The 116,712-nt window shown below is 41.0% G+C and overlaps 3 protein-coding genes across 18 annotated transcripts; 1 reads left to right on the top strand and 2 right to left on the bottom strand.

The window, feature by feature from the left end:
- Positions 1-4,557: 4,557 nt before the first annotated feature.
- Positions 4,558-11,883, bottom strand: LOC146988028 (SH3 and cysteine-rich domain-containing protein 3-like; the record flags this gene model as incomplete). Its single annotated transcript, XM_085777850.1, has 11 exons — positions 4,558-4,900; positions 6,417-6,554; positions 7,757-7,808; positions 7,922-8,025; positions 8,140-8,189; positions 8,428-8,491; positions 8,653-8,750; positions 9,735-9,816; positions 9,949-10,046; positions 10,139-10,295; positions 11,788-11,883. Coding segments are annotated over 11 exons (1,038 nt in total), but the record flags the coding sequence as incomplete, so codon positions are not given.
- An 8,658-nt stretch (positions 11,884-20,541) lies between these two features.
- Positions 20,542-73,862, bottom strand: r3hdm2 (R3H domain containing 2). 16 transcript variants are annotated; one of them, XM_085777633.1, is made up of 28 exons: positions 73,554-73,862; positions 73,152-73,204; positions 50,617-50,777; positions 49,741-49,899; positions 49,382-49,603; positions 48,777-48,818; positions 46,501-46,587; positions 46,211-46,334; positions 45,463-45,541; positions 44,769-44,828; positions 44,049-44,189; positions 43,450-43,558; positions 41,981-42,076; positions 41,542-41,591; positions 40,728-40,781; positions 37,209-37,444; positions 36,128-36,303; positions 35,565-35,663; positions 33,715-34,008; positions 30,115-30,250; positions 28,963-29,120; positions 27,757-27,896; positions 27,445-27,545; positions 25,898-26,067; positions 25,013-25,157; positions 24,168-24,262; positions 23,372-23,456; positions 20,542-22,166 (listed from the first exon to the last, which is right to left on the bottom strand). In XM_085777633.1, the coding sequence occupies exons 5-28, from the start codon at positions 49,538-49,540 to the stop codon at positions 21,793-21,795; spliced, it is 3,210 nt and encodes a 1,069-aa protein (XP_085633759.1). In that variant the 5' UTR covers positions 49,541-49,603; positions 49,741-49,899; positions 50,617-50,777; positions 73,152-73,204; positions 73,554-73,862; the 3' UTR covers positions 20,542-21,792. The 16 variants fall into 16 exon arrangements, with proteins under 16 accessions (XP_085633759.1, XP_085633762.1, XP_085633761.1 ...); XM_085777636.1 differs by having other exon boundaries at positions 36,128-36,261; XM_085777635.1 differs by having other exon boundaries at positions 41,542-41,573.
- A 2,367-nt stretch (positions 73,863-76,229) lies between these two features.
- LOC146988026 (inhibin beta B chain) lies at positions 76,230-78,764 on the top strand. Its single transcript, XM_085777632.1, has 2 exons — positions 76,230-76,766; positions 77,234-78,764. Exons 1-2 carry the CDS (start codon positions 76,394-76,396, stop codon positions 78,013-78,015), a joined length of 1,155 nt encoding a protein of 384 aa, XP_085633758.1. The 5' UTR covers positions 76,230-76,393; the 3' UTR covers positions 78,016-78,764.
- Positions 78,765-116,712: the final 37,948 nt, after the last annotated feature.

Raw genomic sequence — 116,712 nt, 5'->3', positions numbered from 1 at the left:
TATCAAAATAGTGTCCTTATACTAGCCTACTCTGCTTGTAAACTTATGGGTTGTTTCAGGAATATTGTTTTGGAAACTCCTCACGTGTGTTGTGTGTGTCACTAAAGCTGTGAACGTAGCAGGCCAGAGTAGGCTAGGCCTATAGTTTGAAACGAAAACATTCAAGGAAAGTGCCTTAAATCACATAGGCTACTGTAGGCTATATTCAGTGGGGACAGCGAGGAAACAATACAGGAAAATATCACTCACAGTGTAGATCCAGAGGTCATACTTGACTGGCCCAAAGTCTCTGAGAGGAGAAATCCCCAAAACACAGAGAGAAACACTGGAAATTGTAACTGTATGAAAGCTGTAATAATGGTTCAAAAAAATACAAATACAAAGTGTGCTGTGGCAAAATACACACTGTAGGTTGCAAATAGTTTTAAATCCAACACACTGAGGGAATATAACTAAAAGTCCACAGAGAATTCAATAACATGCATCTGAATGAGCAGGATTGATCTCAGCGGGTCGGTTTGACCCGACTTCTTTGCACAACACACCGCAACTACTGTAGGAGGGATAACCCATACATTATTGATGACAGTTTGGTAGCCTATAATGGGTCTGCATAATTGATTAAAAGGTATTTATTTTAGCATAAGCGGGTTGTATTTGCTGCTGATGTTTCCAAATGTATGCTCACTTTTATCCATGCATTAACCCTCCCCTCCTCCTTGAGCATCCTACCTGCCCCAAAAGCAAGACGCTCATTGTAATTCGTGAATCCTATTAGGTTTGGCCCCAGAGTCGGCCTCTGCTTAGCAAATAAATAATGGTAATGATGATGATCCTTCATCTTGTCACTGGGACTCTCCCCTGGGGGCCTCGCAGTGCAGGTGGAGGGATCCTCTCCTGGCCTAATTGGTTCTAACCCTGCAGTCTTCTCTCCAGCCTTTTCCTCCCTCCTTCACTCACTCCCCCATTCTCTCTCTTTCTCGCGCTCTCTCTCTCTCTGGGCCCCAGGACTCCCATGGTAAACTTGTCTGTCTCTTTATATGCGTGGGTGTCATCATCTTCTTGAATTTATTCTTGCACAAGCATGAAATCACACGTAGCTATACACCAGCATCTCCTGCATTTCCTGTCTTTCTCCCTCTCTTTGCACAGATGGATGGACAGAAGTGAACACACACACACACACACACACACACACACACACACCTATGTACTGTACTGCGATAACAGGCTGCCAGTATCTTCATGCTATCTTCCCTGCGGTGTCTTTTTGGCAGCCAGTGCATATAAACACCTTGAATTGTTTAATGGTGCAAGACAGGAAACAGTTTCAATCTCTTTACCACCTCTGTGTAGTCCACTCTGAACCCCACCCAACCATCATCACACCTCATTGCATTTCCTGTTTAAATAAAGACACACTTTTCCATCTCACCAGATCCCCAAAAATCATTTTTTTGAATAAATGAGTAATGGAGATTAATAATTGCACAAATCAGATCAGATAATTGAATTTTGGCGCCTCAGTGGAAAATGGAAGGAAATAAAAGGGGTGTTATTCTGCAACAGTTATTAAAAGAATCATGTCGGGGCTTTAATCTAACGCTTCAGATGTTCTGTCAGGAAATATGAGATTTGGTTCACACTCACACTACTTCACGCACACACACACACAACTGTAAATCACAAAAACAGACGGGAAGAGAGCAAGAGAGTAACAGTAGTAATAAAATAATAATAAAAAAAAGGTTTCCAAAAATAAACCCAGTCCCTAAGTTTTGTGATAGGTCTTAAATGTTGTTGTGGTGCTTTGGGTGGAGAAGCGGTGTATTGGCCCTTGGAAGAGACTTTCTGAAACCTTTCTCTAAAAATCAATACCTTCTCTGCTAGGCAAAGAGGAGCTCTAATATAGTTTTATGTTATTATTTTTCCTCACACATGCTACATTTCTCAGAGGCCAGTGAAGGAAAGATGGATTTTCTCTTCGACTGGATGCTAAATGTGATTGTGAATGTGGTGGGTCAATTGGATGATGCAGAGCCTGCACTCTTCGGCAGGAATGTGTCACTTTTCTGCACATCCGACGAGTGCAGTTTGACATCTCACAAAGTTGTATTACTTTTTCAGTGCCGTATAATGCTGTGTCAACATGCGCTGCAAATGACATATCACACATTCAGGGATGCTTACGCTGAAGTAATAAGCCAAGTGCAGCCTCAAACTGCACCCATGGGTGTGATACTTAACACATCCGAAACACAAAATTAAGGAGTGGAGGACTGTAGGGACTTTCAAAGCGCAATGTGATCACTGGATTTAATTTTATACAGTGCACTGATAATGACAAATGTCTATGAAATGTCTGAGCTTGATTGTTTTGAATAATATTAAAATATGGTTTACTTAGATCAAATGAATCAGAGCTCTGCAGAGTTATTCTAGACCACATGACAATCAACACATTTTGTTGTCTCCTGGTGTACTTTGCCCTGTACAGTCTGCACATCAGCTTCGCAACTGTTATTCACATTAAAACACACATACACTGTCTCCGTGTGGCGTGTGTGAGGTTGGTTCAGTGAGAATGATGCTGAGCTTTGTTCGATATCCAGAGCAACAGAGACCTCTGTTGGGTAAAACCACTGTTACATGTTAACTGCTTGTGAACTGTGTAATATACTATTGTTACAATATGTGTTACTTTTATTCATTAGAATTCCCTTCAATGTACAATTAATTGTTTAGTTAAACACTGTTGATTCATCTTAATGTCTTCTGCAGTGACACAAAGGCTTTTTTAAGCATTTGATAATGAATCAAGTTCAACATCCTACATATTTTTTTCATTTGGTCAAAATGAAAATCCCGAAATTCTGCAGAATATTCATCATATGTTTTACTCTATTCATTAAAATTGTCTGTCTCTTTAAAACAACCATGAATCAACATGAACATGACAGACACTGAACAACCTGGGTCCATCATGGCCTGTAAACAGCTGACAGAACAATCTGAGCTCATGTGCTCCGGTGTCTCACTTATCCTGGAGCTTTCAACCAATATTACACAGTTGCCATCGGCTTGAATTACCATTGCCATGGAAACGTGTGCATCTAAACCGTCACACTGTGTCTGGAGTCAAAACTGGAACCGTGAAGCTAAATTGTAAAGACAACACGGACGATGAGCCGCGCAGGAAAATATGGAAAGTTTGAGCATCTGCTTTACGTTTCCATGGCGATGGAGTAAACTCTCTCTGCTGATGAGGAGCTATGTGATACCGTCAAAAATACCAGTAGAAATGAGAAAGTGATGTTGAGATTGTTTTGTCAGCTGTATTATGTTCTGTATGGGTTTCATCCTTATTGTTCACATTATCTTCTTCCACCTGCAGCTGCACTCGGAGTTTGGCTCTTAATGTGGCGTCCACAACAAAAAATGAAATCAGATTCATGCCATCATCCTCATCACCCCCCTCCCTCCACCCCACCAGTGCATTCGCATATAAAATCATCCACCCACACAAAGCCACAAACATTCTGGCATCCCTGCTCCATCCTGCCTGTCTGGAGTGGCAGGGTCAGGGGGGGTCGGGGATGATAACATGGCAGCTGTGATATCTTCCACGCGGTCCCTCAGTCCAGAAGCAGAGGCTGTTTCTCGGGAGGAAGTGACCCGTGTCTGAAGGGGGTGCTCTCTTGTCCAATCAGAGGACTGCTGAAGCCTGGCAACGCTACCTGCTTGGGCCACACTGCTCTTTCCTCCGACAGACAACAGAGGAGGAAGGAGGCGTGACCAGACAACTCATCATCTGCATCTGAACACGGCTGTGTGTGTGTGTGTGCGTGTGTGTGTGTGTGTGTGTGTGTGTGTGTGTGTGCGTGTGTGTGTGGGAGTGGTGGAAACCAGACAAACAGGCACAGAGGGGAAACTGAATGAGGAAATCAATCTAAACTATAGACAAACAAATAGAAAAAGCACAAAGTAGAACAAAGAAAGGAAGGATTCTTTACTAAAAACATTTAGAAGAAAAGATAAAAAAGTAATAAAAAGAAAAAAGATAGAAGAAAAAAGAAGCCAAAGTAATTCGGGCCTGTCGTCAACACTGGTATGTCTCCACAGACATACAGTAGACATAGAGATGCCGTTCCCTGCATTCCTGCCCCCACTTTGGCTAATTACACTGCACTCAGGGTGGGCACAGAAAATAGCTCTGAGTTCCTTTTGAAGTTCTGGAAATGCCTCCGACTCATGTGAATCTTTTATTTGTTCCCTGACATGGGGGGGAATGAATATAACCTTACCTTTGCAAATGACGACAATAACAAAGCTCTCTACCTTCTCACTTATTCACCAATTTGTTTCTGCCTCTGTGACACCTCTTTTACACACAGACACACACACAGACACACGGTTTGTCATCTAAGAGGTAATAAATAAAGCCTTAGATCTGCTACACTGTGAAAGCAGACACCGTAGTCCAGTAATCAACACAAAAATAGAAATGCAGTTGTCTTTTTATGCCAAAACAAAACAAAAAAACATAAAAAGTTCTTCTATCCAGGTGCAAACTTGAAAAGATTTTTTTAAAATACTTTTTTTTAATTTTTCATATCTGACTCTTTATAGTAAGCAGTAATTGTCACAACAACATACTCTGCATGCATGCTTTGGATGGTGACGTGTGGAAAAGTGTGTCAAAATACAAATTCAAGTATAAAGTGTTTCAGTGTTTCTGCTTTGGACCAAGAACAAGCGACAGCAGGTGAGGAAACTGCGATGCTGGTCCTGCTGGTCCTCCTCAGATCTCCTGCAGCAGGTTGGCGGGGAAGAAGCCCAGCTTGCGCCCTGTGCTGACCTTCAGGTAGCCATTCACCTCCTCACCCTTCTTTACCACAATCTGCAGACACACAGTAAACACACACTTAGACAGGGACATTTCTTCACATTTACTTTGCAAATGGGTACAGTCAGTTTTCCTGCTGATATTTTTTCATACACAAGAATATGATTGACACTGCAGTTTCAAGCAGCAAATGATCTGAAATGCAGCCTTCAACAGTAGCACATATTCTAATGCTCAAAGAAGAACAAACTAACAAGCACAAACAGATTATACTGGACCTGACAATTAAGTGAAGCATCATCCTCCAGCTTTGATTTAATGATACCGTGAGTGTGCCGTAAGCTGATTTGATTTGATTTGATCAACTCTAGTAACCCAGAGGGCAATTCTGTTCAGCAGTCCACCAAAAACCGTGTGAACTCTCATCCAGACTAGTAAGGTCTACCAAGGAAGCCAGCATGAACAGAGCTATGTCACAAAAACACACATGTAGCACTGCTCTCTCATATTAACAGAGTTTATGCACAGTCAGTGTTTTGTGGTGAGGCACTGGTGGATGTTGCAAAGCGTGTAGTGATATTTTGAGCATAATAGAGGTCAAAGTCACGGTTTTAAAGTTCTGCCCCTATTACTTCACTGTTTAACTGCAGTGTAGCGCAGCTAGCAGGAGGAGAGCTCGGTCCTGGCTGCATGTATTTTTCTCGGGTCTTTTCTTATGGTCGCACTCAGGGATCTAGAGCTGTAGAGCGTTATTTAGAAAATGGCCGGAATTCTCCTTTAAGCCTCCAAAGGATGTAGCGCCGCTTAGAGGCTGTACTATGATCTCTTGTTTAGTAACAGCCAAAGCTCTTTTCAGGCAACGATCACAATCATTTCATAAAAACAGAATGAAACATTTAGAAATGAAATTACGTATTTGTCCGTGAACACTCTTAAATCCTGATTTACAGATTTGTTGAAGCCACTTTGGCAACATGTGGTGGCACCATATGTGATGAAGACGCTGTAGCAGACAGTAGGCCATGTCGCTGGATCACTCACATCTTCACGAGAGGGATAAGAATTTAAAAGTTGAGAGTTCAGGCCGGTTTATGGCCAGGGTTAAACATAAACAGGTGTGAGGTTTAACAGCAGAAGGACTGAAACATTTGTTTCACCACATCAACATGACACAAGCCTCTGAGTGTGTATTCCTGTGTACACTGTGTGTTTGTGACTGTATATGAATAACTACTGCACAATATTTGTTTGTTAGTTTTTTTGAACTATAAGACACTGTATGTCCCTGTTACTGACTGAAATGACTGGAATGGAAAATGATTGTGTCTGTCTTTCCTCCTCCTCTGGATCAGTGTTTATATGAAACTTCAGCAGCTGAATATCCTAAACTCTTAAGTGGATTAATTAAGATTTTAATAGAGCAATCTATAGAGAATTAATTTCAGAAACAAATTATCAGACAGCGCTTTAGGCTGCATGTTGCTGTGGAACATTTCCTCAGTGTATTTGCGTGTTTGCACTATGCTGCCCTACAAAGGCAAAGTGTGTGTGTGTGTGTGTGTGTGTTGACCTGGTCTTTCTTCAGAGTGATTTGGCCCATCTCTCTGTTGCCGACAAAGGAGCGTGTGACCTTGTAGACCCTCTCTCCTGATCGCACTCGGATGATATAGTTGGCAGGTATGAAGCCTGTTCTCTCCCCGATCTTCCCCTGGAGGAACAGAGGATGTAACGGTGAGGTGCTGCAGCTCCAGTGTCACATGTAGATTACTAACGTGGCTCGATTTAAACATGAACATGTAGACCGGTCGGTGCGGCTTTGAAAGCTGAGCGACTGATAAAAATAGGTGGATGGATGGGGATGAAGAGGAGGTGACAGCGTTCCACTGTGCATCCACTGTGGAAAACAGTGTTTGTGACAAATATATGTAGCCTCATCAAGGCTGTTGGGAGAAAAGAGATGATAACTCTAGGGGCCCAGCACCCAGTGGGGCCCACAAAAACCCAGTCTAATCTTTGTATGACTGAATTATTTTGCATAAGACCCTGCCTGACTAATACTCATAGTAATGCTGCATTAGCATCAAAACAAAGTAGGCTAAATAAAAAATGATAATACGTACGTAGTCAAAGAAAAAAAAAGTGGAAAAATCAGGGGGCAGGGCCCCACTTTAGTATTCTTTCAGGGGGTCCAGAATTCCTAGCAACGGCCCTGAGCCTCATACTGTCTGATGAGCCCTATTTGTACTAGAATATTATACAGAACAATCAATGTGACTGTTTTGATGAGGATGTTCTCCTGAAATATGTACAATTGGACCAGCTACAGCTACAGTACATGGTCTATTATTTAGAACCTGAGTCCTGGTCATTTTTCCAGAGCCGCAATTTTAGTTTGAAAAACAGATGGCAGTATAGCAATTACTATGTTCAACCATTCAAGTGAAACCACTGTATTATCTGAGATCTGCCTGTCAACCATTGCACAACTTACTTGATGATGGCCAACCAAATCAATATGAGGAAATTCCACAGCCTGGCAGAAACTCAACCGCCCGTCGTGATTTACACTTGTTTACCATTAGTCCTTTGAATATTAATTGGCTAAACAGCTGCATAAATATTATAATATTATTAATAATATAAATAACCCTATTCTTAACAATTCCCTAAATCGGCCAACTTGCTGCTGAGCTCTTCAAATGTGTGTAATTGTTCTGGCTGAAAAAGAAAAGATAATCATCTCGTGGCAAAAGTCCCAGACCAAGATAATGACCAGAATCTAATTAATTGATCCTCAGGCCCTCTGGCCACCTCTCTGTAAAATTTGATAAGTTTTGGAGCGGAGATGTGGGCTGAACTCATCATCTTGATCATGAACACAATGAAATATGAAATGTGACACACACTCACCCTCCACCACTCCTCATTGGAGTCATCTATCACTGTGATGCGGTCCCCGGCACTGAGGAATAAGCTGAATGTGAGTGCTTTGATATTTGATTATTCAATAATGACACAAGTAAGGCAGGGATTTTAAAAGAGGAATCAGGTGAGAAGGTGAGCGGAGGTTCTTACTGCACGTCCAGGTCGTCTTTCTCTATGGCTTTGAAGCGATAAAGAGCCAGGTAGTAGTGAGATTGACTGAACACACCGATCTTCCCCGGCTGAAGCTTTTTATTCTGGAGAAACACAAACACAAAGAGATCAACACTGACTCAACATCATTGTGACTTCATCCTACCTAGTGCTTGATATCATGATAATTGATGCCATCCATCTCTATATTCTCTGACCTTGTCGTCTGCAGGAGCTTTGTCTCCTCTTTTGTCTCCTTCTGTGTTTGCTGGTACACCACGCAACAAAAGTGAGACAAACAGACAGACAAAAAGAATTTGAGACATTATATTCATCAGCACCATCCACCATCACAGAGAGACAACAAACATGGGGACAGATAAAGCAAGTTAAAAAGGAGGTGGCGTTCATTAAAGCAAATGTCTCAGTTGGACTCAGACCTGGGGCCATGCAGGTTAAACCACTTTGTCTTTCTACTGCAAACACCTTGTCCTGCATGCACTCACCTCCCTCACCTCCTTCATCCTCCTGTTTGGGCTGGGACTCATCTTCCTCCATCATCATCATCATCTGAACAAATTTAGAAACAACACGGTCATATTATAGCCTAAAAAGCTCAGCAAAAGCAACACAGCAGCAAAGAAACTGATAAGATAACAATAAAATAACATGGCTTTGTTTTGTAGGACAGCAGTAGACAGAAGTCTTATTAGCACGTCGTCAACACTCACATTCTTCTTGTCCTCTGACCCTTTTTTACGCTCCTTGTTGGCCATGATCACACCGATCCGCAGCGTCTCAAACACAGGGTCAGTGCGGTTCGACTGCGCTGAGAGAAAACGTGAATGACCAGGTTAACAAGGAATGCTTAAAGTTCAACAGGATTTTTTTTTAAGTGCATTTGATTTCAGCTAAGTCCTTTAATCTGCATCTGTAACTGATGTTGATTTCACTATGGATTCTTTGCATATAGGTAAAGGCTCATATCTGTTGTGTGTTCATGACACTATACGACTGTATGGGTGTGAGAACATGTGGTTATGTGAGGCAATTAGTCTATCTGGATCGAGACTGAGTGCAATAACAGGAAGATGCCGGTGTGGTGTTTTGGCAAGAGCTGTCTACAGGAAGCCTGGGAGCCCCCACCTCAGAGTTTGGAAAGCACTGTGGAAGACTTATTAGGGATGATAACAGTATGAATAAGTGTTATTTGTGGATGATTAGTTTCTTTGCAAATAAACTCATTAAAATCCACAAGCGACAGTCTCAGTCTCATCCTCGGATAACCTCTCGCCATGACAACCTCGGCAGAGGAAAAGACATGAAAAGAGATGTGAAGAGTCTTAATGTTAGAGCTGCTGGAAACTCCTGAGCTGAGTAGAAGAATCAGGTTTGATGCTGAATTTATCATTTAATTATTCCTCGTTATCATTTAATTATTCCTTATTTTCTTGTCTTTACTTTTAACAAATTTGGTTTTTGATTATTTTCTTCATGGGTGAGGTTTTCCTATGTAAGCCCTCCGCACATCCCAATTATGATAATTGTTCATACTATTTTAAATGATATGTTTGTGCAAAAAACAAAACAAAAAAACTTCAGCATCAAGACTGGTGAGTAAACAGTCACTGATGCTAACGCTAACAACACCTACAAATCCCTAAAAGGTAATTAACAAAGTGCAAAAGACTAAAACTGTTTTGAACAACATTACTATATTAAAGTTGTGTCACACTCATCAATAGATTTGATTTATTTATTTTTTTTAAGTGGATGTTCTCTTTGTGCAGCAGTTTACATTTGTGGGACTCACAGAAAGGCAGCAGCTGTGACACGGTGGCGTTCTGCTGACTGCTGTACAGAGGAGAACTGTACGCTCTCCTGAATCCTGGAGGCTAAAAGAGGAGAGGGCAGAAAATGAGAAAAGAGAGAGAACATAGGATGTAAAAACAAAACAAAAAACATGATGATCTGCATCTATATTTTGATTGATCAAACTTGGAGGAACTCTGGAATATGAGACTCACAATTTTGCCAAAACACCTCTGAAACTCCACGTAGGACTGACACTGGTGGTGGATGCTGGTTTTGCAGTTCTTACATCGCAGTGCAAACTTATTGTTCACTGAAAAGAAAACAATAAAGCAAAAAAAAAAAAAGAATTGATCTGCATGTATTGTCAAGCAGGAGACAAAAAGAAGAAGAGGAGGAACGTACAAACGATCATGCGTGCACAGACGTCGCAAAACTTTGGTTTCTTGCAGTAGTGGTCCTTGAACTTGTGAGGTCTGTCGTTGACTGGCTTAACCGGCTCTGATGGAGGAGGTTCCTCCTTCTCCTCCTCCTCCACCTCCTCGTCATAGATAAAATACACCTAGAGGGTGCAGGATAAAAGATGGGTAATGTCGGGAGAAAACATAAGAAAGCTGTTTCACATTAAAACACAATGTAAGAAACTGGGATTCTACTGAACTGCTCTCTGGTTGTTTCTATATTTAACCCAAATGGTCCCAGTATCTTGCACCACCCACAGCCTGACAGGTTTATATGAGAACAATTCCATTAATACTGAGCCACCCTGCGGTCTGAGCCACATGGAGTCTGTCTGGTCTTCACACTGACTCTATCATATCAGCCAGAGCCAGATCCACCAATAATGACAACACAAAGTGTCAAGAATACTGCATGTTTTTTTTTCCCCATCATCATTCTACTCAAGCCCATAAACTGAGTTTAAAAACTAAATCTGCATGATACTGGGAGGTTTTTTTTTTTTCGTGCATGGGGACACACTCATACACATATGAAACCACAGATAGGACAGGTTGAAAGGGTTTAGATCTCAAAATAGCCTTCAACAGAGACTGACAGAATTCCCAACTGAATGTAACAAAGCTTGACATTGCTACTCCTAAATAGACTCCAGTCTAGTCAAACAGACACACACAGAGAGTCAGAAGGACGCCTGACAGACTGAACTGGCTCCATCTCTCCATCACAGGCAGGATTAGAGCTGCTCTGTGGCCGTCAGGCTGTGGATTTACGCTACAATAACTGATAATACCAGGGATGGTTCACACATTACAGCACCATTACTCTGCAACTCTATTTAGCTGTCAGGGTTCCTAAACAAACCAACCACCATGCCTCAGTGTGCTCGTCGGCTTACAGGTGACGGATTCAAGCCCCCTTTTAAAATCTCTCACAAATCAAGAGAGCAGAAAAAACATACGTGTCATACATGCCCATATACTTTATCACCATGTATTTAAAGAAGGGATTCCTGTGTAAAATTAAGATGAGTGTGTTAAAGGGTTGGTTGAGCCATGTTTACTAAGTTACTTCTCTTCCATCCAGGGAGATAGTTTGTATTTTATAAGTCCAGGTTTTGAGATATCTGTCTCCAAACTTCCTGCCTCCATCCCAACAGTAATGTTTGTTTGTGGTGCTCACAACACTTGAAATTTACATCCAGAATAATTCAACAGCATCCCCTCTCCATCCAGGAAGTGCCCCAGTTACACACAGAACATCCTGTGATCAGTTTTCAAAGAAACTACTTTTTTTTTTTTTTGCCAAAGATGATTCCTGGTGAAATCTGTTGACAGTGTGTTGAGTGGATTATCCTGAATGTCGAAATTTGAGTTGCATATAGCAAATCTCAAAAGCTGAGAAAATAAAACCCAAACTATGCACAGGAGAGAGAAAGTATAGTGTTTCCAACTCTTTAATTCACATATCCATGTAAATATATGATTGTATAATCTGATAAGAGCTGAAAACATCTTAATATAAACTGTAACAAACCCTGAACAACCAGCCTCCTGGTCATGACTTAAATGTGCGGTGGATATTAGATGTCTCACCGTGTTGTCCTCCTCTCTCACCACGTTATCAGGAAGAGGTGGGTTGTCATGAATATCCACAGAGTCCTTGTCATCCAACCTGTCATCATCGGGTAGCAAATGTCACAGCTAGAAGCAAATGTTTGAACGCAGAAAATAAATTGTGACACACCAGCGGTGGTCTCAGTGTGCCGGTGCTCGCCTCAGACGTCACACTCACAGTTTAGGTTTCTATTTCTTCATTCTTAAACCTTATTTTCTGATACAAGAGACACTTAATTTGTTTAAAACATAGAAACCAACTTCTCACATAGTAAATCTTCTTACAAATGGGGGAAACTCTATCCTTATAGTCGTTTTTACATCAAGTGAATGAAGTAACGTAAGATCCACAAGAATCCAGAAATATCCTTTTAGGTTCTTGCAAGAATCTGGATTGTATCTGGAACATATTTCTGGATACGACATCTTACAGTGCTTTGACTGGAGCACGTCCACTGCAGATTTCATTACATTTTAGGTCATACTTTGAAATATCTCAGTAACTAGATCTCAGGATTTTGGGTTGTTTTGCAGACTGAACTCACGAGTCGTAATGAGCCATGGCGTTTGGTCAGTTGAGCTTTTGTTCCTCCAGATCTGAAGAGATCAGACCAGCAGATGTCACTGCAAACAGAAAAACAAAACCAGCATCACTTCTGTTGCTGGAAAGGAGGGGAATTCTTTTCCCTTTAGATCTCCAGTAAAACATGCACATGCATCTGTGTGTTCGGCCTGCGCCAATAAAGTTGTATTCAGTGGAAATGTAGGTCTTGTTCTGGGGAAGTAACTTGATCTTAGCAAACAGGCAACAGCAGCAAAGCAACAGGACTCAACAGGACACATGTCCAACGCACCTACAGACACTTTGAAGCATTTTACCCTTCTCCGGTTGCTCTCCATGTTAGATCACATGTTAAACACACGTTCAGTGATCAAACTCTCTACAAGCACTCAGCAACTAGTGGTAAAGGGTTAGAAATGACTAAGGACTAATGACCAAGACAATTAATTCATTAAAATCGACTGACCGTGAAATTTGAATTCCACCTCTTCTCAAAGTGATGTGCTTCTTTCACAGTCAGTGTTGTCTGGAGGCGTCACTGCAGCATGAAACTTCTGGGGAATCTTTCTAGCTTTTCCTACCAGCTGTGTTGTTCCTTTACATGCCCAACTTTCCAAATGAGGCTCCAACAGGTGGGACATTGGGATGAGTAATGCCAGCAAGCCAACCCAACCCAGCCCAGTGTGTGTGTGTGTGTGTGTGTGTGTGTCGTCTATGTGACTGTTTGGGACAGCTGAGCACTTTAAAAGCTGAGAGGCTGTCCCAGCTGAGTGGTAAAAAAACGGAGTGCTCTGCTCTGCTTCTGGTTCTTCACTCAGTAAAGACTAATGTTAGAATATTATCACACACACGCACACACAGTTGGAGCACCTGATCTGGTGTCACAAGCTGATCATTGATTTCAAGAAATTAAATTTAAAAGAAATACTAATACTGTAGGTTGAGTTTAATCAACCAGAATGTCTTGTGCATATGTGTGTGTGTTAAAAAAACACACTGTCATAGTGTCATTACAGTGATCACCAGTCATTGGCTTGATTATCATTAAGCCAAACCTGGAGCAATGGAAACAGGGTTGAAGTCAGTGAAGTAAAGTGAAGCTAGCTTGCAAATGAGACAAACGCTGTCTGAAAATAATATACTGGGTCAGTCTCATATGGGATTTTGATCTGAAAAATTCTACCCGAACCCTAACCAATAAAAAGAAGTTTTATATTTTATAATTTTTTCAAAAAGAAACATCCCTAATTCTGATACATGAAGCATCCAGAGCTGGATGCTGGCACGTCCTTGGGTTGTTGCTACTTGTGTGTCCGCTCTGTGCTGACACAGATGGATGGCTGAAACCCCAGAGGAGCTGAGGTTAAATTATCTGTTGCTTTTGCTTAAAATGCAAAAAAACAAGTAAAAAGAGGCAAACAGATGTCTGGTTATATTGTCTGAAACTTTTCTCTTTGCTCCCAGCCACAAGTTACACTCTACACACATGATTTTTTTCACAGTTGTAGACCAACTTGTCCTCTCTCCCAATGTGGTCAAAACAAGTGAGATTTACAGAACTGGAACAATGGGCCTCTGAATGAGGCCAGGTCCCCTCTGGCTGCCCATTAGTCAAATCCAAAGATTTTCTGACAAAAGCAGAAGTGCTCCCTGTTTTAATTAGGGTGATCCCAGTTCCCCATAGCTACATTTATCAGTCTCTGTGAAACACAACCAGTAACTGACAGACAGACAGACACAGACAGACAGACACACACACACACACTGATTATTATTAGTTTTGTTTTATAATTCAAAACAAGAATTGCACATTACAGTTTTTCTCAGTCGCTTTGGTGCTATTCTCAGATCAGAATGAAAGTTCTCATAACTATTAGTTCAACCTCCACAACATGTAGTCATTTGTCCACATCATAGTAGCAGTTTCTCCTTCCTCTGAACAAATTGCAAATGCTTTTGGACATGTATCAGTTGCTCTCATACAATTCTCTGCTGTTTTACAACATTATCGTTTGTTTATGTCATGTCAGTCAAAATGAACTATACTTTTGAACGCTGAATGGTCTTTCCCTATAAAACTAATAGTCCTCATTTCATTGCTTGAGTCATTACATACAAAATTCTTGAACTAGTTTTCAAAATCTGTCAAACTAGTTTTAAATTTTGGGAGAAGCACTGTGAATTCAATTATTCAAACATTTACAGTAAGGAACAATAGGTATGTATGGTATTGGACAGTAATTCAGCACTAAACAATCTGCACTGCTGTCATTGTGTCAGGCATTACTGTAAGATACAGTGGGACAAGAACTTTTTTACATTTACATTTAGACTTACAGCTTCACTAGAGAACAGATTTACTGTGTTGTAATGTATTACAGCAACCACAGTAAAGATTTCCCATCTTTACAGTACGGTACTGTACTACAGCATTTTACAAGTAGGAAGCACTTTTACAGTATTGTACACTACAGTAATAATGGTTGATGCAGTAGCCTACATGTACTGTACATTACTGTAATTTTACTCTGCATCACATAGGATTACAAGACAACCTAGAGGTGGAAGAGACTGAGCCCTTTTTACTCTGCTACAAGAACAAGACTTTGTGCAGTGGTGATTACAAACAATGGCATAAGGTTGAAAGAGATACAATGTAAGGATGACATTACTGTATCTTTGGGAATATTGAATCTGTTTCAATCGCTACAATTGACAGAGTGATGTAGATGAAAATGTGACTGGAACGTCTGGATGTGCAGGAATGATTTACAGTACTCTATAGGTTCAGTTACTATATGTTTGTTGTAGATGACTGTAGTGTATTTTTCCTTTGAACAATGCTGTGAACAAATCAGAATTGCAAAGAGCATATGCAGTAGAAATGTGAAACATATTCAGTATCTCCACTAAATACAGTAATGTGTAACTTTACTGTAGTTTTCACATGGCTACAAGTAGTGTATAGTGCTGTCTTGAGCATTTTCAGGTAGTATCATCACTTTTTGCATTGGAAAACACTTAGAGAATAAAGTGTCCTAATGAAAACATGACAAAGCCATTTGACTATCTTGTTCATAAACGATGGTGTCAGGACTTCTCATTTTGACGACACTGACAGTTTCATTGACATGAGTACTTGCTTTTGAGGGATGGACAATCCATTTTGAGCAAGTGACGCGCTTTTGCAGGTCATCCACTAGGTTTTGCAGTTTGTGATAATTGTTCTGAGAAATGCACTAACTGTTGTGCAAATGTTAAGAGTGATGTGAGAAAAGCACCAAAGCGACTGAGAAAAACTGTAATGTAAAGTTGGGCACACTATATCACTGAAACAATGTACCTTAATAATGAGTTCATATATTTTGTTTGCATAGAGTTTGGGTATACAACCAAGTTAAACAAACCACATGAAAACCACAAGGAAAAACAAAGAAAAGTATAAAGAGATGTCGTCCAACATACTTGTTTGGGATGGTGAATGAAGGTAACTTAAAGTTCACATTGTTCTGCTTTTGTTCCATTTGAAAAAGTAGTGGCAAAAAGACAATGGTGTAAATGCTTTATACTGTATGAATGACACAGCAAATGTCAACCTGGCAAAAAAAAAAGTCATGGCGGGAAATAAGACTGAAGAGAAACTTATCTTTCTGCAGCACACTGAGCTTTCACTCAGGCGTCATCACAGTCCCAGCAATCTGTCAGGAGCTGCTGCAGTTAAGAACTCTGAAATTTACAAATGTGGTTAAATCATAAAAACATCACATAACACTATATGTCCAAATAATGAGCACTTGTGTAGAGATAGATGTGGTAGCTTCCCATAGTGCTCAGGTATGGACCGTGACCGTCTCTTACGCAGATGTGTACGACATCATGAGGCTCTCCAGTGTTACATTATCTCCAAGCTCGGATTCATAAGGCAACAGATGCTGTGGCGTGATGCTGCCTGCAGGTGGAGACATCTGCATGAATTTGAACATCATTGAACAGTGAGGGAGACATATCTATCCAAGCAGTGCACAGATATACCGCTGATAACACAGAGTGATCTGAAAGGAAAGTTGGCTAAGTAAATGCTTTCCTCCCTCACAACCTGAAAAACATATTGCCTTAATGTGATTGTTATCAGGACATTTGTTTTAATGAAATACTGTGATGTATGTTGTTCCTCGGTATTATCACATTAATCAAGTCAGTATTCATAGTTTTTTGATGATACCCGTAGTATTTTTTTCATGGTCATTCAGAAAGTAGGTTTACCTTCAAACAAATCAGAGCAGCGATGTTTGCACAGGCTTCCAGGAACTCAGACTGAGAACCAACCAACCAGAAGATGGACAGACATATCAGAGTCTTTGTCTTCATTCAGTTATGTTCTAAAGTATGTGTCTCACCCTCATGACTATGGTGTTGCTCTGCCAGCTGTGACGTCCTGAACAAGGACGCAGGATGGTGGAGCATCCAAAGTCACACAGGACACAGGTGCTGTCAGCTCATCTGCAAGAACAAAGATATACAAGGGTGGAAACAAAGAAGTAACAGTTAAGGGCTTAGAGGAAAAATTGGAGGAAACAAAGGAGTCTATCCAAGTTGCGTGGAGTAGCCTACCTATGTGTGCCAAAGAGAACCTTGAAAATGTCTTGTAAATAAATGAAAACATGAGGTTGATATTATTATCATATCACTGTTAAATCCATGTCATTCAGCCAGTCTACATACTTTTTCCAGCTGTAACATAGAGAGGTAGACATCTGTACACGGAAATCTTTCCACAATGCTCTGAGTGGAGATAGGAAAGTCCCTGCAATAAAGACTGGCACAACCTCAGTGACAGCGTCCAGTTGCTGGTGTGTTCACACAGAAAGGAATGGAGGGAACCCTGAAATCAGAGAGAGTTTGGCCACATTGGCCTCAGGCCAAAATCAAGGTATAATAAATATTTGGATGTTCAAGGATTCAACTGTGGATGAAGAGCTAGGGTCAAAACCTGTGTAATCATGTACTGTATGCATGGTATAACTTAAAACTAATATGCATGGAAGTATATAGTTCACCTGTACAATTCATGCAATTTAAGTAATGTAATTATTAAATCTGCAAATTGGAATCTGAACAACTTGAATCCTTGGTATTTCCCCTGCAGAACAGTTGCAAAATCCCCACGGCCCACAATCTGAAAAAAAGAAAAAGAAAAAAAAGAACATAATTTGTGTAAAGGTCTGACTAATTTACCAGTTTTTGCACACTGGAAATATGAATCCACTGACAGCCAGACTTACCCCCTGCAGTTCAATGTCATCTGTATCAATCTCAGTGGGTTTTGTCATTTGGCACTCACAGCTGGTGGGCTTACAATCTTATCTAAAGTAATAAAAGTAGACAAGTATTGTATATCAACACTCACTCATTGAAGGAAACAAAGTCACATTTTTCCAGTCTTGCTGAACAGCTACAGACAACACAAGGAAACCGATAGAGGTGTAACAGACATGATAGGAAGGAGTGTAATAGATAAGTACCAAGGTCAGTTCATAGCAAAGAAAGAAACATTGTAAGGGACATCAAACATGTGGAATGTTTTTCTTCAATCCGAGACGGTATTCGATACAAAACAACCTCTTTTCAGCTTTTTCAAAGAAACTAAGAAGATATACAGGACTGAATCCAGTCCTACTCCACTGAGAGGGAGATTATTAGGAGTTGATACATGTCTAATAGGATCAGCAGTATGGTGGAAGCCTGTATGATACAAACTGGAATCAGGACGATGAAATTACCCTAAACAACCAATGTTGCCACCTATACTACAGATAAAAGGATTTTTATTCAAACGCTCATATTCCAGTGATAGTAATAAAGATGAATACAAAGTAGAGAACTTTACTTTTGTCTACTTCTCCATTTCTGAAGCAGAGCATGAGTATGAGTTATTAGTTACACCAAATGTAATGAATTCACCTACAAACAGCAACAGAGCAGTATTATTTAAAGATGATGTAACGTATATGAAAGTGAATCTTTTCTGTGAATGAACAAAAAACATCCTTTACATAAATGTAAAGAGGAGACACATTCAGTTTGTGTCAAGCAAGTCTGCATGTGTACAAATTAAAGGTGTTTAGCCTGTTGAAAACACTATGAAAGAAAACATAGCAATGGCTTCAGTGTAATATTTGTTAGGTTCATTTTCCAAATGTCAAGAAAAAGGCTGCTGAAAAACAAAAACAAAAAAAGATAACACATCTCACTTCGGGATAATATCAGGATAATATCTAATGTGATTCACCAGCGACAGTCACTAGCTGCATACTGTAGGCTACCTGTAGGGAGAGTGGAAGCTGCTCTGCATGTGATGCCCATGTGACGTTGCTATTGCAGAAGTCAGTGTTAAACATGAAAAGGCACAGCCGTTTATGTGTGTTTCGGCTTTGCAGGTTTGACCTGGGCAGGACTTTTGATCCATCGCACAAGCTGCCACAGAAACATTATATATATATATAACATACATTATATCTACACATTAGACTAAATAAGTATAGCCAATATCTGGTGATATCAGTTCTGTCACCAAGAATGTGGACCTGCAGCTGGTCTTTGGTCATCTGGTTGCATAGTTTGTAGTTTAAAGGGAAAATATAGCGTTTGGGATTATTGTCTAATGTTGCACTGACAGTTTGTTTCTGTTGTGATCAATATTTTCTTAATTCTTTAATAAATAATTATTATATGTATTTATTATTTGAATCTACTTCATCCCACTTTGAGAAGTAGGCTACATATCAAAGTTTTTACACTGTTAACACTACTCAGATGTTTGTAAACAGATAACCTGGAATTTACCCGAGTTGAGGTGAACTACGATCCTGTCATTTGAGTAAAATAAAATAAATCAAACCCAAACTTCATCAACACACCTGTCCAACCTGCAGAAACGTGAACATGTAGAAGGAGCTATTTTAATCCGTCTGTCCACACTCAGTCACAGCAGCTAGCTCATGTACTGTATGTCTGATTTTGTTCTCTCCATCTGCAAAGAGGGTGTTGACACTGTCTCTGCTCTTTATGACCACAGGTGAAAATCTCATCCACATACAGTAGGTCATTTGGATTTGAGGGTTTGCAGTAAGAATGATACTAAAACAGTAATAGATCAGAGTTACAGTATTAAATCTTATCATTTTTGATTAATGAAGTAAAGACTTACCAGATGGCCTCACAATTACAACATTAAGTTAGTCATGACTTTGTGGGTTATTGTTTCATTTTAACAAGTATGAAAACTGCTGTAGAAATAAAGCCTGATTGATTGTTAATGCACTGTTAGTAGCTGTATGTTACCATTTGCCTCAAAGGTTTTTTTTTTTGGTTTTTTTTAACCACATCAGAGAACAAATGTCAAACAAAACCGGAGAGAATAAATGATACATACTGAGAATGAGAGAGAACATTTCAGAGTAAGAGGCACAGACGCAGCCTCTCACAACTCTCCAACAGGAAGATCAAGAAGATCTCTTCCACTTCCTGGTCCACTGGAGTTACCTGATACTGCTCCTCTCAGAAACACTGGATCAGGGCTGTAGCCACCATCTATGAGACAATATATTCTATCTCCAGGTGAAGTAGACAGAAAAATGGTCAGTATACTGAAGTACTGATGAATTCAAAGAAACTAGAACCTTAATGGTTGTGAAAAATATGAAAATGATCCATGTCACATTATATTTTGAGTGTGAGACAGACAAGGGGGTACATTCCAAATTCAAACTTTTCAATTTTAAAGCTGCAAATTAATGAGAAAAAAACACATGTTCTCTGACATTAAGTCACAAATTTGTAAGAAAGACTCATATTTGCTAGTTCTTACAATAAACAGAAAACATATCTGCACTTTACAAAGGTGGAAGAGCACACAAGGGAAGATTAGAGAATAAGTTAGTGACGAGCAACAGGAACATGGCTGCATCAGGTAGGTTTACAAGTTAGTAGCTCATGGATCAAGAAAAAAAAAATGTTCTTGCAAATTTGTGACTTGGAATTTGAAAAAAATGCACCCCTCCTCTCTTCCAGGCTCTGGCTCACATATGCCGTCGTACCCGAGTATGGCTTCTCAGTTCAGCCTTCGAAAAAAAAAAAAAAAAAATTCAATGAACCACATGACACAGAGGATGTTTTGATAGATTTTTTCTCGACTTTTATATTTTTAAAAACAAACAAAAAATAACAGATTAAATAAAATTTACAGTAGACATATGCAATCATTGTGCACTTTAACTACTTCTTCTGATACGTTCTGCACAGCTGTCAACGAAAAACGCAAACACAGTTGGGCGTCGGGGTGGAGCGGAGGGGGAAGGGGCGGGGGGGGTCGTGGGTCGGGGCAATTGTGGGAGAGAGGAGAGGACAGAGGAAGTGAGGTAGAGGGCAGAAAAAGAGGAGGAGGGGATGAAAAAGGGGAAGGAGGAAAGGATAAAGGAAGGCCTAAACTTTGTCACTCAGGGAAAGAAAGAAAAATCACTGAATATATAGATTTCTTTTATTCCTTACATCACTTATATAAATATATTGAACCCCAAAAAACAAAAAGAGAAAAAAAAAACTTCTCAAAAAAACAAAACAAAAAAAAAACAGCGCAATACAGAAACCCACAACAGCAGTAAGGCAAACAGAAAGCAAGAGAGGAGAGAGCAGAGAGAGAGTACATGAGAAGGGACAGAGGAGCAGAGAGAGGGAGGGGAGGGGGGCAGCATGAGACATGGCCAGAAAAGAGAGAGGGAGGAGCAGCGGGGGGAGAGCAGAGAGAGTGCGCAACTGTGTGTATGAAAATGTATAAATATGTGAGAGATTAAGAGACGACTGGGTGACAGAGAGCTGAGGAAGGAGAGAAAGCATAGAGTAGAGGCGGGAGGAGGAGGAAGAGGAGGGAGGGTTGAAGAGCAGAGGGGAGGAGGAAGAGGAGGAAAAGGTTTGACTGAGGTCGACTGTCCAGTGTGTTTTTGTTATGTGCTACGTGACCCTGTTGCCTGCGTTTTGTGTGTCTGTGTCTCCTGGTGTGTGTGTGTGTTTGTGTGTCTGTGTGTGTGGCATTGCATGTTGTTGTATAACGGCAGCACACATTCCACGGCAACAGTGAAACACATGCTCACGTGTCTTGTGTGCTCTTCTGCTATATAAATACAAAACAAAAACAATGAATAAAAACAAACGACAAAATCATATTTGCAACCAAACAACCAGCCACCTCATGATTCACACCTTCTTCCCTTTTATACATTTAACTCAAGTTTTTTTTTTGTTTTGTTTTTAAATTGTACACTAAGAGCAGTCCCTCAGTCCTCCTTCCTTTTCCACTACTCCGCCAAGAGTCTCTCTTTCTTTCTGTCTCTTTTGCTTTCTTTCTTTCCTCCCCCTCTCTTTTCCTTTCACTGAGAACTGGCTCTCTCCAGCACGCGCAGGTCATAGTTCTTTTTGGCCGCCCTCAGTTTGAAGAGGCTGGCCCCGCTGTTGTTAAGTTTGAAGGAAGCACTCTGGGCAGCCATGGTGCTGGGGAACACTGCCACTACTGTGTAGAGGTGAGCCGGGTCGTTGCCGTCGCCCTTCGCTCCCCCCATGGTGGCCCCGGGCCCAGCGGTGGCTCCTGCGCCGGGACAGGGGCCGCAGCCCCCTCGGCCCCCCTGGGGCTCCTTCAGCCACTGGATCTTGGCACCGCACATGGACAGCTGGTTGAAGAGCTTCTCGGCCTCTGGACGCGAAATCCCCTCCGGCAGGTCTGTTACCTCCAGGACTCGACTCACCACTGGGCAAAGAGAGAGCAAAGAGACTCAGAGAGAAGAACCGTGTAGGTTTTCACCACACAACCTGGATCTTTACTTATGGAAGCGTATTGCATTCACTTGAATAAAAAAAAAAGTTTGGTATTTCTGAGTAATTAATTTTTTTGGTCTGTTTTTTGAGGTAATAATTTCTGTTTTTCTGACTAATTATTTTCTGTTTTTTGAGGTACCGGTAATTTTTTTCTGACTTAGCTTCGAGATTTCAAAATCCCATGAGAAGCTCCCACCTGCAAGTAACATAAGGACTAATTTCATAATAAGGTGCTACATCAGACTGTTCTGAGTGACACTCTCTGAGGTGGTGTTCTGTAATAACAGGTAGTTTCCTTTCAATATAAATCAGAATTTACTTGGAACACAGTGAAAATAAGATATTTTTTAAATTTTTGTGGAGCATATCCATGGATGTATGTTAAAGCGCCTTAACTCATTGTGTTATGAGTAGTACTTTTATTTTGAAGGCGCTCCCTGATGTGACGTGTGTAGCTTGCCCCGGGAAAAGTTTGTTGATGCCTGTGTTCGAGCCGTCAGTCTGGAAAATAAAGCAATGGTGGAACCTGTACCAAAGTGGAGTTTGAATAAAAATCCTTAACAATGTATCTCAATAGATCCATGATGAAGTGGAGGCTTGACTGCAGCGGTTAAACGATACTTGCAGGTGGGAGATTCTCGTGGGATTTTGAAATCTCGTTAAGTCAGAAAAAAAATTACCCCGAAAAACTGAAAAAAATTAGTCAGAAAAACAGAAATAATTACCCCGAAAAACAAACCAAAAAATAAATTACTCAAGTGAATGCAATACGCTTCCGTATTTACCCACTCCAGAGACGTGCTCATTTATTTCAGGTTAAGACATTGTGCTGTGCTTAGAGAAATTATGGCGTTCGGGCCCTGAGGCCTGCTGGATGCTCCATAAGAAATCCAATTTGGTGTATTTACAATGGCTCTACAACTTTGATTGCAGCACTACTGGCACATGCCAGGATTTCCACACAAGCTCAGTGTTTATTTGATGGCATCCACACCAGGAAAAAGAGGAAAGAGAGGAAAAAGAGGAAAAAGGCCACAGTCTGCTGCTTTGTCCTTTAGTATAAGACCATGTCTGAGTTTCTAATAGTATTAGGAGGAGAAATTCAAAAGGCACCTGAAGATAAACTCAGTAACTTACCAACATCAGTAGTGCCGAGATCTGTTGATGCAGATTTGAGTGTTTGTTTTTTCCCCCGTGCCCCGTGTTTCATTACTCCTTGGCCCTGAACACAGCAACACAGACAGTGTGAGGCTTGTTATTACACTGCAGAGACATGACAGGACACTAGATGGCAGTAAAAGCAATTGGTGGGGGGCTGTGAACGTTTTAGTCTTTGATAAACAGAGACACAGAGGCTACAAATGCTGCACACTAGTGGACACAGAGGAGGTGAAACGACCTGTAGCTGGGAGACAGAGGGGACAGCTCACACTGTGTTGTGACTTGCATTTAACATTGTGTTATTAGCTCATGGTTACACAACATACGGCAAAGAAAGATTTAAAACTAAATTGGATGACTGTGACGAAAGAAAATTGTGACCAACCCTCATATCCACAAAAATATTTATAGTATATTAGTTATTTATTATAGTATTTATAGTATATTATATAGTTTTCACCTATTTTACCACTCTCTGCACCATTAAGAAGTACATTATTTCACAAATGAAGGTCGCAGCTTTTTTCAGGGTTATCATTTCACATTGCTCTGATTGGCACTGATCTGCAGAGTCTCTATTCAGAAAACACAGTCTCAGTAAACTGAATTACAGAAGCAATATAAACTTGAAATGCCTCGTCAGTAGGAATGTAATCAAATCTGAGTGCTTTATCTACTGTATTTTTTCAATGCGCACTAGCTGGAAGGTTTATATCAAAAAAATATATCAAAACAGTCAACATCATCACATATAAGGCCTGTCAGCACTGACCTGATGGGAGCTGTAGGAGGACTGGCCATGTATGAGGGCAGGCGGACAAAGGCTGTACTGGAGAGGCTGCCCCAACAGAGAGTAGCGACCATCACCTAAATGAAAATAAAAATGATTAATGATAAATCTTAAGATTTTCTTGTGCCAGTTCTCATTCATAACTTTCACTTACTATAACATGGAAAATTGAAAAAACAAGCAAACCACTATCAGAAAATGGGTAAAATGCTCTAATGTAGGTCACTCCTACAGTATCTTTTCATTTTTTGTGTTTCGAAGAGGATGTAATAATAATAATAATAATAAGGACATGAATCACAGCCTGATGCAATCTGCTTGTGTAATCCTGTATTCCAAAAAGTGACTCTATTTATCAGTGGCAGTGTTGTGACCCGAGTGTGTATGTGTGAGTAAGCGGACAGGGACAAGGTAAAGCCATGTGTGGGCACTGCATGTTTGACTGGATGGTGCAAGTCATGTGAACCAGCAGTAGTAAAGTGATATGTCACAGTCAATGGGCTCAAAGCCAAGAACCACCTGACAAAGTTTAGAGAGTTGCTTTGGAAATGGGTGAAAGAGCAAGTTGTGTGCAGGTGTTTAAACACAGCTGGAGAAACACAACAAAATGTATGATTCTTTTAATGGCGGCAAGAATCAGAAGATAAATGTGTTAAATTGACAATATAGTGTACTTAGTGTCAAGTACAGTATTCAGATGGATGTATATGGAGGGTTATCTGTGTGATATCTAACTGCATATGTATCAACCCTGTTAGATTTTACCATTTACAGGCATTTTCCTCAGGATTATAAACCTTCTTTTCTTTTTCTTTTTTTAACCGTACCTTGGGCCGGGCCTCCTGGCCGGGGAAACTGGGAAATGAGGGGTAGTGGTCCAAGGCCTGGACATACGCTGCTGACGCTGCCGGAGGGAGACGGGGTGGGAGACTGAGTAGGGGAGGCCAGGGGACTCGTCAGCTGAGTACTGGCCTGGAGACACAGAGAAAACAACAACAACTTATAAACAACATGAGACATGTGAGAGTCATCCTCCAGACATGACCTGACTCAAAGTGGCAGCCTGATTTCATGTATTAAGAGTTGAGCAGTACCACAGATCAACTTCATCTTGAGATGATTCCATCTTATTTATCATCCCTTCTAATCTTGACTAACAGGGCCTACAGTCTCCGCTCTCAGGACTTTTGTCATTTTACTGTTCCTAAGGTGAGAACAGAAATGGGGAAGAAAGCTTTTAGATTCTCTGCTCCGAGTACTGTACATGGAACAGCTTGCAGTCAGAGCTCAAACTCCAAAGTCTGGTATCTGAATGCATTCAAGTCCATGATAAATTCCATCACATCCGGGCTTCAGGAGTGCAAATGTTTTACTTGAGAGCAAATGTTTGGCTAATCTTGTAAATTATTTTAACTAATTTTGAAAATTCAATTGTTTTTTTGTTTTGTTTGTTCGTTTGTTTTGTGTTTTTAATTAATGTGACTATGTGTTGAAACTATGTGCTGTCATTCTTGGCCAAGTCTCTCTTGCAAAAGAGATCTTGGATCTCAATGGGACAAACCTGGTTGAATAAAGGTTATAATAATAATAAACAGATGACCACTGGGGGCTTGAGAGCCTAAAAATGACTGCACACATAAATAATGTAGATGGATGCGTGGGTTGCATTTTGGATTCATGAGGTTGTTCATGAGATGTTAATGTGTGTGTACCTGTGGAGTGTTGTCAGGTTTGTAGAGCTCTCCTGGCTTGCTGGGTCTCTGCTCTATGCTGTAGTACTTGCATGGGTTCCACTGGACCAGAGGAGGATTCTGGGAAGGCTGTGGTCCATTGGGGACGCTGAGCTGCATGACCATCACCCCAGGCCCAGGAGGGGGGACTCCTGAGGGAGCAGAACAGCAGACAGACACAGGTGTAGTCAAACAGTTCCTCTACGCTGTTATGAGTGTCTATAGACTTTTAACAATAGTGACAGAAAAAAAAAAAATTTACATAGTGCTGCTCTGCCGGAATCTCGCGCGATTTGCGGAGCCGTGAACTGGGTGTCAATGCAAATCGTGCGAGATTTGGACGGACCAAGAAGAGCAGTGCCGAGAGCTTCCGCTACAAACAAGCTTAAAACATAGACTTATTTAATTTCTTTCGGAACAATTTCTCATGTTGGGGCTTCAATACAAGAGGGACATTAGTGCAGGTGTAGCTGGTCATGGCAAACAGTTTTTGACCGTGTCATTATGCCTTTTGTGTCCTGCCTGCCACATGGAATGAGGTATTGTGTTGTCAATAAATGTGGTGTTTTTACCATTGGAACCTCGTTTTTGGGCACTCATTGTTTACGCACGCGTCCGAACACCAAGACCAGCCGCCGTGACCTTCTTCCAATCATTGGGACGGGAAGAAGGCCACTTCATATCCCTTTAAATGTAAAACATGTATTTTTAATCCATCACAAAAGTTAAGTGTGAGGAAAAGTTCATCTCCATTGAGATGATCCCACTAACTTTTACTTGTCTGAATATTTTACACTCAAACTTAGGCCTGCTGTTGAATTAAGTGTAAGGTCGATTACTCTTTCAACAAATAAACACTCACCTGAGAAAATGGCTCAAACACAGCTGAGGTTGAAAGGATAACGTGACCATTTTGATCAACATTTACTCAAGGGCCAAAGAAAGCACAAGGCCTTTGTGTGCTTTAGGTTTTTCCCAGATTTCTTCAAACATGACCTTTTTAAGGACATCGATTTGCATGCTCAACGTGTGAACTCTGTGTGGCCCCGTATGAACTATTCCCTGAATACCTTTCACCTGATTTTATAAAAAAAAAAGAGGACAGCTCAGAGTTTCAACTCTGTGTACGTCCTTCCAAGAAACCCTATTGACTAATAACAGTGACTTTACAACAGATGCACAACTAGGCCACATCTGATCACTGTAGCAGTTCTTGAGAGATACAACTGAGACAGGTGGGACTGTAATGCAGCTGGTCCTGCTATGAGAACGTTTTCTCAGTTGTAAGGAGGTTTTAGGGCAACACAAACTTTTCAGTGGGATTAACTTTGACTGCGAGATCCACAACATAACGCAACAACATAGGGCATGTATTATGGATGTCACTTGTATAATAAATACTAAAGGAATTTGTTTGGAGAGAATACTGCCAACAACTAAATAGTCAAAATACAATTAAATCGTCATCCCAAATAATAAGTCAAAATGTATTGCTAACAGTCACTTAACAGTTTCTCTGCTGGACTCACCTGAATATTGCTGCTGCAACTGCTGAGGATTGCAGGGGGACGGCGACTGTGTGATTTGATACTGCTCGTTGCTGGGGGGCTGCAGATAACCTACTGACGGGCTGCAGGACGGAGAGGGGGAGAAGATTATAGACTGATTATAGGGGTATCAAAATATTCATATTTGTATACCGAAGATCAAATGTCCTTGTTTAGCACTCATCTGTCAGCATATAACATCTGTACAGAGCTCTGTCCAGATTAGATTAGATGGAGATGCACTCACAGTAAAACAGGTTCTACTCTTGGACAATATGATCAAGTCATACATACCTTGTGCTATTCTGCTGTGTGGGTGTGATAACACTGTAGTAGACAGGCATTGGGCCCTGGACAGACTGGCTGACTGGTACCATCACCTGCTGCTGGTACTGCTGCTGCACCACCTGCTGATTTTCATTTCCCACAGGCACCTGGGTAAAGGGACAAAAGAGAATACGGTTTTGGAAAAAGGTTGAATTGATTGGTGAATCACTTCATGAATGTCAAAGTTAAGGTTTGCAAAATTGAAGACAAGACTAGCTGAGGGGATTAACACCTCTCATACTGTCATTTTTATATCTGATTTGGTCCAGGGCCTGTAGTCCAGTGCTAATTACATTTCCTCTTGTTCTGCTCATGAGCTTATAGGCTGATGTAGTCAGAGAATCATGGCCGTTCCCTATTTCTTTTAAGTAAATTATGGGAAGAGATGATGTGGTGCACTGTCCTGCTTCTGGTTGATTCATTAGATTGCCCCTTTCATATTTGCTTCATTAGTAACAGAGTACGTATTACAGTATAACAGTCTGCTGCATAACTTTTCCAATGTAATATAATAGCTTTGACGTTTAGCACTGAGGTGTAGGGATGTACACTATTACTTCATTACATATATAGTCATTTAACTCTGTCTCATTCTTCAATATGAAATGAGGATTCAAGTGTGCACCAGATGGAGCTGTTGAACCTGCTTTGAACAGAAAGTATAGGGGTTTTCATTTTTAGCCCTTCAGTTTAAAAAAAAAAAAAGATCACTGATGACCAGTGACAGTGACCACATGACGACTATACTAGTTAATGAAAAGGCCCTCAAAATGTTAGGGATAAAAAAAGAAGCAACATTTGCTGTGGAAATATAGACGACAACATCACATTTCACATATGTGTCATGACTTACTGTAACTGGCAATAGCTAAATCTGATTTTCTAAAAAAAATAAAATAAAATTAAGGCACATAAACAAGGATTTCATTTGTAGTGAAAATCCCAAAGGAACACTGACCCTACAAAAAATGTCATTATCTGAAAGTGTTTAAATGTAAAAAATAATGAATGTTGTTAAATTCCCCAAACTATTGTTGTATAGGTGTTTGTGTGGACAAATTAAAACAAGCAACAATTAGGTGCAAACTACTGGGGAAAAAATGATGTTCAGAATAAGTTACAGTATGCTGTAGCAACAAGTTACACCGTAGGACAGATGTGTAGAATCCATACCTGATATGACGGCATCTGTGGGTACTGGACCATTATGCTTTGCATCTGACCCCCCATGCCTGCCCTCTGAGAATTGAGCAGACCAGGGTTCTGGGGCTGCTGCACACCCATCATGCTCTGGTAGCTCGGCTGCTGGCTGGGTATCATCGTCTGGAGACCTGATCACAACAGACAGCGATTAGAAAAAACTAAATTTGCAAGTGTCACATATACAGTGCAGTATAAGAGAGGAGAAATGGGGATGACTTGATGATAAAGAATCAAGAATCGAGCTCTTGCCTTTCACAAGAAAAAAGATGTCTGAGGTTTACGTATTTATTTACTTTAATTTCAATGCAAGGCAGTTGTAATATATTATAACTTTGCATTAACAGTCATAAATTATTTCCTGAGGAACTGACAAAACTGTTAACATCATGCAACATTTAAAAAGTGAAGAAAAAAAAAAGATCCTGGATCAGCGCCTTTGATCAAATCACTTAGTTTTGAGCTTTGCACTGTTATGCTTATTTTTGTCACTGGTCTTATTACTGTAAGTTGGAGCATCCTGGCACAAATATTTCCTTTGGGATTAACTAAGTTCTTCCTTGGCCAATGTCCCATCCCTTCCCCAAGTTTGATGCAAATTGATTTACTTTTTGCATAATCCTGCTTAACACAAGTGGAAACACCTCCGTGTTAGAGGTAATACAGGGAGCAGAGGGAAGCTAATTATTACAGTCCACAAGGACTTAAGTCACACTGTTAATAGTTTCTGTAAGTACAGATCTTCCATCACAAAACTCTTCCAAACCAGACAGCAGCCTTGGATTGATGCAACCGACTGCAACAGTCTTGATCAGTATGGTTTTGGCAGGACTCTGCTATGAGACAGAGTCCATTTAGGTTGTCAACAATGTCTATCTGTCACTTACTGTATAAACACAGAGCCAGCCTTCATAGACTCTAAATGAAAAAGGCTGAAGGATAAAGCTGTCAAAGCCTTTCCATGAAAAAAAGACTATTTTAGTCTGGGCATATTTGACTTGGCAGAACAATGTAGAACCAAGGCTGTTTACAATCAACCTCTCACCTGGTAGACTTGAGACTGAGTATGATTTAGCTTTTTTTGGGTGGGGGGGTTGACAGTACAATCCAGTACAATGTACTGACCTGACTGCTGTGTGGGCTGAGGCATGGGTTGTGTGCGCTGGGCAGGATAAGACACCTGGTGGGACATGGGCTGGGGCACACGGTACTGCTGGCCTGAGCTGGGGTACTGACCAGGAGGGTAGTATGACACCTGTATCTGCAGACGCAACACAAAAAAAATAGTCAAAAACAATAACACAGACCTGAAGGGAAAAGCAAATAACACAAAAGTATCTCTTATCGTATACTGGGCCCTCCACTCCAACATTTTCATAGCACTGAATACTGATTTTCCACCACTTCTCATAGACCCCGGATTGTGAAAACAGACTAAGTGAGCCAAAAGGTTCATGAGGAAACATTTACACTGCAGACAGTAACACTCTTAAAAGGTGTTCATAAATATTCATTATTTAAAACATACAAATTGCAAAAAACTGCAAAAATCTGGGCAAATAAATACAAATACTAGGCTCATCTAGCAGCAGCAGCGGTGGCAATAATGCACTCCTGTTAAATTGTTGACTACCCACAAGTTGAACATTACTTTACCAGCCAATTCTGTCAATACAAGGGCAGAGATCTAGGACTGAGGATAATATACAGTATAAAGGTGTGGAGAGTGAAAAAAAGCATGAACTGTCTATATAGCTCAGAGGGAACTATAAAATAAAAGCAGAGAGAATCTAATTTATAAAGTCAAAACAGGAGACAAGATGGACCAGTTACCAAAATTAAGTTTTACCATGCAGGAACATGTTCAAATACTTTGTAAGATTGAAAGCAGTTAGTTATATGAGCAATTTGAGTCCAGTCAGGTAGCATACTGTATGTGCAAAAACAACACAAAAGCACAACAATCATTTGGTACTTTAAAAATGTGTACTGTACATGAATTCAGTAAATACTCAATTACCAGTTACATCTATAAAACTAATAGTGCACTCCACCCGTGATTTATCTGCTCTCATCAAACACCACAGACAGCAGATGCCCTTCACATAAACACAACACTATTGGCAATTTGTTTTAAAAAATTGTGACTTAAGGTATCAAAAAAAAACTCAACTACCCAAAATATTTTACTTTACAGCTAAGTGTCAGGGCTGGGTTACAGGGCCTAATGTCTCCCATGGGGTATTTAACGGTCAGTCAGATTGATTTGGTTCTCTCTGCTCAAATTAATTCTAATAACTATTGCATAGATTCAAGCGAGGGCCTGAGAGAGAGGGAAGGAAGTGTGTGAGTGACAGAGTGAGAGAACTCATTATTGTCACCGCCTCTGCAATCTGAAGAATATGACAGGCTTGCTGACCAACGCTGAGCTTGTGAAGGTGACACACAGCACCCTGAGTGAGAGGACCAAACTCCCCATCGGGTGAATCCTGCAACTTCAATCTGCAATCAAGTCGCCGATATGTCACACCTCAGTCTGCAGATTTACAGAACAAAGTACATATCTGAATGTTTTTTTTTTTTACCTTCCCAAGAATTCCATGTTTGTAATTTTGTATTTGTTCGGCAATTATATTCATTTATGTATTTTAAAGTGCTGAGCAGATTAGATACACAAAAGTATACAGGCATACAGGCAAGCATGTAGCTTGACATATTAAAACGAAATAAAATAAATGATCAATGACAGAAGATTCCACTTTTCAGTAATAAGTACCAGATTGCCTGGTTCTTTGTAGGAAACATAACGTTAAATTACAACAAAATGATTCAGAAATGACACACCCTTTCATTTTCTTCGACAAAAAGAGAAAACAGACAGAGGGGGACAATACAACACCCAAGGAGTTTAAATTGGCCTGCATTTAAACGAGGACACACTGGGATCTATTTTTGTCATTCATTGACACTTGATACATGAACACACACAGAGGCTGTGATGACACATTTCTGGGCAATTTTCTTGCCAGAGACAAGTTGCCTGTACCTGCACCACAGATGGAAACAGAAACTATATTCACTGTGAGACGAGCCAGCCTGAGCCACTGGCAGTTAAACCTCTTATTATTTCCTTGTACCAGGGAAACTATTACTCACAAGAAAACAGTGTGATATGGTTTAAATAAAAATGTTGGTCCCTAATTCCTCTTGTTTTATAACAGAAGAGACAGCAGAAAACATAATTCTGTCATTTAGCTATGATCTGTGCATCTCCGCTCCATCATTACAAGTTACAGTTATTGTCGCCGTTAAATTTCTGTAATGAAAAACCACCATAAAAGACTGTCTCACCACTTAAGTGTAAACATAAAGAAAGTAGTCGAGCCTCAGCTCTCTGTATCTGTAACTTAACGAAGTGCGAGGACATTCACACTGCGTACCAAAATCTTTAGATTAACACAAATTAATGAGGTGTGAGGAACATGATCCTCCACAGAAGCAAAACGTGGTGGGAAGCAGAAACAGTCTGATATGAAAGAAGACTGTGTGAAACTGGACAGTTTCAGTGCATGTAGCAGCTCCTACTCCTATTAGATGCATCATTTCTTCAATGCCTCCTGAAATCATGTTTGGCCATAGCAGCAATGTAATTCTTACATTCACAAAATATAGTGAAATCAATCCTACAAAGCAAAAGAGCCATTTTAAAACCTGAAAAGGCTATTTCTCATTCCCCATATGGAAATGTTTATTGTTCCTCTATAGCCATACTGTTACAACATCTATGATCCATAATAACTGGCAATTTTGTAAGTGATCCATAGATTTTACTAGTAGATGTCTGTGTGAGATTTGAAATGCATAAGAACAGGCATTATGTAAAGTAGGAACCTTTTCTTCTGGGAAATACTAAAAAGTTAACTCTGAGCTAAATGGAAGTTTCATTTTGGCATTACATTAATGTTTAATGTGATTTTGAATGCTTCTGTATAAAACCATTAACATAATAAAAAGGAGATCATTCTGCGAGTCACTGAGATTATGCTTTTGTGCATACATCCCATACATATAATGAAATTTGATAAATAACAGTACTGAATATTAATTATCATCTATATGTATTGTCCATCACGGCCCTGTGGTAGGTGCTCAAGTATGCCCTTCTTAGTGTTATTAAGTTGCTGAAAGACCTTTGATGCAGTTTACAAGCATTGACAATGATAATATTTCAATAGAGAAGACTCCATCTCTTTCCTAGGATCTTCTCTGGTAAATGACTTGTTATTTATGTATGCCCTGTGTGAAATGCTAAAACTAAACTATTTCTTATGTCGATTAAACATTTGTAGTGTCTTGGAAAGCAAAGCAACTATCTGTGTGTGTGGAACAACAACTTGAGATTTTACTTGCTTCATATGATGGCCCTAGAATCAGGAGAGATCACAGTCAGCTTTAGTTTATCTGCTCTGTTTCTCCATGGGGGTGCTTCCCTTATTCTACTGCAAGCCTGACTTGCAACTCAAAGGAAAGGAACAGTTGACCTGGGGCCACTTCCTATTATATATACACACACAAGAATACCAGTGGCAAACAGGGGAGGTCCCAGAATGATATCAAGGTATTTCACAAGTAGTGTACTATCTAGCAGAGATGTATTCTGTCTAATATTGTAGGGAAATTAAACCATTCAATTTTACACATGTGTGATGCCTGACAATGCTGTACCTGTTGAGGAGGAGGGGGCTGCATGTAGCCTTGTGGGGGCGGTGGAGCCTGCATGACGGGCTGAGATGGAGGCGGTGGTGGAGGTGGAGGATGGGGGTGTCCAGTGGCGGGCTGGTAGCCGGACGGGGGCGGCATGGGCTGACCCGTGGTGGCCATGATGTAGCCGGTCTGAGGAGGGGGGTGCTGGGACAGAACCGTAGGAGGAGCCTGGTACATAGGGGGGGGCTCAGGGTTCTCACTGGAGCCCTGCCGACTCAGCGTCATCTGGCTGAACTGGGGTGCTAGCTCTTCTCCCTGGGAGGAATAACAAGAGTCTCATCAGCAGCCATTTGCAGTTGGTACATGTCTATCAGTGCCTCTGGTGAAATTTGGAGCGGTAATGCCGTCGAACTGCGAGCCGAGTGGTAGAGAGTTATCGCTAGTGCAATTCACTGCCGGAGACGTTGAGCACTAAAGAACCACTTTGGAAAAATACCCATCTGTCATTTTGCAGGGTATAAGAAGAGCAGTTCTCTTTAAATCTGGCAATCTTGTGCAACACCAGTACGTGGATGTAATGGAATCGCAATTGTGAGCAAATCCTGAGGACACAGTTCTGCAATTCTTTCTTTCTTTTTCAAACTTTACATGGGACTGTGGCAGGGTGTAAAATTTACTTTTTACCTCATCGGCCATTGGCTAGTGACCTCCAAAAACTGCCTTACGTCTTTGGTATAAAAATCCAACTTAAGCAACATTTAAAAAGCTGCACATCCTGGCAGCTGAGAATATTACTGTCAGGTATTGTCCCTCCTCTGATAAATATAAAAGGAGGCTGAAAATCACAGGAGATGTCTGTTCTGTCCTGAAATGTGTGTTTCTCTTCTATAACACACATTCTACATCTCAGAGGCGACGTCTTTCCACATACGGGCTTCCTTCACCTTTCGAACGGGGCAGAGCTCCCTGGGAAACAGAACAGACACAACCTGAGGGAGCAGGTCTGTGGAGCTGAGCACCGCAGACATGCACGGAAAAAAAACAAGCACAGCGCATCGAATGCACGCCGCCGCTGTTGGGTTGTGAGCGCGCATGAGGTGCATAAAAGTTTTCATCGCCGGTGATCAGCTGTTGCTATGCGCCCAGATTTAGGCTGCCAGCAGTTTTTTTCACAGGTAATTTATAAGTTGCGGGATGATGAGCAATAAACGCCGACATGATGGACAGAACAGAACCCTGGAGGTTCGCATCATGGTTTTGTTCATCCTGTTGCATCCCGGAGCTAGTTATAGAAATAAACTCTGCGGGAAAGGAATTGCAGTTCAACATTTTCCATGGGCCACTGGTGGGCATGCGTTTTTGTTTTACACACCAAACTCAATTTTTACCCGCCATTGGCGTTTGTTGGGGGTTTATGTTACACCCTGGACTGTGGGTTTGACAACCTAAATCCAAAGGTGCTCCTATAAAGTTCAGATTTATAGAAACATGGCTCATAAGCAGAGAATCTGTGATTTTATGAATTCATTGGACCAGTGAATGCTATGCTTAAAACTCATTTTATATCGACAAGGCTACAATATCTGTACCAACATCCTTAAATAGCAAAAAACCTTGTCTCTCAGCAAACTCCAGTAGGTATGCAGCCTGAGAGAAAGTAATACTCGACTGGTTCAGAGCAGTTACTGTAAGACATAATTCTTCCATCAATGTGATTTAATACCTATCAGATGTGAATAAGAGCAGGGTAATAGAGTACCAGAGTTTTTAGTAGGATACAGCATTAGTTAAGTGTGAAGTGTGAGAGTGACAGTAATGCAGTCTTTAACTGAATTACTACAAAGAGATGAAGCTACAAGAGGTGTCAGTACCATTGTGTACTGCTGGGGAGGAGAAACTGGCAGGAGAACCTGGGGGCAGGAAGGACTGGAGTAGGAGACAGGCTGAGAGGGCTGCAGAGATGCCACCGGCTAAACACACCACCAGGAAGAGGGAGGAAATAAAGAGCCAGAGCATAGAGAGAACGGAGCAAGTCAGTGAGAAAAGAGGGCGACAGAAGCAGACGGAAAGAAGGGGGATAAAGAGAAATTATGACAGGAAAAGATATGGGTTAGAACACAGAGGAAAAGTTGTTAATGAACAGATGAACAGAAATGGAAATTTAATTTAGTTTCTTAATATCAGAAAGAAAAGAGGATAGGTACAAAATATGTGATAACAACAAGATAAGGAAGGACTGCTATCAGACACGTTATTAAGTAATGAACAAGAAAGTGTTGAAGAAAAACATTTATAAAAGCCTGGCATGACATTACTTCACAAACTAAGACAGTCACCCCCTGATTGAACTGGATCCTCTGTAGCTTGAAAGCATGTCTTCAATTATACTGGTATGGTTGACATGAATACAGGTACTGTTAGGGGAAGCACTCACCTGAGCAATCATGTGGTTGCCCATGGGGTGTTGCTGTGGGGTGGGCAGCAGGGCAGCCTGAGGTGGAGCCTGGGGCTGTGGCTGCTGTGGCTGTTGTGAAGGGCAGGGAAGCAGGCTACGGCTGGACTGGGAGGCTGCGGGCGGGGGACACACATCAGGACTGACTAGGGGCAGGCCTAGTGATGCAAGAACAGACATGATACAGGACAAAATGATGAACCCCCAATATCCCTATCAAAGCAACAGTTGTTGGAGGACTACAGTAATGTCTCTAAGTATTCCTGTAAGTTTATGTTTAGCTGACCACTAGAGGGCAAACTCAAGCAATAATCGTGCAGAGGCAATGGCCCATTGCCATAATCCCTATAGTCATAGTAGTAGGTTTGTTTCCTTTAATTGTCGGTGCAAACTATTTTAAGAACGGCGGAGCAGAGCCGCGAGCTGCTCAGAGCTACTTTCCTTCATCAAACTCATCAAATACACAATCCAACAACTCCAAAACGCTCTGGTGGACAAGTTGTGTCCTGCACATTCACCACGCTATGAGATAATAACGGAACATTACGAGGCAGAGTTGTTTTTGAGGTAAAATCAGAGACTGCTTGATGAAAAACTGCCCCGATGGGATCCGATGGCATCAGTGGTTTTTCATGAATTTACCTAGAAAACAACTCCGCCTCGTAATGTTCTGTTATTATCTCATAGCGTGGTGAATGTACAGGTCACAACTTGTCCACGAGAGCGTTTTGGAATTATTGGACTGTGTATTTGATGAGTTTGATGAGGGAAACCAAGAAATCCCATTAGCCTCCGTAGCATAGCTCTGAGCAGCTCGCGGCTCTGCTCCGCTGTTCTGAAAATAGCTTGCACCGACAATTAAAGGTAACTAACCTATTGCTATGACTATAGGGATTATGGCAATGGGCCAATTTGCCTAAATATTGAACTATCCCTTTAAATGTTTGCATTCTATATGTTCCAGTAAGGGGTTGGCTAAGGCTCCCTTTAATGACAAACATGTGAGAGACCTAGATGCCTTTCCTTTCTTCCTTTCTCCTTAACTTGTCTCCTCAGTCCTTACCAGAGCGGGAGCCTTTGCAGCTTCCCTGTGAGCCTTTGTTGCTGCCAAGGCTGTCCCCCCTGGTGAGGATGGATATGCCAGAGAAGCTGCTGGCCTTGGTGACGGGTGGCCGGAGGGTGCGGTTGGAGCTATCCGAGTCGGTGCTGCTCCAGGGCCGTGGCTCCAGGCACTTCATGTCACTGTCTGTGCTGCTTTGACGACTGCTCGATGCCCGGCTGGAGCTCTCACGATTCCCTCTGAGATAAGACAGAACAGGGAGGAAAAGGGGACAGACAAAGAGATGAAATGATGGGGATACAATGGTGACAGATGCAATAAACAGAAAAAAATGTAATAATATAAGAGCAAAACGGATGGGAGTTATATGGAAAATGTGCAAATTAGAGAGCCGAGTTGGGGAGTAAAAGGTCAGGGGACGAAACAAAAATGGAAACGGGGAGGATAAAGAACATATAAAAAAGGGTAGGATGTGCATGTAGGAGAATGGTAGGAATGGTAGGGGCAGAAACACAAAGACAGAATAGGACAGAGGGGGAGAGCAGAGGCAGAAGAGCAAGGGAAGGTCATCTACAGGTAAGAAAAGATGCACAGTCTGAACAGGCTTTAGGATGGGGCATTCAACACAGATGCATACTGGATAGTTTAGTGAAACCACAATACAAAAATCAGGCAACAGGCCACCAAACGATATCTTCAAATCTCCAATTTTAAATGTACGACCACACACACACATTCACGCGCACAAACACACATACAAACCCATTCACAGAGGAAAACACACACATGCAGGGAGAAGGGATGCTCTAGACAGTCAACACCGGGGGTGTAGGAGGATATTACAGTGACACCAGATGAGACAACTTCCATGAATTCAACACAGAAACCATTGAAGACCAGAGACGACATTCACATAAATGACTATCCTGAATGACTGCATACATATGTTAAACATTTGAATACAGATAAACACTAACACATGCGCTTTAAACACAACTGTATTGAAGACAAAGAATGACACAGAAACAAGACACACACACATTCACACCTGTAAATTAATACCAGATTTACACAAACACTCAGACATAAAGAGAAAATGTACATCAACACCCAGACTCACACACACTGTCTACAAAAAATAACCACTTGCTACCACTGGTTCACCACTATGGTTTTTTGAACTATATTGCTGTATACACACTCATTGTGTTGTTGTGATGCTGTCACCCTGGATAAGGGCAGCTGCCAAGAAAACCAATGATCACACTGTAAGCGTAACTACCACTCTGGGGGAAACCCTTCCATCACAAATGAATGACTGGGTCACTGACATGTCAGCATCAATATTATTGTTCCATTTGAACATTGCTTGTGCTCCAATATAACAAATTTAAAGCAACACTATGTAGTTTTTCGACCTTAAAACAATGTTTCTAAACTGTGTTAGAAAAATGGTTAATAGGATGTGTACTGTATGGTGCCACTGCTGCAGCTTGAGCAGGGTGGTGTCTGCTGGAAATGCACTACGTAACTTCTCTGCGCTGGTAGGAACACCGTGGTGAGCTCCAGAGACCGAGCTCAAGCCCAGTCTCCCTGCTCTTCTCACCCACACACAAGCGCCCTGTGCTGGGCTGCACGGCCGGCCAGCCTCCCTCGAGCTCTGGAGCTTTGCTCAGCACGGGCCTACTGGCAATGACGACGGCTAGTGGCAACGGAGCTGTTCCAACGGGACGAGAGTACCAGTACCACAAATCCTACATAGTGTTGCTTTAAATGATGGAAATCAAAAAAAGGAAAAATGTGTCTGCTATTAATACTATGGGAAAGATATTCAATTAGATGTAGAATAAAGCCTTGCAGGTGAACAGAGACTAAGGTTTCTGCAGTGAAGACAGCAGAAAGGAAAAAAATAGCAAGTAAACACTTGTTTTTTTTTCATCCTCTAAGGACTGGAAGAGGCATATGCGCAGAGCAAGTCCATGAAGAGAGAATGAGTAAAATTAATTCAAAACATGTAAGGCTGACTGGGGGAATCTCCATGACGAGAGCGGGGATGTGGTGAGGGTTGTAAAACCCTAGTGATAGTGAGTGGCTGTGGCTGATAAATATTTCAGAGAGACTGTAATTAATGGAGGATCTATTTTGAGTCCTCTCTCTGCACAGCCTATTTAAAGGAAGGGTGGGTGCTCTGCCATTCTCTGTACAGGCAGGCGCACACTTGTTCGCTTCGCTCTGCAAACAAAGATGAGAGCAGGATGAGCAGGAGGAGGTAGAGGAGGAGGGAGGGTTTCTGCTGTGCATCACATGATATTTCATCTCCCCTCTCTCTCTTCTCTTGCCTCACAACAGCATTGCCCATCACATGCACAAACAGGAGAAGCAGGGCAGCTAGGCTGTTACGTGGTGTATGTCCATCACTCTCAGTCTATAACACCGAACACCGATAAAATGAGTGGTGGGCTTGGGTTAAGGTTGAATGTAAAATGCTAAAATGCATCATTAATCCCATTTGAGATGGGAGAGATTTTTGTGTCAATCCCTGAAATTTCTGCAAGCAGCAAAAAATACAAGCGATAACAAAGGGGTGAATGGCCACAAAAAAAAAAACATTGTCTAAAGGTTGAGGATGAAAAATATCTTAGATCAATATGATAAAGAAAATATATGAAAAGCTTAAAAAGGGGATACATCTAAAAGCTAATCTTAAAGCCTCTAAATTGCATGATGCACACAAGCCACAATGTTTATAAATAGCATAAGTATGAGTATAAACTTGTATAGACTAGTCATAAAAGAAAAAGTATGTATATGTATATAGTTGTACTAGAGAGCAATGAGCTAAATTAAATGATTAGCCAATTGACACAAAATTAAATGAAAACAATTTCATAAATCATTCAATTTAAAAAGAAAAACTGATCCCATTGGGGACAAAATGGTTTTTAAAAAAGTTGACCTGTTGGGAAGTTGTGATGTGTGTCCTTGACTATTTACAGTCCAGAAGATCTATTGGTTTACTGGGAGAGTAATAAGAGGATTAATCAATGATGCAAGTAGGTGTTGGCTGTACAATTTTTGGACTCTGGAAACATAATACAGTCTTTACTACACAGTCTCACGTTTCTCATTTTCCTTTTGTCAGTTTAACAGCACTGTTTCATGGACGTACTGCTTAGACATTTTTATGTGTTACTATGCAACAGGTGACATGTTAACAAAAACTACAAGACTAAGTCGACCACAAAACAAACAGGTTACTGTGAAAGCAATGCAGTTACTTTATATAAAGAATGTAGTTGAAGGTGGATGGGTAAGTAGGTCAATCAGTCCCCGATGAAACCACAAAGCAGCCATGCATGGGCCATGGGAAGCCCCACGGTGCAGTGCTGGAATAGCCATCAATCAGCCGACTACGCCAAGCAGAGATATAAAAACCACCACAAGTCACCACTATCATCACCAAATCACTTTCAAAAAATGGGCATGGCAACACACAAGTCAAAGTCAGCAGCACCCCAATACCTAAAGATCTGCCGCCTCTTTTGAGAGCTAGAGCAGTAGCCCTCAGTGGAAAGTCTGTTGGGGTTAACATCAGGAGAAAATGCTAGGGTTACAGGACTGGATTGCAGAACAAGAGAGTGTTTTTAAGGAAGGGTGATGTAAAGATAGGTGGGAGGTAGAGGTAGACACAGTAGTGTAGAAGTTTTTACCCCTGAGAAGAAAAAAGGAGGAAGAAAAATGCACACAAGGCAGAAACTGACTGTTGAAAAGCCCACGCTTTCTCTTTCTGTCTCTCTCAGCATATTATGTACTAATCTTTCAACCTCAATGGCCAGGGTGCCATGGGATGGAAGCTGACTGTATCTACTGTGTGAGCCAACGTATTTCTAGAAGAAGAAGAAAAAATATTCTGCTACATACAAATCTTTTTCAAAGACAGAGTGACCCTCAGTCAGTTTCAGCATAAAACAACCCTTTGTTAAATCGTTAGGAACAAAATTCTGGCAAAGGAGAAGAAAAGTTTGCAAATGCATACTGAACATTTTCCTGGAAATGAGAAGAAACTAAAATGATTTTCTATGTTTGTACGTTGGTTTTGTTAATTCTACTTTAATAGCACAAATTACACAAGGTCAAATTTGCCAAGTCAGATTTATTGCAGAATCAACTTGTACTCTAGGTATGCTATGTTAATGGCTATATTACGTGCTACCCCTCCTAACTGAAACCTAACAAGCAAACTGTAGCTTCATAAGGGATAAGTGGACAGGATGGAGTCTCATAGTATACTGTATATATCACACACTAGAGTTTCCAGTGGGATTGATCATCTTACCTGCTGTCGTTGATGTATCCATTTTGAGAAGACTGTAAAAAAAATGACACCTGCACATTATGAAATGCTTCATTCAACCAGCAGCACTTAAGACCTACTGTGTGCATGTCAACCTTGTCTAAGTTTAGTGTGACACTGTACGCATTTTACTTAAAAGCACTGCCGCTTAAAGCTAAGATAATAACCATCCAACAAAGTGCTCACAACTCACAGATGTGCACCCTGTGATGACAGGTCACAAGTAAAGGCTAACATTTATCAATCACTTACAGAGGACATTGGAAACCAGGTTCTCCACATCAGTGTATTAGTCTTTCCTAATAAAGCCTGACTTCTCATTCATCAAAGAGCTGCAGAAAACAGCTGATGGATATGAAATGGATTGTGGTTTAATGTAAATGTATCTTTGTCTGTTACTCTGCCCAGGTCCAAAACTTACTTCTCGGGCAAAGATCCGGTCTCGTACCCGCTGATACTCCTCCTCTCGCTCTTCAATAGACTTGCTACGCCGCCCGTCCTGCAGTGGCACACGGATCTAAAAATTGGGAAACAAATCACATCAACAAATAAATAGACAAAATAGAATATACTTCAATGACACATACACTCTGAACTTAATGTAAATACTTATATAGCCAGAATTTGTTAAATCTGTTGTAAAGAGAAATAAGTCAAAAGATTATAACAACAGCATGTGATGGAGAAAGGTTTCCTGCAATCAAAATAAAAACACAGTGGGTAGGGTGGAGTCAGCATGGGAAGGATGAACACTTTACAGAGATCAAACCATTTTCTTGGTTTAGTAGTGTTGTAGTGTAGTGTGTCTACTCTGACCTGAAAACCTTATAAATTACTGTTGCACATCTGGACACATTAGGTATGAGGTTCCTTTTTTTTAAAACAAACAAAAACACACATTTGAATTCTCATGTTTAAAACTGCAACATTTTCTGAGTCATTACCAAGTCTGATTGCACACCGGGTAGATTCCGGTTTTGCAACTCAAAAAGCTTTGCTCCGGCCTAAACTGTTCACACGCAGCGAATCAGCAGCAGTGGAGGAGGAAAACTGTAAACTGTGTGTCATTTCAAGAGACAGTACAAGGAATATGCAAGTTCCTCAATATTAACAGTGTGAAGTGGTGTCAGGCTTTCTCTAGTCCTAACTGTATATTCACCATCAGCATTTAACACAACCAAAAATACTTGGTATACAGGAAACATAAGCCGTCATCTCTGACAAACACTCAACACAAATAAACACAACCTAAAGCTGAGGACTGAGCTCCTTCCATTGCTGTCATCACCCAGGTAACCAGAGATTTTCCATCCTCTTTGCCCCGGTCTTATTTATTTTTTTATCTCTATTGGACGTTCCACACCCACCTGCCAGCTGCCATACTATAATGTACAGTAATCACTGTTCAGAGCTTGCTTGCTGTTATGCATAGCCCTCACTGATAAAACTAGTAAGACTAGTCTGTGAAGTTACACACCTTCATTTGAATGAGATGTTTCTAATTATTAACACATGGCTGGGTCAAAATGGTGCTGTAGTGCTTGATGAAACCGCTCCACCCTACTATCCTGGAGGCTCACTACTAGAAAACAGCAAGTGTTTGATTCACAGTTTAGTTGCCATCACAACCTGACTGTGCCTCCCATCGTGTAAGCTGGAAAAGGTGATAAACAGACTACTGTGTCCCACTACTTCTGCTGAAAAAAAACATTCATGAGATCAATCTCCAACTGATGCAACAAGCTACAGAGAGAACTTATCAGGGCTTAGAAAAAGGACAACTTATTTGTCATAATGACATCGTGTTAAATATACATACCTGATGGCGATTAAAAAAAGAAAAAGAGAATATAGTACAGTTAAAATATCATGGCTTCTAGTGTAACTAACCTGATTATCATCCTTGTCCATGCTGGCATCATCTCTCTTAAGGATGAATTTCTTCTGAAAGTCCATGTTACGTTCATCCTTGATGTGTTCAGAAAACCTTTGCTCTGGGCTGTAGAGCAAATCGAGGAAAAAGATGTTTTCAACATGAAAAACATGACATTTTACTACATTAGAGAGAAGACTGAAGGGCCAGCACTGCATAAAAAAAATGTATACTAGATATCAACTTAGAAAACTCTTCCACTGTTAAGGTGCATTTGGCTGCTGTTACCATAAGCAATACCTCAGTGGTTCATTTTTGTCCTCTGACATTCAAATTGAATTTTCAACTTGCAACTTGCAACTTGTCAAGAGAGAAATACTTCGGTTCAATTAGTGAGGGGTTCTATACCAATTGTGTAGATGCCAGTGACTATCAAAAATGTGATATTTTGGATATCCTTGTTATCGTCATGCTGTGTCTTATAGTAACCTTCTCCATGACGGTCTCAGTAGCCCCCACATGATAATGCATATTCACAATTCTATGATCCCACTGTATAGACTGAATAAACGGTGTAACTCTGTAGATGAAAGTTAGAAAACATAATTACACTTACATGCGTGTGTTGCCTGTCTTGTTGATGATGACGGCCTTGCCCGTCTGATCCACATTGTGGTCCATACCGAAGTAGGCAGCCACACGGTGCAGCAGCATGCGGTGATAAGAAGTCATCTGAGGAAACTTCTTATACTGGTTACTGTCACACAGAAGACAAAATTGTAAGTGTCCTTTCTTATTTCTACATTGCACAGTCAGTTCCTAAATTGTATTTATTTTCTTTTTTATTGTTGAATATTATGTGTAAGTGGATTTTTAGGGACCCTGAAACTTCAAAAGTTAAACCATGTATAAATGTATTCTAAATATTTTCTGGAAAAGCAAGCAGTGGCAAATACTAAATTGTGAATATCCAATTATTGTATTTTTTCTACTTCTGAAATACCATCATCAGTCATCTCAAAAAACATTTTGAAGCCGTTTTATTCTTTTCTCAAATTCTAGGTGTGTAGCCAGCAGGATGCTGCACTGTGGAGACTCATTCAGCTCAGCTGTGGAAAACATGATTCATTCCTTTCTGAAGCTTTTCAAAATTACAAGGCACAAGTCTAAACAACAACATTCTCATCACAGGGTAACACAAAAGTTGCCCCATAATATGAACTGTGCATACTCGCCATATTTATCTCATTACCTAAGCAGTCTATAAATAAAAAGGAATGGATGTGGAGGAGCTAAATTTAAATACAAGCGAGTGGTTATGAAGAACGTGGCTTACTTGTCGTCATTAATAAACTCCAGGATATCTTGTTCTAGTTTGAGCAGCATCATTCGATCCCTGCTGGGCCAAAGGGGGGAAAAGAGAGAGAGAGAGAGAGAGAGAGAGAGAGAGAGAGAGAGAGAGAGAGAGAGAGAGAGAGAGAGAGAGAGAGAGAGAGAGAGAGAGAGAGAGAGAGAGAGAGAGAGAGATCAGAGGGTGGAGCAGGTCAATGACTTGAGTGCTGTGAACATACCAAACGAAGATCAAAGCCAGAGGGTACAGCAATAAATGCTCCTAATAACGGTCACATTACTTCTATTACATTAGTGAAATTCCGTATCCCTTTCAAACATCTAAGTCCCTGAAGAGAAAGGAGGACTTTGACTTGTTAGACTTTATTATTAACCTATTGCCCATTCATTAATTAGGTGTTTCCTTATTGGGCAGGTAACTGGCAGTGCTTCTTCAACACAGTTATTAGGGTTTACCTAATAAGAATGTTAAAAAAAGGGACAGATGTGATGTGCTGAGTAAAACTTTTTCAAAAATGTAATTTTTAAATCCTTTAACCATGTCATAAAATATTTAATGGATTTCAGCAGCAGTCAACCTAAACTGATTTTGTGTTTTTCCCAACATATAAACAACATTTTGGTTTACTTTCCCTTGTTATTACAGCCATGTCTATTAATCAGTCTTGGCGACCTCATACCTGGGATTGTTTTTCAGTGTGTTGACCAGAAACTCGTGAACATCAATGCCTGTGGAGTCAGTGTATTCCTGACTGGAGTCTGGCAGAGAGAGGAGGAAAAAAGTGAATAAGCAGGCAAGAAAGGGTCGACAGGACGGTTAGGTAAGGAGAGCGTGTCACACTTATGTAAAGTGCAAGTGAGATAGAAAGAGCAAAGTCAGATTGCTACTACACATAGTTCTCAAAATGGCAACTCGACACACCAGCAATGACTCCCAGGGTTGTTCAGGGAGAATAAACATTCGACGCCAGCTAGTTGTTGCCGTTCTACGCTTACACACATACACATAAACACACTCTTCGGGGGATCATTTTCCAGTATTTTCCACTACACTAGACGGTTGGGCTAGCCATTTCATCTCTGTTGCTCTCAGGGTCTAATGATGCCTGAGGGCTTCCGCAGGAAGAGGGAGTGAGGCAGGTAATTAAAGAAAGAAGAGGGAGGGATCCAATTATCTTCCAGAGAAATTTGCTTCACATCTTAGTTTCAGTACTAATAAAACAATGGACATGTACATGCAACAGTCACGACACACTGAAACCTTTTTTAAATTACTAATGCAGAATATTTAATTAACTATACTCAGGCTATTATTTAGCAGTCTTTTTAATTCAAAAAAGTGACAGATTTCAATCTTGTGTAACATTACACAAAAACTGTCATTAGGACTGAAACAACAGGCTTTTATAAATACAAGTTGCATCTTACCACGCGACAGCATCTTTCGTGGAGTCTTGTCCTTCTTCTCCTTCTCTTCATTTTCATACTCGTCCTTTGAGGACTTTTCCTCCTCCTTGTCTGATGGACAGCTGATGTGAAGCTGGATGATATCCTGGAAAACCACATACCATTAATATGATGGCAATATTTTGAATTTTGTCTAATAGGTATTGTAAATCCCACACAGCAGTTAAATACAAAATTGACAAGCTGGGCCAACTGTGGGGTAAGGACTACAGTTAGTTGTTAGGGGATAAGGTTAGACACAGGAACAGTACCGATTCTGGAGGTCCATCATTGGAGAAGGGACCAGAGGACTCCTCACACACTGCCAGACTCCGTACCAGCTTCAGTTTGGCATTAGACTGAAACAGAATCACAGATCGTATTATCTGTAAAGCCGACTGATTTTGACCAAATTTCAGAGGCATGTTCATGGAAAATCTGGTGTTTAATAATATGTACCACACTGATTATTGTGTTTGACAGTGTTGGTCCTCTTACAAAAAGAATTCAGATTGCAAGATGCAAGAGGCCTTTTAAAATTAATCCCATTTTGCTTGTTTATATAAAATAAGATACTTTTCAGGATCTTTCTATGAAAAATGAACATCCAAAATAATGAGCCCTGATATTGTAGTTTTATATCTCTCATTATTGGATTTTATATTGCCTTGATTTACTCAAGGGCTGCTCCTCTTTTAAAATAATGCTGAGTAACAGATTAAATGCCACAAAAAGCACATTATGTCCAATTGCACAGCAAGTACGTAGCTATGTGTGCAACAAGTTGTTCTTAGACCTTATGTTTATAAAACATAGAAACATCTCTTCTTCATTTCAGTGGTAGCCTGTCTTTTGCTCTGCTAAAGGAAGTTCTGCTGCTACTTTGAGTTTTTTACCATAAAAAAGTAACTTGGGTCTAAATCCCTTGTAAGAGTGTGAAGCTTACATAAAACCCTGAATAATGTCTGATAATAGAGTTCCCCGAGGAATGGCAGAGAAGTTGAAGCGAGACATGAAGAACACACAGAGCTCCATTTCAACAAAGCTGATTAGGACACTGTTTCTTTGCAGATTATGTACTAAAACCTGAGGGGGGAAAGGAAACAAGGGTGATCCTACTTCCAAAATGTTATCGCTGCTTTTTAATCTAAGCCCTCTGACAGGTGGAATTATGGGTAGGGCCTGTCACAGGATAACGTCTCCAACGGCACAGTGACGGTGCTAAACTGTGTGAGGAGAAATCTCACAAGATTCAGTACTTTGAGAGCAAATTGATGCCAAATCTCTAAAAATGTCATGGCGCAGAGACGTTACCTCCAGGCCTGATGAGTGCAGTACAACAGCTCCACAAGCACATACGGAAAAAAAAATATTTATGTGGAATGACGATGTCAAGTAGGGGTGCAGCGAAAAAAAAAAGAAAAAAAGACTGACACTTTGCACAGATCATCGAGGACAAGTTGTGGACGACCAAACCCCAATGTTCAAGCAATGCCACAGAACATTTTAAATGATAAATGAATTACTTGGCTTAGCACCTCAAAGACGTCGTGTTCTGTACACAGAGTTCAGAGTGAGTTTAAGATCAACTTGAAATTGAAAACAACTCAACACAATGTTCATGTCCTGCAATGATACCGTTACTATTTGCCAGTTGAAACATGGCTTCATACACAACTTTGAGAAAGACTAATGTTACAGTGACAGCTCACAACGTTAGAATGCCATCACCATTCAGTCAGTCTGTCTGTAACAATGACATTTCAAAAGAATGTTTTCACACGACTGGTCTGTCACCTTGCACAGACACCGACTGACTGATACGAGGTGTGTATGCACAGACATGTGCATGTGTGTTGGCACATTGTACAACAGCTTTTGTTGTTCCACATTCCTGCTGCCGTATTAAATTTGGTTATGCAGGTCAGTGTAAGAGAGCTCCAGTACGTTAAGTGATTGGTAATGTTTGCTTTGTTTTAAGTGAAGTGGCAATAACTTCGGACAGTGGTCAGTGAGTTTGTGCTAATGATGTAATTATAAAGGGCACACAGTGGCCAAAGACAGCCTGCAAAATGGAGAGAGGAGACAAATTGACTTCCCACCGTAGAGCAGCTTCCTCAGGGGAGTGGACGCGTAAGAGATGAGACCAACTATCTGACTTTCCAAAAAGTGGCTCTACATAAACTCATCGTGTTTGGGAGTCACTTCACTAGACTTAACATCTAGGTGCTGAACCTGACCGGCCGCAGTCTTTCTGAATGATCTCAGGTGTATCCTAATCTTCAAAGCTTCACTGAGGCTCCTGTGACACACACACCGACTTTTAACCCTCTCGTGGGATTTAAGGTTTTAAGCCAATGATAAAAAGAAGGTGGTCCACTGTAGTTGAGAGGATTACAATGTTAATAGTGGAAGGTCATCTTATACAACAAACCAGCAGGAGGTTATTTGAGGGAGCGGGATTATAAAGTTATCTGGGTTACGTTCAGGAAGGTAAATACCTATGTGTTGTAGCAAAAAAACAAAACAAATACAAAAAATGACTTACTTTGGCCCTTTTCCTGCCATGGCTGTGGTTAGGAGGCCGTTTCTGCAAGAGACATGTGTCATTTCAATTAACTAAGTACACAAGCATTCACTACCTGTAGATTTAACTGTTATACATATACTAAGAACAGATAAACATATTTAGACTTGAGTCCACTTTCAAATGCTAGTTCAGCAAAAAAAAAAAACAGTTTTAGTGATTCCTTGACTGTTTTTGTGTCTATAAGGGTTTGTAACTAAAAGGTTGTGTGTATTTCAGTAATGTCAGAGAAAGGATGACAGAGACTTCTCAGGCAGTGTGCTCTTTGATCTAAAGCAATCATATCCTAAATGTGGTCAAAATTGGAGTAGATCATTTCCTGGGTAATCTGTTGCATAAAACTCTGGCACATGTGCAACTGTTCTTACAAAAAAATGTAAAATATGTCAGACTTGGATAAAAAATGTGGTTTTCAGGAGGAGGTAGACATTTTTACGGACCAGAGACAAGTGTTGCTTTTGTTGTAGCCAGGTTATCGAAGACCGTGTAAACACACTCCAAGTTCAAATCAATTTATTGAATTCTTCAACTAATCCATCAACTCTTCTATCATCACTTGGTCCCACCTGTGCATCCTGTGGGGAGCTGTCCTCAGGCTCCAGGCCCTCCCCTGTCCCCTCCTTTGTGCCCTGTGGTTGAGGGGAGGTCTTGCCTCGACTGCAGGGCTCGATGAGTGGCCCACTCTCTCCCTCCTGCTGGATGTCTGTTGTCAGGCTCACTGACATCTTCTTAGGGGAGGGGGGAGGGTGGGAGTTGGGGAGGGGGTTGGGTGGAGAACCCAGGAATGGCTGGGGGAAAAAAAGGGGGAAATCTTAGTCTCTGGCAGTTTGATACACCAAAGGCAGTGACATTTTGACAACAAATTACATACAAGAGGAAGATGAAACAGAATGCATAGAGTATAATGTGTGAGCGAGGTGTCTACCTGTAGGTGGTACCAGATCTGTGCTGGGCTCTGTACAGGGAGTCTGGATGGGAACCACACGCAGGAATATGAGGGGAACCCACTAAGGTAGTGTACTGGGCAGCGTTGCAATAGGGGGCGAAGCGACGTCCATAGCAAGCCTTAGCCGTCGGGGTATGGCTGTGAAACATACAGAAGAAAAATGCTTAACATCTAATTCCAAAAAATTCCGATTAATAAGGAAGTCTAAACTTAGTAAAGACCAAAATAGGTCGTTTTATAACTTTAACTTTATTTTATTTATTAAAGGGATACACCAACATTTTTTCCGTGTCTTGCCTCACTCCCGTGTCCATGACAAGCAGATAGACACCATCCTTTTGACTGAGCGTGCAGTAACAAGTGAGATACAGGCAGAGCTGGCTTAGCTTAGCTCAAACGCTGGAAGTGTATAGGTAGTGTTAGCCTGCCTCCTACCCAAGCCGAAATCAGCAGTCAGAAGCTGATTTCTTTTTAGCTTTAAACTCTGTAAATATATCATTTTGTCAACAATTCAAACATTTTTAGGCAATAAAGTAGCACGCACAGTCGAAAGGATGGTGTCTATCTGCTGGTCATGGACTCGGGAGTGAGGCAAGACACGAAAAAAAAAATGTTGGCCCTTTAAAGCATAACCCAAGATGTTATATCACATTTATGAAAATGAGTTCCAGTAATGTACTTATCAGAAGATCAATTTAGTACTTTAAAAAGTCAACAGCAACAAAAATAAGCACATTTAAAAAAGGGTAAATTTTCCCAAAATGGGCACAAATCTGTCCCAAAAGACACATATTTACTACATCAATAACAACAAAAAGCAACATGCATATGTGAAAAAAAGGCAGAAATATTTACAGCAATCAGGTGAACTGAAGAGGCAGCAGTTAGCCAGCCCAACAAGGGGAGGGGGAACACACCGACGGGCCAGCCACCACCTCAGCGGTCCTCTGAGGCCTCTCTCTTTTCTCTCCCTCTGGCTCAGTGCAGCAGCATGGTCTGCCCTCCAGTCAGGAGCCCTGAACACCAAGAGCAGAGGAAGAGGAAGACACGGATGACGTCATATTTCACACACTCAGTGACTCATCGCTGCTGTTGCTGCTGCTGCTGCTGCCGCCTCTCCGCTCGGGCAGGGTGGAGGACAAAGAACTGAAAGCTTAGAGCTACCGGTAACACAGGACAATTCACAAATCACAGCCTCAACTCAGGTTTAATGTTCCTACAGTTGCAAAATTACTGTTATTTATATTTGTCACTTTTTAAAATATAGGTTTCTGTAGTCGGATTTGATTTCAACATTGAACATAAACACATTTACCAGCTTTAATTGTGATACGTATTGACTATTAAATGAGAACAACGTCTTAAATAAGGGATATATAATCATAATAACGAGAAATGTCATCTACAACAACAACTACAAAGACAATGTCCTTATGTACTTCCTTTTTTTTTTCTAAAATCACATAATTATCCATTTTTCCCATCATAGAAAAACATGACACAGTGGCACAAACAGCTTTGGGGTGAATTCCAGCTCCAGCGCATTAACTCTTGACATCTTAGGCATTACAGCCATTTACGTACAAACACGGACAGGCCTCACACATGAATAACAATCCTTCCGTCCGACGAGCATGTACTGTATCATCTGGTATAAACAGCAGCAGCAAAGGGCTGTGTGCGCTTGCTGAAAGAAAGATGGAAATGTATGCATGAAATCCCATGAACAGGCATGTTGTGTAAGCAAAAGTGAGATGGAGGTTCAGTTGAGCATGATGGCTCTCAGTGTTTCTGCATGTAAAAGTGTGGATAGGTGCCACTCATGCACGTCCCCCGTCTGTGCAGCTGTGCCGTGCCGTTGCTGCAGGATAGATGAGCGAATGAACGAGGCAGGGATTCCCACTGTGGGGGAAGACCCAGGCAATGCAGCAGCAAAGGCGTCATCATCAGCAGCGGCAGCATCAGCAACATTACACCACATTCGCTGACCAGGACACCCACATGCCCCAGCCAGCCCCACAGTGTTTATGTAAGGCAGCCATACAGCAGCACAGAGCGCAGTTACCAAACGCCTGAATCAGTCACTTCAAAACAATCTCCTCCTTTTGCTCACTGACACGCATGCAGCCTGTGTTCTTGCACTAAAAAGAATGAATGGCTTTTGGATAAGATAGCAGAGATAAATCATTCATCTCGAGTGCCATTCTCATGGCTGAGCAGACCGTCGTTGGTTGAAGGGAGGGGCTGCAGGAAAAAACTGTGAATCAGAGGCAGAGGTGGAGTGCTTATGAATAAACTAGCTTTACCTAGTCTCTCCTCCTCCACCCATTCCTCTCTCTTCCTCAGCACCCCCCCCCACCGCCTCCCTCACACACACACGCATGCACACACACACACACAAACCGGCCCACAGGGTTGCCAAGGAGATGGTAACGTCATTCCCAACTGCTGCCATTTGTGTTGAGCGAGTACCAGTGAGAAGGGCAGAGCGAAGAATGATATTAAAAATAAATACGTGGATTGCAGAGTGCACAGACTGAGAGGGATGGGAAGAGAACAGTGTAGGATGAAGCCGTTTCTTCCGAGCAATCTTAGCGCTTGTTGTACAAATGGGTTTGCAGTCATCCAGGCCGTGGGATATCAAATGGTAGAAAGTCACATTTGAGCTGCTGAACAAATTAAGCCTCTCAGATGAGGAATGAATCCTTCTCAAAATCTCCACAGCAAATCCGGTTGACTGACTAGAATTGACCTACTGCCATAGATACACACAAATGATATCCTGATACACAAAAGTACATTTCCTTTAACACATATCAAGTCCATTAATTCTTGAACACCTGGTAAATCATTCCATACATATGCATATCACCAATACCCCCCCCACCCCTAAAAAAGAAAAAAGAAAAAGTGGAGCAGCCACAGGAAATGTTTCATCTGCGTCAACAAAAACTTAATCACAGCTCTGAGCGCAGCAGATGAGGAGGAAGAATTTGCCCAAATGATAGAAAGTAATGATGATAAATGGTGACGGCAGCATTCCTGGCTCTACCACTATGACTTCTACTGAAGCTAGTACATGGCCATACTCAAATGCAGCAGTCATAAAATATTATAAAACCTACACTATGTCATAATATGGGCTGCCCGCAGCAGACCCAGGAACCACGATGTGAGCCAGCAGCATCAGCAGCCTGATCTGTGTGTGGTGTGTCCCAGTTCAGTCAGTGTGTCGGTGGGCCGGGCCTGATGTTGACGTCTCTCTCTGCCAAATGTCTGTATCATCCCGTGTGGCTGCAAACATACAGCACGGCAGCTGATGCACACAGGAAATGGGCAAGTTACATCATGTTATTCATATGATGTTCGCTACATAAAACCACATTAACGGCTAGTGACACAGCAAGAGAGGGACACTTTGACCAGGAGTGAATATCATGTCAAAAATCCGTCCAACTAGTGACTGAATCTACTGAAAAAATGTATCTTTAGTCTCCTCTATACAATTGGTTGCTTCAATTTCATTGCATTGCGCTAGTCAGTGATATTCACAGCTGTTATTCATGTTTAAAACTGTAACCTGGCCTCCCACATCCCACTGACTTTGTTTTGATTCGCTTTGATTGATTGATTGATTGATTTTGAGATTTATATGATGTCTGTACACCACCACCTTGTCTTCTTTTTTTCATGGCTGTTTATCTATTTATTAATTAATACATGTTTTTTTTTCTTTTTTTTCTTCCTCACTAAATGTATGTGCTTATTGTATATGTAACACATAATTTATTGTTCTTGTTTGCGTTTGTTTCATGCTTGTTTAGCTTTTGCTGTTTTTTCTTTGTTGTGTTTTTGTTTTATTTTCCTTTTCTCTCACTTTTACTTTATATGAACTGAAAAATGTATTGGTAATAATGATTAATTTGATCGTGTTTTATGATTTCTGACTCTCTGGTTGCCAATAAAAAAAATAAAATATTCGCTTTGATTTAAAGGAGCAGTATGTAAGAATGTGGCCAAAATTATTGCTGCAGTCAAATTCAAAACACAGCAGCTCCCCTAACTCCCAGACTCGAGGTAGCCAGACAGCAACGCGCTAACCTTTGCTCTGCTCACTCACAATCAGTCTCAAAGTCTCAAAGCAGAGTAAAAAGCTACATATTCATCAACAACCTCTGTCTCTGTGACATATTAGGATGATTTTACAGCCAGTTGCTTTTATTGTACCTTTAAAAAAACCAAACAAATCCACTTACACCATGAAATTGACTTTAGTCAACAAATTAACTTTTAAAAAGAGGTGAGATTGGCACATGTATTTGTGTAAAAGTAACTAATGTGAGGGGAAGATGTCCAGTTTCACAATACCCCATGACACACCACAGGTAGGTTATCCTCATCAGCTGTCATAACGCCACGCAGGGCACCCTGACCCACTTCACACACATTACTGGCCTTGCCGACTCTTACATGGGCGCTCCTGATGACAGGCGGCCAGCTGAGACACACGGGTCCCTGTGTTGGCCTGCCTACTGTGTCATGTTACCCAACCAAAGAGCGCCAGTGGAAGGGAGCCCCTAAGTGAGACATGAGTGGGAGCCAGTGGCTGAAAGAGACAGAGAGGACGATCTGTCTGGTCAACGCTGTGTGGATACGTGTGTGTTTATGTTAAGACGCTAAGAATGTATATGACCACTGGCGGGACTAAATATTTGGAGCAGGTATGAGATCACTGTCAGAATTAGCTGCTCCAGGTCAAGCTGGGTCAGGGTCTCAGCAATAGTTAGCAGCGAGTCAAGCTGCAGAAATGAGAAGAATTCTACTGCATGGTAGGTGGTGTGAGCAGAAAGCATGTGGATATCAAGTCTTTTGACCCATAAATTATTCAGAAATCAAATGTCTGCTTAAACACTGTATTAGTGAAACAAGTTGGGATAGAAAAAAATTAAAGGGGAACTATGCAAGTCTGGTCGCTTTTCCGCTGTTCTGGTTACGCTGCTCTCAGCCATGTGCATTTGTTTACAACGAAGCCAGCGAAAAATCAATCAATAGACCGGTGGATAACGTTATATAACATACGATGTTACGACGTGTGTATTTGTGTAGTCTTAACCGTCATAAACAAAAGATTGCCGGTTACAGAGCGCGTTTGTGTCGCGGGGTGCAGAGATGAGAGCTGGGACACCGGGGTGGCAGCCAGCAGGTACTACACTGATGTTGTCAGGTTGATTTTCAGCCAGAGATGCCAGGTGAAGGCAGAGAGCCTCTGTTCTCACTCGTAACAAGTTGCAAGTTAGTCAACTATCACAACTACTCTGGAGCTTTTTATTGAAGGTTGAAATGTAGCATAGCCCCGAGAGAATCCTGCCTAGTTCCTCTTTAAATGATGTAATTAGTTGGTCGATTGAAAAATAAATAACCACAACCATAATCTAAAAAGTAATTTCTTCAATAAAAATATAAACAAACGCATATCGGTAACAGATCCTTCAGAAGATTGTGAAGATTTGCAGCTCATCTCCAACTCATGATGATGAATAACTCCACACTGCAATACAATTAAAACAGAACTGCAGTCTTTTGCCAGAAGCTCAACAGCGTGCCGTCATGACAACATGCAGCACATACATCAAAATGGTTTGTTTCCTTCTACCTCGTTATTTTTGATTAACACGAACCAAGAGAACGCAGAATGAGCACTCCTGTTTCATGTGGGCAACGATTGAACCTTTACTACTATTATTTTATTTCATTCATTGCATTTTTGTTTCAAATCTCCTAATGGAGAAGCATGCGTAGTAGACACGTCTCTCCATTTTCTCTGCAGAGGCTGAATGAAAGATGAAGGTGAATGGAAGTGCAGAGCGCTGCGAACGGCAGCGAGCGAGAGAGAGCGAACAAACCCACAGACAGCAGTGGGAGAGGCAGACACAGGCAGCTCGACCCAATTCGTCTCCTCTGTATTCATCGGTGCACCTTGCCCGTTTGACGTCAGAGAAACCCATTTCACAAAAGGCGGCGAGGTTGTGTCTTGGCAGAGTGGAGGCTGACATGTGTAGTAATGGGAGAGTTTGTGCAAGCTCAGTGCCTTGCACATATTATATATCACCCAGTGCACTTGCAGTGTGTACGTACCACTGTTTGTCTGTGTCAGAGAGGATTCCCCTTTGCGTTGGTTGCACAATCTCACACAGGGAGGGGGGGGTTAGGGGGGCTGGCACAGCACTTGGGACTGTGGAGGAACAGTCCAGCCACAATTGCACCAACACACAGTCTATGGTTCATGCAGTAAAAACAAAAATGGGCACATGCGTCACTGACCAGTACACAGGGATACACCAAAATGTTGTATTTGTTTTTTTTGCCATGGCATATAAAAAGGATGACTGTGACTCATAAAAAAGACCCAAGACCATTATCGACAAAGATTAGGAGAGAAAAAGTGTCCGAAGTGGAAACTTACAAGACACAAAACACAGACTAAGAGGACATGAATGGTTATAAAGCGGAAAACAGAATTTCTCTCTTTCCATCTATGTCTCTGTCCTTCTCCCTGCCACCCCCTCTCTCAGTCTCAGTTGAGGATACCCCTTCCTGCCTTCCACCCCCTCCGCGTCAACCCCTCCCATCAATATCTCTCTCCATCCACCCACTATAAAGTGTTGGCTCTCCGTTTCTCTCTCTCTCCCTCTCCTTTTCTTCCTCTTTTAATGTGTCTTCTTAAATTGTCAGGCCTGCTGCTGACGCCATCCTCCTCCACTCAACCAGCCCACTCAGTCCTGTGGGACGAGCTATGACTCATTGTCTCCCTCCGTCCCTCCCCTCCCCTCCATGGTTACCTACCTACCTACCTTTCTGTAGTTCTCTCCAAGTCTCCCTCTCTCTCTCTGTTGCTCTCACTAGTTACAAACTATGTATAGGTCTGTGCTGCGTGTGGGGGAACATGAACATAGAGAGAACAAATCAGACTGAAGAAAAAGAGCACAAGGAGAAAGTGGGTGATGGAGAGAAAGATACGCTGGCCAAGTGAACAACGGTCTCCCTTCCGTCATAACGAACGAATGCCAGTAGAGAGAGGGGGTATCCTGATCTTACATGTATGAAAGCAGGGCGTGCTTGAATGCAGAAATGACGCGCCAACATGCTGAAACGGTCCCTTTAAAACTCCTCCTGTTACAACAGGACAGAACAATTCATTCTGATTTGGTTAAATGTGTTACATGACACCGAGTTGCAAAGAGTAAGGAATTAGCTAAAAAGAACTGTGAATATGTTTTGTTTTCTTTGTGCCATCGGCATACATCTACATAAGCACACCTTATTTCTATGGAAGTTGCATCATGCATAACAAGACTACATCACACCATGTGACAAACTATAACCATAAGTGGAGGCAAGGGATGGGAATCATGACCTGGTTTATATGTTTTCTTGGAGGACAACTTTAGGCAGGTACACACTACAGGACAATTGGGGCGATTTTTGTCCTCGATTTCCTCCTTACGATCAAAGCCAGCAAAGGCCAGATTGTCTGATGTTTGCAAAGGACATGGTGTCTTATTTTCCTGTGGTGTGGGGTGTGTTAAGAGTGATTCTGTCCAGTCTGATCCGCTCGGAAGGAGAGATCTTTCTTTTGTTATCATCAAGCGTGTGATCTGGTAGTGTGCAGTGTTTCCTCCAGGATTTTTTTAAAGATTGGCGGCAAGGGTGGTCTGATCGACGGGGGGGGGGGGGTGGGGGTGCGCGCGACAGCTGTTGTTTCAAGCCGCTACTCTTGTAGCCTATGTTACATGATCAGAGACTAGTCGACGTCAAGCTCAAAACGTCATTGTGGAGCAGGGGACTAGTCTGTGCAACCCCTAGAGGAAAACCTGCTTTACATTGTTTTAACATTAAAAAAAAAAAAAAAATCATCATTCTGAAGGTGTGGCGGCTTTTATTTTGCCGTGGCGGTGCGCCACGATCAATTACATGTAGCGGAAACCCTGAGTGTGTACCCGCCTTGATGAAAATAGTGAGTAGAGGTTTGGTACATATGAGTTACTTGTATGATGGCCTTTTCGTGCGGCTACTTTACTTGAGATAATAAAGTATTTAGGTCATATTTTCCCCACACACCAGCAATCATTAAAGAATCGGACTGATAAACATAATCGATTTCTCATGGCTAGTGGAGGCAGAAACAGATCTAATGTGTTAACAGCCACAGCAAATGAACAACACTTCAGGAACAACTGAAATATTAATTGACAAATGAAAAGCAGCACTCAAGAAACCACCATTACATCTATGATTTTGAAGACAATAGAAGATGCGAGAGATGAAATAAACACTGGAATTGAACCAATTTTTTTGTGATTAAAAAAGACCACAATTATCCCATATTTTGCTGCGGATGTAGTTTTGTACTTCACGATGAAATGAATCATTCTGACAAACATGAGCTTATACTGGCTAAAAACAACATCAACAGCATGGGTTAAACCTTAAGTCACAAAAAGCAACTAGGGAAAACCCTCCTGATGCAAGTCTATTTTGGTCCTGTCAATGGACAACGTAATGCTGAGCCTAGACATCGTTTCATTCCATCAAGAGACAGCCCTTAGGGAGTGTGTTAATGACACTACACAGTTTTCACAGTTTCACCTTGCAAAAAAGATAAATGGTAGAATAGTTTTAATAGCACATGACCTGACCATTTACTTTATTTTCTATTTAATCTGAAATACACTTCATAATACCCTTTTATATAGGGTAATCAAAGAAAGCATCCAAATACCGATGATTCAAACGAAAAATGGACATTACAATAGAGCTGGAAAAATTAATCGTTAATTAATTGCACAATAATCGATTATTAAATTAATTGTCAACTATTTTGATAATTGAATTATCGGTTTAGGTAAGAAAAAAAGTCCAAATTCTCTGATTTCAGCTTCTTAAATGTGAATATTTCTGGTTTCTTTCTTCCTTTATGATAATAAACTGAGTGGCCTATCTCTTTGGTTTGTGGACAAAACAAGACATTTGAGGACGTCATCTTATGGTTTGGGAAACACTGATTGACATTTTTCAACATTTTATTGATCAAACAACTAATCGATTAATTATTTAAATAATCAACAGATTAATATATAATGAAAATAATCGTTAGCTGCAGCCCTACATTACAATCTTCATCTAGGAATTATTGCAGGACTGCTGCATTAGACAGCAGAAGATTACTGAATTGTCCAATGAGTGAATGTAAGCCTGCCCAAACAGTGGAAATCTCTTTCTTTAAACCTTCTGGTCACCCCGGGAAACATGATACAATACAATATCTCTCTTAGCTGTCCAATACATACATAAATGACTGAATATGGGATTGTGGCATTGTCTTGTATTCACAAGTGCAGAGAGGAGATTTGTGAAAGATTTTGCCTCAACAACTTGAGCTGCAGATATAAAATGAATTACTGTGTCAAAATGAAATTGGGTGGCAGCTCCTGCACTCATTATAAACCTTGTGTAATTTATCAGCTTCTCTTACTGTGAAAAGGGGAGAACAGTGGAAAAAGAGTGGAGGAGAGATAGGAGATGGGAAAAAAAGAGAACAGTGAAAGATGGAGGACCAAGGGGTGGCTAGTGAGACAGGAAGAGAGGAAAAACTTCTCAATGATGAAACAATCTGTGCTGTTAAGCGATTGGACCAAACCTCCACCAATGGGAGGACCAGCTCCATGGCAACAGGCTCTGTCACCAAGAGAAAAGCAGCCATATCCCTCAACACCCCCATATTTTTCTCTCCTTCTCTCTCACAACCCCCCTCCTTTCCCCAATTACAAGGCCCAGTGTTGCACTGTGTACTCACGTAAACACATATTAAATAGCGCTCAAAAACACACAGGACCATCATGTGTTACTTTTAGCCTGAACAACACAGCTCAGTCTCACAGACACAACAAACATATGCGCATGTGACCAAACAAAGCTTGCACACGGGCATCTAGACTTAATGGGGCTTTCAAAGTGATCAAAATGTGACTCATTCACACAAACTGTTATTTAAATGTGCAGAACGGCTGTGGCTCTCTCACACACTGTCTGACTGCAGACGGCACTGCTCCACTTTGTCCTGGTGAACGCAGAGGCAAACCATCAGGTCTGGTGGAGCTGATCCACAGAAACAAGAGCAGACCTCTAGAATAGGGAAGTAGATCTGGCAGATAGAAAGAGACTGCCCTTACCTCACAGACCTACATTTGCACAAGGTGAATTCAGAGGGCGTTAAGCCTGTGCACAATTTAGAAAAACGCACTATTTGTACAGCCGAGTTGTGGCTTGTCTCTAAGTTGTAAGTTAACATAAATCAGTCGACAAAGATCAAACTGACCAGATGTCTTAGCCAAATTTATTCATCATGGCTCGGTGCTGTACTGTAACTACAAACTGAATTGCCCATTGGGATTAATAAAGTTTCTCTCTCTCTTTCTCTCGCTTTATGAACAGTTTCATGAAGTTGAGAAGATGAACCAGCATCACACAAACCTCCAGCCCAGTGATTTTTTCCTCTAGAATGAATGATTATATATTATATATATATATATTATAACACTCCTAATGCACTTGTTTTATTTTATTTATCTATTTATTTTTTTACTTTTATAACAGAAGATGGTTTTTAGTTTTATATTCAATTAGTGTCTGTTGTACCGGACCTGTACAGAACCGAGGTACGTACTGAACTGTGACCTGTGTTTACCATTACACTCCTATTCATCACTGAGCAACAGGTGAATGAACACAAGTAGTTTTGGATTCCTTTACTTGTGTTGAGCTAGTGAAGCCACATCAGAAACATCTATTTAGGGAGAAGGCTGCAGTGCAGCAAGAGGTCAAGCTAACTAGGTAGATTTTCTCAGAAGTTATTGGGAAAACTGTAGTAATACAGACAATTGAAGGTTGGTTTTCAGCCGTGAGACGCCAGGTGAAGGCAGAGAGCCTCCATTCTCACTCGTAACAAGTCACAAGTCATGAAGTTAACGATCACAATTACTCCAGAGCTTTTTAATTGAGGCAAAAATGTAGCATAGCCACGGGAGAAATCCTGCTTAGTTCCTCTTTAAAACTTTACTGTTTACTTTACATAATAATGGACCGCTGCTAAACTACTGTCACATTAATCAATTGAGGATGCTATGCCAGCAGTGCAAGTTGGGAGGCCCCATCCTTATTTTGTTGGCAGCTGCACAACAGACAAAAGACTGCTGGGTGCTGAGTGAGATAAATATGAGTTTAAGTTTCTAAAAAACCATGGCTACGAGTTCTTCAACACACACTGCTGATGTAATGACAGAGATAATGATGCAACAAATATGCAATATTTATTTTTAGCAATTTTGCCAACTATTTTTTTTTTTTAATTTAATCTAGGTGTTAGGATTTCCATTAGGTAAAAATAATAGATATGAACAATATGATTTCTTCTAAACACATAAAAACACCCCATGAGGACACTTACGAACCAGGAGAAAGCTACAGGTGAAATTCAGGAACTCTGATTGGTCTTCAAATCTGTTGTGGGTGTGCTCCACAACCTGAGCAACACAGCATCAGTTAGAGCTGGTTGGGCCATACCATAAACAGGCAGTCTAATTGAAAGCTGAGCATCAAGCTTGAGCTACAACGCTGTTGTATTAGTATTATTATTATCTATCCACAAATGTCTTGAGCTTTCTCTGCCCCTCTCTGTCTATGTTTCTAAATGTGTCTGTTTAGCTGGTGGTCTTCAGTTAACAGGCTCTGCCTCTGGCTCAAAATGCATTTTTTATTATGCTGTTAGGGCTGCTTCCTGCACAGTTGTAAGGCCAATGACTCGGCCCCAGGGATAAGAAAGATGAAACAACTCACTGTTCAACTTTGTCAGACTGCTTTGTTTAGTTTCTAAATCATTCTTTCTTTCTTCATGTGTGTCTCTTCTAGGGATGGGAAATCGGCCCTATCTTCAGATCGTTCGATTGTGGTCACTGTCGATCACCGATAGGCAATCCAATCGTCTGAGAGGGCGGGTGCAGTTACTTCATCTAAAAAATAAATAAAATTTTAAAAAAAGCTCGCCGGGCACTCATTCATCTCTGCATAGCGCTCTTTCTCCGTTATTGTCGTTCACACACAGACTCCACTCCCAGTCTACCGTTTGTGCGCCACTCTTTTATGCTCCATTGCAAATATGGTGTCTTGTCTTTCTGCTGCACAAAAAGTACAATGGATATAAGTAAAATCAGTGCCACACGTTCATCCTGAATGTGATATTCATTTTCGCAAGGCGTCCCATTTTATCTATAAACAGTGAAGTCTGCAAGAACAATATGAGAAGCTTCTGGAGTTCCTGTGAAGTTTGAAATCAGTACATAATCTATTCTGTCACATACAGCACATGAGTTGTTACTGTAAACTTCAATAACCTCAGTAACAGGCCCTGTGGCTGCAAACAGTGGTCAGACAGCTAACCAAAATTTAACCGAGCTGCTTATCTGAATACAGATGCTTGTGAGATGGATTAGTATCTTGCAGCGAGGAAGAAATCCAATGTTCCAAGCTGCTTCGCGTTCCTGGCAAAATCATGTCACTCTGCTTCCACACCCTGTTCCTATCTATAGTTGCTGGTGTCTTAATCCCTCTGCCTAACCCTAACACTCAAGTAAGGACTGAAAACATTGGCATTTTGTCTGAGGAGCTTTGATGAATATGGCAAAACCTACAGGTCCCTACACACATTACTAAATGACTGATTACAATGTTGTTTGTAGTGTTAGTAATGTCTGGGTTACTGGTAAGAGTGTGAGAATTGGGTCACTGACACAACAAGAAGTTGATGACCCACAACCTGACCTCTGTGGTCTGATTTGTTGGTTCTGCCTTTCATTTCCAATACATTTGGTCGACCACAATGTATTGGAATACAGGAACAGGGCAAATGTCATAATCTTTATGCACTTTTCACTTTGATGTTGATCTTCAGATACTATTGAAGATTGAAGATGATAAAGGATGATCAATTCCCAAAATTCTGAAACTCCAAATTCATGAGCATGCTGTCATTGCAGAGGTGTAGCTAAATTAAAAAGTTCTGTTAACGAAATAATTGGCCACATTTGGACACTTGTAAATTGCTAACTCTCCAATACTCTGGGCTGTAACTCAATTCCAATTCAATCAATTCCCATGACTGCAGCACATGCTGTGGCATAGTCGAGTGTGATGGATGACCTGGACGGGGCAAATAAGGAAAATTAAAATAAAGAAAGACAAAATAACATGACAACAGCACTAAAAGGGAAAGACTGATGGCAGCAGTTCCTTTTAAAATTTAGCATGTTATTGATTTCTCGATAATCAAATTGTTCGCTGTTTATTTAGAGTAGTTTGAACACTAAACCTTTCATTTTTGCACAATTTTCCCACTAGCCTGTAAAAGGTGCACAAGTTACATACACAGCCACTTTCAATTCAGCTCAATGCACCTGCCTTTGTTATTGTTTTTTAGTATTTGGCAGAACAAAAAAAAAACATGGGTTGTATGGCACATCTGCTTTCCTACAATTAGTCTTCAAACTGATGCAGTCTTCATTAAACTGGACTTCTTAGATCATGTGTCATCTTTCCTCGAGTGTCTGTAGGAACACACCCACACCAACGAGCCCCTGGGTGTTATTTTTTAACAGTGCTATTCTTGGTCTGAACATTCCCTCGGAGACAGAGAGGACCCTCTTCCACTAAACGAAAAAGATGCTATAGGCCGAGTATATGTTAAATAATGCACTGACAAACAGCTCTGTGTGTGTCGATGGACCGGTGCCCTCTATGATCTGCATAAACATCTCCCATTTGCCACAGCCACACTTAATAACAGCTGGCTCGGCTGGGCTGCCATGCCAAAGCAGTGATGGACGCCTGAGTGCTGCCAGCCTAACCCGTAAGTCAGGCATCCAGCCAGTCAGCCAGCAAGGCTGTCTCTGTTGGGCCAGCAGAAAGCCTAGTCTCTTATAATGTGGCTTGTGCACTCCAAAACAGCCAACATGAAGGAAACATGCCAGTCATTCAGACAACCAACCAGAAAACCAACACTCAGCTTAGATGTCAGTTAATCAACTCGTCGCCAGGGGTTCTCCACACACGCGTAGCCATCTAATTTTAATTCCGTCAAATGTCATGAACCCACAAGTTAGGGGCTGAAAACACAATCTCTACCACACAACAGATGAGATCTCTATAGTGTCCATCAAAATAGACTAATATTGAAAGGCAGTAACCATTAGGAGTAAGTCAACCCAGAGCGATAAACTAGAGCCTCTGTCCTTCATGCATTACCATTACACCAGGATCCGGCGACTGCAATGTTCAAACAATGGCAACGCTGTGTTAAAGTAGCAAAAAATAAGGAGATGATGACAGGTCTGCTGTTGTCTGTATGAGCTCTGAGCACTGAGTAAACCATTTGACAGACGTTTAAGCTCCACTAAGCAGGGCTAAGACTATATCTGAATACAGCTGTGTGGATCCTAATCTTATTGCCAATCTCCTACTTCACTTGTTTGGAACTAAACTCTTGGTTTGACTATAAGTTGCCATTTAGTAAAAGGATTCCTCCTCTGCATGTACACCATGCATGATAACTTAGGAAAACTGTATGCATAGAAATTTGCCAAGTTCATTAGATGCTTTGCTCTCCACTTACCCATTTGGGAGAGAATGAGCGTGGATGGCAGTCGGTGGCAGCCCCGGTGCAGAGGTAGCATTAATTAGAGAAACTGCACACGGCAGCGAGTGGCTAGATCACGTAGCTGACCTGACAGCGTTGGCAGGTCAGCATCGCGCTGTGCTAGTCCATCTGTTTACCTGTGCAAGCCAACCACTCCCAATACCTCTGCATGCCTGAGGATAGCAGTTTAACTGGCTCCGCCTTCTTCCAGCATGTCTTGCCTCTCTGTGCCTTTAGATCCCCATTCATCACCGCAACCTTCTAATTATATCAGAAACAACCACTCCTAAACTTGCTCAAGTTAAGTATAGCAAGTCCTCTACTCTCATCTCTTTTATCATCTATTTATTGACCTGCCTTTGAAAATGCAATCTATTCGCTTTAGAAGCTGCTTTCTTTCAGTTGATCCCTTGTTTAGGTGCAGCACTGAACAAGGGCTGCCTTTTGTAATAGAGTATTCTATCGATTATTTAATCGATTAATCAAGTAATCAAATGAGGTCTTTTGCCTAGATAATAATAGTCCGTGCATGTCTGTGTGAGAGGAGTGCCTGTATGAAGAAAGTTCCTATGTTTTTGTGTATGTAAGGCTTACAATTAGGCCGACTCACAGAAGTTACATCAACGAAACATTAATTAAATGAACGCAGCAGCATTTTATTTGGTTGCCTTGAGCTAAAGTTAGGAACACCATAACTAGCCATCAATATCGACCCACATTCTTAACTAGCAATAAACACATTACCGTACGTCCGCATTCATCTCAATTAGCAATCACATTAAATTAATATGTTTATGTTACGTTGCCTTGCACTGTGTTGGCTCTTGAGTAGATTTTGTGCGCTCGGTTTAACTTTGCATTACATGAAAAGACTGATTTAATTACCTGATCGAAATAAGGGCCGGCGAATAAAGAACGGTGAGAGGCCAAGGAAGAGGAAAACTCAACTGAGGAGATGAAATGTGGCAAGAGGAGGCGATGAGAAGGGACAATGGGATGTAGGATGACAATTTGTGAAAAGATTTATGAAGGTTTCCCTGATCGAGTGAATGAGTGGCAGAGTTGAATGAGTGATGAGGGTGCGGGTTGGTGAGTCATGACCTGATGATCATATCATGAATGATCCTTCTTTAGCATATTCTCTTATTTTTGAAAAAAATCATACAGATTGCATCATTGAAAACATCCTAAACTGAAATATTACATTTTTAAAGTTAATTCACAGCTTACCAGCGCATCACTGCCTGTTGAAGTGACAGGTTTTATATCTGAGCAACACTATGGACAACTAATCATTAATGACGACACCACTGGTCCTTTAAGTGTGACATTATCAGGGGGAAGTTTACACTGGATCCACAATATTTCTCATTCAGCAACACAGAAGAGGATTTTCAATACACATCTCTCCTTGTTGGTCTTTTTTCAGTGAGAATAATCGGAAAGATATTCTATAGCTGTTTCTCCAAGAGATCATTTTTACGAATAAATACAGCCAAAATCATGCCATGGCCTTCTTTGTATGGTGCTTTTGCCGGACGAACATTGCAGTTATAAAATCTGCTGAGCGACAACTTGAAAGAGGCTTGTAAATGACTGCTGGCTGCTCCTGGTGCTGCCAGGTTGTCCTAATGGACCTCGTTTCTGTCACTATTTCATACTTGTTTGGGAAACAGAACAACATGTAAATAAGAACAACTTTCTTGGGATCTAGGCTGTATGAAGACATTGTATATGTGAGCAAAGACGGTATAGGAGAGAAGGGAACGCATAAAAGGTCCAAAACCGACTGATACTGGGCAGGATTCAAGTACAGTATGACAACATTGTGAATAGGGTAATTAGCATATTGCATTAGCTTGAGACATAAAGCTACAGGCTTTGGCTGCTCTCTATTGAAAGCAATCATTTACAGTGGTTTCACAACCGCTTTCAACTAGAAGATCCTCAATTTCACACATTTACAATACACTGTCCAGCCATGTACAATTCTCTAATATTCTGTATTTGTTAATCCAAACAAAAAATGAATGAGTTTTTTTTTCCCTAAAAAGCTGTTTCATGAGAAAGTGTGAACCCTCTGACTTAAAGGCAATTACAGCAATGGTTACTCCAGGGGATGCTATTGATTTTTTTCCTCCCTTTGTCTCCCTCTCTCCCTCTCTCTCTCGTGCTCCCGCTCTGTCGTACTCAGTCTTTTTTCCCACGCACTTGCAATTAGTATGCAGGAATGAGACTGCGGGAGCACCTACCTGGGGAGCAGATCTCCAAAGTCACAAACAAATGAACAACAAAAGTAACAATCATGTGCACGAAAAACGAGGATGCACGGCCATACACACACACACACTTTAGCTTCCAAATGGTGAAGTCCAATTCTAACATGATATGAGGACATGTTACTACAGCAACCTGACACCAAACGTGTGTCTTCTATCTCCATCTAGAACGGTGCGATCACTGTCAATTTTATGAGCCGACATCAAGCTTAGTTGAATTAGGTCTGAGGACGCAGATGTATCTCAATTCATTATAACGGTGAAAAATTGCACACAAATACACTGGCATTATGTAAACAGCCCATATTTAGCACAAGACAAGACAGATCTGGGACCGAGGAATAAACGAGAAACGGAAGTGATGGCGGATTTTGCGAGGCTACAACCGTCAGAACTAGAGAAGGAGAAGGAAAGGCTAGGTTTTCTAAACCCAAAACAGTGCTGAGGCCATGAGGATGGCTTGCTATTTATAGCGACAGATTTTTTATTCAAGAGGGCTCTGCTGTTGTGCTTTCTCTCATGCTTGTGCTGCCTCTCTCTCCCTCTTTCTCACCTCCACTCTATTCTCTTTGTTCCCGCACACCATGTTCAACAAATAGAAGGGGTAAAACACTGTCATATGCCGGTATAAAGAGTATATTGTCATTAGAAATCAAAGGAGTATTTCTCATGTGTGATCCATTCATGAACAGTGACTGTAATCTGCTGCTGCATCTTCAAACAGCGAGGAGCATTAAGGATAAACTTCAGGGTCTGTCAACGCAGGACTTCCCGCATGCCTTATGTAAGCCCATAGGTTGTCCTTTTTTTACTGTACCCCTCCCTTATCTGCATGACTGAGTGACGCCTACCTCTTAGTGACTCTCCACCCCCACGAGGCCACCTCCACCCTCCCTCCTCTCACGCAAGGACACAGTGGAAGGGAATTCCTCATTACCTCAGCATTCGCCTCGCACATTTTGTGCGTCTGTACATATGAACATAAGATGACCATTTGGCGCGCACACACCATCTAACAATTTAGCATCTCTGTCTGAACCTATAATGTGTATAAAATCCCTACATAGAACCAACCTTTTCCCTCCAGCTTTAGCGCACTGATGAAATGCATTGCAGTTATAATTAGAAACTGTATGTATAATATATGAAGTTATCTTCAAACAAGCCCTATAAAGATTTTTTTTCCACTGCTCCTTAGGCATATTAAAAAAAACTGCAGCAGGAACTTTACAAAGTGCAACAATGAAAAGTGCCAGGAAGCTGCTGTAACAGTGGCAGTACGTCAAAGCAGGTCTCAAGAGAAGAGCATAATGAACGAGCTGCATCTCCCCTGCAAATTATTAACACCCACTGACAAGAGACACACAGACATACACGCACGGCACATGCTTACTGTATTTAGCGTTCGGCTCTGTGAGTATCCAGCCAAGGCGGATCAGGTGTGTCACCGATAAAAACACATTATCTCAGGAGACGCAGCAACAGAAGCAGCTCTGGACCCAGACAACCCTGATATTAGTTTTATCTCACCAAGCAGTACAAATTAATGACTTCCATTTCCCTCAGCATGTAAATAGCTGAGATTCAGGGGGAGGGGGGGTGTTGAGCTCTGTCACTTTCTTCGGCTCATTCTACTTTCTTCATCTTCAGACCGGCTCTGTTCCCTTCCTGTCTGCAGGCTCCAGCATCACCGTTTTGTTAATGGGTTTCCCTTAAAATGTACAGAACAGTCTATTTTGACTGCGCCGTCTCTTTTTCTGAATGAAGCGGAAACACTACAGGAAAACAGAAAGCCTTGCTTGCTGTCTCCCTCTCTCTCTCTCTACTGCTCTTATGCCATGATGCGCACAGTTTGCACCGCTCCCTTCTCCTCCAACCCTCCCTTTCCATTGGATTCTCTCTCCCTCTCTCTCTCTGTCGTACATATCTTGTTTGCTCTCTGCCTCTGTGCAACAATATAATTGCAATGACAGCCAAACCATGGCTCGCAAGAAGCCCAGCTGTTTAGAGGGCTGCATGGAGCAGCCAGTCTGTTATTCGATACAACAGCAGGATACTTATGAGAGGTTATAATGAATAGATTTATTCTTTCACAACACGTGTTAAACTTGACATATATAGAAGCCTCAGTCTGCAGACAGGCAGATGACAAAAAAATTGCAGCACACTAGTTACAATTCATCTCTCACCATTTCAGATACATGAGGTTGTTGACTGTTGTAGCCTGTGTACCAACAAACTGAATGGGCTTAAAGTAGTGACAGCTGCTGGTGAAAACAGAGCACTGCTGCAATGGTCAAAATTAAAACAGGAGGTTTTGAAGGGAAACTAGTGGGGGAATATAATGAAACCACCTCATTAGTGAAGAAAAACCTTAATCCCACAAGACGACATTTGCATCTTCTCCCTGCAGCCCCCCTCAGCTGAAAGATGCAGCGGAAAAGAGGCAGGCAAAAGTTCAGCATCAAAGAAAAATGTCAGTAGGAAAAACTCTACATGTAAGGTGGCTGAAGTCCAGGGATGTCTGTCTCATACATAGTTACGTTGACAACATGTGACCAGGCTTTACTGAGCACTTAAGGAGAAATGGGCAGATTGTTTTTTGATAGATCATTAAGACGTTGTGAATATTTTGCTTGCGACTTGGTTGCAATCAGAATGACCACTCACTGTAACAGTAAATACAGACAGTGTTTCCTCTACATTCATTTAGGAGTGGCGGGCCGCCATTCAAATACATCACCGCCGCATGTCTAAACCTTCACAGCAGAGTCTTGCACTGGGTCTTTCTTAATGTGTGTCTCCTCTAGGAATGGGAAATCGGCCTTATCTTCAGATCGTTTGATTGTGGTCACTGTCGATACAATTTGAGGAAGAAAATTGCCTTTTTTTTTTTTACTCATACTCATTTTAAGACAAAGATTAGCTTTGTGGCTCACTGGTGAGCAATGTTGACTCAAGATGAGCAAGATGGTTTGTGGATCCTGCACTACATAAGCAGGTACAGAAAATGGAGTATGTTTAGCACACAACTGGCCCTCTATCTTTATTTAGCTACGTATAATGTGTAGGAATTCCCCCCCATCTAGCGGTGTGGTTGCATATCGGAATGAATTCTTGATGTTGCATTCACGTGAAATCGGGCAGTCGTCAGACAGACAACAGACGCTGCATGTAAGTGTTCCGCCAGCACGAGGCAAAACAATACAGGCGTGACAATATGTTGTCATGGTGATGTCGTATCGTTTACCTGACCCATGTTTTACCGTCTTTCTCTTGTTGAGTAAAATGACAACCGGTTGGTTTGACCACGGGCTTCTGCCTGACTGCACCTGAATGCAACATCAGTGCCTCCGTCCTTCCTCACACTACACAGTGGTGACAGTTTTAACAGGCACTACCTGGAAAACTTTCTCCCCAAGCCGACAGCTCCGGTGAGTTTCTATGGTTACCTACGGTCACACTGCCACTGAACGTAAAAAATGGTGATGCAACATGGCAGCCTCAGTTCGGTGCATCGCCCACTTATGTATTTGTAATGACTTGTAACAACTCATTCTTCAAGGTACGAGAAAGCTTTCATTTGTATGCGGGTGTGATTCGACTTCAGTGAAATACGTATTTATGAAGGAAATATTTGATTTTTGCTAATAAAAAGCCAAATAAGTTACATACTGGGGCTTTAAGATGAGAAACTAACCTATGCCTCTCCAAACCTATAGCATGGCCCTGGAAAAAAGGTTTGTCTAAGGTTGACCACATGACTGAGTAAAGGGGATGGCATGCACTAATGCCACCTAATGCCTCAATCCTGGCTGCAACTGCCTCTTCTGCAGTCGGTAGCCTCTTGCTCAGGACGGAGAGACAAGACAGCAAAAGGCTTAGAAGAAGAAGGAAGGAGAAAGGGGAGGAGCTGAGCAAGGATCAGCAACCAGAGATACCACAGATAAACCGTTCATGAACACAATCACCTGACAAGGTGCTGCAGTCGCTGCACACTGAGGTAAAGCCATCAGGAAGCACAGGAGTCATTGCATATAGCCCAAAACAGATCTTCACTAAATATTACACTGTTTAGACATAACCAGTTTCTTATTAACTTGTGATTCTAGATGGGTTGAAAGAGGCCTATTTTGGCTCTTTTTTTTTTTTTTTAAATAAAGCTACATTAAATCAATAGAAATTGATTTTAAATATATTAATAAATCTACCTTAAAAAATAACTACAAAATAGATGCTTTGTCAGCCCCTGCTTGGCTTGCCACCTAATGATGAATTTCAACATGTGACGAATTCTCTGTTTTCTTTTCCTTTGAAGCATCATGTGAAAACCCTCCAGCTTTGCAGCAATGACACTGAAGTCAGTGAGGCACCTATATCCAATCAGAGGCCAGACCTAACAGCGATGCAACCAGTCGCCTCTCTTCTGTTCTGATCAATAATTTACACCAAAGCAAGCAATGATGGATTGGTATGAAAGAGAGAGATTGAGAAGTGAAAACATCAAGAGAAAAGCAAGCAAAGAAAACAAAGAAAATCAAAAGACGAGGGATAAATAAAGATGGAGAGACACAGAGAAACAGGAGTGGTTAAGAGAAGAGAGAGATAGCAGCAGCAACAGCACCACGCTTGGTGCTCTGGCAGGGATCTATAAATAGCTCTTCAAATCTCTCTAGAAAAAGCCACTCTGCTGCTGCAAACAGAGATTCAGAAACAGTAGCAGATATGGATACCTGGCTGACAAATAAACGCAGGGATCGTGTCTTATTGGATAATGGCTGCATATTTTTAATTCTATCTGCCTGTAAAATACAAGATTAGTACCACTTTGACCGTCTTGGCGTGCATACATATTTGATCATAGCGCGTGAATACAGTAAAACCAAGTAGGTTAACACAGTAAATCACATGTCCTACTGTTGCATGAATAAAGAGTTGTTTATAGTCGTGCATCCTGCAATCCAAAGACATGAATTAAGAGCCTTTTGAAAGCTAAATCGTTTACACTTTTTCACCTAGTTGTAATAAATAAGGCTAAGAATGTATTTGACATTTCACAATCGGATAAATTCTTCACATAAAGCTTGAAAGTTACATGGCCAAAGGGGTGGGGGACATTTTGACAAGGAGGCAGGATACTCCATCTTTCTCTATGTTGGCCTTGGCAACAGTAGACTGTTGATTCAATGACTCACCTCCATCAGATCTTACTAGATAAGCCTTTTCTCAATGCTACTGCCATTATACCACTAACTGGACTTTGTATTATTTAGGAGAGATTGGTGAACAATGTTCAATTGCAGACAAAATCTATAGTAATGGGGTCACATAAACACAACATTTAGTGCTTTAAAGCTGAAAATGTTAGGACTGGTACCTCCTTAACCTGAGATCGATCTTACCTAAAACAGTCTTTAAAATGACCCAACAAATTGTGATATATTCATGACAATCTCAGCATCACATATGACTATGTTAGCAGCCCATACCTGCCATTTGCCAACATCACATGACTGATGCAAAATGATATGAATACTTATGTTTTCAGACACACGTGCATGTTTTCCCAGAGCAGATGTTTGAATGGCAGCCTTGTCAGTCTGTGCTGTCATCCAACCATGTTTGACACAAATCTAATTTCAGCTTAAGAGTTGAAAAGTAGTACTAAAGCCAAGACACAACAGTCACCATTCAAAGAATATTTCTAAAGAGATTTTTCAAACTACGGATCGAAACAGAGAAGTAAAGAGAGGCCTGTTGCGCTTTAATCTCTTAGAGAATTAAGTCTCACTGAGGAAGGGCCTAACACTGATGAAACTTAGTTTGGAGGATGGCAAATAAATAATATAGCCTATAACATTTAAACATAATGTCAGGGGAACGTTTATTTGTTTTAAGTAGTCTTGAAACTATATCAATTAGATTGGCGTCATACGCCATTACCGATCGATCATTGAGGCAGACTAATGTTTAAGACCTGCAACTTGCTCCTTATTAGTTGTTACATCTACACTTTGTTTGCTGCCGTTTCTGATCATCAGTGGGCACACGCTGGTCCTATGTCACCGGTTAAGTTTGGGTTTTTTTAAAGCGTGATTTCAACAAACAGCTACAGTCTGTACACAATGACTTCATGCGGAATCAAACGAATAGCAGATCACTTCAGTCACGCATTCATTCACCGAGTTTCAGCACCGTGTCTCAGTTAAAATTAGATGGGTAAAATGTTAACATGGCCATCTCGAGTCAGGCACCACGGAGGACGCGGACTTTAAAGATGGTGCTTAACATTACGTTAAATATCTCACTAAAGATCATGGATCATCGATTTCTAATCATCACAGGATATCTTTAAAGATCGGACTCACCGTTTCGCTGGCTTTGCGTCTCGAGTCCGCGTGTTGAATCCTTCAAGTTGTGTCTGTGGGGAACAGATGGTAGTGTGGTCAAAGCCTTGGCTGTGTGCAGTTGACTGAAAATATTAGCTTGCCCACACGCTAACAATAGCTAGCTCACAGCTTTAGCTCGCTGAGTATAATTAGCCACATAGAAAACCTAGCCTGGCTAATGTTAGCCCGCTAGCTAGCCTTTTCTTTTCAGTGTACGCTTGCTGCCCAACTTCAACAAAAACCAAGCGTGTGTGCTACAAACTGGCTAGCCAACAAAGTACCATATGTTTACAATGAGGCGAACCCTTGTTATAAATCTCTACCCGCACTGTCAGGTCTCAAAATAACAGGTGCTAGCGGCTAGCTCCCCGACTGACTTACCGATGCTAATGTAATGGTGCTGCTAGCTGCTGCTGCCGCTGCCGCTGCTGCTGCTGGAGCTGGAGCTGGTTCACTGCGACCCCGACTGTCAAAATAGCGCCGCGGGAGGGGAGAGCGGCATGAACGGTAACGATAAAGAGCAAGCGCTGAGGAGCGAGGCAGTCAGATCAATAAGAGCAATACGGCTAAATAACAACAAAACGGCCAAAAGATAAAAGGATATAAATTAAAGAAAAAAGAAACAAAACGCTATTCCCCCTTCTCGGCTCCGGCTTGTGGTGAGTGTGTCAGCGTCACTTTTCCCCCCTCACCGACAGTTTACGTCAGCGGCGTACTTCAGTCGCAGGGAGACGTTCAAGACACAGTAAACTTATACACCGTCAAATGTTCCCCACTGTCAAAGTGTTGGGCCAATAAACGTACGTTTGTCATCAGAGTTCAGTGTTCACTTTTTAACTTTATTGTCTTTCGCTGCAAAAGGATTGAGGATTTTTAACATGAATTGTAGCATTTTATGAGGGAGGTTTTATTTTATATATTTTTTTTAACAATATCCCTTTGGTGGAAAGTAGGCTAAGTAGCTACAACTCAGGCACTGTAGGCTACTTTTCAAGAGGCTACTTGACTCGTATTTCCAAATCCGGTCCATTCACGCTGTTGTTCCACTGCATTTCAGATGATAGCCTACAGCTCCACTATTTGACAAGAGCCTGCGATCATCCTAATTAAATATGATGCATTATTGTAGATTAGACCCACTGCTACAAAGTTCAAAGCAACACCACAGCTTCTAAATTCATGAAAAACTACCTCTGATCTTGTTTTACGATAGCTTTGAGTGCACAAAATATAATATTTTGTAACTATCTATGGTGGTTGCTACTTCCACGGTAGCCTACATACCTTCCATTAGGCCTATCTGATGCATTGCAGGTCAAACACATCAATTAGCCTAAGTGCATCAAAAATATAAATATCAATAGGCTATTAGCCTATTATCAGTGTAGGCCTAAAATTGGACGATCATATTTTAATCTGTCGTAGTTATATGTTTGTGATTAGAGTGATGAAATCAAATATTTCATTGACTTTTGATTTGCACGCTTGTTTTGTTTAGCCTATAGGCTACGTTTAAAGTCAACTCTGTTGCAGTTTCGAAACATCACCACATGTCGGCAGGCAAGTACTTCAGTACAATAAAGGCCTTGGGACTCCTGTTGAATTGAAGACTAATTGGGAAAACGTCCTATTATTCGCTGTAAGTAGCACTGATATAGGATATAGGCTAGGGTATATATACAGGCTAATACACTTAGCCTACACCTATTTTTTAGACTTTATTTATTTGCACATATAAAATAGAACAAAACATTTACCTAGGCCCATCTCTCTTAGCCTACTAGTGAGTAAGGTAGGCTACGAAAAGAAAAATGTGCAAGTGAGGTCTGAAACCCGAAAGGCTTATAACATGACCTCGCCTTGACCTAACAAATAATTGAAACACTGTAAAGAAATAATAATCACATACCTTGTGCAAGGTAGAGAAATAACAAACAACTGATAATTTGATTGTCTGTAAAGGCTAACCTACACCTCCAAAAATCTAAAACTAAAATAAAATAGTAGCCTAATAATGATCAATAAAAATAAAAGTAATAGCCTATCCAATGGGTGCATATAAGGCAGATGTAAAATTTTATAGACTAAATAATTAGCAACCTGTTGGGCTCCATGTTTTCTGCTGGTCCACACAAGTTTAACGAAGTAGACTTGTCACATGAGTTGCCTAAAAGGAAAGTTGAAAAGGTTTTCAACTTTTTCGAAAACACCATACAGAATAACAGTCTGCCTCCTTTGTCATTATTTTAAAATGAAGTCAGTGTGTGTTTGTGTTGTAGACCTGTGTCTTATTATCCAGAGCAACAGTGCCATCCAGCCGACTCACAATGTAAAAACACTGCATCAAAGCCCCTCAATACCGTTGCGATTTTGATTGAATTTGCTATAAAATTTGACTTGCGTGACTCTTTTTTCTTCCTCTCTCGCTTACACACACACTAACTCACACACCACACATCAAAAACATGACTGAACGCGTCTAAAGTAACGCGTTATGGTCCCCGCCTCATTGGCACGAGCCCATTCGCACATTTTGAAACAAGTTAATTGTTTGGCGCTGATGACGCTGGTTGATTCATTATCTGGGTTAAAGGGCACTGAATCTCAACTTTGATCGGGATGGGTGATGTCAGGTTGCGTCTCGCTCCGTTACCCTGGACGACGTGGAGCATTGTGAGACAGTCCTACCTGTTATGTGATAGGCTAAAGACGATGATGTCAACCTTATTGCATTCAGCTGAAATAGTTAAAAAAGTGTGTATGGTTTGATTTATTAGTATGCCAAGTAGCAAGTACGATCTTGTACCAGGTGTGTCACTCTGACAGAGTTTTAATTGATTCCGGGAGCCACTAAACGCCCTCTATCTCTCTCTCTCTCTGTCCGGTGATTCAGAAGCCTGCGTGTGTGTGTGTGTGTGTGCGTGTGCATGTGCATGTGTGTGTGTAATTTCCCCGGTGCCCCGATGCGCTCATTGGTGCATCCCTCCAACGTGTCAGTTTGGTGGATTACCCCCACATGATTTATCTTCAACTTCAGGAGGTTGAAAACACCACTGCTTTCTCCCAGCTCCTGTAGCCTATTCACGGAGTCCAGCTGCCAACGAGGACCTCTGACAGCATTTGGGGAAGCAACTTGTGACTTCAAAAGAACAACTCAGGGAGGAGGATCTGAAGATTCCTTTATTCGTTTTCTTAGCCTACTTCTTTTTTTGAACACAGATATGCAACTTTTTACTTCACAGTCGAGGATGACGGCGTCTTTTTTGCTCCCATCTCTTCTGTTTTTGGCGTGCCTGCTGCTGAGGGGTCTCGGGGGGGTCAGTGGCTCCCCGGGCTGCGCGTCCTGTGGTTTACCCGCGATGGAGAAGGACGCAGAACAGAGGATGATGATAGAGATAGCCAAACAGCAGATTTTAGAGAAGCTGCACCTGAAGGAGAGACCCAACATAACTCACACGGTGCCCCGAGCGGCGCTCCTCACGGCGCTGCGTAAACTGCACTCGGGGCACGTAAGACAGGACGGTACACTTGAGCTAGAAAACAATGTACCTACCAAAGACCAAGGCTATGAAATAGTGAGCTTTGCAGATATAAGTAAGTTTGGTATTCATCTTTTATATTGTAATGCTGTGTGGCACTGAAGCGCCCTATATGAGCGTGCGCTTCACGTGCTTGAAATGTGTAGCCTACAAATTAGGTCTAAGCTTTCCGTTCGCTTTGCTGTTAAGTTGTTGTTCTGCTCCGTACAATGTCTAAAAAGATAGGATAACAGTAGCCTACCACCAGTTTTTAGACTTAATGTCAGCTATATGTAGGCCCTATACTGTATATCAACTATATATGTATATGTAGAGCTTGTTCTAAGTTTATTAGTTCTAGTGTCAACCAGTAATAAGGTTAATGTAAGTAAGATAAATAAAAATACACTAACTTATCTTTTATTTGTACACAAATCTGCAACTTAACAAGTGTGGCTATAACTTTTTTCCATTGAAGTGACTCTCTTCTGTGTCTGAAATATTAACAATCTTTCTTTTTTTCAAAATGTCAATGATCTGTAGGTGAGACAGGGAGGAGTGAGCAGGCCAGCCTCAGCCTTACCTTCCAGTTTCTTCAGGAACGTGGCCAGTCTATCCAGGTCCTTCAGTCCTCTCTGTGGATCTATGCCCGCTCCTCAGGGGACCCTCACCGGGACTCCCGCCTCCCAGCCAAAGTCTTCCTCTATGCAGAAGATGGGGTGTCCGGCACCAACCGCACCCTGGTGATAGAAAAGATGTTGGAGGTCCAGGAGAGCAACTGGCACACTTTCCCCATGACCCGCACCCTGCAGTCGTTCCTCGATGGAGGTCAGCGCCGGCTACGGCTGGAGGTGAGCTGTGATGAAGATGGGAAGAACCTTTGCTCCCTCGATGGCCCTGAAGAAACCCCCTACCAGCCCTTCTTGGTGGCCCAGGTGCGTCTCCGTGCCGACCACTCCAAGCACTTGCTCAGGAAGCGCTCCTTGCGTTGTGGTGATGATGTGACGGTGTGCTGCAAGAAAGACTTCTACATCAAGTTCAAGGACATACAGTGGGATGAGTGGATCATTGCACCTGAAGGCTACCACATGAACTACTGCATAGGCCAGTGTCCCCAGCATCTGTCCGGCTCCCCGGGTATAGCGTCCTCGTTCCACGCCACTGTCTTCAGCCAGCTGAAAATCAACGGCATCAACACAGCTACAACTTCATGTTGTGTTCCCACTGAGCGCCGGCCACTCTCCATGGTCTTCTTTGACTCTCAGCACAGCATTGTCAAAATGGACGTTCCAGACATGATAGTGGAGTCCTGCGGATGCACATAAAGGGCAGAATACAAAAGACATGGTATAGTTAACATACGTAGGCTGGTGTTGTGCACATTGAAGACAGACAGACTCAGATTAAAAGATACAAACACACACTAACAGAAATTTGGACAACCAACATTGATGTTAGTTATCTGTACAAGACACTTTAATTCATTTTGAAGCATCATCTCATGAATTTGGTTGTAATATCAAAAGTAGCCATCGTGTAAAGACACAGTGTTGGCACTATAGAAGCTTAGAGTTTAATTTGATATAATTTTGCTCCAAGAGAATATATTTTTGAACTTTGTTGGTAGAATTCTTTTTAAAGACAAGATGGTACATGTTTTTATTTTGTCACAATGGAGACACATGCTGAAATAGGCATGTTGGCACTTATTTTATTCGCTTAGGATAAAAGTGTCTGCTCTCACTCATTAACAGTTTTAATTTAACATTTGTCTCGTATTATGCAGGTAAGGGTTGCAGAGAAAAACAACTCTCCCAATACACATGAGATTATTTTCACGCCTTTACTATAGTATTACGTTTTGTTTTTTTTGTCATTTGTCATTTATTTATTTTGTTTTCCACTCTTGCTGCTGGGATTCAGTTCAAAGATGCAGTAACATGTTATGGATCATCTTAGGGCATCACTTTCAACTCTTCCAAAATACATTACCTTTGTTTCCAGTATTCAGTTTCGTTATAGTCACAGTGTCCACATATAACATATAGAAATGAATACTGATACTTTTATTTTACAGAGCACAAATCTATTTTTTTTGGTCTACTTAAATACTGCCATTTTAAAGCAAGGCTTTGGAAACAATGAAAGAGATCCTTGATTTAAAGTATGCCTTCTTCCTTAACTCATGATGACTAAGTGCAACTTGGACAATGAGCATCAAGCCATTTTGACTGAATGAAGTCGAAATACTGAAGAGTAGCAGTTAACCTTCTTTTAAAGTAGATCACTTTTTTTTCCATTACTGTCTAATGGAAGTCTTTTGACGGGGACCTGTGACAAAATGCTCATATTGTGCTCATGTTTTGATGACTTAGATTTTTCTACAAGAAACTGAACCAGCTTCAACGGGTATAATCTGCCCTGTTCTCTTTCTGGCAGCAGTCGATGCCGCACGCACACTGAAGTATGTTAAGTCAGCATCTCCACTGTATTATTTACACAAGTCGGCTAATCAGTTGGGTAACTGTGACTCTGACAGCATATGAACCCGTGGTCATTTTTCAGCGGCGTGAGCAAACATTTAGCTATTGCATCAGTGTCAGGTAATGTGAAGGTCTGTTCTGCAGTTGGGTCAACGAGCATGTGCCGTTGCACGTTGGCATTTATATCTGTCAAAGTCTAAAGTTTTCAGGGCTGATGTAAAATTAGAAGATTTCCAGCCAAAGGTAATCTGTAAATCATTGGGGGGAGGAGGATTTCATAGCATCTGTTTATCTCTATTGTTCTGAGGAAAACAACCAAATGTAGTGTATTTATACATGCCTGCATCCATGCTGAAATCATGAGATTTAAATTGGTGTTGATGTTGACATCTGTTAGCACAAGCCTTATAGAATTTCATGTCAGGAAAAACTGCATAATGCAATAATTTATTGTGTACCCACACTGCTAGCACCAAATACACATATAGGCCTTTTCCACCTGTGTTTGCACTAAACAGTGTAAAAGTCAAAGCTCTTCTCAGGTTTCTGAATGACTTTTGATGGGTTTGTCCTTTGTTTGTAAATTGTACAGCTTATAGAGTTTTGTATTGTACTGTCATAATGATTTGACCAAATAGTCTACAAACTTTTTTTTGCCTCTCTGTTGCCTCTAAATTCTTCATTTGCTGTAGAGTTCAAGCTTGTGTAAAAGATTGAATGCTGGAGTTTATTGTTTGTTTTATCTTGTAAGCACTTCCTGTCCCAGGACTTAATGCGACATTGAGGTGCCATTGTACCATAACTTACTAAGCACTTTATTACCCTACTGTACTCTTGGAGCTCATTTTGCTAAAAGGGTCTATCCAGAGGTCCAGAGAGAGCAAATGTCAGTCAGCTCATTTTCTTAAGCTCTAGTTGCGTTTTGATATGTGGTATTGTACAAACTTGCAGAGCACACAGATGATGCATCAGTTTCTGTCTACTGTAACTTATGGAAATTAAGAAGATTTGATATCCTTCATCATTTATCCATCTTCAGTTTTACATAAATTGAATTATTTGTATAGCAAATATATGTAACACAGGTGTCTCAATGTGCTGATATGATATGATTACATTTAAAGTATATTTTTTAATAAATAAATAAATAAATATTTTGAATCAACCTAACCTTTGTTTCCATTCTTTGTTTTTTACTGCACCTTAAAGGTACATTGTGTAGGAATTACTCTCATATAGCCTTGCGGTTGTATATCACAAGCAACTCAATCATATTCTTCATGCTGCATTCATGTGAAATTGGGCAGACGGCAGACGGACGACAGCCGCTGCATGTAACAGCATAAACAAGCCTCTATGTAAACAAGTGGTCCGTCAGCATGAGGCAAAACAATACACGTGACAATATGTTGTCATGGCGATGTCATATCGTTTACCTGACCCACGTTTTACCGGGTTTCTCTCGACTTCTGTGACTAAAATGACATCTGGTTTGTTACCCACGGCCGTCTGCCCGACTGCAGGTGAATGCAGCATCAGTGTAACGCTCAATTCCTCCTCACTGTGTTACCGCGGTGACTTTTCACAGACGCCACCTCGACCTGAGCCGACAGCTCCGATGTCTCCGCTGAGTTTCCGTGGTTTCCTACCGTCACGCTGCCACTGAACGTAAAAACATGGCGACACCACATGGCAGCCAGCACCGAGCTTACCCGCTCCATGGAGATATGAATGATATGAACGGCTAATTCAGAGCTTACTGGAACACTTCAGTTTGTTGATGGGGGGGATTACTGATTAATGAAAAACATACTTTTGAACCAAATAATTGATTTTCGTGAAAAGATAACAGGAGAAGTTACACAATGTCCCTTTAAAATGGAAAGAATAATGGCCAATAGAAAAACATGTGTCAAACTTGAACAGACCACAGCAGGGGAAAAAAAAGATCAGAAAACAGAGATATCCTTCTTTGCTACTAGCAGCTGTGTGTAATGTACTGGCTGGAACAGTTTATGTTCTGATGTAGAAAAAGTTCTCCTTAATGCTTAATGCACAGTGCATATTAGGCTGATGTAGACTATTATATTAATATGTATTTGATAAAACAGTAGTATTTCTCTTAAAGCAGTGCACATGATAATGGCACAGAGTCAAATGCATCTTTATCAGTAGTTAGTTGTTGTTAATTTAGTTTAAGTTAGTTTTTCTGTATGTGAAAACAAATTATTATACTTCCAGTTTTACCCTACATTAGTAACAAGGTGTCTGCCATGTAATCAAACTGGTACTCTCTGTAAGGCAAAGGTCGTATTTGCTCGTACAAACAGTAGAAGTGGCTTTATGGACTGTCTGTGTTTGGTGTGTAAACAGTTGTCACATTCTCTTGGCTTGATATCATTTTCACATCATACATTTGCATTTGGGACTGGTCGCGCTTCTATGAACTGTAAATAGGCACACGACAGAAGAGAATGTATACCTTGCTTTTTTTCCCTATCCATCAACACATTACCACACACACCCATACGTCATTATATGGCACACCATAATCGTACACTGACCTGTAAAGATTTGTTTGCTCTCAGATTTATAAACCACATCTATGTTATTAAACTCATATTGAAGAGAATTTGTAAAATTACATGCATGCAGGAAAATATACTTAATCCTTTATTTCTTGTTATAGAATAAAGGTCATTTTCAAAAACTGACGCACGATAAGTCATAACATTTTGTTACTGTTTGCCAAAATTTGTCAACTCCCATTGCACAGCCAACAGCAGTGCTGGTGTTTCACCATCCAAATTGGACTCTAATCACTGTCTGGGTAGTCTGGCACAAAAAATGTTTTTTTAGATTAAACAAGTTGTTACTGTTTATACTGTCCAAAGTACTGGTCAAAAATGTCAGTCAACTGTAATAACTCAGTGGATACTCTCAGGCAATACGCACATATTCAAAAATACTAATTACAAACTGCTATATAGACCCTCCACCTCTTTCTCTCTTTAAGTTCCACTTAACCCTATCCGCAACAGAACCGAACAGTCTCTCCACTTAGAAGCTGATGATAGTGTTTTATCACACACAACTCATAAAATTAGCAGATGATGTTAAACAAACCATGAATACAAGTCGTGGACACATAAGACATGTGATGTAAACATGTGTAGGCTATCATGATAGCAAGCTGTAGTGGCATTCCTGACACATCTCTAAAGTCAGCTAAAAACCCAAACACCATTATAACATCAAAAGTAACTGTGTGATAATGTGAAGAGACCTGCCAGAGGCCAATGACAGATGACACGGTAGTGCCCCAGCACTACCGTGTCATCAGTTTGATGCCTGTTTGATGACACGGTAAGCACTACCGTGTCATCTGTCATTGGCCTTTGGCAGGTCTCACTGGAGACGATTAAACAGCATATAGAGAGGAAGTGGCCCATCTAGAGCAGTGGTGTGAAGACAATCACCTCCTGATGAACGTCCTCAAGACTAAAAGGAAAAGGAGGTCATCGTGGACTACAGGCTGGGGAGGGACCCACAACCTCCTGTTACCATCAATGGTGCTTCAGTGGAGAGGGTGGAAACCTTCAAGTACTTGGGGGTGAATGAACATCCATGAAAGCCTGAAATGGGAGGCTCACACAACAGTGGTTGTTGCAAAAGCGCAACAGCGCCTATATGGACTGAGGCGCCTCAAAAAGTTCGGCATGAGTCCACCAACCACCAGTCTGCTGACAAGCTGGTTCGGAAGCTGTACAAACAGGGACCACAAGGCCCTCAGTAGATGGCTCAGCTGAGCGCATCACTGAATGTCAGCTGCCCAGTCTGGAGGAGCTCTACACCCAGCGCTGCCTCAAAAAGTCCACGAGAGTCATCAGGGACTCCACACACCCCCATAACAGCCTGTTTGAGCTGCTGCCGTCAGACAAACGATACCAACACATCAAGGCCAGCACAAGCAGGCTGAAAAATAGTTTTACCCCCAAGACTATAATATAAACCAACCTAACAGTTAATCAATCCAAATGGACAATGGACTCTTGTTGCGGCCTTGTAAGCTGGTCTGGACTCTTTTAACTTCCCTTTAAACCTTTTAGATAGGTTTTAGTATTGCTTTATTTACTGTCTATTTTTAATTTATTTATGCAATTTATGCACAATGTATGTACTTGTACATCTGAGTGATAAAAAAACTTCTTGACTCTTGACTACATCACACTCACATTAAAATAATTCATTAATATCACATGCTGTTAGTAGAATCTAGTTGGACAGAGGCATAACACAGAAATAGCTAGTGTGGGTTAGGTAATTCCTCATTTGCAAGCTTGGTTCCAAAACACAACTCAAGTTTTTTTGGCCAGCAAGATACACCTGTCTACACTCATTGATTACTCTCAGACACATTGACCACACCTTAGAAGTTGTGCCCAGATAATTAGATGTTATTGTACGGCTATAAACAATTGTTCATTAAAAATGAATTTAAATAGATAAAGACATTAATTAAATCCACAGTCCTCTCTACCCATCCTTTGATGATGAGAAAAGCGATCTCTGTTGATGCCACCAGTTTTGGTGAAAGCTAGGAACTGGGCACCCCCTACTGGAGTGACGATGAACTGTCCTACATGTAAATTTGTACTTTTCTAATGGAGTAAGTTGAGTGCGGAACAAAATTAATGCTAATACTTAACTACATACCTGAAATCCTGAGGGGCTACCTAGGAACGAATATGGAGCAATATATAAGTCAACGGCGAATTGGCAAATGGCAAGTATTTCCCGTGTAGTAGGTAATAAGTTACTTTAGAACCGTATGTACCTTTGTTTTATCTCAGTCTGAAATTTTACCATGAACTGAGACATAGCATACAGGTTCCTTCTCCTCACATAGGAAACAGTCGTACTCTTCGGTGCTTTTATAGTGTTAGCTGCTTCAGTGGCAAACCAAGAACCAGGTTGATACGAATGGGCACCAATAAATAAAAGAAGAGGCCAACGTGCAGCGGACATTTGGATAATGACACAACTGCAGTTTCACTGATTGGCATGGAACAACCTGTTCTGACATCCATCTATTATCTATACCACAGGGGGGCAGGAGGTGATCCCAGCTGATATACAGTAGGGTGAGGGCGGGTCTGGCCAGTCTACAACAGCACAGACACAGACCGCAATGTAGAGTCGCCAGCCACATGTCTCTGGAGGAAACTAAGAACCTATGCAAGCACAAGGGACAACATGCAAACACCAACCAGAATGCCCACAGGCCCGGGGAATCAAACCCAGAACTTTCTTGCTGAGAGGTGACAGTCTTTACCACTACATCACCATAGGTGGCCCAAATTTGGAAAGCAAATTGTGATTCCCTGTCTTTTTGGGATATGTTCCCTGGATTTCCTGTCACCAAGCAGATAGAAAGAAAGTGCATCGAAACTTCAGCAAAAGTGTCTCACCAGAAACAAAATACTTTGAACACTTATGTAGGCTACTGTATATCATATATTTGTCCAGGACATGGTGTCTGGTTTATCAAAGATATAGTCCCAGTTGTTGATGTTTAAGCTGGTTCAGTTTCTCCTAAAAAAAAGTTGATGTAATCAGAACATGAGCACAATATGAGCTTCTTCTTCTTCTTTTTTTTACAGGTCCACATAAAGAGAGTCCATTAGACAGTAATGGAAAAAAGTGATATCAAAAAGAAGGTCGAGTATTAGCTGATGCTCTTCAGTATTTAGACAAAATGGCTTAATGCTCATTGTCCAAGTGAAAAGAAGTCAGAAGTCTCCACATTGATTCCTGTAGATTATCCAGAGAAAGTAGCTCATTTTATCTGATAAGTGGCATTGAGGCTGAGATTTTAAGCTAACAGGTTTTATTGCTTAGACTGACACAAAACTTCCACTGACATTCGTCCACTGTGTGTTGACAAAACAGTCTGTCCCAAACTCAGTACCACAAGAGATGAGTAATTTGGTTGAATTGAACCTTTTAAAGTGCTGGTGTCACCTGTGTTCTGGAGTTTCTTCCTGGCTTGATCTGCAGGTAGTCAGTGGATATATATATTTTTTGCACAAGTGGCATCTACACTTCTATGTAAGTGAGTAAATGGTGGCATGATATCAAAGCAGCCTTTGGGATGTGCTGCAATTCAAAGTGAAAGGAAGCATGCCACAGGATCTGATCAATAAAACAATAAATAATGGTGTGCCCCCCCCCCAAAAGAAATGACATCACAGAGAGCCCTTTCATCTGATATCCCACCAGTAAAAAACACCTTTTGTTTTGCGGCAGTGGCTCAGGCAGTAGAGCGGGTCGTCCAATAACCAGAGGGTTGGCGGTTCGAATCCCACTCTCTCCCAGTCTCTGTCGTAGTGTCCTTGGGCAAGACACCGTACCCACCTTGCCTCGTGTGAATGTGTATGAATGATCATGGTGGTGGTCAGTCTGCCCCAGGGCAGCTGTGGCTACACACGTAGTTTACCACCACCGGTGTGAATGTGGTATGAATGTGGTATGAATGAATAATGGTTGCTGTACGCGCTTTGGGTATTGGGTAACAATAGAAAAGCGCTATATAAATGTAATCCATTATATTGGGTGAACAGCATTTGGGACTGCAGAGTGTATTGTGCGCGTGTTTTAGAGCATTATGAGGACAGTTCAGTGTTAACATGTGAGTAGGTGGGAACTCTTTGATGCTATAGGAAGTAACTGCATTGCCCTCGCTCATGGAAAGCAAATAGATGGCCTACTCTTGGAAAAATAAAAGCCTACTGACTCACTGATATACTGACACACTGACCCACAGACCCACTGTTTGCTGTGTGCCACTAAAACCCTAATCCTTCACTCCACTCGCAATCCCACAAATCCCCTTGACAGGGTTAAGGTGTCAGTCAGACTCGCCCCTGCAGTGTCATGACAGGGCAATCTGGGAGAAACCGGCTCTCACACTCCCCTTTCCCTAGGTCAGAGAGAGTGTGAGAGCCAGTAAACAGTCGGATTTAGAACTGTTAGATTAGTACACAAACATTAATATGGAATAATGATTATTTGCCATATTAATCATTCTGTGACATATGCTCAGGGTTATGAACCCATGCATCAGTAGGCTACTATTCATGTCCGCTGCATATTGCTAAAATGCTTGTAAAGTGAGTTTGCTTTTGATTGTACAGTCAGACTCGCTGTTGACAAATTAAATCCTTAAGCAGAGGACAGATCAATTATTCAATTAGGTATCCTTATGTGGGCTAGCCAACTGAGTGAATTAGCACATTGCACAGCACCCAAACAAATGCGAACTACCTACAGCTGACCGACAAAATATTTCCACAGAGATACTTCCGTGGCAGTCTGTATTAAACTAGTAATTATATCATCTAATTTAATAATTCTTTATATCAATGTATAGGACAGTGTTAAAACTTAACTTAAATCAGTGTGTGTACATGTACTGTATGAATCCAGTTTGCAAAAGTACAGAATATGGAGCATATTTAGTTAAAGAATATATTCTAACTTGTTGCATCCAGTTAAATAAGTAATAAGTCACCTAAATGCCACACTATAATTTAGTCATCTTGTAAATTACAGACATAAGAATTAACCACAGTCATAGCCTGAGAACCACTTCAAAGGCCTTGATCTGTTATGCTGTTTGCAAATTACTTTTAAATCCACTGGATTATCTCATTACAACAGACCCAGTTACCTGTTATATCTCTGTTACATCAGAAGTACCTTGTTAGAGAACACAATAATCTGCATCCTGGGTGCGCACTGAGGTAGAGCTTAGTGTGTTTGAACTTGTGTCCACTGTAAAAGAGGTCACTCAGTTTTACAAATATAAAGTAAAAAACAACAACAACCACAAAACACAATAACTATCAATAACTAGTTAAATGGAAATTTCCTTTATGGAAATTAAGTTTGTAGATCAGTGTCGAATAAATATTGTGTCACTTGTCAAATAACTACGAAAAGAACTGTCAAATCAAATCTGGGAGTGTAATTTATACTCAGTATAGCAAATCCAAAAGATTTTACCATCAAAAAAAGAACAGTTTCACACAATTCTTTAAAACATTATTTACTTAAATTTCAAACTTTCTAACTGCTGAAAGTATTATTGACATCTTTCATCTTTTAATAAAATGTATTAAGTGGCTTCAAACCTGTTAGTTTTTGACACTAGGTGGCGTTGTAATAAGCCAGCGACTCCCTTATTCAGATTGACTACAAGGAAAAATCCAATTAAACTGACTCCTGCTTTACTTCATGTGACTTACTCTGTCACGTTTACCTCCAAGAATTTCAAAATCCAAGATTGTCACTAATGGAGAGAAACCAGCAAATCAAATATTTGAGTTGAAGAGTTGAAATACAACAAAATTAAGAAAATAATACTAATTTGTATCAGTATCCATCTGGTATTGTCTTGTGTAGTGGGGGACTGACAAATCAAAAGATCATATTTGGCCCAACATTTGTCTGACATGTTAACAGTATGTCATTGTATGTTTGCTAGGCTGTCACAAATGTAGATGTCAGTACAGTAAGAAAAAAAGGTAGTGACTCAGCAGAGGGCATTAAACCTATGAAAATGGCTGGCGATGAAGCTGCAGATAACAGCTATTATCATTGACCTTAGGTTCCTCATAATATCGAACATGTCTCACAGACTGTGAATGGTTTGTCATTTACTAAGATTGAATGTGTTGCTGATGCTACTGGCAGTTCAGATCAACAGTTATCAAGAGCGGAATGACCACTTTAAATATCCAACAGTATGTCAAGCGGGGCTGTTAAGTACAACAACCATCACAAGTAGTCTAGTCTATTGCTGAGAAGAAACACGACTGATATGGACTACTGATCAGTGCCACACTCACGTACATTTTATTTTAGTATGACAAAGTGAAGGATAAGGATTAAACAAATTTGCTAATGTTTCTACCAACACCGTAAATTGAATGGTCATCGCAGTATAAAAAGTATCCTTGCATAAGCATCATACACTATGATCACTTATTTGCTTTCCTGCTGCTTATACTACTGTGGAACACAAGAACTTACTTAAATATGTCTCTGTTGCTTCTCAAGGTGTCATGAGCACATCATTTTAAGAGTAGTCTATTTGGAGCGTGTGACATCCGAGCCTCTGCTTGTTCCTAAAAACTTAATTGGACTGTGTCTCTGCTGTGTGGGCTCTCTCATAAAAATGAGTTGTTATAGAAGTTAAAAAGGTTTCATCCATCAAGAGGTTGTGACAGTGTCAACATACTATTGCCCTGCAAAGACATATCTGTACTTTGAAACTCACAGAATCCTTCAGTAAAAAACCTAACCCAGATTTGACTACACACAGGTATTGCAGCCGTGAACCTCTTCAGACATTACTCAAATGTTTCTATTCACTTATCCTATCCTAGCCTCTGGTTAGAAACAGAGGCAGAGAACTTGTCTGACAAGGACAACCTCTTGCACAATGTTATAGGACCTGCTCACACATAATTTATTTTTGTGAGCAGGTTGATGTTAAAACTGTTTCAGACACCCAGTGTTTGAAACATTATATTTGCTTTGTCAAAAAGGTCCCAACCATCCAACTCCAGTTTGAGTTGATTGATCAAATCGTTGGATTGAGCACATTTAGGAATACAAACAAAACCAAACATCTCCAAGGTGAGAAGAAGGAGGGATACAGTACAAGGAATCTTTGGCAAGCCCTCAAACTGCAGCAAGTCAGTTGGCGCCTGAGCCTCTTGCACAAACATATCAAAGCATGCACATTTAAAATGCCTTACAGCAATATCATATCACATTAGACAGTTTTATGTTCCTTGCGGTTGACAGTACCTACCTGTCTTAGAAGACTGTTGGCTGAAAAAGGACATCCAGTTTCCAAAGACAGTACCACACTGTTGGTTGTTATTGACATCACATGGGTCTAATGAAAATTAAATGGAAAAAATAAAGTGGAAAAAGTGCAAATATGAATGAAAAACAACAGATGTATACTTTACAGTTGCTTTCTCAAGGAATACATGGCTACCTCTTAGAGACACAATTTGAGGAGGTTATTGCGCGAATAAGGTATGCCTGATGACAGGGTATGCTTGACGACTTGAATTGATGTACCAGTGGAAAAAACACACAAAGTCACAATCATACCATGTGCTAACTGAAAATCTACAGTCTCTCTGGTGCATTGGCTGTTTAGCATTTTAGATAAGATCACAAATGACAATACAGTAACCAGTGTAGCTAGAACATGCTTGACGTTGACAATTCCTAGCTCCTTTGCAGAAGTTCATAGAGGTAGCTATGAGTCTTGGGTATGGTGACCAAGGAATCTTTATAGGCTACATGCCAAGTTAATGCATCAAACATTTTTCAAACATGGTGACCACTTGTGACTATTTCTTGGACATACATACCCTCCTTGAATGTCACTCCAATAGAAGCTCTGACTTGTCTTGACTTGACTTGTCTTGTCTTGTCAACATGTAAGGAACTGGGCTGGAGGTACTGATACACCTTGGAACTCCAGAGTTTGCAATTTAGTCTGAGCCTCTGCAACAGTCTAAAATAAAGAGAGCATAAGCACATAGAAAACATGCCCAATAACCCAATAATACCTAAAATAGAGACTAAGGAATGAATTGTCCCAACACAGGTACATTGCTCTTATTCTTGTTTCATCACTAGTCCAAATCTAGTCTGGGTGTTGGGTTAGGGTTGGTATTAGGCTAGTTGTCCATGTTCACAGTCCCAAAATCTATCCAATTTGGCATAGGCTACATATTGTGTCTTGAGTGTTTGGGTCGAGTTTGGCTACTCCAAAATTTGAGCAGTGCGCCAGCCTGACTCAATTAGCTACTTGGGCACACTTCCTGGTAGTCCAAACTCCTCATAATGGGAATGGCACATTTCAGGTCAGCAACTGTTGCTTGTACTTCCCTAATGTTTCAGATGGCAAGTAAATAGGGCTAGTAGCTGTTAGAATTATCTCACTTAACCAATAGTCAGCTATCCACCTGATATAGAGTATTCCCAATTCTGTGCCACCATGATGTAAATGTCTTTAGTGGGTGCTTCGTCCATTCACTTGAAGCTTTTGTCTACTGCGACTAATTCTGATGAAATTCCTGTCAAAAACATAGCCATTGAAATGGTGCATTTTTTGGAATCTATGGTATCTATGGAATCTATGGTATTTCTATGGTATTTTTTCAATCTGTGATAATTCTGGCCACTTGGGGGCAGCAAGACTCATCTAATGACTCTAAGTAATATAATAGTAATATTCACTCTCCTATTAGCTCTGCTTTGGTCTCCAGAGGTCCTGGAGGTATTATCTCACCCTTTAGTTGCTTAATATTTCTTTTCTTTAAAGGTACTTTATACAGCTTATACAGTGAGATTCTTTCTCTGCATTTAACCCATCCCCGAGGAGCAGTGGACCCAGAGGAAACATGCAAACTTCGCACAGGAAGGATCTGGGTGACCAGATGGGGATTTGAACCCAGGACCTTCTTGCTGTGCGGCGACAGTGCTAACCACTGCACCACCCATGCTGCTCCCCCGAATGCACCACTACATTCATCAACTAACTCTGTTAGATGTTTGGTGTCCAACAGGTAGTGCTAAGTAGATGTTACAGTAATTGGTTATTTTGCTGCCCATTGTTACCAAAGACCGCGCTATGAGAGCACTGGGAGTGGACCAGTACAGTAAAAAACAAAACAAACAAAAAAACAATGAGCTGACAAAGGCTAAACAAACAAAGAAATCCATAGTCACTGGGACAGGTCTTTATCAGTTCAGTGCAATAATACCTACAGTATAGTAGCCAGGTGTTAAGACGTGGCTACTGACAAATTAAAGGAGAATTCCGGTCATTTTTTACCCCTAAATCGTTGTCCTGATGGGCACCCAGTGTTGGGGGGAGCAAAAAACGCGACTAAATTTGATGCAGGCAAACCAGAGTTACACCATGGCTAGACGGTGCTAGCGATAGCAACAACGCTAAAATATGGGGGCAATTTTTTCAACCACAAAAAACAATCAAATATCTATGGCACATGACTCGAATCCTTATGACACACCACTGAACTCATAAACTGTACAGTATAAACCGGTATAAACAGTAGGCCTTTTGTGTTTTTGCATGTAGGCTAATCACTCACCTCAGACAGCCGAACTCTGGAACGTCCTGGAAAGACATCACTATCCGATCGCAGAGCGCCTGCTCTCCCCGCCACAGAAACAAACACTTTTTCCTTGTTGTGATGATTTCTTTACAAAAATAAACGGTCAGAGATATTTTGGACATTACCACTGCACTGCTCGACCGTTTATTTTTGTAAAGAAATCATCACAACAGGGAAAAAGTGTTTGTTTTTGTGGCGGGGGGAGCAGGCGCTCTGTGATCGGATAGTAATGTCTTTCCAGGATGTTTCAGAGTTAGGCTGTCTGAGGTGAGTGACTATGCAAAAACACAAAGTTTATACCGGTTTATACTGTACAGTTTATGAGTTCAGTGGTGTGTCATAAGGATTCGAGTCATGTGCCATAGATATTTGATTGTTTTTTGAGTGTTTGTTGTGGTTGAAAAAATTGCCCGGGGCCATAGTTTAGCGTTGTTGCTATCGCTAGCGCCATCTAGCCATGGTGCATATAGGTATGGCCATGGTGTAACTCCGGTTTGCCTGCATCAATTTTAGTCGCGTTTTTTGCTCCCCCCAACACTGGGTGACCATCAGGACAACAATTTAGGGGTCAAAAATGACCGGAATTCTCCTTTAAGCAATTTACCAAAATCACAGAATAAACAAATAAAACAAAACACACCATTTGAGTTTAATATGATTAGAGCATTCCAGATTATTTTTATAAAGCTTATTTCACTGTCCGTAGACCAGATTTATGGTTGAAAGGGGATGGGATATAGTAGTCATGATGAATTTTTTGGCTGTAACATTCGAGTTACATCTGTTTTTTTCTTAACTTTTCTGCTATAAAAAACAGTTGGTATGAAAAGACTGTACATTGGCTCTTCAAATAGCCCATGGCCTTGAGATTTTGAGTTAAGACTTACATTTACACTTTCATCAAACTCTTCTGTGAAACTCCCTGCAGGTTGGGAAGATGTGTTTCAGTGAGGACAGGGGCTGTTGGATTTAAGTAGTTCATGATCCAACAGGAGCTTTCATCAGTACAGCTCAGGGAATTAATGTCATAGTCCTTGCTGTTCCACCGTTAACCTTCACTTAGGTCTTACCACACAGTTTCCTGTGTACTTAATTCTGTTAGTTAAGACTAAACACAATCCATCCAATCAGGTTATTGTATGCAAGCATCTCATACGTACAACCGCTTGAAGATGTAACAACCATGATATGCTGTAGTGTTTTGAGTAGGCTATGTCTGTCAAGATTAAAAGAATATAAACATCACTGAATGTTTGTGACGTAATTATCTTTTAGATTCTGTGAGTAAGTAGGTATAAAGAAAGGTATACACTTTGGGTACAAAATCATTACTTCATGAAGTACAGTTAAATAATTTCATGGAAGTGGGAAAGTTTTTAGGATACTGCTTTGAGTGGATACATTCTTGTTTTCAAATGAAATAGGTTAGTAATACACAAATGTCAAAATAAAATGTATTAACTTCAATAGTTTGAAAAAAGAAGACCTACAGTTTATCATCTGTAAAGCATTGACCTTCTGTTTGGCCCTATGCAATTGCACAATGCATTTTATTGCATACATACCTAATTCAGGATAGAGACATCATGTGTCCGACTCACATGGTATATAAAACAGTATTTGCTCAGATGACATGGAATCTGTCCAAGTGCTGAAAGCTGCAGGCCTGCAATGAACACATGAAAGACACAAAACAAATGGGACAACATATATCAATATGTGTGCAAGCGAGTAAACATGTGTTTTGACAATTAACTTTACAATGGTGGCGTGCCTACACTAAATGTTTTATATTAATTGATTACATTGAATAGTGCTGTTAGCATTTAGGATCTTTTATTATGTTTGCCATTAAACAAAATAACTGCTGTGAGTTAAAACATAACATTAAGATCTATCTATATAAATCAAAAACCATGAACTAAGGGCTTCAGTGTTAGCCTACTAATTAGATAGATACCAAATCTATCTATCTATCTATCTATCTATCTATCTATCTATCTATCTATCTATCTATCTATCTATCTATCTATCTATCTATCTATCTATCTATCTATCTATCTATCTAAGTATGCATACTACAATCAACAAAATGCAAGATATTATGAATTAACTTAATATGTTACCCTAAGAAAAAACATCCTCTGTGAACACATAGTTCTATTATGATTTACTGAATACAAAGGACTGAATTGTTTTCATGGCGTTTTGGATTGCCTTGTTACCAGACTTGTGTTATGCTGCCCTCTGGTGACTGACTCATATAAAAAAAAAATTTAAAAAATGAGTACCTTTGGAATTACATACATTACGTAAGAAGCAAAATGAAACATTTAAGTAATCAGTTTTACTGGCAAACAAAACACAGTGTGATTTAATGTATTCATTGCAAATTGGATACATCAATTTCATTTCATTGACATGCTCGTTCTCGTGAATGCAGAATACACATTATTTAAAATATCTTGAAGTAATATAGGCATGGAAAAATATCTACATTTACATAGCCATATCTATTCTGAGAGACACAAATAATTATATACACAAAATAGAGAAAGATATGGAACACATAGAACAATATGTGAATGGCTAAAAATCACTATAAAGGACTATATGATAATGTATATAATATGTAAACATATAACATGATCTCCCTTTTAAGTCTTTAATCAACTGTACTTACGTAACATGATGACGATGTCACATTTGTGTAACATTATTTCAATTTAATTTTTAACAATGAAAATGCATCACTAAAAATTGTGATTTAGTAACTGAAATACAGCAACTCATTTTTCTTTTAGAAAATGTTTGTTTTGCTATTGTTTATTATTATTATAATTATTATACTAACATTGATTTTAAAAAAAGAAAGAAATACAAGCAGTAAAATGCTCTAATTTGGCCAGGCACTTGTATAAATTGCCTTACAGTCTGGTGTGTATAATCCATTCAAAACAGTACAGTGGATTACCATGACTTGAGACTTGAGAGTACTACTATCAGATAATGCTGCAAAACAAACAACAACTCCAGTTATAGTGCACACCTGACAGTACAGGCTCAGTTATCAATTTCTATTCATTATTGAATAGTAAATGTGATAGAAAATTAACCTTCTCAGCATCACAAAGAAAAGACAGACTACTACTACTACTAAGAAAATAAGAAGAGTGTAACACATAACTTAAACCTACCGACTGACCTTAAGAGAGAGATTTTTTTTACAGTAACAGTGTTTTTTTTTCTAGGTTCCTAGGGGACAAAATCCAGGATAGATAGATAGATAGATAGATAGATAGATAGATAGATAGATAGATAGATAGATAGATAGATAGATAGATAGATAGATAGATAGATAGATAGATAGATAGATAGATAGATAGATAGATAGATAGATAGATAGATTACAAATAAAGGAACTGGATACTTGTGTTATTAAAACACTTATTGGTTGCATTCATCTGTTGTCAGACAGTCATATGTTCAGAGCCTTAGTAAGAGTGATGATCAAAATCAAGCCAATTTGCATTTCCAACCACAATTCTAATCTAAGATCTAGTTTGAATAAGATGTCAGAAAAGTCAGAAAACCATTCTCATAATTACTTCATTTTCTAATTGAGGGGTATTAATGATTCATTAACCACAACATATAAGTTGCTAATATGACTGTAAGTTAGGTTGTTGTTGTTTTTAACATTAGTGCATAAATCAGCAACACCTACAGATGTATCTACTCATGAATTATTTGTCTCCACAAGTCCTGAGTCTTAAACACATCATAATGTATCACCGTGAATACAGAATATGCTGGAGTTCTTTGGCATGCAAAATATCTGCATTTACAATTGCAAGTATTCTGTTAATATTAACAAATGATGGAGAAAATGTTGAATGTTGAAATGTTCCAATTACCAATCCAGCATGGTCAAGATATTATAACTGGATGTGGTATAGCATGCCGCAATACTCTACTGCAACTATAACTGCTATGCTGCAAATTATCAAGCGTCTCTGCAAAACACATCAACACGTTTAAATTGCATTGCATGCACAATGCACCATTTTACTTGATAAAGTAAAAATGATCAAGTAAAATACATTCTCTGTGCAGCTCTTACCTGTGCACACAGCAGTGACTGAAGGTGTACAACATTTGTGCAGAGCCTCCTCCTTGTGCAGGGTTTGCATGCTGCAGTCTCTCCTCTGCTAATCTCTCCAGTCTGCAAGGGCTTGAGGTGAAACCTAGTGCAGGTGCAGAGCACCCTTTTATGTAGTACCTGCAGAGCTGCAGCACTGTCAGCTGGGGACCCCGGGCCAATGAGAAGAAACATGTGCAAAGGACCATCTGCAATGGAAAAACAAATCCTGTAAAAGATTTTGTGGATTTTGCTGCACGGGAATGGTGTCCAGCTGCCCCAAGTCTTAGTGACAGATGCTTTCTCTCCCTCTCACTTGCTAACACTCACGTTCTTGGTTATCCTCCAGTGGTATTAAGTGTTGGCAGCTCCCTCATCCTCTCCCCATGCACCACTTTCTTTAACTTTCATTAGACGTCAAGTTTGTTTTCTTTTCTTTTTTTAAGTTGAAAAAAATTATATTAAAATTTTTCCTTTATCAAGCTGTCAGGCATAGTTTCCTTAATAATAATGTAGATACAGTATTCTGGCTACATCTTGGTGGGACAATCTCCCTTTGTCATATCACATGCACAGCAGATTAAGAGCAAAGTGTATCTAACCACTTAACAGTTTCTACTGATTAAGGACGGTGAGAGGTTTTGTGATAACATGCTTAGCCAGGTTTAGGGTACTTTACTTCTATCCCATTCACCAGTCCTTCCTGAGCTTCACTGAGAAATAGACTTGGTCTTCTTTTGCTATTCTTTAAAAAAAAAAGAGAAAGATATGAAACCCACCATATCAAACACAACAGTATTACTTTTTTTTATTAATTTTAATTTAATTTAATTTAATTTTAATTAATTTTTTTTTTGCATCCTTGTTCAGTTCTTTAATAACACTGTAGCATTCAGACTTTTAGTACAGTCAAATTTGAAGTGTGATGTGAAGGGTGTTGCTTATATTGACAAATCCACTGGCCTTTACCACACTCCTCTAGAGCTCCCTTCACCTGAGCCTCCTGTCCAGTCTTATTGCTGTCTCACACTAGTCTTAAATGTATTAATGTGATGGTATTGTTAATTACATTGTTGTATTTCTTCACATTCTTGTTGTAAATATTTTATTGTATCATTTTCTATTTATATTTAAACAACCAGATATGCAGGTATTTCCTTTTTCTTTATTTTTCTATGTATGTTTTCTTTTTACTGTGTTTATTATTATACACTAACACCTCATATGTGAAAACCAGATTCGGATGATTATACGTAAGTGATGAGTAATCCGTGTTTATTGAGATAATCATATCGAGATAACAGGTATGTTGTGTAAATTGTGTTAATGTAAGAATCCAAAATACTATGTAAATAATCCTTTTTTTTTCACAAACACCACAAATACATGTCTTAGACCACCCCATAAAGACCATCTATACTTAGACTGGATTTCACTCACTGGATTTTCTGCTTCACTTTAGTAATCCCTCCCCATTGATAATCTAGAGTGAAGTCTGTGTTGGATTCTCTCTGCAGTCAGATGAAGCATATGGCTCCAGCATCTGTGGGCCGATTTACATCCAAGATTTCCCTTCTTGGCTGCTACAGCAGCAGCTAAACTGGGACTAAAGCCTACAACTCTCATTGACAAAATCTCATTTAACCATTGGCCGTATGTTCTCAATGGACTCCACTCTTGGTTCAGGTCACCAACTGTTCCCACTTTGACTCAGTGTTAACTTAAACTTCCTCATGCCTGAGTTTATATGTTATTTTCTGACACACACAATCATGATCTTTTGTTTCAAACAGCACAGCTTGGCTAAATCATGTTGACTGAGACGCATCTTCTATCATGGTTATTTGGCTACTCTACCTTTTTCATCACTTTAATAATTTTCTTTCTAAATGTAGTATTTTTAGATCCATTTGTCAAACATGACACAAAAATGGCTCTTGCAAAGTCAATGCAAGTTCAGGCATAATGCTAGTTGCTGACTCACCTGTTTGTCTACCTTGTGGTCTATGTGGGCATAAATATAAAATGATTAGTCTCTTTTGTAGTGGGTTTGGTTCATTAAAATGACATAGGACATAAAACATGTATCATTGTACTTTCTATCATGACTTCCAGAGAAAAAGTATTGCCATAAATAACTAGGTTAAGATTCATTAAATGTTTTTCTATTTATTACAATGCATTTTATTGGGGTCATGGCTGGCGTTTCAGATCTGGGTTTAATGTAGCTACAACAAAGCCTCTTGACAGCTGTGGATTGCAAATGTATTTACATGACTTAATTTTTTTTTCACATAGCTCAAGATGCCCTCTTTATTTAAAGGATGATTTCCATTTTTTACAATCTGGACCTTATTTCTAGCATAAAATACAATCATTTACTCACCCAGATAACTTTAGTGTCATTAATTAGATCCAGCCGATCATCCGCGTATATCCTAATGCAAGTACACGGGGCAGTGCAATGCAGCCTCTAAATAACACATTATCCGCCACGAAACTCGTTAATTTCACCAATATTTTGTTATGATACACTAGTGCTATTCCCCTCTGAGTCCAGAGTGACCTGTTATCAACATCTGGGGTCTGTAGGTTGACCTACTGACCTCTGACCTCTGACCTGGATGATGTCATCTCCGACCGCTGCCCAGCTCATTCTGATCATAATCATTCCGCTTCGGCATTCGGGTCCATTTTTAGCTCAACTAGCCGGAGCTTTAGTGAGTCCAGGTTGAGGAGAGGAAGCCTGTGGAAGCTGAACTTCGTCCAGCTGCTCATTTTGTTCTGACATGTCAGAAACACGCAGAAATGAACCACAGTATAGTAGCGACAAGCCGCCCCGGCAGCGGTCGGAGATGACATCATCCAGGTCAGAGGTTACTAGGTCAACCTACAGACCCAGATGTTGATAACAGCTAACCCCGGACTCAGAGGGGAATAGCACTAGCGTATCATAACAAAATATTGGTGAAATGAACGAGTTTCGTGGCGGATAATGTGTTATTTAGAGGCTGCATTGCGCTGCCCTGTGTTCTCGCATTGTACGGATATATGCGGCTCTCGGCTGGATCTAATTTCGTCGGAACGACTTGTAATAACACCAAAGTTATCTGGGTGAGTAAATGATCGTATTTTATGCTAGAAATAAGGTCCAGATTGTAAAAAACGGTAATTATCCTTTAAGTCCAACACAAAATCAAGTCACCTGCAAAAAACAGAACCACCGTGGCTGCTAAATTGTTAAACCACAACACACACCAGCAACAAAAAAACAACAAATTGTAAGAGCCTGGGAATACCCTAAATTATCATTAAGTCTTGCACAACTTTGGGATGAACTTGACTGCAAGTCATCCAACCGCAGGCAATTAGTTATGGGAAACATCTAAAAGGGCGATAATTCAGTGATCTTGCCGACTGTGGCAACAGCGGTACCTGGCATGTGCCACCATTTGGGGTGAGGCATCAATAAAGAGATATAGCACCAAAGGCCATGAAGAGAAACTGTTTTCACAGAGACTGATGCTGTTATTGATGCCTAATATTAGCTAAGTAGTGAAACAAGGGTTGTGTCTGAAATCATTCACTCGTTCACTACAGGAACTTTGATTTAGAAGAGTGAGCTCATTGCTGAAAACACTGTTGGACATTACTCTATGTAATTTTCTCCAGAGAGTTTTTCTGTCTTTCAATGTGACTAGAATACACAGTGTTAGTGACCATCGGTTTCAAATGCACTGTGATACTTGGAGTCCATTATTTAAGGTAAGATAACTCTCACTTTACATTCAGACATTGTAGCCTACAACACAATATGTGTGATTTCTGACAGTATATTGTTGTATATTTTGTCTTATTATTATTTTCAAAATAATTTCAAAATCTATTCCTGTGTTATTTCTGCTCCTACCAGCTAAACTTACTGTACCTCTGTGAATAAGGTAATTATTCAATTACTGTCACAGTAGTGAAATATCATCCAAATGCTATTGTCCTGTTTTATTTTACAACACAATTAATATAATGAATTCTACGTACCTTGTCCAAAAATAAATAAAACAGTTTAGTTTGGAGGGGCAAATAGTTCTACCACATATCATATTACTGTAACATAATTGTGAAATATGTAGGCTAAATGTTAAAAACCTGAATTTGACACTACACGACATGGCCACTAGGTGAACCAATGTAAGCCTTGCACCATAGGATTATTATCTTTTGTTAAAACAAATTTCCAAAACCATCTGATTCAGAGTGAAAGTTGGTGGGGGCCTTAAATGCATTAAGATAATGAATAAAAGTGATTGTTACAGTAGTGTCTTTGGTACACGTCTGACATAAACCAGTCCCTCACACCCGGTTGAAGCCAGTGCTATCTATGTCCCACAGCCTTGTGCTTCAAAACCACAAAGACAGAGTTGCTGACCTGTAACTCCGCTCCTGATCCCGGGCTGCAGACTCAAATCCGGTCCTGGTTTTGTGGTGGATTTTTTACTGGCAACACGCAGCAATCTGCAGCATCCCCACACGTAGTCTGCCACACACGCTGCCCGAGAAGCTGCCATGAAGTTACACTATTAAGTAAACACAAACATTTATAGACACATTATCTCAATCACTAGATAGGAACGCACTTTATTTAGACACAACCGCGTCCATGCAAGTATCTTATAACATATGCACGCTGTAACGTCTTTATATAAGTAATTGTCTCGCTACACATGTATTTATTTACAAGAAAACATGCAAGGAATTGAAAATGTTTCAGTTTGAGGGCATAAACCGGAGCACGGTAACTCTGAGGGAAAACTGAAGCAGCATGGTCCTTTTTTAAGAAAAACAAAAAGTGAACTTCCTGTTTCGGGGTGGTCCACAGACTGTGGAGAAAGGGAGGGAGGGAGGAGAAGGGGGTGCGCATTCCCGCATTGGCTGTGCAGCCAACTCCAGGGCGCTTTGCGGGACTCCTAGCCGAACATGGGGTTCAATTTTGTCACCGTTTGCGTAAAGTGACTGTGAAGGAAGAAAAGAAGAGGAAAAAACGCCATGGAAAAGCGCTGCTGAAGCAGGATAAAGTCCTGGTTTCTGTGAAGAAGTCAAGTCATCTCCATCCGAGTGCGTCTGCCAGAAAAGTAGAGAAAGAAGAGGGAGAAGGGAGGCTTTACTGGAAACTCAGACTTTCACAGTCACTGGATCCACTGAGCTCCTCCAAGGACTGTGGGAAACAAGTCAGAAAGTTTCATGCTGAATATTCCTGCGTAAGGTAAGCAGCGCTGATGCTTCGTGTTCGCTTTTGAAATCACTGATAAATAACAAACTTGCATGTTTTTTTTTCCACGTTTGGAAAGTTGTGTTTACTTGGTCGTTTTGAGATGAATCCCTTCGGTACTTTATCAAGTAGGAAAAAGACGTGAAAATGTGCTATTAAGACAGAACAAGTCTTCATTTAACCGGATCTCTTCAGGTGATGGTGCGTGATTTCCATGTAGGCTGCAGCCTGGAGCATTGATTTACTTTGACTGGGCCGCTTCATCCTACATTTTACCCTACGCTCCAAATTGAAGTATTTGTGTGCATCTGTGTCTACTACTACTCAGTAGGCACTTTGATACTCTGGCTTTATTGCATTCATTCACTTCAATCGGTTCCTTTGACTGTGCAAAGTAACGTCCAGTGTTTTTTTGTTTTTTTTTGTCCGTGTGGAGGCATGGGCGCAGGGTTTTCAAACTTCAGAGCTCAGAAAATGCAAGTTTTTTTTTCTGCCTTCCTGTCTTTAGGAAGTCCTTCTGGTGGGGGTCTGACTGCCAGCTTAGTTTAAAATCATCTGGCACAGATAAGGGTGCCAGGGCCACCCCAGAACAGCTGTTTCTTGTAACCTGAAATACTTGAGGTGCCAGTATCTTTTAATGTGAGTTTCTTTGAGGACACCCACAAAACAACAGAGCCCCTGAAAAATTGTGTCAAGCTTTAGAGGTGGAAAAGCTCCCGTAAATGCCCCATTACCCCCTTGGTAAATGTTTGAGTAACTTTTGCACTCCTTGAAATGTGCCAGCTGCTTATTTAGCTTTTTAAACCAGAGAGCATCTTTTTCCCTCTTTCATGAATTGATGCCGCCCATAATCAACCTCTAATCTGAGATAGATTATTGGATCTAATCTAATTGTCTCTGTAGGAGTAGAGTGTAGCTGTTAATGTGGAAAGATTAAGCTGCTGGTCTTCATGTAGTGGCCCTGGGTTGAAGAGCGTCAACAGTGGATTCAATAGAGGAGCCAAACACTTATTTATTCCAAAGTGACAGTGAGAAGTGCTAAGCACACAAACCTACAACCTTCCTAAACAGTATTTGCACACACACACAAACATAAAGAGAGTGTATTTGTAAGTCACAAAGGTCTTAAGTCGATCTCCAATAACACAAGAAGACACAATACTCAGGATTTATTTGGTTTAAAGTGAAGGTGTGATTGTGCAGGAGCTATAAATTGTTGGTTTCATGTTTTTGTTTAAAAAACATATAAACTCATGCAAGCACCTTGGAAATTTTGCTTAATTGTAGGAAAGCAGGTCATTTGATGAAGTAGAAATTTTAGATTTTGAACATAAATCCATTACAGAGAGGAACAGTGACCCTTCTCAAGGTTGAGACGGGGGGAGAGTTTGGATGGAGGAAAGTGCACTTGTCCTCTGACCACGTGTGAAAAGCTCAGCAGGGGAGCTTCCTCACCCTCCCTGGTCTTTATCAAGTTTGTTAAGGCCAAAAGGCTCCTTAATGGGAATGCTCTTAAACAAATAGACCATACAGGAAGCAACTGTCCTCTTATAGCCTGCTGCAGCCAGGACAGGGCCGGTCGCTCTGCTTTATCACAGCCATGTCAGAACAGTGATGAATCTCTATCAGGCTAAATACACTTTGATTCTTTTTAATCTGTGTTCTCAGTGCGTGAACCAGCAGCGATAGTCGTTAGTTAAATGCAGAGATCTGGACATGTCCCCAGATAGCTCTGCCTCTAGCATTAATGATCTGGATGATGTGTTTAATTTCTGTGTTGGCACCACGGTCCGTCAGTCACGTGACAACACGCGTAGCCAGAGAGGCAGGCAGCAACAAGTGGTGTGTTTTTGTCCAGATTCCATTTTGGTCCGCTCAGCAAGAAACATGCGTCACGTGATGCCTGCAAACCCCCCCACCCCCAACCCCACACTCCTCCTCCCTCCTCAACTCCCACCTTCCAGAAAGAGGGAGTTTAGGGGGAGGGAGAAAGGGGAGGAGGAGGAGAAGGAGGAGGGGAGGGGGGGGAGAAAGACCACCCTCACTGGGATCACAGCCCCTCAATCAGACCCTTTCACACCCTGTGAACCTGAAACAATCAGGGTTTAATAGCAGCTGTCTGTCTGTGCCGGCCCTGGCTAAAACCATGTAGGCTCACAGTGCAGAGCCCGTCGGCTTCGGCCGCAGACAGAGGAGGCCTGGAGATGCTCTAAAGGACACATAAGCAAAGACGCACACATAGGCGCACTCACATACTCCTTTTCTGTCTTTATCCCCCCTCCTCTGCTAGTCTTCCCTCCCTTCATCTCCTAGCTGTGCTCCTGTACTTCAAGGCTGGGCGACGAGACCCCGGCTCGCTGATGTCAGGGTCTGGTATTCGAAGGTTATTTTGGTTCATCGCATTGAGTTTGTGTTGTTTTTCAAACTGCCGCAAAGCTTCATTCACTTTGTGTGCGTGTTGTCATTCACTGACACGGACATTGTTCAATGAGACCGGAGTGAATTGATTTCGGTCATGGTTGTTTTTTTGGTTATTATTGAGCCAAACTTCGTCCCATTGGAACCCTCTGAATGTCACAACAAGAAGCCACAGTTGTCGTGTATGGAAACGGTCTGTATTCACTGCTGCACACAGTCACATCGTAGCACTGATTTCACCAGATCCCTGTGGAGAGCCCATCTTCCTCGAAATGACCATTTTAAACATGAACTATTAGTGTTGAAATGGTGCAGAGGAATGAGGGGGGTGTTATTAAGTAGCGGGCTGACACAAGAGGGCAAAGGCATTAGACACTTGAATTGCATTAGCCAAAGGGCACACATAATAGAAAAGGGAAATGTTGCAGTCATGGGAAATATTCAGAAAATTATTGTTTGTGGTCACTTGGAGTTTTCCCACCCATTATAGACAAATTGCTGCAGCGGGGATTAAAAAAAAGGAGAAGAAAAAAAAGATCTATAGAGACAATAAGTTCAAAGCAACAGAAGAATGAGAGAGAGGTCGGGTGTGTTTGATGTATCTTTTTTAGGGGATGGATGATGGGAGGTTTAAACTACAGTGTTACATTCCTAAGAGCTAGATACACACTTTCTGATTTAACACCCGATGCTAATGTTGGTTGTTCTGGAAAATTAGATTTTCCATTTCAAACATTTCACAGTTTTCTGCCTTGGTACAGAGCAAACACGGTGACTGTGTGAATCAGTTCATTGTGCTGTGAAGTTCATCAGCTCATCACCTCTCATGGATTTCTAATAAGGGAACTCAGAACATCCTGTATTACCGGCACTCCTTTATGTCAAGATAAAATTATTATATTTAATGATTCTGCAGAGAAAAAAAAAAGTCAAACTGCCTCAACTTTTCCTGTTAATGATAAAGCTCAAAAAAAATAAACATTAGACATTAACATTAGACTAGGGATGTCACGATGACTTGTTTTCACAATTAATCATGGTATTAGACGCCACAATTAATTAATCGTAAAGATTCCTAAATACTGTCACTTTCCAAAAAAGATAATATATCAGAACCATGTTGACAAAGTAAAGGTACATGCACAGATACTGGTAAATTTACATGTACGTGTGTACCTATGTACATAACACTGAATTGGTAGGAATTTAAATGTAAGTGTGTCATTTGTAATTAAAAAAAAAAAAAAAGATTAAAATAAACTTTAACATTTGGTATAGATTTGAAACATTTCCTGTGGGGGATTAATAATTGGTCCTATATTAATACATATTTAAAATATTTTGTGTAAACAATCAGTTATGTAAGTATATTTTGGCTATATTTGATTTTACACATGCAGAGTTTTTAAAAGAAATTGATTATTGCATAATAATCGTCATAATCTTAATACCGTGATTATTTCTCTGACAGTAATCATACCAAGAAAATCTGTAATTGTGACATCCCTACATTAGACCTATATGAACTAACACGCAGCTGCATTTCAGCTCTGATGGGAGGTGTTCTACAGTGAGTGCATGGATACGTGCACGTGTGCTATAGATATAACGATGCTGCTGGTAGTAAGAGGCAGAGTCGACCCCCGCCCCCTCCTTCCTTCTCAGACTTGGGGTGGCAGTTTTTGATCAGTTTGTGTGTGTGTGTGTGTGTGTGGGTAAAGCATTAAGGCATGCTAACTGTTAACTATCGTCTCATGTGGTTGATATTAGAAATCAAACTAGTGCTAATAGGATCCAGGTGAGACTGTGAATAGCTTTCATATGCACAAACAACCCACGCTGTTACTTACTCCCACTGTTACATCAGCTCTGTTTGTTACAGTGGACTTGTGGCTTGGGCTTCTTTTAGTTAGAGTCAGGAACCTGGATCAGTGATCAGGTTAGAAAAAAAAAACGGCTGCGAGCAGAGATTAAACAGAGAGTGAGTAATGACAGAATACATTTGTTGTCTAATTTCTAGGTCTCCCGCTGGCTGAGTAGTTGATTAATTGTTCATCTGTCATGCATGCAGGTTTTAGTTAGTTCACAGTATTTGTGTTCTTGTTTCTGTACCCAAATATATATATATCTTCTGTATATTGTGCGTGTATGTGTCTTTGGCTGCATTTGTTTCAATGTGTGTGTTCTCAGCCGCTGATGACTCACGGCGTGCTGTCATGTCGGCAGGCAGAGAGCGAAGAGGAGGCGGTGTTTATTATTTCACCAGGTTGCCATGGCCACAGTTCATTCGGGTGCTGCCATCATCAGTGTAATTACAACACGGTGTCTGACAGTCACTCCTCACTGCCTGCGTCTCTGACGTCTCATTGGTGGACATCCCACAGAACAGAAAACTGTCTTTCTGTGCAGGGAAGGGCCATCCCTTCTAAGAGTTCTGATGTGATATTTTTTGAGGCCATTTCAATTTTCTAACAACGTAAAAAAAAAGAAAAAACAAAAAGTATCAAGGGAGAAAATTGTTCCAGATTTTAAAACTGGTCTTGTATTCCTTCTTTATGAAAGCTGCGATCGCTCATTTTCATTTCAGTCTGTAAAGAGGTTAGATTACTCCTACTTAGCACTTTGTATGTAAGTCACTAAAGATCCAGCACAGTTTTATGTGATAAGCTATTACATTTTACTGCTGGAATAATTATTTCCGACTTCCATGAAATGAGAGTGAGGGAAAGAGAGAAAGAGACAGAGGGAGACAGTGTGAAAGTTGAGAAAGAGTTGCAGAGGCACATTCATATTGCGTGTGTTTATGATGAGCCTTCTGGACAACAACTCTGTTATCTGAGATGAGATAACATCCCCAGATTCTTGGCCTGGCAGATGTTCATTGGGCAACTCGCATTTTCACATACCACACACACACCCGTCTTCATGTATACAGCGCCATGTACACACTGACGGATTCACCATTAATCGCCCAGAGGTTGTCTCGCAGGCTTTCACGCACTCAAAGATGCTTTTTAATGTAGCTGGTTGCACGTGTGGGCTGATACTGATGTTACTTGATATTTCACTCAAGTGCGTTACTTGACGTTGCATCAGGCAGCAACAGTGTCTGCAGTTGCCTATTTTACATCATTGCCAATATAATACCTGAGCTTTGGTGAGGATTTAGCGAAGCGTTACCTTAGTTTGAGGAATATAAACTCTGTTTGAGAAAACATGAGAAAGTCCCTAGTGTTAAAAATGAAGAACTTTGACTGGACACAACATAGTATGAAGATAGAGAAGTTTCATTCATATCAGGAAGTTTGCGGTCAAAGGGAAACTCTGTCTGAGCATTTGATCCCAACTCTTGTGTAGAAAGCTGCTCGTGATTGTGAAAAGTCAGTACATGGAGTTTATTTGCATTTAGCCTGAACTGGACTGGGATTGTATATGTTTTTTTCGTCATAATGAAGGATGTTTCAGTGTGTTCCAGGTTTACAGAGTTACAAAAACTAAATTTTAAACAATGGATGACCCAAACCACATTGATATTGTGGCTTCATACTGTATATTTATGAAAAAAAGAACAGTGTGGTCAGTCCTCCAGACGCACAAAGAAAGATGAAATTTCTCCCTTTTTGTTTGCTTTCTGCTCCTCTTCTTTTGTTACATTTTCTTCCACATGTTTCCAGCTCTTTATAAATCTCCCCTCTTTCATTTTTCCTTTTCCAATTTGGCCCTCTCGCTCTCATCCTCATCTTCCTCTGCTGCCCTTGCGTCTTGACTCTTTTTCTATTCTCGTTTCCCCCCCGCTCTGTAAGTTAAGTGACAGTTGTGAGAAGCTACTGTGGCTTGCCGATGCCACGTTAACCGGATCAGATGCCATAACAGGAAGTCGGTCCACATGCATGGACGCAGCACACAGTGACACACGCTCATGACTTACAATCGCTGCAAGCCAAATGCAGGCCCGAGCCGTCACCGATACAGCGACATGAATCTGCTGTGGGTCAAAGGTAACTGCACCCTCAGTCAAACAGCGTCGTATTTGCTACAACACATCTGACATGACAGTCAGTCTTCCAGAGCTCTTTGATCAGGCTTCAGGCTCTGTACGGGAAGTTAGTGCAGAAAACTTCATTTTAATTTACAAGTTCCATCTCTGATTTTCTTTTCCTCCCTAGAAAAAACTGAATGATACATCCTCTGTCAAACGGGGAAGCATCTGCAACCCAAACTGAACCTATTTAGACTAATCAACAAAAAAAAGCGATGCGGTGTGCTTGTTTTGTTGGTTTTCTGATAGCCTAAACTGAACTGGAAGTGTTCCTCTGTCGCATCAAATATTGTTTACAGTCGTGTTCCCAGTGGTCCGCTCGCTGCCATAAAACCTAAATGGAAACTAGCGGTCTTCTTTGTGTTGAAGTTGTTTTTAAGAAAATAATCCCCCTCAGGAAACAACAAACTATGAAGGTTGCATTTTCTGAGATGTAATTAACTTAGTTTCAACAAAGCTCTGCCGTTGTCTCCTTTACACTACAGGAAGATGGATCCTTTATGAAGTGCTGTACGCACTAACGCAGACATACGTTTTGCTGCGTATTTGCGAACGTAATTAAGCCGCTGGCCAAATAATATTATTGGCAGACTATGAGAAAGAACTTTCCATTTTCATTAACAGTGGAATTTGTTGGAAAGGAAAGAAGGGCAGAGGAGAGTAAAGGGTGCACGAGAGAAACATTTCATAGTTAACGTGGAGGAGTGAGAGAGAGAGAGAGAGAGAGAGAGATGCAGATTGTTTTAAATCCGCAGTGAGTCAGGCTCTCAAATTTATGCCCATGGGCTGCTTCTTGGGTGGGCTGCAGGGAGGGCGGTGCGCTAGCTGGAGCAGGGGAAAGTTGCCGACTCCAGACTGCTCGCCTTGCTCTGAAGCTTGGCTTTTCCTGCTGGAACACATTTACAACTCAACCATCCTGACTGGCTGCCTGACTGCCTGGCCCTGCCCTGCCTGCTTGACTTACTGACTGACTGACTGACTGACTGACTGAACTACACTTATTGAGCAACCTCTGTGTGGTTGTGTTAGATAGTATTTCTCATTTTAATAACGCCTTTCCTGTTTTTAGCACCGGAGCGCAGCTGGGAGATGCAAACACAACTGTTTTGTGAGCACGCGTTCGTATATAAGAATTGACTAAGGGACTTTTCTGCTGGCTGGTTCTGTTCTTTTTCCAAAATGACACTTTTTTTATCAGGTTTGAAGACATTCCAGTGCTTAAACCGATTTCCTCCAAGAAATAGCCTGTACTCGAGAAACGCCAGGGACAATTCACGTCTCAACCCAAGAACTTGGATCAGATAAGGCATAATTCTGGCTGCTCTGTATTTCGTGCCAGCAATGACTGTTTGTTTTGCTCAGCATGAGAAAGATCCGGGCCCACATCTAGCCTTCGAATAGATTCCCTGATGTTTAGGACGAAGAAGAGTAGTTCACTCAACAGCCGGCTATCAAGCCGTGTTTTTCACAGTGGAGATTCAGGGCTGGATATGAGCCGCTCATGGTGGAGCATCAACTCCCACTCCTATAGTGAGAGGAACAGATTTTCTGTTCTGGCTAAGTCTTGTAAAATTAATTCACCTTCCTCCATCAAATAGTATGAGTTGAGGTTCCTCTTCCTGTTGTGTCCTATTTTTACACTCAAAACCTGTTTAGTGCTGAGTTTCTCTAACTTTAAAAAGAGGGAGGTTTTCCCTGCCGCAGCACTGAACACACAGCGAGGGATGACATAAGCAGCAGCAGCATGTAAATCAGCTCAAATTTGGGAGCTGGTTGGTTGGTTCACCACGATTATGTGCTGACAGTGACGCACACACACACACACATACACACACATTCCCAAGAATGCATACACACTGTAACAATAAGAGGCCAGAGGGAAGTAAACAAGTAGTGTGAACATGCATCATTTATCCTCAGATTTCACATTACACCAAGGCTTTAATCACAAATGTGTATCTTAAAAGAAAAGGCACAGAGTAAAATACATGTTATCCTTGAAGTTTAAACAAACAAACAAACAGACACAAAGAGAAAGAAAGAAAAAAACCTCTTGCATGTGGCTTTGCTTCTTATTCTTCTTCTTCCCAGCAGTCCTTGCTTCACTCCAGCCTGCGTGTCTGGCTGCTTTGCGAGCTAATTCGCTCTGAAGGTATTATGGTTATTGGAAGGCTTGTAAACCATTAAATCTTTATTTACAAGAGAAAGAAAAGAGGGTCTGGGTGACTGAGCGGGGGCGAGCTAGGTCTCGGTACAGACGCTGACCCCCACTGTATAAGTGATCAGAACAACTGAATGTCTTGAGTGGCGGGGCCCGTGTGACATCTGGTCGTGTTTGCAGCAAACTGCAGACCACTCCTCAATTACATAATTGTGCCCATTAATTACACGAGGAGGGCCTACGCTTCCTGGTAGCCAATAACTAACAAAAAGAGGGCCAGTAAAGAAGGGTTCTAAGACACACATGATTACAGTGTGTGTGGTGAAACATGAAACATGGCCTCCCATGTATAGGAGCAGCCCAAGGTTAAAAAAGCCACCTACTATATTGTATTTCCAGAGTTACGTTGAGGAGAGCAGATGTGATCCGCCGTTGAGCTCATGGAAATCTGCATCTTACAAGTTGGAGAGTATAGAGGCGTTGGAGAGTAAAGAGAGGAGCGAGGTGACATGGCCGGCCGCACAGCTGCTGGTTAAGCACCGTTCCTGATGTTAAAGTCTTAAGGATGGTTTGTTGCTCCTTCAGCGTCGGTAGCCGATGTTTTTGGCCACACACAAAGCTCCCTGCAGGTCATTTCAGGAGGAGAAGACCAGCGGCGACGGCTCACCTACATGTTGTGACTGGATGGACGCAGGTGTGATGGCTGTGGTGGGTTTCACACCATGGCTGTTTGGCTGGGGAGAGCTTCTGTTTGAGAGTAATGTATGGCTACCACCACACAGGCTGTCAGCATAATCGCAGAGGAAACAAATTGAAATTCATATGAAAATGCCCTTTGGCCTTGGATAGTGTGAGTAAATTACCAAATATGTTTTTTTATTTTATAAAATCCAGTACCACTTAAAGGACAAATTCACATTTTCATTCTGGCCATGGGAATATTTCCAATGTACTATAAAAGCGTTACTATAGTTGATGTAATTGTCCCTCCTGTCCACTGTAAATTGGACCAAATTCTCAAACTGCAACAAATTATCAGTTGATATAATCCCAGAAAATGTCTACATTTGTGACAATGCTATTTTTGTATAGTTGTGGATTGGTTTACTGCCCATACTGCTTGTTGCAGCTCTGCAAAAGTTGACACTCCTCTGAACAGTATTTATATATTTAACATATCCTTTAAACTGTGGATGTGAAATGATGTCAGTGAGGATGTAAAATGGCATTAATTCAGTGGTTCCCATGCCGTGAACTGACCTGCTGCTGCACTCAGCATGAAACAAATGTTGGAATGACAATGTGGCTGTCGCAGCTGTTGTTTTTTCAGGTCCGGGGCTGTTGTCCTCCCCCACCTCCTCCTCCTCCTCCTCCTACCTTTCCTGTACTTCTTTCTCTTGATGCTTTGCTTGTCCCCATCACTGTCTTAATGCCAGGGGCGGGCAGGCGGGTGGGGGAGTTGCAGAGTGGGGTGAGCCTGTGGGGCAGGAGCTCAGACAGTTATGCACCTGCTACCAGAAGTTTGAGGAGAGCGTGAGACAACGGAAGAGTAACTGGTGGGGGAGTAGACACTGTCTTTCTGTGAGCGTCGGGCCGGGACAGAGAGAGGGCAGGGTACAGTGAAAGGAGGAGGCTGTGAGAGTGAGCCTCTTGGTCTATGGACTGCAGGGAGGATGGAGGTACCATGCTGGGCATTTATGCCGGGGCTTATGGGACCAGACTCAGCTGAATACACAGAAGGTCAACAGGGATCCACGCTCACTTTTCTTTTCACACAGAGTACAGCGCTGTGTGTTCGCACTGTGATGGACTGGCGACCTGTGCCGGGCGGTTCCCTGCCTTTCGCCCAGTGCATGCTGGGAAAGGCTCCAGCTCCCCCCAACAAAATAAAAAAAAATGTAAAGAATAGATGAATAGATGGATGGAAAACAGTGCCAGTGTGTAAAAGCACTTTCTTTATACACAGCCGTTTGGTCACATTTTTTATACATTAACTGGGGGGATTTCTACTTTTACACCGTCTATGAAGTCCTTTACAATATGTAAGGATGACAGCAGTTATCACTCATCTGCCCCCTGTGACCAGTCTGCTGATAGGTTTATGATGGTGTTTGATGTGCTCAGTGGATTATATACAGTTACACTCATTAAAGGGATAGTTCAACATTTGGGCAAATTGGCCCATTGCCATAATCCCTATAGTTTTACGAGTAGGTTTGTTACCTTTAATTGTTGGTGCAAGTTTTTTTTAGAACAGCGGAGCAGAGCCGCGAGCTGCTCAGAGCTTTGCTACGGAGGCTAATGGGATTTCTTGGTTTCCCTCATCAAACTCATCAAATACACAATCCAGCAATTCCAAAACGCTCTGGTGGACAAGTTGTGACCTACACATTCACCACGCTATGAGATAATAACGGAATGTTATGAGACAGAGTTGTTTTCGAAGCAAATGCAGAGACTGCTTGCAGAGGAACTGCCCCCGACGGGAACGCGCATCAGCGGTTTTGCAAGAATTTACCTAGAAAACAACGCTGTCTTGTAATGTTCCGTTATTATCTCATAGCGTGGTGAATGTGCAGGTCACAACTTGTCCACCAGAGCGTTTTGGAATTGTTGGATTGTGTATTTGATGAGTTTGATGAGGGAAACCAAGAAATCATATGAGCCTCCGTAGCGTAGCTCTGAGCAGCTCGCGGCTCTGCTCTGCCGTTCTAAAAATAGTTTGCACCGACAATTAAAGGTAACGAACCTACTCCTTAAAATGTTGAACTATCCCTTTAAATGGACAATACTTAAAAAATGATTATTAGTTCCACGGGTAACTAACAGGTCACCTCGTGTTGGTAAAAGCTGTGTGCTGATTGCTCTTCCATTCTCATTTCTGAAGGAGTATCTCTCAGTCTTCCCATGAACACACAACCATGCAGCCTCCTAATCCGATGACTCTGCAACAGGTTATGACTTTGTCGGACTTTCTCGACTGCTGATTATTTCCCCAGCAGTTTAACTCCCCCCCCTCCCTCCTGTCCATCACTCTGTTCCCGTTACGTCTACTCAGGACGGGACAGGCAGTTGTTCTGCTGTGGCACATTTATTGGCCCCTTATTAGCAGGCACCTGTAGTCCATTAAAAGCCCCCAGTGCGCTGACAGACCGACAGATAACACACTGTCTTTGAGTCCTCAGTGCGGGGAGAGCGGATCCCTTCGTTTGGGATATGAACGGAAATTTGTTATACTGTTGAGAACAATCTGGTTGCTCAAAGTTTCAAACACAGAAACCCACAGGATCCCATTCAAAGGAGGTTATTTATCGACCCTTGTCTTCTCGTGCAGCTGTGAAGCCGAAATGTGGTGAGCACTTGTGCGTTCAGTGCGTGTCACTGTGTCTGTGTGAGTGTGAAGTTGTGTGCATGTGCTCGGGCGTACAGTGGGCAGAGGCTCCCAGATGTGGAAGTTGTGCAAGGAAGGAAGTTGTTGGTGATTAACTGAACGTTTAGGGCCCTTTGTTGTGCTTGCTTGTGTCATTAATGTGATTAGTTGTGCTTGAAGAACTTTGTATGAAATATTTTGCTTAACATATCTGACTAGAAGCCACTGTGGCCACAAAACACGACAACTCTGGGAAAATAGTAAATGTTTAAGTAGCACTAATGGAGGCAGGTCAACCCAGTCCTTTTTATAAATATCTCTTACATTAAGAATGTACTGATCTTGTACCTGGCGGCTTTACTGCTTATGAATTAGAATTTAATTTGGAAGATCAAGAATGAGATAAATATTATTATGAGCCTAAAAGGAGCTGGTAGGTCAGTTTTGTTAATTTTGTAGTTTTGTGCTGCTGTTTACCCATTTCCAGTCTCTGTACTAAGCAAAGTTAGCAGACTGGTCCACTCACTACATTGTCAGAAACCAATGTCCTCCAGGAATCCGTTGATAGGAGAGACTTAAACAATGAGAGAATGTAAATCTTTTCCTCCTCAAACAGCTAGACTTCCTCGACAGGTCAGTCTCTCCTTTTATTTTTAATCTGCTTTTTCCTCTCTTGAATCTTCTCTCCATAAGTGATAGAGGTTTGTCAGTGGAGCAGAACAAAATAACGACAGCTGCGTCGATGGTTTGGCCCACCGCCTACACCTGATGTTGAGACCTTCATGTTTGACTTCCATGTCTGATGTCCTGTCTCTCCCATTTTAAGCGCATCCATTTTTTTATAATCAACATTTAATGAACTTGAGTAACTCTAATTAGCACGAGCAAATCAGCGCTATAACGTTGGAATCTCCCCCCAAAAAAATGTTCCAGTTGATGGTGAGCTGAGTCCTTGAGTCCCCACCTCCTCCTCCCGCTCCTCGTCCCACCCACCCCCACTCCCCCTCATCTTGTGTGTCCCAGCTCACACTCCAGCTTCCTGTGGGATAGAGCCGGGCCTCAGGGCTCCAGGCTGTTTCCAGCCAATGAGCTCTGTCACACATGCTCCGGCTTGTCAGACTGAGTTTGTGTGAAGGTGATTGGGTGTCAGAGTGAGTGTATGCATGTAAGTGCTGATCCGCCTGCGAGTGTCCTGGTCGTCTTCCTGTGCAAGTGTGTGTGTGTGTGTGTGTTTAGATTTTCAGAGATATGATTGTTTTCTCTCTGTGGGTGGAGGTGACTGTCTAGGACATGGTTAAAAAGATCAATTAGCAGGAGCTCGCTACGGTCCAGGTTCATCTCAGGTTGCCTAGTGAGTTTTACTTCAAGGATAGCAATGGAAAATCTATGAACTTTGAAAGACACTGTCAAATTTTTACTCTCTTGTTACAAAGGCAAACAAACAGCATGTACACATGATACTACTGCACATCACCATTGTCACGTACAACTAATTAACGTAAATGTGCTAGGAAAATCTCATCAGACCTCAAAGGTACAATGTGTAGGAATTACTTCCATCTAGCGTTGCGGTTGTATAGCCTATCGCAAGCAACTCAATCGTATTTTTCATGCTGCATTCACGTGAAATTGGGCAGACGGCAGACGGACGACAGCCATGTAACAGCATAAACAAGCCTCTATGTAAACAAGTGGTCCGTCAGCACGAGGCAAAACAATACACGTGACAATATGTTGTCATGGCGATGTCTTATTGTTTACCTGACCCACGTTTTACCGGCTTTCTCTCCACTTCTGTGACTAAAATGACATCTGGTTTGTTACAGACGGCCGTCTGTCCGACTGCACATGAATGCAGCATCAGTGTAACGCTCCATTCCTCCTCACTGCGTTACCGCGGTGACTTTTCACAGACGCCACCTCGACCTGAGCCAACAGCTCCGGTGTCTCCGCTGAGTTTCCGTGGTTTCCTACCGTCACGCTGCCACTGAACGTAAAAACATGGCGACAGGACATGGCAGCCAGCACCGAGCTTACCCGCTTCATGTGTGAATGATATGAACGGCAAATTCAGAGCTTACCGGAACACTTCAGTTTGTTGATGGGGGGGATTACTGATTAATGAAAAACAAACTTTTGAACCAAATAATCGATTTTTGTGAATAGATAACAGGAGAAGTTACACAATGTCCCTTTAAGATTTTTATTTGCAATCAAATAGACAAAAGACCTGTGAAAATGTAGATTTTATACTGAAACTTTGCATTCGTTTCAGAGTGTGTGTATATATACGTATATATACGTACTGTGTACATATAAATGAGAAAATATCAAAAAACAGGTAACAAGGTACGAATGTCTGAATTTCCCATTTCAGCTCAATGTTTCACACAGAACTGAGTATAGTTTGGTATTTGTTTTTATCCTTTCCAATGAAACATGAAGGCAATAAATCATTGTTGTTAGAAAGTGTTATGTGCGGCTCATCACAAACAAGTCATCACATTAACAGATGTCCTTAATCATATTCTACGCGCTGTTTTTCCCAGGAAATTAATTCTGTGGTTTTTCCCTTAACCGACCTGTTCAGTTCTATAATTTCACACAGTCAGGTTACTGGCACCTGCGGAACCACATCAACGTGCCCGATCACTCGCGGGCAGCACGCTACGAGAAAGTTTGCGGTACACAAGCATCAATGGGATCTGTGTGTGTGTTCAAGCGTGAAAGTGTGTTTTTTATGTTGAACTTTTTTATGTACACACACACACACACACACACACACACACACACACACACACACACACACAGGTACACACCCACACGCACCCACACACACACACACACACACACACAAGTGGCTGGCTTTACCTCAGTGCTTCTTCCCCTGGTGCTGGTTGGCCGGTGTGTGGCTACTGGCTAACCACCATGTCATTGCCTGGAGGGCTCCTGCTGTCTGTTGTTGCCTATGCACATAACACGAATGTTGTGTTTACATTCTCTGATTGATCATTTATTCTCTTTCACCTGCTGTAAGCAGGTATTTTAGAGCAGATATCTACAATATTGTGAAAAGATCCATTCAATTTTTACTGACACGAGTCACGACAAGAGAAGAAATTTCCTCATGAACCTGACATAAACTTATTCCATTTTTTTTTCATTGTTTATTAAATTATTCTTGCGAGGCAGTGTATGTGTAACCTTCATCTGCATGTTTTACCTTTTGCTGCGGTTGCTTTTATGTTAATTTGACAAAGCACAATTCAGCATTTTACTTACCTTGAAAGTCTTTTGGAAGGTTTATGAAGTCCTGTCCATGACCTTCACAGAACAGTAACTTATGAGCGACCAACAGCAAATTTAACAAACATAATAATTCATAATAATGTTTTAAATTGTAGGGTCATCCCTTGCAGCAGAAGTAAGCGATCCGGTCGTTTTGGCTAACTTGCTGTCAGCTAACTAGCAGTCCCCGCCCTCGTCCCTATGTCATCCCTTGGCTGCACACGCAGAGAGGACTGCCCCTTTATGCCGTTCTCTAAGGATAAAGGTTGTAGGATACAAGGAACGTTTTCTCCTCGGCTTACAGCAGAGCAGAGTGACTGAGTATTTGGTCCGAAACACGGGTCTAAGTGATTGCTGTTGGAAGATGTACTAACTATTTAAGACTTATATTAACACAAATATTCCGCTTACTTCTGCTTTAATACAGGATATTTAGAAAATATAAAAACTGCTGACAAGAATTTGGACTGTGTATTGTGCGTACACACGCACACACAGCAGTCACACATTTAGGCTACCTTGCATAACACAAACTCAATACACCCTCAGGTCAACAACAGAGTTGTTTTAACCTCAGCCAAGTGGGGTTTGGAAGCTGAGGAAAGTGAAATTAGCAAGTA

The sequence above is a fragment of the Trachurus japonicus genome, chromosome 5 (genome assembly GCF_045865225.1).
Source record: "Trachurus japonicus isolate A0001 chromosome 5, Traja_1.0".
Classification (NCBI taxonomy): Eukaryota; Metazoa; Chordata; class Actinopteri; order Carangiformes; family Carangidae; genus Trachurus; species Trachurus japonicus.
The sequence above is the reverse complement of the archived record's forward strand: the minus strand, read 5'-3'. Positions and strand labels throughout refer to the sequence as shown.

What these genes read in the sequence shown, in the direction of transcription:
- r3hdm2 (XM_085777633.1), bottom strand. Translation starts at nt 49,540, where the DNA reads ATGTCAGTGAGCCTGACAACAGACATCCAGCAGGAGGGAGAGAGTGGG. An exon ending in ATGGCAGGAAAAGGGCCAAA is followed by an intron (nt 46,588 to 48,776) that starts GTAAGTCATTTT and finishes ATTCTGTTTCAG; the next exon opens with TCTAATGCCAAACTGAAGCT. An exon ending in GTTGCAGCAGCAATATTCAG is followed by an intron (nt 26,068 to 27,444) that starts GTGAGTCCAGCA and finishes CTGCTCCCTCAG; the next exon opens with GAGTCCCCCCTCCTGGGCCT.
- LOC146988026 (XM_085777632.1), top strand. Translation starts at nt 76,394, where the DNA reads ATGCAACTTTTTACTTCACAGTCGAGGATGACGGCGTCTTTTTTGCTC. An exon ending in AGTGAGCTTTGCAGATATAA is followed by an intron (nt 76,767 to 77,233) that starts GTAAGTTTGGTA and finishes AATGATCTGTAG; the next exon opens with GTGAGACAGGGAGGAGTGAG.